The following is a 142,557-nucleotide window of genomic DNA, read 5'->3' as shown; positions in this document are numbered from 1 at the left end:
TCGTCTATGTCCAGAGGCTGTCCCTTAGCCACAGGAGCACTAAGGTCATTGTGGTTCTGGGAGCAGCCCCTGAGAACGTGTTGACTTCTCCATTGTGCCAGCGTGGGAGCGGCACCCCTAGCTCATTCACCCCACCCTTTTAATCAGCTCTGTGCCCTTCCTGCTCCCTATTTAAGCCCTCTGGTCCCACCAGCAAGTCTGCTCTCCATATGTCACGCCCAGTCTCTCCACTCAGCCAAACCCCTCCCAGCTCTCAGGCACGGCTGTAGTTTGGGTATGGGGAATGTCCAGCAGACGCCCACAGGTATAAGCTCAACTCTCACAGGGTGAGCTGTGGTGGACCCTGACTGGTGGAGCCTTATGCCTGGACTCTCAGTCACTGAGACCGAGCTCCAAGGGAGACTCTGGGGCTCTGATGGTTTCTTCTTTCTGCTTCCTGTCTCACGACATGACCACTCATCGGAGACATGCTCCCTGCCATCACATCAGCCACCGTCCCCAGAACGGAGCCCCTGACAGACTCCACACCCTTGAGCCTCCAAAACCATGAGCCAAAAGAACCTTTCTCTACATAAGTCAGCTGCCTCAGGGGTTTTACTGTAGACATGTTACACTTAACTAATGTCACCAAGGAGAGGAAAATGGCTCTGGGGGCTGGGAGGGCTGACTTGGTCTGCCAAGGCCTGAGAGAGAAGAGGGTTGGAACGCCCACCAGGACTCAGAGTGGAGCTTGTCACAACAAAGGATGTGACCAAACCCCACTCCAGAGCCACTGTGAAAGATACCAGGAGGACAAGGGCTGGTAGGAAGGATGGAACAGCTTCACAGCCTTCAACCATCAAACATGAGCACAAATCTGACTGGGGGTGCATAAATGGGGAAACATTTATTAAACGCCTACTGGGTTCCTGGCTGTGTGCCGGGCACTCAGGGCACAATCGATAGTGAACAAAGATGAGGTGTTTTGCAGCAGAAGAGGTGTCCTGAGAGTGTTGGCGACAGGCAAGGGGCCATCTTCCTTAGAGAATGAGCATGGCCAGAATGAGTCACAGCCCCACCCTTAGGCCAATTGTCCCAATTGGCTTTCTATCGCTTTGATGATCACCACCACCAAAAGCAACAGGGAGAAGAGGGTTTATTTGGCTCCATCATGCGGGCTTGGAGCATAAGGGATGCAAACAGGGAGTATGGGAGTAGGCGGGCTGCAGCATCTGTCGTCCCGCTGGTTGATCTGCTAATCTGGCTAGCTCATCATGCCCCACTGTGAGTCCCTCCCGGACTTCACTACTAATCAAAGAGAGGAGGGTGCGTGAGTAATTATGTTCTGCTGATAGCCTCAGAACAAAACACTAAGCGCTGTGTAGGGGTGAGGTGGAGGGGAGGGAAGGGGAGGATAGGGCAGAGGAGGGGAAGAACCAGCTGGGGAACAGGACAGGAAAAGCCTGAGAGGCAGTGAGGAAAGATGCGCAGACAGAGGATGCAGCAGACCTCAGAGCGCAGACAGCGTGAGGCTGAAGATAGACGCCAAGGCCTGGCCTCGGAGGACCTGCAGGTGTGAGGGCACAGGAAGCTGCTGGGGGCTCTAAATGTGAACGAGGGCTCTGGAAAGACGGCGCCTTATATCCTTCAGCAAATGTGAGAGTTGGACTGTGCAGGTCCAGCACGTAGTTACCATTTAACTTGAGCTATCGGCCCAAGAATTCCTGTCCACCTCTGTCCTCGTGACTAACAGGTGAAACCTTTGGAATATATTCACAGACTGAAGGTTGAGTATGGTGAGGCTGAGGCCTGTAACTGTCTTGCTTGCTTCACGCTAACGGCCTAATATTTCTATATTCCTACCAATGTATTTGCCAAGGGCCTTAAATCCTTCATTTTTTTGTTCTGTTACAATGAAAACCTCACCAACTGTTACTACACTAGAACATAGAATTCGGGGTGACCCGAATCTGCGTCCCCATTGGTCAGCTATGTTTACCTCAGCCCCCTCCCCCCCATCTTACGCAGTAGCAAAGGGTAAGCAACAGCCCTGCACCTTGCTCGGAAGCCCCTCGGTGGGAGAGGTCACACGGACGCGAATGCCACAGCTGCTGAGGTCACCAGGGCCAGCACAGTTTCCTTACATGGGGCAGCTGGATTTTCTGATGTCTCCTTCAGAGTCTGCCTTTTGAGTAAGAGCAGGGCATAGGTGGGGTTCCTATCCTGGTAACAAGACCCACAGATGCTTTCTCAGTGCAGAAATCCACTCAGTACCCCAGAAGAACCCCATTGCCTCATTCCATGCTAAATGAAGAGGGTTTGCCGGAGGCCACCCCCCCCCCCCCCGTAGGATGGGCCTGGATGAGCACATGGGGCCCCCGTAGGACTTCTTTCTCCTAATCTAACTGTTCCCTCCTGAGTGCTGAAGTCTGTAAACGCCATCTGCCGCAGCCAGCCTTGCCAACCCAGGTAGCCTGGTGTCCTGGCAGAGGAGAGGACATCCCTTGGCATCCTCCCTGCCATTTACCACCTGAGTGACTTCAATCTAGCAGAAATCAATACCTCAGGGCCCAGCAGTCTAGGAAAGCAGGAACTCTAAGTGGCCCAGGAAGAAAATAAGGTATGTGGAGTCGTGCCCTGCATCTGCTCACAGACAGCTGTCACCATCAGGAGTCCAGGTGACTGGAACAGGGAGGGGCTCCTTCAGAGCCATAGGGAAGAAAAAAAGATAAGTGTGGGCCCTGGGCCTGTGTCCTGGGCACACAGTGGAGTAGCCCTCTGGGAAGGGCTCCTGCCCACTTGCTACACTCCAGGTCTGGGCCATTAGCCATCAAGTCCACGCCTCTCCCTGCCCTGGCTCAGCTTAACACATCTGTGTGCCCCTAGGTCAGCAGGGGTCCCATCTGCTTTCTGGAAAGAAGGCTCAGGCAAGGACTGTAGGGTCCAGAGAAGGCAGGAGCCAGGCAGCTGTCCCCTTCCCTCTCTGACCTGGCCGAGGCTCTAGGGCACCATGCACTGAGATGGCACAGGCTGGAGGCCTGTGGTGAGCAGACTTTCTCACAGTTCTGGGGGCTAAGAAGTGCAGAGCCCAAGTGCCAACATCTGGCGAGGGCTTTACTGAAAGATGGAGTCTTAGTCACTATTCTATGCCCCCCCCCCCATAGGCTCATAAATTTGAATGCTTGGTCACCAGGGAGTGGTACTGTTTGAAAGGATTAGAAGGATTCAGAGGTGTGTGGATTTGTTGGAGGAAACGTGTCATTGGGGGCAGACTTTTTTTAAAGTCCATGCCAGACCTAGTTCTCTCTCTCTCTCTCTCTCTCTCTCTCTCTCTCTCTCTCTCTCTCTCCTCTCTCTCTCTCTCTCTCCCTGCCTATAGATCAATATATCTGTCAGCTACTGCTTCAGCATCTGCCTGCATGCTGACACGTTCCCCTCCACAATGATAAGGAACTACAGGTGGATTCTGCCCCTTTCTGAACTCTGACTTTTTATGTTGCTATTTGATCATTCTACAACAAACAGCCAGGCTAATGAGACCCCAAAGACCAGCCGCTTCCTCAGAATGCGAGTATCGGAGAAGCAGAGGAGGGGGTTTTATTCAATGGACACATTGGAAAAAAGAACAGGTAAAGAGAAGGAACAGATGTGAGCGTCTAGGGTTTCTTTCTTTTTTGTTTTTTGTTTTGTTTTTTCAAGACAGGATTTCTCTGTAACAGTCCTAGCTGTCCTGGAACTCTCTCTGTAGCCCAGGCTGGCCTCAAACTCACAGAGATCCACCTGCTTCAGCCTCCTGAGTGCTGGGATTAAAGGGGAGGTGCAAGGGGCCTGCATTGCAAAGCTCTCCTGGCCAAAGCACAGTCTGGTCAATCACTGAGTCTGTTTTGGTCCCATACGGTGGTCCAAGAAGCCCTTGGTGCTCTAAAGGGTGCACTGGCCCTCAGGAAATGAGTAGCCTCTGACCCTCTTCTGTGGGGTGATTTGTCCTGTGAAGTCCAGCTCCTCCTGGAGCTCAAAGTGACCATGTGGTCAGGACACTGAGTGGAGACCTTAAAGTACCTTCTGATGCAGGCAGGCACAGGGAAGCCTGAAAGTCATGTCAGTTTCCCTCACCTTATAGGAGAATGAGAGACTTTAGGCATTGCGGTCTGGAGAGGACTTTGAGTGATCGCCATGTAGTAGCAAGCATGGCACCCACAGTGGAGGTGACAAAGAGAAAGTGAAGGTGTAGGTGTCAAGAGCTCATCCTGTGGTTACTGAGAACCAGACTACAGGTGAGTACCGGGCCAGCTTGGCCTACAGGGTGGAGATGTGTCTCAAAAGAGAGAGAACGAGAGAGAGAGAGAAAATATGAAAAAATTTAAAAATTGAAAAACAGAAGTCTGCTTGCAGACTTTGACAAGAGCATTGCAGGCACCCAGAGATAGGAGGGCAGAGAATGAGGGAGTATTAGTCACCATAGAAAGAAAGAAAGAAGGGCATTGAAAGAATACGAGTGGAGGAAGCCAGGCACAAGCTATACAATCGCATTCATAGGAACCCCACAGTGGACAAACACCTGCCAGCAGTCAGGACCGGCTCTGCGAGGAGTGGAGATGTCACATGTGGGGAAGGGGCCTGAGGCGACCTGTGGTGGGTAGAAAATCTTTGTACCAACATCCCAGAGATCGTCTTGTTTTCATCTGAAGACCATCTCTGGGATGAGCTGTTTCCTCCTAACCCCGGTCTTGTGGAGGAGGCTGGAGTTCTAGAAGCTACTTCAGCAACTCTCCCTGTAGGTGGACCACAGAGGCAGCAGACAGCTGTCACTGCGTCTCCATTTCCAAGGGACCTTGGGAGATGAGAAGCTAGCCTGAGACACGAGGAATCTCCCCCATCCAGGAAAGTTTTCTGAGTCCAAGAAAGGCTGAGCTGCCACCAAGCCTCTGGTCACTATAAAAAGGCTTTTAAAACATGAGTAGGAGCCCTGGCTAAATCTCAGGTTAAGTGGAGGTAAGCACAGAGCATGCTGGGACCTTCTAAACTGCACGCCATTCTGTATCTGTCCTCCCCCATCCCAACAAGAGGACAAGTAGTCCCATCCTCCAACAATGGAAAAGGACAAGTAGCCCCAGCTTCAGCCCCCTGAGATCTTAAGGGCCTCTCCCAAGCTAAAGAAATTATCACCCAACAAGGAGTTCAATCAGGAAATTCTTTTCTCCTCAGAAACTTGGGGAAACTGAGGCAGCTCAGTTGCTAAATGGTTCCCTCTTTGGGTTAAGGAGTAGCAGATCCCTGATTAACACCTAGAGCTTCCGGTCAGTCTCTGATGCTACGATGGAATACCAGAAGTAGGATCTTTTTACACATAAGAAGTGTATGTGGCTCAAGCCTAGAGGTTTGGCAGCATTGCCCTGCCATCTGCTTGGCTCTCATGAGGGCCTCGGTGGTGGACGGCTTCATGTGCAGAGAAAGGAAGCAAGAAACAGAAGAACCGAACTCATTGGCGTGACCATCTGTCCTTATGGGAACATAACCAGTCCGACCAGACTTGACCTGTTCCCCTGAGAGTGCACAAATTCCTTGAGCCTGGAGCCTCATCACCCAGTCACCTTCCCTTAGGCCTTGCCTCTCTCAGGAGCATCTCTCGGGGGTGACTGGCATGATGCTTGCTTGTATAGGGAGAGCAAGATGACTGACAGAAAAACATTGAAGGAAGGAAGAGCTTGAGTTCCTGGGGATGCCGTCCACCACAGCCGGGGCGACGTGGCGGCAGGAGTGTGGGTCACGTAGTGTCCACAGTCAGGAAGCAGTGTGAGCGCCTGGCCCAGGGAATGGTGCTGCCCCTTTTAAGGTGGATCTTCCCACTTCTATTTACGTAATCTTGACAATCCTCTCCACAGCTGCGCCCATGGGTGTCTCTTAGATGATTCCACATTCTGTCAAGTCAACTATCAAATTCATCATCACAGAATCTAGCCTGGGAGCCATTCACAGTGCCCCCCCCATGACCTGGGGAGCAAATCACAGAACCCATATGGCCTTGGGAGGGAATAACAGTGCCCCAAGGCCTGCTGGGAAGATTTGCAGTGAATGAAAAATACCAGACAATTCCTCACTCTGCCTCTTCTGGCTCCCTAGCAGGAAGTTGTAGAGAACCCCCCCAGGCAGGGACTCTCCAGCTGAGCAAACACAGCCACAAGTTAGGAGAAGAGTCCTGTATGTACCCAAGGTCAGGGCCAAGGGCACACCGTCTTTTCCAGCATCCTCAGTTAATCTTGCCCTACATCCACACTTGTTCTGCCTTCCTCCCAGAGACTTCACACGCTGGCAAGGTGGGGAGGAGAGAAAATGGCAATTTCCAAAGGATCTGTGACGGCGAGATTTCCTTTCGCTACTGGGACCCGCATCTCATCTCTCTCATCCCAACTGTCCTTCAGCAGTCAATGACTTCAGCATTGAAGACGCCTTCGCTGACTCTCCCAAGGGAACTCTGGGAGTGCCCCCATCATTCCTGTTTAGCTGGTGTGGCACTGGAGAGGGGAAGGGCTCCTCTGAAGAGTCCTCATGTGAAAAGCAATCTGGTCACCCAGAAAGCCTGTCTTTTTTTATGCCTGCCTAAAATATATATATTGTACCTAAGGGCTGGAGAGATGGCTGAGTGGTTAAGAGTCAGGTTCAGTTCTCAGCACCCACATGGCAGCTCACAACCATCTGTAACTCCAGCAACTAAATGATCTCATGCCTTCTTCTGGCCTCAATGGGCACAAGATAAACACACGTTACATACATACACATATATATATATATATATATATATATGGAAGCAAAACACACAGATAACACACAGGGTAAGCCAATAACTTATGTACCAATGAACTTCAAGAAAAAAAAATGGAGAGGGCTCCATCTTTTGTCGAGTGAAATGGGATTTACATTCTATATATGGAACTTGTCATCAAAGTACAGAACCCTGGAACTGAACACAGCCGGGTCCAAATCCAGGCCGTTCACTCAGGAGCTTACCTCTCTGATCTTCCTTAGTAAAATGGAAATAAGACAGTAATTCCTGGGGTTGCAGGGGCAGTGAGAGGGTAGTGGGCAGAACTGCATGTGTCTGATTCTGACAACACACGAGGTGGGAGTAGACCTATGATCTTGTTCTCATGAGAATCCCATTAGTTCATACCTATCGGATATGATATGATCATTAGCTCATAGCTGTGCATGTGTGTGCAGGTACGTGTACACGTGCGTGTGTGTGTGTGTGTGTACATATGTTGCAGGAAAGAAGAGGCAGATAGCGACACTGCCTCCTGGATAATGAGGAAAGTGTCTAATGGGATGACTTAGTCAGGTTTCTGTTGCTGTGATGAACACCATGGCCAAGAGCAAGTTGGGGAGGAGAGGGTTATTAGCTTACACTTCCACATCACTGTTCATCACTGAAGGAAGTCAGGACAGGAACTCAGACACGGCAGGAACCTGGAGGCAGGAGCTGATGCAGAGGCCATGGAGGGTGCTGCTCACTGGCTTATTCCCCACAGCTTGCTTACTCAGTCTGATTTCCTTTAGAATCCAGGACCCAAGGATGGCCTCACTTACAATGGGCTGGGCCCTCCTGCATCAATCACTGTTTAAGAAAATACCCTACAGACTTGCCCACAGCCTGATGTTATGGAGGCGTGTTTTTAATTGAAACTCTCTCCTCTCCAAGGACTCTAGCTTGGGTCAAGTTGACATAAAACAAGGCACCCACCACATGGGTGGTTTATAGGCATCCTGGCTGAAGGTGGTGCTGGCTTTCTCTTGTTGCTTAGGGTTGATGTGGGAGTTCCCTCTGTGTGCTGTGATTACAATTAATGAATAAAGAAACTGCTTTGGACCCATAGCAAGGCAGAACTTGGGTAGGCAGGAGATACAGAACTGAATGCTGGGAGAAAGAAGGGCAGAGTCAGAGAGATGCCATGGAGATGCCAGAGACAGACGCTGGCTGGAGCTTTAGCCATGTGGCGATACACAGATTAATAGAAATGGATTAAATTAAGATGTAAAGTTAGCCAATAAGAAGCTAGAGCTAATGGGCCAAGCAGTGATTTAATTATACAGTTTCTGTGTGGTTATTTTGGTTTTGGGCAACCGGGATGAACAAGCGGCCTCCACCTACATATGGTAACATGTAAGAGGCAAGAGATACATGGAGAAAATGACTGGAACAAAAAGGAACAAGGACTTGCTGGCTTTAGAAGGTATGTGCCACTGTGACACGTAGCTACAAAAGTCAGACATTGCCCTTTAAAATGTGAAAAATTCTGGGCATTGTCAGGAAAGTGAGCATAAAGATGAATTTGGGATGTGTGTAAAATTCTTACCAATGACTCATAAAGACTCACAGTGTACCCAACCACCAACTGGTCAAACCACACAGCTTTTATTAACTGTAACAGTTATTGCCTTCTGCTGCTTTGGGCTTCCCTATGAAGACTCCAAGCCAGGAAGAGCTCATGTCAATAGGTCTGTGTGACTTCACCCAGTGCATTGCGCCCCAAGATTCACAAAAGACCCACAAACTTACGTATACCGGCAGAAACTCAGTGAGCTTAGCTGAGAGAGACGAGAGTTTAAAATGTGCTGGAAAGAAGATGTTTACTTAGTGGCGCCTGTTTTGTCTGAAACTCCAGTAATTGAAGAGCTGAGGCAGGAGGATTGAAAATTTGAGACCGCCCTGGGTTCTGCAGTGAGATCTTGACTGAAAGGAAAAGGAGGGAGAAAAGTTGAAAGGGAAGGAAAAGAAGAGGAATGGGGGAGGAGGAATGGGAGGAGGAGGAATGGGAGGAGGAGGAATGGGAGGAGAAGGAGGAATGGGGGAGGAGGAATGGGAGGAGTCGGAATGGGAGGAGGAGGAGGAATGGGAGGAGTCGGAATGGGAGGAGGAGGAGGAATGGGAGGAGGAGGAATGGGAGGAGGAGAAGGAGGAATGGGAGGAGGAGGAGGAATGGGAGGAGGAGGAGGAATGGGAGGAGGAGGAGGAATGGGAGGAGGAGGAAGAATGGGATGTAAGAGGCATGGGGGGAAGAAAATAAAGGAGAAGATTTAAATTCCTCAATGTTCAGTGGTAAGAAAGTAGCAGAGAAAACATCTGGTTAGCAGACACAGGCCACCTTCACAAAGAGGGAAGAAGGACAGCAGAAAGTCAAAACCCAGATGCAGAGGTCAAGAGCCAGATATGTTTATTTTCAGGCCTTGAGAACCAATTTTCTTAAGAAAAGAAAAACTGTCAACTTGTACCCAATGTGTTTTGAGGTTGGCATGGACCGGGGACCTGCAGGACTCCTGTCTCCCACCACTCAGGGCTTCTGTCTCCTGCCCCTCCCTTTTAAACCGGGGTCCACCCAGATGCCCTCTTGCTGTTGCTGCTGTTGCTGCTGCTGGATGTCCCTTCAATCCAGTAACCAGCTTCAGTTCCGAGACTCTGCCCAGGCTAGGAGCACACGCCTATAATGAGCACTTGGACGCGGAGGCAGGAGGATCACAGCAAGTTTGAAACGAACTTGGTCTACACAGATAGTGTCAGGGCCCCCAGGGATATATTAGTGAAATCTGTCTTTTGAAAGTAAAATAAAGGGGGCTGGAGAGATGGCTCAGAGGTTAAGAGCACTGCCTGTTCTTCCAAAGGTCCTGAGTTCAATTCCCAGCAACCACATGAGGGCTCACAACCATCTGTAATGGGGTCTGGTGCCCTCTTCTGGCCTTCGGGCATACACGCAGACAGAATATTGTATACACAATAAATAAATAAATATTTTAAAAAAAAGAAAGTAAAATTAATTAATTAATTAAATTTGGCTTTGAGTTGATGTGATAGGACTGAGGGAGGGGAGCGCCTCTGGGAGAAACATGAGTCATCGGAGGCCAGGGAACAGTCTGCTGTCCCCTCTCCTGTACCTACAAGGGCTGGCCTGGATGACTACCAGCAGAAGCGTCAGTCTGTGACTTCTAAAATGCAATCATCTTTTTTAAATGGAAGCCTCTGTCTCATGCCTCTTGACTTCCCTCAGGGTCAGCCACCTACTATGTAAGCACTGGAGCAATTCTCTGGAAACCAGGATCTGAGGTCTGCCAACAGCCAGCAGCCAACACCACCCTGCAAGTGCAAGAAATGAGCCTCCTGGAAGCTGGTCCTCTAGCCCATCCAGTCTTCATATGTAACTGCAGCTCAGGCCTGCATCTTCACTGTGCTCCAATCCTGACCCAACTGCTTAAGCCATTCCTGAATGCCAACCCATGGAAGTAATGAGATTCCACACACCTACTGTGACTTTAAGCAACCAAATTTGAGATTGACTTATTGAACAACTAATACAGGTTTCCCAAAACATGCAACTCAGCACAGACCATGGACCTGAGAAAACAGCTGATACTGTTACTAATTGGAAAGAAACTGTGTCCTTGAACAAGACAAGACTAACTTGGAGCCAAAGGAAGGGAAGGGAATTTGATGTTGGGAGAGGACGACCATCAGGCTGGAGCTGAGCACGGGCATCCAACTCTCTGGTCCTCACCTGGATAATTTCAGGAATTTCCTCTCCCATCAGGCGCCAGATGGCAGCAGAGTGGTGTTTGGAGGGAAGCGAGCCGTGAAGAATTGGGGGCGGAGGTCAGCATCCCTCAGATGGCAGGTTGAGAAAAGAGTGCCATCCTTGTGTAGGTTACTGTCCAAACATCCATAAAGTTCCTCCATTGCTGTCATCCTGCCTGTCTTAGACAGTGTTCTGTCACTGTGCAGAGACACCATGACCAAAGCAACTCTCACATTTCAGGGTAATTATCATGTCATAGTCGATTATCATAATCATGTCAAGAGAATGACTGCCCCTGTGGTGCTGGAGCAGTAGCTGAGGCTACCTCCTGGTCCACAGGCAGGGGGAAGGGGCAGGCAGACAGACTGGGGGCCTGGAATGGGCTTTTAAAACCTCTGAGCCCACTCAAAGTGACAAGGACGTACCTCCTAATCCTTCTAATCCTCTCAAATGGTCCCACTCCCTGGTGACCATTCGTTCAAATGTATGGACCCATGGGGGCCATTCTTATTCAAATCACCACGCTGCTACAAGGGCCACAGCCTGAGAGTCCTCTGAATCCCTGGGAGAATCTTGTCAACTTGTTGGAGTTCCATCAGTTGTGGTCCCCACAGATGACCAGATTGTCATTGTAGGCATGTGGCAGAAGCCTGCCTAGATATAAACATCTGGCTCCAATGTCTTAACGGTTTATTTTAAGACAGGGTTCCTTGTAGCCCAGGCTATCCTTGAACTCACTATGTAGCCAAGGATGACCTTGAACTTAAGATTACCTTGCCTCACCTCCCTAGTGTTGAGATAGCAAGTTCAAACCACAACACCCAGTTTATACAATGTTGGGGATCAAACCAGGGCTTCATGCACACTAGGCAAGCAGTCTAAGGAGTGAGCTACAACCCCAGCCAGGGAGACATGGGTAAAATGTTTGCTGCACAACCAAGAGCACCCAAGGTCCCTAGCACCCACAAAAAGCCAGGTACAACCACTCACGCCTGTATCCCAAAAGCTAGGGAGGAGAGACAGGCAGTTCTTGGGAACTCATTGACCATTCAGTAAAGCCAAGAGTGAGCTCTGGACTCAAAGATCCTGTCTCAAAGAATAAGATGGAAAACAATAGGGGGAGACATCCCATGTTGATCGCCAGCCAGCCCTGAGTCTATTGGCACCCACACACACATGCACACACGTGTACACACATGTACACACACTCCCACACATGCACACGCACCATAGACACACACACAAGCTGGGGTTTTATCTGAAGAGCAACAGGAGAGGATAAACAGAAGAAGAACCAATCTGTACCCTAAGATTGTCCTGGGAGAAGATGGAGCATGGTTTGCAGGGACACGGGTAAGCTGCCTGTGAGAAGGGCCTGTAGGGCAGATAACACCCCCCCCCCCCCAAAGTCAATCTGGTCAACAATCAAATCAAATCAAATCCATGGCCATCATTGTCTCTATAAACTCAAACAGAAGCTATGAGAAGGCCAGTGCTGGAGACTTTGGTTTTGTGTCCACTCCCATTGTGTGCCCACACACACACTTCCCTAGGACTCTGCATGGAGTGAGCCGAGGAACAAGCTGGCTCAGATCTCAGATCTCTCTGTCTGTGTGGCCAGAATATAATTACATTTCTTCCGCGATGCTCCCAGGCAGGATCCCAGAGCAGGGGGAGCCAGAGGTGACTGGAGGTGCCCTTGAGTTAATTGGGAACACCTGGGAAGAGACGACTTTGCCTATGTCTGATAAGTCTAATTAAGGAAGCTGTGATCTTGCTAAATGGACCGGCTCTAGCAGATAGAGGCCACTGTTAGATGCTGGGGAGACCAATGCACAAAGCAAAAACTGAACAGTCGTCTTTCTGAAATATTGCGGGAGACATACAGTGGAATTTGCTAGACACACATAACCTGGAGACATTAGATTTCAAGACTCCGTGGTGGTGTTCTATCAGGAGTCAAGATCTGTTATTTCACACTGTGGTAAGTGTCCATGCAGGAGGCACAACTAGGAAGGAAACATCAGCCCCTGCCTCCTGGACCACAGTCTGATGAGGGACGAAGATTGATGAGCAGTTATTAAATGCTGAGGGTAAACATTTCCTCAGCCTAGCCACATCCACTTCAGAAGGCTGTCTGCGGAAATGTTTGCTTGGGTACACAGCCACATAGTCTGTGTCACTGCCTCCCAAAGTATCAGTAGTCAAAGAGGGATTAGTGACACCCCACAACACCACCTCAGATGCAAGACAAAGGCCTAAAGTCCTCATAGCAGACTTCCTGGCTTTTAAAAAGTTCCACACAAGCGGCAGCCCCGTGACCTTGCCTGCATCATAAAGGCCCAAGACAGGGAAAACAAGAGGATGGGCTCCATCCACTTGAGTCTGGAGAGTCTCCCAACTCTGCCTCCCAGCTGAAGTGCAAACAAACGTCACCCTCCAGCTTGGAGACCCAGGGCCTTCAGGTCCACTTAGCAATTCTCTTGGCTCAGAAGAGCTTCAGGCAGTGGGAGTCCTGGGCAGATGGCAGCAACCCTGCTTCATCACGCCCTGAGGATTTTCTGATCTCCTGGCAGCTAGAGAGCGCCCACGGTTGGAGAATTACTAAACAAGAAAGCCCAGCAGCCGCTGATTCGTGAGCCCAGGGGAACCATGCCGGGCAAGCCAATCAATGGGCAGAAATTTGCATATTAATGAAAACTCATAAATAATGCAGGGATGGCATGCAGAGTTGGTATTCTCTTCTGGAAGCAGTCCTCTAAGGGAGGGGCACTTGGCACCCACCCAGTGGGGCTTGCTACAATTTCATGCAGACCGATCCTGTCAGTAAACTCACACACACTCCCATGTGGAAGCCAGGGCTCACCCTCCAGTCAAGGTGGGGTCTCATTGGGACCAGGGTCTTGCCAATTAGGTATGGCCCAGCGAGTCCCAGGGACCTGCTCCCAGTGCTGGATCAGAAGTCGTAATCTGGGCCTTTTTACGTGAATTCTGGGGATCACACTTGGGTCCCCAATGTTGCAAAGTGAGCACTTTACCGACTGAGCCATCTCCCGACTCCATCGCCTCCAGGAAGGGCACTAGCAGCTGGGAAAGCTAGGAGGGCCTGGTTCTGCTATGCACTGGCCCTGTAGCTCCCAGTGAGTTCCTCAAGCTCTTCAGTCCTTGAAAGACTTACAGACAGAGCCATAAATCTTCCTTAGAGGGTCCTGGTGGGGTGACCTTTTTTTAAGACTCATTTTTATTTTTCAGTTATGTAAATGTCTCTGTGTGTATGTCATGTGTGTGTGCACGCTGTGTGTATGCCATGTGTATATGTATGCCGTGTGTATATGTATGCCACGTGTACATGTATGTTATGTGTGTCATGTATGTGTGTTGCATGTGTATGTGTGCCGTGTATGTCATGTATGTGTGGATGTGTGTCGTGTGTATGTGTGTATGTCATGCATGTGTGTGTGAATGTGTGTGTCATGTGTATGTGTGTATGTCATGCATGTGTGTGAATGTGCGTGTCATGTGTATGTCACGTATGTGTGTGTGTGTGCGATGTGTGTGTTTGCCATGAGTGCAGTGCCTGTGGAAGTGTGGAGAGATTGTCAGATCCCCTGGGGCAGGAGGTATAGGCAGTGTGTGCTCTCCACAGCTCCAGCCTCAAGGGTTTCTCATGAAGACCCGATGAGGAAATACACAGTGCTGGGTGAGTATCCACAAGGTAAGAAAACGCCCGAGATGACAACGGCAAAGGCAGCGTCTCTGAAGAAGGAGGATGTCGGTCCTGACCATTGTGATATTGTTTCTTTTTACCCAATTACATTGTAAATGTAACACAAAGGCTTTCTAGATGTCTGTGCAGATTCCGCAAACACGAGTCTTTTTATCACCTCCGTTCGGCCATTCTCTCCCTCAAATATATGTGTGCTGTGTGTGTATAAACGTGTTCAGAGGCAGAGTGGTCATTTCCCAAGGCCGATGTGTGACCACCAATAAATACTGCAGCTTTAAACCAACCACACATATTTTCTTCCAGCTGAGAGCAGAGAACAAGGAGTCCTTTGGGGCTGATCCTGTGACGGTCACCCATGAGCATTGCCCCGGTGCCTTCCTCTACCACCCAGGCTGAGATCTGAGCATTATCAATGCTCCCTCTCTGCCTGCATCCTCCCGTGACCCCGCACTATCTAGGACTGGCCCACCGGACCCTCTTTCTGCTGAGGAAGCATGGGATTCCTCAGGCCCAGGGACAACCCCACATGCTCCCCCCCCACCCCCCCCACCCCGGCCTCAGCATCAGCCAAGTCATTCTGGCCTTGGAGGGAGACACAAACTCGGGCTCAGGACTGAGATGTGTGGGTTTTGTGTACAAAACATAAATACAATTACTCCTAACCCCTTCACAGACATCTAGCCATGGGGAGACATTAGACCGATGAGTGGGTAGACAGATGTCTATACCCACAGTTACAGAGAGGCACAGCAATGGGAGTCATTTTTCAGGCCTGATACTAACCCTCTTCTCATTAATATACCAACGTACATTTCTTAAGAACGCCTTTCCCTGGGTCGCAACACGTCAAAGTCGAGAGTTACACGTCAAAATCGAGAATTTAAGATCAGCACTCTCTAGTATCGAGTCTGCAGACCTTACGCTGCTAAGTATCCCAACAATGCCCTCTGCAGACAAAGGATCTGGTCCTGGGTTCAGCTGTGGGAGCCCACCGCCTGCATTTGTCGTCTTTCAGCTGAAATTGGTCCTGGTGCATCTTTGTTACTCATGACCTTGACCTGCAGGAAGATGCAGACTGGCTTCCTGTGTGGGCCTGTCATGTAACTGCCGTTAGATTCATGGTTGGCATTTAGGGACAGTTGGGTCCTCCCTGCACAGCGCATCTGGAGGCCTAAGGTGGCCGTGTCTCCCTGTGTTAACTTGTGTCACCTGGTGGGGTCTCCTGGCTTCATCCTCCGTGAAGCTGTCCTTTAGTAACTGCAGTAGATGAAGGATGTGGTAGATGAAGGTAAGTAGCCAAGCCTCCTGAAAGGGGGCGGGTGAGGGGAGGAGACACCTCATGCTGACTTCAGACCTCACACGCAAGTCCATACACGTGTGACCCCACTCCCAAGTGCATGCACTACATGAACACTTAAGCCCACACACACCACACAGAGATGCGGCGGGGGAGGGGTGTCGTAGCATCGGAAGGAGATGCAGGCGCACCTAAAGGAATGAGGGCGAGAACACAGTTCAGTCAAGGTGGGAGAGCCAGCCTTGCTGCAGCGCTCTGGGGCCTATGGCAGTGTGGTAATAACCCAACAAGGTTATTAAGGAAATTTTACATCAGCCTATGCCTGTGAAATCAGACAGCTGCAGGTGTTTGGGACCCCTGGGAGGCCTGGAGTATTGGCTGCAGGTGTTTGGGGACCCCCCTAGGAGGACTGGAGTATTGGCTGCAGGTGTTTGGGACCCCCTGGGAGGACTGGAGAATTTCCATGCCCTACCTTGCTTGAGCTGTCCTCATTTCTATAACTTTATTTTTTCTAAGTGGGACAGGGGATCTGTTGTAGGAGAGGGATGAACCGGCTAAGGTCCCTGTGGAATTGGGCTACACATGTGTGCCCCATCACCCTGTGCCTTTGTGTGCTGGAAGCTCAGAGGGCTAAGGCGGAATGAAAGCGAGAAGACAACCCCACTGGGGTTTGATTCCAATCATGGCTAGCCACAGAAACTATTATACAGTGTGGAAACACATCAGTGGGTGGAACCTGCCCCCAGCTTCATGGCAGTAAAAGCCAGTGAAGAATTGCAGACAGAGTCATCTGGCCAAGCCTCTTCTGTGGCAATGTCATGTGGGCTGTTCGAGGACCAGTGTCCTTCAAGCCACTGAGCCTCCCTGTTTAACTAGACCAGAGAAAACACTGAAAGGGATGCTGTCTGTCCTGAAACTGCCCGCACAGCAACGGCACAAGCAAGGGACTAGACAGGCGTGAGTGGCTGCCGCAGTACAGAACGTGGACACCACGTGGTTGGAGACAAGAGGAAGGAGTCCCCTATGGGCTGAGTTCAGAGCAGCATGGTTAGAGCTGACTCAGGAGACTTGGCCTGTGATAGTCTGTAGTAGAGCTATGCTGTGTATGGAACCATTGTGGATGGCCTCACAGGAAAGGGGGACTAGCAGGTACAGGGTCAGCCACAGTGAGGACAGCAGATGTCCTCCATAGGACAGGAATAGACAATGGAATCCAGTGTGAACCACAGTCCACTAAGTCCTCCCGGGAACCAAGAAACCGGTGCCGTTTCTAAAATACGGGCTGTCCACCCTCCGAGGCTATTCCCTGGGTTCAAAGTCTGGCCACGGATGAAGCAGACTAAGCTGGAAAGCAGCAAAGACTTCGGGCTTTCCTATGAAATGCCCTGTTTTCTGTATGCAGTCCAAACATGTGAGAGAGGTCTGCCCCAGACTGCAGCCACCGCAGATGGCAGAAGCAAGGGTGCGAATCTATGTGTACTTACGGTACTGGTGCAGGACACATGCCTGTGAGTGGGCTGTGAAGATGTGCCCTGTGTGGGTACCGTGTAGCCCTCTAAGAAGCAGTGCCATGGCAGCAAGCAACAGGTATGGTGTCCGACCCCAAGGACATGTACACTTGCATCCCAGAGAGCTGGCAGTGATGAGGAGGCTCGCTCCGTAAACACTGAGGACAACCAGGTCCCACGGCGTTTTCACCTGCATTACAATCTTCCAGCACACTGGGCTAATTGAAAGGGAGAATGGGTTGTTAAAACAGTAGTTAAAGAAATTGAGCAAAGGTGGCCTGCAATGGTGGAAAGACTCCCAGGAGCCACAGGCTTATTAAATGAAAACCCCCATACCAGGGGTAGGATACCTTCTCATCAGTCATTGGCCAGCAAGGCACCCAAGGCCCACAAAACACCACAGGCTGTTGCTACTGCCGTTTGCTGGCTTCCAGAACTCTATAATAAGACTCTGTTGGTGAGGATGGAGGAACCGCGCACCGGGGCACGGCACTACCTGACAAGAGTCCCCGCAGCTCCAGCAAGTGCTAATCATGTATATACCCTCAAGTGGCTGCAGGACTCGGGGATGTCAGCCTGGCCCTGAAATGGAAATTCCTCCCTGGACGATTGACTTTCCCACTATCAGAAGGCACCATGCAGGCTACGGGGGAAGGGTGTCAACCGAAGGGCTGCTTAGTCGTGGCTCCCACACGCTACACGATGAACATACATGAGCTGTACCCACGGACAGCATAGTGGCATGACTGGCACTGGGAACAGCCAACCACTTCCCCTTGGACTTCAGGTACATGCACTGGAAGGGGCCAACTCTGTACTGCAGGCCAGAGGGGTAGGGATGGGAACTGGTTAAGAAATCATAGTCCCTAGTGTGGAGACACCACTCCTTTTTGTTAAGTGGCTGTGATATACCTGGACATGGTTGCCCATATTTGTAATCCCAGGAGTCTGACTTAGGAAGATCGATGTGATTCAAGACCAACCTGAGCTACGCAGAGAGTCCTAGGCCAGCCTGGGCTACACAGAGAATTCTAGGCCAGCCTGGGCTACACAGAGAGTTCTAGGCCAGCCTGGGCTACATAGAGTTCTAGGCCAGCCTGGGCTACACAGAGAGTTCTAGGCTAGCCTGGGCTACACAGAGTTCTAAGCCAGCTGGGGTACATAGACCCTGTCTTAAAAAAAAAAAATTAGAAGGGTGTGATGTGATGCACCTGGCAGATTGCCTCCTGACTAATACCCACAGGTTACTGCTGCCCTCAGCCTGACGTGAGCCAAGCTTCCTTCACAGGGGAAGAGATCACTGCCCAGACAGACTCCTCAAATGTTCAGAGGAAGGACCACTGCTGTGACATGGTATCCCAGTGCTCACCCTTAAACAGAAGAAAACAACCAGGCCTCTTATCACCTCCTTCCAGCCCCAGGAAACGTGGCAGGAGATGACGTTGAAAGAGTTAAAGCGAGCATGCCCACAGAGTGCCGACCCTTTGCAACCGCAATAAAGGAGCTCCTGAGGTTACTGTGCCCTCTTCCTGACAGATGGTTCCTGTCGCTCAACAGTCCCAATCCTACCCCCCGCCCCCCCACCCACACACACGGCTCCACGAAGGCTGGAAGGCAGAGGACACACTGTAAGGGGCCAGTCAGACAGCTGTTTCCTCCTCAGTGCAAGGTGAGCGACTCGGTGCCAGGCAGAGGGTGCTCCCCTGCGCCTGCCTGCATCACTGCATCACTGCCACCTCCTAACACCCAGCTTGGCTCCTAGAGAACAAAGTAAGGTAGCTTTACAAGGTGTGGAAACGGGTGGTCACGGAGACGCACATTCTCCAAGTTCTGCTGGGCTGGAAGCTTCGCACAAGGAACTGGCTTCCCGTGGGGCAGAGGTAGGATTCAAACCCACGTCGACCCACATCCAAAGCTGTGGCTCAACCACAATGCACACTGACTCTGCACCTCCCTAAGCCAGGGGAACCCAGACATGCAGAGGACACAACCGTGGTCAACCTGCAAGGACTCACGTAGGTCCCCAGAGGCAAATGGTTCCCATGGTGGCCCTGCTATCAGCAGCAATACTGGCAGAAGAAGACCTGGTCCCCTCACAGCCCTTTCCAGGCCCCCACGGATAAGCCGTTGTTACTGACTGTCCGTCCCATCCCCGGGCCTACAGAAAGGGCACCAGGATCTCAGATGTGAGAGGCAGAGCGTTGAGAATGCTCCCTGGAAACCCAAGCCTTACCTGTAGGAGAAAAACAGTTTCTAACAAAGAAGTGGGAACGTGAAAGAGAGACACCATTGTCCTTGACAGCAGGGTCAGAGATTGTATTGTTGCCAGGGCAACAGCAGAGAAGTGGAGTGTAGGGAAGCAGAAATCACTGGCTCTGATGCGAAGGCTGTGGGTTGCTGATCTGTAGTGTAATGGCTGAATACCTCCCTCCATAATTTACCAAAACAGTAGGGAAACTTGGGGTGCTCTCATACGGGGCTGAAGAAGCAGTGTACTGACTACCCTCTGAGGACCAGCACCCTTCTCCCTTACCCCTTCAACTGTGAGAACTGTGTTGAATGAACACGGCCATCTCTGGAGGATGGACTTAGACTTATCTAAAGCAGGCCAGGAGGGCAGTGAGATGGCTCAGTGGGAAAAGGCAATTGTCACCAAGTCTGATGTCATGAGCTTGATCCCCAGAATCCATGTGATGGAAGTAGAGACAAACTCACAAAAGCTGCCCTCTGGCCTACACACACACACACACACACACACACACACACACACGAAATGGAAGAAGGAAACAAAGGGAGGGAAGGAAAGAGGGAAGGAGAAAGGGAAGAAGGGAGGGAGGGAGGGAGGGAGGGAGGGAGGGAGGGAGGGAGGGAGGGGGAAATGAAAGTAGCTTGGTTGGAGGGGAGCTAGGGAGGTGGTCAGTGAAGTGTGTGCCGAGCAAACATGAGCACCTGAGTTAACTTCTAGAACCCATTTAACAATAAAACAAACAAAACCAAGAGTCTACAGGCTGGAGCGATGCCTCAGTGGTTAGGAGTGTTGCTGCTCTTCCAGAGGACCGGTATCATTCCCAGCACCCATGCAGCAGCTGATGCATCTGTAATTCCTCTTCTGGCCTCTGTAGAACACAGATAAGCATGCAGGCAAAAAAGCAGACACATAAAATAAAATTTGCAAACTGAAAGACGGGAACAAGTGCACACACCTGGAAGCCCAGCTCTGGGGAGCAACCCTGGAATTCACTGGCCAATCCAGTTAGGTCCAGTTAGTTCTGGTGAGGTTCAGCAGGACAGACTTCCTCCAGTAAGATGGAAAGTGAGTGAGAAAAATGCCTCTGTTAGTCTGGGTTCTCTAAAGGGACAGGGTCCGTGAAATTAGTATGTAGGTCTATAGATATTATGTATGTGAAATTATCAGGACATCTTACATTAAAATAGCAACAACAGCTTGATGACATCTTAAAGCTGAGACTTGAAAGTTGCTTGGTCCTCGAGGCCTGTCTCTCACTGGAAAAACCAATAACCCAGTAGCTGCTTGGTCCACAAGGCTATGCGCCTCAGTTGACAACAAACATGGCAGCAAAGCCCTGTAGGTATCTGGGGGCCCTGGAGGCCCCTGGAGGTCCCTGGAGGTCCCTGGAGGCCCCTGGAAGTCCCTGGAGGCCCCTGGAGGCCCATGGAGGTCCCTGGAGACCCCTGGAGGCCCCTGGAGGCCCCTGAAGGTCCCTGGGGGGGCTGGAGGTCCCTGGAGGGCCATGGAGGCCCCTGGAGGTCCATGGAGGCCCCTGGAGGTCCCTGGAGGCCCATGGAGGTCCCTGGAGGCCCATGGAGGTCCCTGGAGGCTGCTGGTCTTGTTGACACAAAAACGCAGCTATAATCTGATTTACTTTTTTTGTTTTATTTATTTGGTTTTTTTCTTTGTTTTGTTTTTCTTTCTTTCTTTCTTTTTTTTTTTTTTTTTTTTTTTTTTTTTTTTTTGGCTTTTCGAGACAGGGTTTCTCTGTGGCTTTGGAGCCTGTCCTGGAACTAGCTCTGTAGACCAGGCTGGTCTCGAACTCACAGAGATCCGCCTGCCTCTGCCTCCCGAGTGCTGGGATTAAAGGCGTGCGCCACCATCGCCCAGCTCTTTGTTTTGTTTTTCAAGACAGTGTTCAAGACAGTGTTTCTCTGTGTAACAGCCCTAGCTGTCCTGGAACTCTCTTTGTAGACCAAGATGGACTCAGTCTCACAGAGATCCATCTGCCTGTGCCTCCCCAGTGCTGAGATTAAAGGCATGTACCACCACTGCCCAGCTAAAGTACTTGCCAGTTTTTTGTTTTTCAAACAGTTTCTTCATGTAGCCCTGGCTGTCCTGAAACTCACTCTGTCGATAAGCCTGGCCTCAAACTCACAAAGATCTGCCTGCATTTGCCTCCTGAGTGCTGGGATTGAAGGTGTCCACTACCACCGCCTGACTGGCTCTAATCTTAAAAGGAAAAGAGAGTTTATTCAGGAGCCATTTTGAGAGACCACGGCCTAGAAACACAGATTTAGGTTTCCCCAAATTCTATGTTCCAATGGGGAAGCAGTTTCATGAATTTTTTGCAGTTTTACAGGGAAAAGAAAATCATAAACCAAGGCAAGTTTAAAATAACATTGGTGTGTCCATCAGAAAGGTGGGTACATTGAGACGGGGAAGCTTTTCTACAGGCCCCAGAAGCTAGCCGAGAGCAGCTTCTGGTGTTGGTGGAAGCCAGCTATCTGCTAAATTAACAGATTCCAAACTATTAGTCAGAAGATGTTAGTTCTGACCCAGTTGGGCAAGGAATGGCGGGTCCAGAAGGTGCGAGCTAGCCTCTGGCCCTGCAACATTCCCACGTCTCCACAGCACCGCCGTTCTAACAAGTCTGCCCATGTCTGCAGGCGCAGCTTCCAGCAGCTCTCCGTCAGTCTGTAGTCCATGACAGGAGCCTGGACACATGGTTCCGAGGTCAGCAAAGGAACCAGCAACAGGGTGCATCAACCTGGGGATGAGGGGAAGGACAAGAGAGCAAAAGGGAGTGACCCTCCTTCTGCCACACCTATCTGCAGTGCTGCCGGGAAGTGTGTCCACAATCTAAGCGGGCCCTCCCAGGTCAGCCAAAGGAATCTGGACAGCTCCTCGGGCGAGGCGTCCTACCCAGTGACACTAATTAGCAGGAGAGTTGCCGGGAAAGCCAGCCACAGCCATACTTGACCTCCACGTGAGCAAACACACAGAGCTGTCTAAATCGATGAGGTTGCACTATGTGTTACTCAGATCTGAACCAAGTCCTAAGGGAATGTGGCCTTCCCAGCTCCTCAGTGAGAGAGGGCTTCCCCATGCTCAGCTGCTCTTCCTGGTTCTGAGCGCGGACTTGTAAGAACCAGAGTCTTAAAGCAGCAGCAGTCACCTTGTTGCCATGAGGGGAGTCAATGTCTACGCCCTAGAGTTAGCAAGACACAAAGACAGGACACCCTTTACTACCTCCTAGAACAATCTTCTACCACATTATCTTGGCAAACAAACAGACCTTGATAGCTGAAGCTACTCTTTGTTTGAGGGAGGGTTATTAACTTTTTTCGGCTACATGCTTAACTCTTGGTAACAAGTAACAGGAATCATTTCAGGTTTGCGGACAGGAACCATTCACTCACACTTCTGTGTTTTGGAGATGGTGGAAGTAACAAGATCCACACCTCCAGTAGAAACTGAACTTGCATTTTGAGTTTTGATCTTTCCTGGCTGGTAACACATGGTGTCATCCTCTCTGGCAGGCCTGGACCTCAACCATGAGCCACGTCAACCATACAGTCACATTAGCAGTGAGGGGCTACACTGAGTTTATCAGGTGGAACCCGTCATGGGGAGGATCCGCAGCTAACTCGAGACAAGGTCTGTGTCCCGGTTAGCACAAGCTGGCGTCATCTGGGACGAGAGACAGAGATTGAGAAAATGCCTCCATTAGGTCAGCCTGTAGGTAAGTCTGTGGGACATTTTCTTGATTGATGATCATGGTGGGAGGAGCCAGTGCCCTGTGGGTCCCTACCCTTAGGCAGGTGACCCTAAACTGTACAGAAAGCGGGTTGAGCCGGCCATGAGAGCAGTGTTCCTTGATAAACCATGTGATCCAGACATCCAAACAGACCCCTTCACCCCAAATTGCTTTGATCGTGGTGTTTATCACAGCAATAGAAACCAAACTAGCCTGCTGTGGTGGAGCACATCTTTAATCCCGGCACTCGCAAGGCAGAGGCAGGAGGATCTCTGTGAGTTTGAGGCCGACCTGGTCTACAGAGCAAATTCCAGGAGAGCCAGGGCTATCAAAAAAAGAAAGAAAGAAAGAAAGAAAGAAAGAAAGAAAGAAAGAAAGAAAGAAAGAAAGAAACAAAGAAACAAGGAAAGAAACAAAGAAAGAAACAACGAAGACCAAACTAAGACAGGAAGCTACCCAGAGGCTGTGCCGGTGGAGGGGAGGGGTGTGGCTGGGTTGCAGGAGCCACCTGTGAAGGCTGCACATTCCTGCTAACCTCACCCCTGACATTGACACTGCCCACCCCGGACTGTGATGTGAGTGGCTGGGCCAGGCCTTGTCGCTCTAAATCAGGATCCCATCAGCAGCACTAAGTCTGGAATCCCCTGGTCTTCAAACTCCCAGGACAAGATCTAATGGTGTGGGCCAGGGACCCAGGCCTGACTTAACCCCCCACCCGGGCAGGTGTGGAGGGTCGTGCCCAAGCACAGTGTGCAGGAGCAGCCAATGAGGCATGGAGAAGGGAAGTGGGATGCCCAGACAAACACGACCACTGAGAACTCAGGAATTTTGCAGTGTTTCCAGGGCGTGGTGGGAGTCCAGCATTCTTCACTTACGAGCAGCTCTTTTCTAGCTTCTAGCTTCTAGCTTCCTGGTGATAAGGGATCGGCAAGACCTGGCTGTGGCCCTTTCCCACTGTGGGGAGTCACCTGCCTGACCCTCTGTCTTCAAAAAATGAGTGGCATCCTTCCTGTTCCATTCCACTACAGGAAGGATTCTGGGGCAATGACATAGCACATTGTCTCTTTAATCTCCTCAATCTTTAATACCCTTGGTTGCCCACAGGGAAGGGTGACAATGTATGCATTCACCACAGCACTTGTACTGTGAACAGTGTCACCCCAAAATTCAGATCCACTCAGAATCTATGAACCTGGCCTTGTTTGAAAACTGGGTCTTTGGCAGTGGTGGAGCAAGCCTTTAATTCCAGCACTGGAGAGATAGATTCTAGCCTGGTCTAGAGTGAGTTCCAGGACACCCAGGGCTACATAAGAAACCCTGTCTTGAAAAAAAGAAAAAAGAAAACAGGGTCTTGGAGACATGACCCTGTATGAAGTCTCAGTGGTCTAGAGAGAGCACTCACTTGGGTGACAGGCGTCTGTATAAGGAACTGTTTAGAGACATCAACACATGGTAAGGAGTGTGGACAAGCAGGAGGAAGATGAGGTATGGGCCCACAAGTCAAGGAGAGCTGGAGCCGTGGAGTCTGAACAAGGCCAGGTGAGATCCTGTGTGAGTAGGACCGATCCTATAGATGCTCTTGTCCTGAACCTCAGGCCTCCAGATCTACGTGAGGATAAATCTGATCCCTCTCAAGTCCCCCACCCGGTGGTGATTTGTTAGGACAGTCCTAGGACACTAGCACAGCTTAATCCAGAACATGGAAGTGCTTCAGAGCACATGCATGAATCTCCAAGCTGGAAATGGACCTGGCTGGGCGTAGAAGTAGCTCTGCCGGCTCTCACAACCGTAGCTGGTACCCAGTGATCTCTCTCACTCACTCACTCACTCGCTCAATGCTTCTCTTTATGTCGAGCCCTTGCTTTGGGCCAGAGGTTCAGTACTAGCTAATAGCCCCATCTTAAATTGAGGACAAATTGGAGAACTGACCTCTTTTTCTAGTCCCTGTCTCCCCGTGCACCTGGGTTTTGATGGATGGTTCTCTGGAAGCCACCCAACACACTGTACAATAAAAATGAGAACGGGAACTTCATAAGATTCCTGAATGTGGATCACTTGGCCTATTAAGTAAGGCACCAGTAAGTCCCACTGCTTGGGTGTTCTCCGCACTGCCTCATCTTCTCTAGACAAGTCCCCATGTTAACGAGTTCTAGGTTCTCATTTAATAAATGTTGCATGGGAAGCCTCATCATTCAGAGCTTCATCAATCTCCAGCCAGCACGCTGGCGCCCCTGTGGCAGTACCTGGGATCAATAGAGGAAGGCGCTCGTGTCTATGGGGGCCCCCCACTCTGCCACCTGGAAGAATTCAGTAATTGAAAAGGTCTCATGAATCAATACAGTCAAATTAAAAACTCCCAGAGCACAGTGTTTACTAAGATTTCTCGTTGCCTTTGCAGGAGGGAGAGATGCAGAAGAACAGAGAGCAGGCAGAAGACAACCCTTGTCCCGATGAGGGAAGAGGCGCTTCAAACAAGGAGCTTGTCCGACTTGACTCCTTTTCTTTGTGTTTTGGCCTCTAGTCAAACACTAGATTTTACCACCCCAGACAAAGGATTGCGTTCTTCCAGGAAGGTGAAAATCCAGAGCACCCTTGGTGCTAATTACACCCTGGACAAGACCCCCCTCAGCATAAAAGGAATGCTAGTGCTCACCCTCCTTCTCCCAGAAGAAAGGGAACCTGTGGAGGGCGGGAGAAACAGAGGGTGTGTGCACCCCGGGAAAAGGAAGTTGTTTGAGAGTCGAAAAAATTAAAGGAAACTTTAAATAAGTTAAACAATAAAAGGAAGTCTTATTGTCGATCAGATTAGCCCAAACAAATTTCTCTCCCTTGGCCAGCAGAAGGAAACAGAGACCCTTGAGCAAATGGGCAAGGGCTCCTCCCCCAGGCTGCAAGGCTTCAAGTCTATTCTCCCTCATCACTCCTCCTTCAGAAATATGTGCAGACGAAAAGAAAAGCTGGGAGCATCTTCGTCCACAGGGAGATGGATAATATTCCGTCAGGTTATTAAAAAGCGCTTTCGGAAATAAGCCAGGCCTCCTTGTGCCCAAGACCTGTTTGTATAGTCACAAAGAAAAATTGCATTAGTGCGTGTGAGCATGTGTGTGTACACAGCAAGTGTTCAAATGCAGAAGAAAAACCCTGCAAGAATGCGCACCAAACTGCTCAAAAGTAGACGGGGGACTGGGGGGGAAGAGACCAGGTCCCTTAAGGGCTCGTCATGGGATGTGTAGCCCCGTGGGTCACCCTAAACTAACAGGTGTAGGTGGACTGCAGGACTCAGTCACAGACTTGAAGATGCCCATTCTTTGTGTTTTTGTAAACCTTGATTTCAGGTTCGCTTTTCTTGGCACACTCAAGTCCCCTGGCAGTGGGTACTGTACCCCTTTAGCTCTTGGTGGGAATTGTCACAAGCATCCAATAAATGTCTGCTGTTCTGGCCGCCTCTGCTGATGGCGGAACTTGGCTGGGTTTCAGAGACAGCTAGATGCAAGCTTGTCTTGTTCTTAAGTTCACTCTGAGCGGGCCGCCTGTCAGACAGCTTTAGCTCAGAAAGGTGGGGAAGGGACTGGCTGCTGACTTACACAGTGGAGAGTTTCAGGGGCACCAGGGGTCCCTTCATATGGGTGCAGGGCCATGTGAATGACATGCTCACCCAGGGAGCTCTGGGGTGAAATGAGATTTCCAACCTGTGTGAACTCAACAGGGGGTGTCCCCCAAAAACAAACAAAAATACAGAAATGTGGCAGAAACAGCAAACACCCAGGCAGTTCCACATCATTATCAACCCTTTTCCTCCTCCTCCTTCTTCCTCCTCCCCTCTGTCCCTCCATCCACCCATCCTTCTTCCCCTCTGTCTTTGAAAACTGACTTCCTGGGGCTAGTGACATGACTCAGCAGTTATGCACTCAGCGCTCCATCATGAGGACCGCAGTTCAGACCCCAGAACCCACATCAAGAGATTCACAAACACCTCTTACTCCAACTCAAAGGAATCCAGTGCCCTCCTCCGGCCTCTGCAGGCACCTGCACACACGTGGGCAAGTACACTCACCCCACATACACGCATAGATAAAACAAAAAGGCCAGGTGGTGGTGGCACTCACCTTTAATCCCAGCACTAGCGAGGCAGGAGCAGGTTCAAGGCCAGTCTGATCTACAGAAAGAGTGAGACCCAGGACAGCCAGGGCTGTTACACAGAGAAACCCTGTCTCGAAAAACCAAACCAACAACTCTTCCTGTAATCCTATAGGTACTAGTGAGCAAGACGTTTCCAGAAACAGAACCTGCACAGGGAGCGGGAGCAGAGGGGAAGAGCGCCTCCAAATACAGAAATATCCTGGAAAAGGATTCTGATTGGCTCGGGTGGCTTCAGGTGACTCTATGGAGAGTGTCAATCACTGTGACAGGGGACGGAGCTTATTGTTAGACACTGTTATCGCTTCTATCACCCAGAACTTTGGCAAAATGTCTAGCCACCTCAAGCTCTGGCACTTCTGGGTTCCAGCAGCACTCAGGCAACTTATATAGCCTCCTAGAGCCCTCAAGCCCTATATTGCAGCCACATAAGCCCATGTGCGCATGCCTTTAAAAGCTGGACACGCCCGGGTTCCACGCTTTCTTCCTGCACCAACTTCGTCAGGCTAGCGTCTGTGTCTTTCTTTTGAGACAGGGTTTACTCTGTAGCTTTAGAGCCTGTTCTGGAACTTGATCTGTAGATCAGGCTGGCCTCGAACTCACAGAGATCCGCCTGCCTCTGCCTCCCGGGTGCTGGGGTTAAAGGCATGAGCCACCACCGCCCGGCTCCCTCAGTGAACTCTTAAAGTGGGTTTCGTTGTGTGTCTTGTGATCTGTTCTCGCTCATGCGGATAATTTCAGACAGAGTCCCAGATGGTCATCCATGGTATGACATTCTCCACATTTTTTAGGTGTGTGTGTGTGTGTGTGTGTGTGTGTATGCATGTGTGTGTGTCTGTGTGTCTGTAGACCAGAAGGGGGCACCATATCCCTTGGAGCAGGAGTTTCAGGCATTTGTGAGCCACTGTGTGGGTGCTGGGAACCAAACCCTGGTCCTCTCAAGAGCAGCAAATGTTCTTAACTGCTAAGCCATCTCTCTTAACATCTCCCTTGGGGTTTTTGTTTTGTTTTGTTTTGTTTTGTTTGTTTGGTATTGGTTTTGGTTTGTTGGTTTGTTTGTTTTTTGAGACAGGATCTCTCGCTGACTGTAACTCACAGGTTGGACCAGGCTGGCCAATGAGCTCCAAGGATTGATTTATCTGCTCCTGCTTCCCCAGTGGTGGGATCACAAGTACATGCCGCCACCACTGTGCCATTTTCTACATGGGTTCTGGAGCTTGATTTGGTGCTGCAAAGCATTTTACCAACTGAGCTGTCTCCCTGCGCCTGTCTTTGGAAATAACAGCCACATCCAGCGGTCCGTACATATGGCCTACATAGCACGTTAAGGACTGCAGCGACTAAATAGTCTACAGAGGTCATGTGGCTTGCACAGCTGAAGACATTCGTTATCCGGGTCTTTACAGAGGACGTCTCTAGACTCTTCCATGCAGGCAAATGTACAGTTCCCGCTGCAATTGTGCACGATCACATTTTCTTTCACTGTCCCAGTTCCTCCTCTGTGGAGCGACATCGTGACAAGCCAGCAGAGAGACATCTGGAGACAGAAGAACCCTCCCAGGCCCCATCACTCCTACCCTGTTGCTCGTGAAGCCCGTGATGAGTTCACATCAGAATCGAATCAGCGGCTTTCATAGGCTGTTGGAACACAGACTGACTCTGCTACCCACGCAGAATCTCCCCATTCAAAGATCAATGCCACACAGCCTGCCTAAGGCTGGCAGGCCAGCCACTGGTGCCCCTGGTCTCCAACAGTTTCATTCTGGGCGACGGTCTTAGTTAAATGACTTTAACTCCCAGCGGAGAGATGGCTAGCTGCAAAGAGAAGCACTGGGTGTGCATGCTAAGTCAGTGCAGCCTGGGAGTGTCCAGAGCAGAGTCCTGGAAGCTGCGTGCCTGCCGCTCCACGGTAAAGAAGACTGCATCTGCATTCCGTACTGATCCCCGCAGCACATGGCTGCTTTTTTTCTAACGTTTGTTTTTTCTCCTTCCTTTTTTCTTTTTTTTTCCTTTGTTTTTTTTTTGGGGGGGGGGAGAGTGGCGGCTTTGTTTGTTTGTTTTGCTTTTGTTCGTTTGTCTTTTTGACACAGGGTCTCACATAGCCCAGGCTAGCCCCAAGTTCACTATGTAGTCAAGGCTAACCTTGATCTTCCGGTCCTCCTTTCTCCTCCTCCTGACTGCTGCGATCACAGATGTGACACCACCCCTAGTAGATGCTGGGAATCGTGCATGCTAGGCCCACGCTCTGCCAACTGAGCTGCAGCCCCGCCCTGAGCAGGCATGCTCCTCTACATCTCTCCACATTCATTTATTTTGTTTTCTTTTTTCATGTATGTGTGTGTATGTATGGTGTGCATGTGTGTATATTCGTGTTTGCATGTGTGTGCATGTTATGTGCACAGGTGTGTGGTGTGGGACAATGGTCTGTATTCTGTCAATTATATTTTAAATAAACACTGATTGGCCAGTAGCCAGGCAGGAAGTATAGGCGGGACAACCAGACAGGAAGTAGAGGCAGGTCAATGAGAACAGGAGAATTCTGGGAAGAAAGAAGTCCTGGTGGATAGTCCTGATCCAGCCACAGTACAAGCAAGATGTGTCTGCCTTGCCGAAAAAGGTACCAAGCCACGTTGCTAACATAGACAAGAATAATGGGCTAATATAAGTTATAAGAGTTAATAAGAAGCCTCAACTAATGGGCCAATCAGTTTATAGTTAATGTAGACCTCTGTGTGATTTCTTTGGGACTTAACTGTGGGAACTGGGCAGGACAGAAAACAGTCAACAGGTGTGTGCATGTGAACATAGAGGCCCAACCTCCATATCGTGAATTTTCCTCAAGCCTTCTTCCTCATGGCAGGGTCCCCTGTTCCAACCCAGAGTTTGCTAATATGGCTAGTCTTGACCTGCTTGCTCCAGGGAGCCTGTTTTTACCTTCCATGGCTAGGATTCCGGACTCGCCACCTTGCCTGCTTGGCATTTACCTGGGACCCAGGATCTAGACTCAGACCCTTGCTTCCACTGGCACCTTGACTACTGAACCATCTCCCCCTCTCATTGTGGGTTGGATCATCTTTGTCTTTAAAAGATTTGTTTGCTTTACTTGTCTGTGGATGAGGGTTTTCCTACACTTGTGCCTATGCACCACATGTGTGCCTGGTGCCTGTGGAGGTCAGAGAGGACATCAGGCCATTGGAACTGGAGTTACCAATGGCGCTGACCCCATGTGGGTGCTGGGAACTGAACTCAGGTCCCCCACAAGAGCAGCAAGTCCTCTTAATCACAGAGCCCTCTCTCTGGGGAGGTGCTTTTTTAAGTATTTATTTTATTTTATGTATGTGTGTGTGTGTGTGCCTGAGTTTATAAGTCTGGTGCCCACAGTGGTCAGAAGAGGGAGTCAGATCCCCTGGAACTGGAGTTACAGTTTTGAGCTGCTATGTGGGTGCTGGGAATTGAACCTGGGCCCTCTGCAAGGGCTGACAGTGCTCTCAACCTCTGAGCCGTCTCTCCAGCCCCAGCGTGTGTGTGTGTGTGTGTGTGTGTGTGTGTGTGTCTGGTACATGCAGGGGTCAGAAAAAAGTGTCAGCTCCCCTGGAACTAGAGTTACCAATGGTTGTAACCCACCATGAGAGCGCTGAGAACTGAACTCGGGTCCTCTGCAAGAGCAGCAATTGCTTCTAGTGACTAAACCTTTTAGCCACCTTGGTTTTCAAGACAGGGTCTCTTGCAGGACCTGGAGTTCATCAATTGGCTAGACAGGCTGACCAGCAAAACCCAGGAGGCCTCCTGCCTCCGCCTCCCCAGTGCTGGAATCACAGTGCTCCTCCTCTAGTGTTTCCATGGGTGCTCGGACTCAAACCCGGAATTCAGGCTTCCACAGCAAGCATTCCGTTGGCTGAGCCGTGTCCCCAGCCCCCAGCAACAGCGAGGCTTTGACTGACAGAACCTCTCGTCTGCGAATGGCGTATCTTCAGGATGTCCTGACCTGACAGAGAAGGAAGAAAGAAGCAAACAGACCGTGACCAAGCCCCGCTGACGCAGACTGTACGTGCCCGCCCCGCCTCGCTTCCTTTTTCTCTTTTCCAAGCTCTATTCAGCACCGAGGGGAAGCTACAGATAGCCCCATCTGTTCTGATTCCTTTCTTGTGGCAAAACAGAACACAAATTAATACCTCAATAAATTATCCTGCCACATAAAATTTCATGCTAAATCAACTATCATCTCGTACCAAACTCTAATGCAAGCCAGAAGCAAGAGCCGATAATCTGGGGGAGAGGAGGAGACGAAAAATAAGCCAAAACTATAAACTACATGTGTTTGGGGCTGGGCTAGGGATGTTTCCCCCTATAAATTGGAAACATATTAATTTTAGTAGGGGGAAGCATCTGGTAGGTAGTAGGTGTTATTATATGTTTCGTCCAATAGAACTTGAAGGCATAGGAAGAGGCGGCCACGAGGGGTACGGTACCCCAGATTCACCCTATACCTCATCCTTCTATATGTGTCACGCTCCCACAAACCCTGCAGGTGGTCACCCCTTGACTCTGTGGATCAGAGGGGACCTGGGGCCAGACTGTGGGCATGTAATTTAGCCTGTCACTTAACAAGTGACCCAGCTTCCTGACATCACCTCCTTCTGAGTCAAGAGGGAGAGGAGTCTCCGTCACAGTTCGTGCCACCTACCCTCCCAGATGAGCAAAGATATCAGTCATCATTAAAGGCTAATATTAAAACAGAGGAGGATCTACATCGAGACTGACAAGGCCACGCTACCACCCTTACCCCCAATCCTGTCCAATCTGTCAGAGCCCTGATGACTCCTCCCACCAGCTCCCAGTGCAGTGGCTTCTCCCTGGCACAAGGCAATCAGAGTCCTTCCTTCTTCTGAAATATAAATTGGATCTTGTGTCTCTCCCAACTCCGAGTCTCCAGCAAATGATATTTGGCGATACTTAATACAAAGTCTTCATTTTTCTCCCTGACACACCCACGCTTCCAGCCTCATCCCCTGTGCTCCCAGCCTCCCTCACCTACCCCCTTCCTCTTTCTGCCCCCAGAAGGGCAGTAAACTCCCAGGACTGATCCCTACAGGGCACTGTCCCTACTGTTCCCTCTCTCTGAAGCTCCCAGCCTCCAGGTGTCTGCACCTGGGCTCCCCCTCCTCTGTCAGGTATCAGCTCCTTGGAGACTTCCCGGACCCAACCGAAGCCCCCCCCTCATCGTCAGAGAACTAGCCGGCCTCACAAATCATCTTGTTCGTCTCTGGTGACAAAAGAACAAGCAAAGGAGGACCGGGTCCCTTTGTTCACACACCCAGAACATATGAGGGTTCAGCAGACCTCTCCAAAACAAGGAATGGGGGGCTGGGCAAATGGAGGGGCAGAGGGGCTCCTGGTAACAGCTATGCCTACAGCCTTAGCCATCCATGAGAGAGCCAGCTGGTCAAACAAGCAGCAGTCCCCACCCCCACCATTCAGCTCCCAGGAAGGTTGATCTGGTGTGTTTGAATCAGCAAGGACCTTAAAGAGAATGGCTGGAATCCCACAGCCGTTCTTTCTCTGAGGCTGCCACATCTCTGCAAATGCTTTGTTGTTTGTTTGTTTTTTATTTTTTGTTTTTTGAGACGGGGTTTCTCTGTAGCTTTGGAACCTGTTCTGGAACTCACTCTGTAGACCAGGCTAGCCTCGAACTCACAGAGATCTGCCTGAATCTGCCTCCCGAGTGCTGGGATCAAAGGCGTGTGTCACCACTGCCGGACTTCTGTAAACACTTCTGTATGGGGTTTGCTCTCTCCTGCCTCTGGCATTATGGTGGACACAACCAGTTGGGCTGGGGCCCTGTACTTGATGCAGGCCTCAAGTGGAGTCTTAAAGAATTAAGACAAGAGAAAAGTCCAGTGCAGAGTGCAAGTGTTTTTTGGCAGATGTTAGAGTTCTCAGGTAGAGATGGGGACCCAGAGCTGGGGAGACCACAGACTCTAAGGGTGTTGTTCATTTTAAAAATATGGTTTAGACCAGTCCCACAAGGGGCAGCGGTCCCATGAGGGACCACAGCAGGTGAGAGACAGAGACAGGCACACCATGCAGAATGAGTTTGGATATAGTTTTTTCAGTAAAAGGGAAAGAGAGAGAGAGAGGAGCGGGGAGAGGAGAAGAAGGCTCAGTCACCTCTTTCTAAGAGAGACAGGGCAGAGAGAGTGCAGGCTAGAAGCAGAAGGAAGATTGCTAGCCTCAGCAGAAGGGGATGAGTGGGCGGGGCTTGTCTCTTAAAGGGACAGGAAAGACCATTACAGTTGGATTTTTATGTGAGTTTAGGGTGTCCCACCAGGTAATTCCCTCCCTGTCTTTTCTATTGGTCTGAAGGTGTCTAAAACCCTTCCTCTAGTGGGGATCAGGTCTCTGTCTCTGTCCAGAAGCATGGACATAACTGAATTGTTGACTGACTGGGGTAAGAACACGCACCCCAACCTCCTTTGCATTCTGTAGCCAGAGGATGCAAAAAGACCCAGTGCGTGCTCAAAACTGACTCTGCAGAAGAGAAAAAGAAACTTGCTCCTGGAGACAAAAAGCCACAAAGAAACGGAAACTTACTATCCATTGCTGGGGGTGGAAAAAGCCTTAAAACTCCCACTAGGGCTGCAATGGCCCCTCCTCCCATCCTAGAGGCTCCATGACAGCCCCACAAGACAGCGGCCGTGGGGGGGGCGCATTCTCAGCCTATTTTGTGGTTGGAACTGGACTCAGGGAGAGCCTGTAAGAGTTAAACTCGGGCGGGCACACAGCAGATGCCAGAGGAGGGTGGGAAGAGTGATCCTGGAACCCATCCCCTGCCCAGCACTGGCTCGGCAGGAGGGGATCCGTCACAGCTGTGGCTGAAGATCTTTTCCTTGCTGAGTGAGGCCCAGGAGCCCAGTTAAATCCAACCATGGTTGCTTCCTTGCAATCAATCTCATGGTCTCTGTGACAGGCAAGCACTGTATTGATTTCACCGCATCCCTGGCAGGCACTTTTACCCAGGCAGGTTCTGCAGGCTGGGAGACACCATCTAGTAACTGAATCTATCAAAGCCAGCCGCATGCAGCCCAGATTGCTGCCAGGAGGAGGGGCCAGCATGGGAGGACGTTTATGGGCATCCGTGGGACAGAAATGGGGGAGTTTATGTGATCCGGGCCTGTTTAATTATCCACAGGGGACCTCAGAGACCTGCCTGGCATCCCCTCTGTGCCTTGGGGAGGTTAATTACACCTGGAGGAGCCAAGGTGCAGGAGATAACTGCTGGTACGCCTCTGATGCGGTGCCTGTGTGCCTGGACACAGACACGAGCTTGTGTCTGTCTTAGCATCTGTCTGTGTGACTTTATGCTTGGGTGTCTGTCCTGGCCACATCTCTCACTCATGGATTTATGTCCCTTTTAAATAGATCAACTACAAGATGAACCTCCCTCTCTCGGCTGAACATGAAATGCCTCACCTCTGCTACCTGAGGCCCCTTCTCCCCTGCTGCTCGGAAAGCAAAGCTTGAAGCCAGCCTTGGCTTTCGTCCTGGGATAAGTGAGAGCTTGTGACATAGTATGCTAATGACAGTGTGCGATGTATGACACTGTATGTTAATGAGTACTGTGTAGTGTATGACATAGTATGCCAATGACAGTGTGTGGTGTATGATGTAGTATTCTAATGACAGCATTGCTGTATGACATAGTATGTTAATGACAGCATTGCTGTATGACGTATTATGCTAATGACAGTGTGCAGTGTATGACATAGTATGCTAATGACAGTGTGTGGTATATGACATAGTATGTTAATGACAGCATTGCTGCATGACATTGTATACCAATGACAGTGTGTGGTGTATGACGTAGTGTGCTAATGACAGTGTGTGGTGTATGACGTAATATGCTAATGACAGTGTGTGGTGTATGACGTAGTGTGCTAATGACAGTGTGATGTATGACGTGGTGTGCTGATGGCAGTGTGTGGTGTATGACGTAGTGTGCTAATGACAGAGTGATGTATGACGTGGTGTGCTGGTGGCAGTGTGTGGTGTATTATGTATATGCTAAGGAGTAGTGTGCGGTCCTGAGCCCTGGCTGGTGACCATCTATGCTTTCTACTTCTACATTATTCTTTTTCAGTTTTGTTTATGTGTGTGTGTGTGTGTGTGTGTGTGTGTGTATGTGTGGTGCTGAGGAAAATTCCTTACTAAACAAGTTACCTCCAGCCGTCTGAAGTCATTCGTTAAAAAAATAAAAATAAGATGGGTGGTGGTGGTGTACACCTTTAATCCTAGCACTTGGGAAGCAGAGGCAGGCTGATCTCTGTGAGTTCAAGGCCAACCTGGTCTACAAAGCAAGTTCCATGACAGCCAGAGATACACAGAGAAACCCTTCTAAAAAACCGATAAATAGATAGGTAGATAGATAGATAGATAGATAGATAGATAGATAGATGATAGATAGATAATAGATAGATAGATAGATAGATAGATGATAGATAGATAGATAATAGATAAATGAATGATAAGCAGATAGATAGATAGATAGATAGATAGATAGATAGATAGATAGATAGATAGATAGATGATAGATAGATAGATAGATAGATAGATAGATAGATAGATAGATAGATAGATGATAGATAGACCCCTACATTTTTCGTATGTGTGCACACATGTGCACGTGCACACCATACCGTACATTTGAACACAGAGCTTGCACTAGTCATTTCTCTCCTTCCACCTTTTTGAACCTGGGACTGAAATTGGGTCATTAGACTTGGCCCTATTGGCTTCACCGTCTTGCCAACCCCGTATGTAAGTCATTCTTTGTTTTTTTTTTTTTCATGGTGTTTTTCTGCATGTATTCTGTGTAAGGAGGAGTCAGATCCTCTGGAACTAGAGTTCCAGACAGATTTGACAGACAGTTGCTATATGGGTGCTGGATATTGAACCCAGGTTCTCTGGAAGAGCAGCCAGTGTTCTTAACTGTTGAGCCCTCTCTCCAGCCTTTGTAAGTCATTCTTATAGAGCCAAGATTGTCATTGTTGATGGAAAACACTCATTCCAAGTCGCTTGTTTTATGCAGTGTTTAGTCCCTCAACAGGCTGGTGATGGCTACGTCCTTTAAACTGTCATGGTGTGAAATCTTAACCTTTGACACCTTATGAATAGTTATGATTTATAATTCAACCGAGTACAAAAGCAGAACAAAGTTGGTAAAGAGGTGACTTTTAGATTCTGTGTGACTGCATATATTTTTCTCAACATTCCCTGCCTACCATCTCACTGTCCCTTTCCCTTGTGACTTCAAAGCCACACAATGAGGAGACAGCACCCCAGAAATTCAGTATGTGGGGGCTGGAGAGATGGCTCAGTGGTTGGTAGAGCTTGCTGCTTTCAAAGGGCTTAAGCTCGGGTCCCATACCAGGTAGCTCACAGCCACTGGGTAACTCCTGCTCCAAGAGACCTGACCCCCCTCTGGCCTCTGAGATCACCTGCAAGCACTACACATTCGAGCAGATACACACAGAGACACGAAAGTAAAAACAAAATTTGTAAAAATTCAAAGCCTGAGACCTTGAGTTACTACATGGAGGGCAGTTACTACTGGGGGGAAGAGAACAAAAGTCCTGTAAGAGCACACTTGCTTGTTAATGCAGCTCTCATGAGCTTATACTGACTTATATTGACGAACCATACGTACACCATCAACAAAAATACTTTGAGATACATTGGACTACTCTGTGTGTGTGTGTGTGTATTTGTGTTCCTATGGTGTGTGTGTGAGAGTGTGTGTGTGTGTTCCTGTGGTGTGTGTGGAAGCCGGGAGTCAATGTTAGGTGTCTTTCTTACTCTCCATTTTATTTTTTTTCAAGATTTATTATGTATACAATGTTTGGCCTGCATGTATGTCTGCATGCAGAAGAGGACACCAGATCTCATTACAGGTGGTTTCTGGGAATAGAACTCAGGACCTCTGGAAGAGCAGCGAGTGCTCTTCACCCCGAGCCATCTCTCCAGCCCTCCACTTTACTTTGTGAGACAGGGTCTCTCACTGATTTGCCAGGCTGGCTGGGCAGTGAGCCCTGGGGATCCTCCCATCTCTACCCCCCAGCACTGGCGTCACAGGCTTGTGTCACCACAGGGATGCTGGGGAGTCAAACTCAAGTCCTCAGCTGAGCTCCCCTACCAACTAAGCCATGGCCCAGGCTGGATTTGATTGCTTTATGAAGCCTCATTCCGCCTTTTTTAAAAAACTTTAGAAATGTTCAAATTTTCTTTAGATGACTCACTTCTTATTTTTCTGTCTACATTTATAAGTTGGATTTCTTTTTAATTCATTTTAATTAAAATATTACATTATTCCCCCTTCCATTTCCTCTCTCTAGCCCCTCCCACTTCCCTTCCTTCCATCTCCTCCTACACCCCACCTCACTCCCTCTCAAATCCATCGTCTCTTTTTCTTTTATTATTACTGTTTTTCACACACACACATAATATACAACTATAACCTGCTGGTCTGTTTAGTGTTGTTTATGTGTTTATGATTTCAGGGCTGACCACTGGGTATTGGAGAATCAACTAGGAGACCTGACCCCAAGAAAGACTAAGTCTCCCTTTCTCAGACATCATTAGTTACCTATAGTCCTTTGTGAGTGTGTGTGTGTGTGTGTGTGTGTGTACCCATGAGATTTCCCCTTCCACATTAGCACGACTATTGGTAGTGTCATTGATGACCTTTATTGTCTCTCATGGCATCACAGAGGGCTGTATAAATAAAATCTCAAGACATAATCACTACCCAGCGCTATGGCGTGTGAGGGGGTAAGTCAGAAAAACCTTCTGTCCTTCCCTAGATGACATCCGTGAAGCCAGGCTTTCCCTGTGACCCTGTGCTCAGTGCCATCCACTGTTACTGAATGACCATTGCAAAAGGAGCCTGCTGCAAACCCTTCTCTCCACAAGTCCCTGCGATCCAAAGACTCTCTAGCCAGCAGAGCCCCAAGATTGCCTGCCCTTCGGCTTCAAGCTGAGTTTCCTGGGGCTTTGCTCCGGCTTCTCAGCTAGATTTAACAGTTCTATCTGTTAGGTGGCCTGGGTTCAAAGCTCAACTGTGGCTTTTTCTAGCTTTGCAAACTCCAAGAGCTACTTTGCCTCTCTGGGCCTTGTGGGCTTCATTTGTCAAATGGAGATGATTCTAGCCTCAGGCTGACCTGTGGGTCCACAGGACAGGAAGCTAATAGTGGGATTATGTGAAGAAGCACAGCCCTTCCTGCTGGTAGGAAAGGGGAAGAACCTGTTCTTGAACACACCCCTCCTCTAATCAGGCAAAATGACAGCAGCATCATTAGGTCCCAGGAGTAACTATGACCTTAGGGGACAGACCTGCAGCTTGACTTTGGAGGCTGTCACTGTTGCTGTGACTAAGGGTGGGTAGTGCAATCTTGTGTGGAGGAGGAGGATATTAGAGCCTAGGTAGGCATTGTTCTAGCCAAGTGAACAGGAAAAGCCCAGGCACAAGGAGGCTTCCTATAGACAACACTCCAATCACTTTCATGGCATATTCAGGGGTTTTCCCCATATAATCCAGTTATGTAGCACTGAGAGTCGAAAATCTGTAACCACTTTTAAAGAGTGGTGGCGCTGCCAGGTGTCATTTCTATTGGTACCACCATTGCCATGCATTCCCCCCGCCCATGAAAAGCCCTCACAGACCCCTCTACCCATCCCCACCCCGATAATTTCTCCTTCCTGGAACCTCATCCCAGCAGACTGAATGAGTCAAAAAAAACAATGCTTTCCAGTTTCCTGGGCCCTCACCAAGAGGGTGGCTTTTCATTCCCCTTAGGTGAGAGCCTGGCTTTCATCCTCCCTCTCTGCTGCCATGGCAACCAATGTGCTGGCAACACGAGTAGAAGAGCATGCATTCTTCTTCCACCAAGGAAAGCGGGGAGAACTCCCACGGAGAGGAGACCGTTCTTGCTGCCTGTGTAAACAGCTGCTAGACAAATGGTCGGCTGAGTTCAGGACCATGGAAAGCTCTGAACGATGGGGGAGGGCAACTAGAGAGAGGGAGGGCTGAGGAGGGGAGGGGAAAAGAAGTAGGGGAAAAGGGAAGGGGAGGGAGAGGAGCAGTAGGTAGAGGGGCAGGGAGGAGGGAAAAGTGGGGGGAAAGGGAAGAGAAAGGGGGAAGGAAGCGGAAGGAACTGCAGGCTGGTTAGTGGTTGCAGCGCATCCTTAGCTTCTCCAGAGAACAGAGTATTGAAGGTGGAGGCTCTGTTTGTCACTTGCGAATGCAATTTCCCAAACCCTGCTGAGAGGGAGGGGAACCAGCCTCCCAGCCTTGTTCCTGCATAATGACTCTGCAGGCTTGAGTCCTGGTTGTACTTTCTAAGCCTCTCTCCAAACAATTACAACACACGCTTAGTCTCAAGGCTAACCAGTCTAGCCACAGAGCTGTTGCTCCAAAGGAAAATTGGCTCATCAAGGTGAAGCACAGTTCCTCAAGCACAAAGTTATCCAGACCTCCCAACTCTGAAAGTTCTCTGAGTTGCCCAAGGTCTCCCTCGATACACCTCAAAGCCCTGTCCCAGTCAGATGTGACAGACAGCATGTCCCTTGTAAGTCTGAATCCAATCCAGATGAAATATTGTGTTCAAGGCCAACTAAAGTACGCAGGGAGACCCTGACTTCAAAGGGAGGATGGGACAGAGAGCCAGCAGATAAAAGCCTGGCATCCTGAGTTTGGATCCCCAGAAACCGTGCAAGGACTAGTCATGATGGCATTTGTCTGTAACCCCAGAATTCTTCCAGTGAGGTGGCAGTTGGAAACAGGAGAATCACCAGGAGTCAAGGAACAGCTAGTCTGGTATCTCAGTTACTTTCCTATTGCTGTGATAAAGACACCATGACCAATGAAACTTGGAGAAGAAAGTGTTTAACTGAGCGTGTGGTTTCAGAGGGTCAGAGTCCATGTTGGTGGAGGAAAGGCATGATGGCAGGACAGCTGAGATCTCATATTTCCAACAGCAAGCAGGAGGCAGACAGCACACTGAAAATGGTGTTTTCGAAGCCTCAAAGGCTGCCCCCAGTGGCCCAACTCCTCCAACAAGGCCATGCCATCTACGACGATGTCATGTCTCCTAACCTTTATATATATATATATATATATATATATATATATATATATATGTTTGTTTGTTTGTTTGTTTTTGTTTTTTTGTTTTGTTTTTCGAGACAGGGTTTCTCTGTGGTTTTGGAGCCTGTCCCGGAACTAGCTCTTGTAGACCAGGCTGGTCTCGAACTCACAGAGATCCGCCTGCCTCTGCCTCCCGAGTGCTGGGATTAAAGGCGTGCGCCACCACCGCCCGGCTATATATTTTTTTAAAATGTTGAAAGATCCCTGGCAGCAGTAGGCAGCAGAAGTGCTGTAGGTCCCAAATGGTGGTAGCAGGCCATGTGGCAGTAGGCAGTGGGCCCTGGGAGCAGCCGCCAGGTGGAGATGGCTGCCGGTCCCTGAGCAGTGGCTGGTCCCAGGCAGGGAGACGCATGGCAGGTGGGCAGGAGACAGAAACATGGATAGACATGACTTGCAGAGTGAGATTGAATATTTATTCAGGGGGTTATTAAGGGGGAAGGGAGAAGGGGGGACAGAGAGAGAGAGGAGGAGGAGAAAGAGACAGAGAAGGGGAGAAGTGGAGAAGTGGGGAGAGAGGCAAAAGAGAAGCTGCCTCTCCGAGAGGAAGATGGAAAAGAGAGCAAGCTCAGGCCTGAAGCTGAAGATCAGCCTGCCTCAGCGGATGGGGGAGGGAGTGGGCATGGCTTGTCTCTTAAAGAGACAGAAAACCATAATATAACCCTTCCCAAATCTCTGCACCAGCTGGGGCCCACATATTCAAAAGTGAGCCTGAGGGGCCATTCTCACTCAAACCTCCATACCTGGGGCATAGTGCTGGAGCAAAGAGAAACTCTGCCTCCAACACAGGCCCGCCCTTTGACTGTGGTGTTAGCTGGGACTCCCTGGGCACACTTAAAAGAAATGGCTCTAAACTAACACTACAGAGAAACAGGGTTGAGGACAGAAAGAAGGCTCTGCAGTGAAGAGTATGGACTTTTCTTGCAGAAGACCCAAGTTCAGTTCCCAGCGCCCACATCCAACAGTTCACAGCCAATTGTACCTCAATCTCTGGGGCCTCTTCTCACCTTTATGAGGACTTACACTCTTGGGGGGAGGGGAATGAATACACACATACAATTTTTAAATAACACATTGAATAGTTTTCACAAGAAACAAATGGGGGCCTTGCTACAAGGCTGCAGAAGTATCCAAAGAGGCCCGAGGCTCAGGAGAGCCCTGACCAGCTGACCATGACTATCAGAATGCTACTCCCTCTTCACCTGCCCTGAAATGCTTCTCTCTGCACATGAATACCAATCCATGTGACAGAAGCTAGCAATGTAGCCCACATATACAAAGCATTGCTTAGCTCTGGTTCTTGCTTTTATAATATTTTTTAAAAATGCTGCAAAGGGCTGGAGAGATGGCTCAGAGGTTAAGAGCACTGACTGCTCTTCCAGAGGTTCTGAGTTCAATTCCCAGCAACCACATGGTGGCTCACAGTCATCTGTAATGAGATCTGGTGCCCTCTTCTGCCATGCAAGCAAGCATACATGGAAGGAATGTTGTATACATAATAAATAAATAAATAAATCTTTAAAAAAAATGCTGCAAGATCCCTGGTGGCAGTAGGCAGCAGAAATGCTGTAGGTCCCAAATGGTGGTGGCAGGCCATGTGGCGGCAGACAGTGGGCCCTGAGAGCAGACAGTCCTAGGCAGAAATGGCTGCTGGTCCCTGAGCAGTGGCTGGTCCCAGGCAGGAAGACATGTGGCAGGCGGGCAGGAGACAGAAACACGGATAGACACAACTTGTAGAGTGAGGTTGAATATTTATTTAGGGGATTGTGGAGGGGAAAGGGTGAAGGGGGACAGAGAGAGAGAGAGAGAGAGAGAGAGAGAGAGAGAGAGAGGAGGAGGAGGAGGAGGAGAAAGAGACAGAGAAGGGGGGAAGCGGAGAAGTGGGGAGAGAGGCAGAAGCGAAGCTGCCTCTCCGAGAGGAAGATAGAAAAGAGAGCGAGCTCAGGCCAGAAGCTAAAGATCAGCCTGCCTCAGCGGATGGGGGAGGGAATGGGTGTGGCTTGTCTCTTAAAGAGACAGAAAACCATAACACTTGCTATGCCCAGATCACAGAATACCCCCAATACCAACTAGGAGGTAGAGTCCTGTATGTAAAAGCAAAGGGCTTTATTCTAACACAATTTCGCAAACTCGGACTCCCCATGTGCCCATCATATTAGAGTGGTCGGAGAGCCTGGCAGTGAGGGTTTGTTTTTTATAGTAGCCCAGGTGGGGGTGAGGGATTTCTAAGGTTCAGGACCCCTGATTGGCTGACATTTGCCCGTCTAGGGGTGTCCTGGTGAAAAGCGATGGGTGTGTGCTGGCAGGTGATCCTACCTGCAATGATTGGAATTTCCTTCGAATGTTCTGTTCCTGGGTGTTGCCTGGGTAGTCTCAATTTGTGATCTTTCTTGGAACCAGGAATTGCCTTAGGGAAGACCCCTGAGACCCAGGCCTCTATTGAGCTTGTCATGACTGGGTCCTACACTTCCCCCTCCACAAGCAACAATGGCAGGACCCAATCATGGGTCCTGCTTGCCCACGAGTGTAAGGAGATATTATTGGGACCTAAGAACCATTAGCTAACAGGTTTTATTTTATAAGGCAGTGGCCATCCACTGCTATCAGGCCCTGCAGCTCTGATTGTTTTTAGTCCAACCAAATTGTACTTATGATCCTGAATGTCCTCTGTGGTTCTGTGATAAAGAACCAAGTGTCTTTATTGTAGGACAGTTTTAATTAATAAATCCACTAATTGACAACTCTGGTCATATATATATGTGTGTGTGTGTGTGTGTGTGTGTGTGTGTGTGTGTGTGTGTGTGTGTGTCAGGAGCCATTTTCCAGGGATGATGGCAGGGACCATTGTCCTGGGAATGTTTGTAGAGAGCCCTACACCCCAACTGTATTGAGAACTGTTTGTTGGCAGATTGAGAGTTATCTGTTAGCGGAACCTTCCCCACATTCCAACTATCTAGAGAACTGTTTGTGGTTGGAATCACAAAAGGAACGATTCCGCCTGCATAGAGAACACTAGGTGTGTCGAATCGTGACCTCCTGACCAACGACTCAGTGATCTCGTGACTGACTCGTGACCAAGTGTCGACTCAAGACCATTGCTGCAAGACCCCTTCCTGCCTTCGCCATGCCCCTGCCCCCATCCCAGCCCAAATTCCTCATCCAAGGGCTATATAAGCTGCTGCCATTACGCTAATAAACGGAGGCTTTGACAACAGATCTTGCTTGGCCTCATTCCTCTTTCCCGCCCATGTCTTTTCAGATAGCACCTCTTCGGGACCCTAGAATAACTGACCTGCCAGGCGGGTTACAACCCTAGAATAACTGACCCGCTGGGCAGTTACATGTGTGTGCGTGTGTGCGTGTGTGTGTGTGCCATATGTCAACTCTGGGCAGGGAGCATGGGATGATGTATTCTTTTCTGTAACTACTTTGAGCTGATTGGGTCTTAAAAGGCTACCCAAAGGTATGGAGAGAATTCAGGCAATGGAGCATTCATCAGAAGCATCCAGTTCACAGATATCAGCTGGGCTGGTCCACATCAGCTTTCAGGGAGCCCAGGTCTCACAGTCCTGGAGCAGGTTGTAGTCAGCAACTGATGCTTAGATGTAACTGTCAGTCAAGTGGAAATCTGTTGAGATAAGTTTAAATTAGGAACAAAAGTTAAAATTTTTGTACTTTTATATCCTCAGACTTTTATATATTTTAAAATATTTTTAAATTAAGAGACCTAGTAGTTTTAGAAAAAACAAGACTTGATTTATATATATATATAATGAGCTAAGTACCTGGCTATAGCTTTGTGGAAGGATCTGGATACCTGTTGAGGCTATGCTAACATTATTGTAATGGTCTGTCCTGTCCCTTTAAGAGACAAGCCCCGCCTACTCCCTCCTCTGCCCACCACCAAGGCAGGCAGATCTTCTTTCCTGCTTGCAGCCTGAGTCTCTTCTTTCCCATCTGTCTCCCAAAGAGGTAGCTGCAGTCGTGGCTCCTCTCCTTTCCCCCTACAGTCTTCTCCCTTCTCCCCCATTCCCCCCTTTCCCTTTCCCCTCCATGAAGTCAGTTAACTTCACCACCATCTTAACTGAGAGCCAGGTCAGGTAACCAAGTTCCACCATCTTTTATTCCCTGCTTAGACTCCCTGCCTAGGAATGGCTGCCTTCATGGCCTGCCATGGTCTCGAGACCAGCTGCCCACTGCTGCCACCCAGGGACCTGCAGGGTTTCCTCCACTGTGTCCCTTGGGGGAACTGCAGCATTTTACTTAAACCATAACAGTTATAGCTAGCCTAGCCATCAATACCATCAGAGATCCCAGAAGGATAAATAAATTATACCTGAGTTTCCAAATCTATTAAAAATGACAGGGACCAGAGCCCACATACAGTAAGCCATGCCCAGGTCTCCACAGCTTTGGAGGTAGAAGTATCCAGAACAGCAGTCTCACTGTCTCAGCCAGGCCTATAAGGTGAATTTTTTTTTCCTGTGGAAGAGGGACATGGAAAAGATTGACCTTATTTTGTCTAGGCAAAAGTGGTGCAATCAGTTCTCCAATGTCTTGCTGTTTGTCCAGTCTGGACAAGGTCCTGGCAGCAGCTGTTGCACTGGGGCATCTCACTCAGTGGTCAGCGTCATCGTAATTCAGGTGGAGACATCATAGTGTCTCATAATTTTCTCTGGAGACCTTGGGTTACTGCTAGGATCTCAAAGTCTCTGTCTAATATAATAAGCTTTTTAATCATTATTTTAAATGCCATATTCTGCAGATCTCTGAAGTATGAGGGCTGCCTAGGTATATCTGACTAGACAAACTTTGTTTCTAGGTACTTGTTTTAAGTTTGACTTTGAAAAAACCTACAGGGAACTAAATAAGGCTTATTCCTGTAACTAAGTAAGTCAGTACTTTAAGGATTACTGACTAACTTGTATTTCCTAATAGTCTACAATAAGTTAGCAGCTTTTATAGGACTAAAACTTACATTCTGTCAGGTTTAGACTTAGAAAAAAAATAATGATTTCAAATTGAAGCTAACAAAGAAATTGAATTAGTTATTCGGAGGGAAAAAAACAGAAGACTTTGTACCCAGCTGTTAATGTTGTCCCCTGGGAAGGCAAGGAAAAGATCCTAAGGCAAAAAGAGGGAGCTTAGGCATTAGCATTGTCCTTGACAAGTTCTAAGGCCTACAGCAGTGTTACAGAAGGACCACAAGTTTCTTTTGCCAGAGGTAAGGAGGGCGACACCCTTTTTAGGGAATAAGAGCTTTCTCCAAGCCCCCTGAGGGACTGGGAGCTTTATCCAAATGCCTGACCTTGAGAAAGGACTTTGTAGTTTTATCTCTGTTAGGTTTGAGTATTAGAAAACAACACTTTTTTTAATTGTAATTTCTTTTAGTATCAATACAAAAAAATTTATGACTCAGTTTATCCAAATAGCTTGAGCCCAACAAAGTTAGCAAAGGCAAGGAAGCTAAACATACATTTTTAAGCCTGAATAAACCTTGAGAAAGGAGATACATTTTTTTAAACCATTAGCTAATATTTTTAATGCTTTGATCTTTGATCTAGTTTTCCATGTTGTGGTGATCCTCCCATTATACATTTTTTCCATTGTTATTCTACAAGTGCAGTTTTTCTAATGTTATGAATCTCAATTAAAACATCTGAAATGCAGATGGTCCCAGACTACCCCTGTACAACACCCAAAGGATTGAGACCCACAGACTTGGCTGCTGTTCCAAGCCCTCTATCAAACTGCTTGGATCACTGTCTTCTGTATCACAAGAAATGAACATCCAGTCTCTGCTTAGCATTTTGTGCTTATGGCTGTGACCCTAATTTTTAGGATTTTTTTATTTTATTTTTTTTAAATATTTATTTATTTATTTATTTATTATGTATACAATATTCTATCTGTGTGTATGCCTGAAGGCCAGAAGAGGGTGCCAGACCTCTTTACAGATGGTTGTGAGCCACCATGTGGTTGCTGGGAATTGAACTCAGGACCTTTGGGAGAGCAGGCAATGCTCTTAACCACTGAGCCATCTCTCCAGCCCAGGATTTTTTTATTTTAAATTGAAATATTAACAACATAAAACATTTTATAAGCACAAATGTCCCATAGTCTTAACTGGTCTTTAAAAAAAATAAAATCTGCTGGGCGGTGGTGGCGCACGCCTTTAATCCCAGCACTCAGGAGGCAGAGGCAGGCGGATCTCTGGAAGTTTGAGGCCAGCCTGGACTACAAGAGCTAGTTCCGGGACGGGCACCAAAGCTACAGAGAAACCCTGTCTCGAAAAACCAAAACAAAAAAAAAATTAAAATCTCTTAAATGTCTTCCTGCAACATCAAAAATAAAGAACCTCTTTGCCCCATCTTTGATGGCATATCCACAGCCTGTCTTTCAGATCTCAGCCTGCTCTGTTTCACTGTAGTTGGTGCTACTGGTGATGATCACCTGGCACTGGCATTGCTAAAACTGTTAAGGTTCATTCTTGCAACTGCACATTCTTTGGGACTCTAGTCCTGCCATACATTTGTAAACCTCAGCTGTTTCCTAGGATCCCTTTATAACCATTATCACCTGGGTGACTTAAATTAACAAAGTCAAGCTGGCAGAGCAAGGTACATTTGAGTATAAAAACCTTGAGGTGCAGCATTAACAATTTAAATCCTATATATATTTTTTAAATCTTGTTTTCAGAATGGGACATGAGTCATCACACAGAAGTCTATCCCAATCCAAACTACCTTAAAGATCTGTTGTTGCCTCCTATTTAGACCCACTCCACGTGGTCACCTTTAATCAAGATGGCGGTGAAATCATGTGGTATCCTTTTTTTTAACTCTAGAGAAATGGCAATCCAACATTTAAAATGGAATTATGACTTATGTTTTTTTTTTAAATTACCCATGCATAGATTTTAGTTTATCAATTTCCAGTGTTACTAATTAACTTTTAACTAGTTTTATTTTAATTTTAACAGATTTTTGACCATATCTAACAAAATAAACTTATAAATCTGAAGCTATAGAATGTTCACATAAACCAAGTCCAAATTTTTTTTCTTACTGTTCTGCTTTGTTTTCTTCTCCCTGTCATTGTGTCAGGAACTCAGGCAGACAGACTGGCAGAGGAAAGTTTGAAATAAACATGGGACTAACAAAGGAAGAGCCATAATCCAATTCTACAGCCAGCTTTTCAATAAAAAACAACATAAAACAGTTTTAACATTATCTATACCAAAAAGTCATCTGAGTTTCTGCTAACCCAAATTCAGTAACCAGAGTTCAGAGATGATTTCTAAGGTCAAGCCCAGAAATGTGGCCACAGCAGTGATGGTGGTAAAGACAGCAAAAATATCCAAACCACTTTTGTTTCAGCTTCATGCTTCCAAGAAAACTTACATAGACAAACTTTTTAATAAAACAAGCATATTTAGTATTTTCAGGTATGAGAAACCATAGCAAACATAGTTCACATCCCCTTCTGGCTTTCTATAACTTTTTATATACTTATAATTTATTTTTCTGTCTTCATTTTTTCAGTTTCCTGCTTTCTCCCTCACTTTCCAGACAACATAAAAACTCTTAGCAAAGTTTTTCTCGTGATTTCCCTCAGTAGTTTATAACATATTGTATGGTTACAATATTTTAAACAAACACAGAAAACATGCATATACTATAACAAAAATAACTTTAAATTTGCATCACATAAAATCTTGTACCAGCTTGAAATATTTGAGATTAACAGTAGTTTTTTTTCATACCCTAACCAATAATAATTTGTAACCAGCCCCTCTAAGTGATGACAGATACTTATAACACATTGGATCTGAATGACCAAAGCAGCTCTGGTGGAGAGAAGTCTGGTTATAGTGTCACATCATGGCCACTGCAGCTTACCACCTATAGCCAGTGACTGCAACTCATTGCCCTTGGCCCATGGAGCCAAACTTTGGTCAGGTTTGGGCAGAAGTTGAGGCACACAGCCCCTAGGGCAGGCAGAGGGAGCCCACCCACCAGCATGGGAAGGGGTAGGGTGGCGGGCAGCATGGGGGAAAAAGATTTTTAACTTTTCCAGCCATAGCAATTAAGCCCAGCTTCTCTGTTCAGTGTTTGAAATCCTATTGGGGCACATCTGCCCCCTACAACTGTGGCTGGCAGCCTTGCTACATTGTAACAACAAAGCTGAATAGCCCAGCCACCCATCCACGCAAGCGTACTGCTCTGCAGCCTTGCACTTATATGGCAAACCTCCCTGTGTTGCCCCCACACCACAGGCCAAGGCTGAAAAGTTTAAGGTGGGTGGAGGTTGTTTGTCTCATCCCTTTTAGGAAAATATGCATATAGTCAGAAAGAGGATCCACAAAAGACAAAGACAAAACAGCATATAGAACAATACAGAGTCCCCCTGGCACCTGGAGGCAAAACTGAATGACAGCCTCAAGCTGTGTTGCTGGTGCCAGCACGCCTGTCTATCTACAGAGATGAGGTGCTGGAAGCATCCCACAGAAACCAGAGAGATCCACTCTCATACAGAAGGGTCCTGGGACCCAAATACAGAAGGGCCCCGGGGACATCTCCCCAGGTACTCTGCCTGTGGTCTTTTTGCATGTCTGCATAGACCACCTACAGACTCTCACAGATTCTGGGCCCATTTACAGAAGGATATCCAAAACAGAAAGACACAAAATGAAACTTACACACAGAAAACTTACGGGACAGCTGAAGGCTTTACAGGGCAGTGGTCCTGGTGGGTTTGGGGAATCCCAGACAAGCCCCCAAATGTTATGCTCAGATCACAGAATACTCCCAATACCAACTAGGAGGTCAAGTCCTGTATGTAAAAGCAAAGAGCCTTTATTCTTACACAAGTTTGCAAACTCGAACTCTCCATGTGTCCAACATATTGGGGTGGTCAGAGAGCCCCAAGCTCAGTTAGGGTTGGGTTTTTATAGTAGCATAGGTTGGGTGAGGGATTTTTAAGGTTCAGAACCCCTGATTGGCTGACATTTGTCTGGGGCTGTTCTGGTGAAAAGTGATCAGTGTGTGCTGGCAGATGATCCTATCTGCAATGGTTGGAATGTTAGGAATTTCCTTGGATGGTCTGTTCCTAGTGGTACCTGGTCTCAGTTTGTGGTCTTTCTTGGAACCAGGGTAAACTTCTAGCCTTAGGGTAAACACTGACACTGGGGCCTCTGTTGAGTTTGTCATGGTTGGGTCTTACAGTTCTCTGTCCCAATGCACACCTTTCAGAAGAAATGCTCTAACCTGGGAGGCACATTCCCACTAGCTCAATCACTATGGCCAGTGAATGCCCATGGCACTGGGCCTGCCACCCAAGGACACTGGGACTCATGAACAGACACAAACCTGGACAATCCTGGAAGCTCTCTGTGGCAATGACACATCCTGACCCCCAAGCAGGAAAAGGACGCAATCTACACAGAGAGAGCTTGTCCGTCATGCATGAAAGCCATGGCTAAGTGGGGAGCTAAGGCAAACCTGTGGCTGGATGAAAGCACCCCCACACTGGGCATCACTGAGATGGCCCTTGTGACGTGCTCAGTAAAAAGTGCTAAAGCAAAATTATAGTCATCAGTTTAATTGAGTGAAATTGGCTGCACATTAATATTCATGATTATTAGAGCAGCTAATTTGCCTCTTTATAGAAAGCAAATGGGGGCTTGTTTCAGCTGCAACATTTTTCCTCCCTTGGATTTCTGCAGGGGAGGAGGAGGAGAATAAATGGCCCTTGGAAACAGTCATCCATTTCTGAATGCTCTTGCATGATTGTCAAGGACCTCTTAATGGCTTTGACCTCTTAGAAGGGGCTGGGTAGAAGGATCCTATGAATATTTAAAAGAATGCACCCACAGGCCTCTAAGACTGCCCCCTGGATAGATCAAGACAGGTCACCTGAAGGAGAGACAAATCATGTCCACTCTATTGTCACCCAACTCCCAAGGGGACTGTCAGAACCAAAACAGTAACCACAACCACAAATCCAAATTTGGGATGGGATAGGGTGTACACCATGAGCATCCTCGAGAGATGGAAGACTGAGATGGTCAATGGGAACCTGAAACAAGAAAATGCTTACTAAGCCAGGCCATGGTGATGCACACCTTTAATCCCAACACTTAGGAGGCAGAGGCAGGCAGATCTCTGTGAGTTCCAGAAGATCCAGAGTTACACTGAGACCCTGTCTCCAAAAAAAAAAAAAAGAAAGAAAGAAAGATGTAGCCTCAAAGATACTTTTCACAAAAACACTTCTTTTTTTCTTATTTTGTTTCGTTTTTGCTTGTTTCTTTGTTTTAATGTGTATGAATGTTTTTTCCACGTGTATGTTTGTGCGCCACATTACTGTCTGAGACCAGAAGAGGGCATCAGATCCCCTAGAACTGGAGTCACAAGCCCAAGTCCTCTGCAGAAGCAGCCAGTGCCCTTAACTGCTGAATCGTGACTCCAGCCCCCAAAACCGTGTTCTAATAAAAGGTCCTTGTGCACTGCTGGTGAAAATGTGACTGGTAGAGCCACCGTGGGAATCAGTGGACCAGCTATGCCACCTCACGACAAATCCTGGTCAGCATTCCACGTGAGTGGTCTGTGCTGCTCTATATCCAGTCATCAAGACAGGGAAGGGATTGGGAGTGAAGCCCACAGTGAGAAGATTCTACTCAGTTCTAAAGAGGAATAAAACTGTGGTGAAGCAGGTGGATCTGGAGGTCACCTCAGCAGTCTCGCAAAAGAAAATAGTGCAGATTTCCTCCCATACATGCAACCAAGATTTGTGTGTGCATGTATGTGTGCATATGTGTATGAATGCAAATGTTCGTGTGTATAATATATACATGTATATGTGTGCGCGTGTGTGTGCATGTTTGTATATGTGCATGTGCATGAGTATGTATGTGTGCATGTGTGTGGATGTGTATATGTGTGCATGTATACATGTTTGTGTGTATGTGTGCTCATGAGTGTGTTTGTGGTTGTATATGTGTGAGCATGTGCAAAGGACATACAAATAGGAAAGGAGCTGTAAGAGGGAAAGGAGACAAAAGGAGAGCAGGGGTGGAGAAAAGAAGGTGTGGAATGCATGTGCCCTCTTCTGGTCACTATGGGTATTGTATGCGTATGTGTACAAACATGAATGCGGGCATAAATTTTAAAACCACTTCCTATTGCAAAGAGAAAGAAATCCTCACTATGATGCCCTCTGTGTGCGCACAGTTCTTAAGAGATCAAACTGACATATCAAAATCCCAGGCCACCCATCAGAACAAGAGGACATCTCTTTCCTGCCTTCCCATCAGAGATGCGCAACCTGGACTGAATCACAAGGAGACACCAGACAGACACACACGGGGGTGTTCCACAGAGTGACAGCCTGTCCCCTTTAAACTGTCCAGGTCAAACAGTATAGTGATACATCCCTGTAATCCCAGCACTCAACCTCAGGGTCATCCTCAGTTACAGTGAGTTCAAGGCCAGTCTAGGAAACATGAGACTCAGTCTCAAAAACCAAACAGTGTCTAGTCCAGGTCACAAGGGTGCTCTAGATTGGAAGAGACTCAAAAGACAGGACAGCTACACAGTGGTGATGACGAACTTGGTCACCAGGACAAATAGACTCTCGGTTCCTGGTGGTTGTGTGGCGTGGGGTTAGTGTCCTAACCCTAAATGTTGGACTGATAGTCGTGAACATGACCTTTGTCTGAGAAGAAGACTGCTATGCTCATAGGTAACAGGACGTCACATCAGCAGCTTCTTTCTCAGTTTCCTCAGGGATGAGTCAGGGGGACACCAGAATTGAACTCTCCACCTATTGTTTCCTGTGCTGGGGACTAAGCGGAGGGTCTCCCACGTGCTAGGCGTGTCTTCTGCTGCTGAGCTACCTCCCCAGCCCGCTGCTTTCCATAACCATAGTAAATGCTTGGTGACTATTATATGCTGTGCATCATGTGATGGACCCCGCTTTACAGGTAAGAAAACTGTGGTTGAGGAGGGTAAGCCCCCCACACCAGGCTGTTCCTTCTCTCTGGTGTTTATTGTACATCTGAGGACTGTGCCAAGCCCTGGCCACAGAGTGAATAAACATAGCCTTTCCACAAATCAGACAGTCCGGGAGGGGTGACAGTACACATCCAGGACACAAAAGGGAGATAGTCCCCAACAGTGATGAAGGCCAGGAAGGTACAGCTCGGGATATGTTGTAGGAAGGACTCTTGTTTGTTTCCTAGTCGCCCAGATTCCCGAAATAACCACACAGAAACTATATTAATTAAACCACAGATTGACCAATCACATAAGCGTATTTCTAGCTACCTCTTACATCTAGAATGAACCCATTTCTATTATTTTATATTTTACAATGAGGTTCTTGGCCTACCGGCAAGGTTCCAACTGGCAGCTTGTGTCTTTCTCCTCTGGTGGCTACATGGCATCTTTCTGACTCAGCCTTCTTCTCCCAGCATTCACTCTAGCTCCCCCAGCCTCCACCTACCTCCATTCTCCCTGCCAGGCTCAAGACAGATTCTTTATTAACCAATGGTATTCACAGCATACAGAGGAGAATCTCACATCAGTGGCTGGGAAGGAAGCTAACACTGGGGAGGAGGAGGGGTCATATGAACGCGTGGGATTCTCAGATTTTAGCTTCTTACTAAGAGTTGGCATAGCATGATGAGACCCAAGTTGTGCTTTTATTTGGAGGGGATGGAGATTTTGTTTGTGATGTCTATTTGCTTTTGACAAGATCTCACTCTGACCCAGGTTGGCCTGGAAGTCACTCTCAATCCCAGACTAGTACCAAAATCATGACCTCTGACCTCAGTCTCCCAAGTATGATTCGTATTGCAAAGAAACTCCCTAACAGCGTAGAGGGATGTGGGATGAAAGAAGAGGAAACAGGAAACAATAAACGGAACCAGGGTGTTACCACAATCAGTGCCCCACCGCACATCTGTCTGGCCACTGTTTTTAGAAAGACATTATTTTTATGTTATGTTTATGGGTGCTTTGCTTACATGTATGTGTGGGCACTATGTGTGTGCCTCCACCCTCAGAGGTTAGAAGATGGTATTGGGTGCCCCTAAAACTGGAGTACCAAACAGTTGTGACCGGCCATATGGGTGCTAAGAACCAAACCCAGGTCCTCACCGAGAGTAGCCAGTGTGCTTAACCACGAGCTCTTGACAACCCCTCTATGGACACCTTTTTAGAAGGTTCTGTGGGTATCCTCGACCCTTCCACACCCCCCACAAGACAGGCTAGCAGTACCCAGAAGGAGTGTTGCCCTGGTCACTGGGAAGCATCAGTGGATAAATCCCTAGTGCTGCCGGGACACCTTCTCCTGCTCAGAAGACTTTCAGCCAGTGCTCTATTTTACAGTCTCTGGAGAATTCCGTGTGAGTGGGAAGGTGAGGGACTAGAGGAGCTCCAGCCCCTCGTCTCAGCTGAAGACAGAGGTGGCATGCACCCAGGCAGGAAAAGAAAGCTCCCCACTCCCAGTGTGTCTAATGTAATTTCCAATAATGGTGGTGGTGCTATGTGCGCTGCCCCACAGGGTGACCACAAGCTACACAGAGCAACTGAACACTGGAAATGTGGTCCGTGTGACTGAGCAATTTAATTTTTTCATTGTATTTAATTTTTCATTATATTTAATTTTAATGAAGTGAAATGGAAATGACCCCGTGGGGCTGATGGGTACTGTATTGGACGCTGGGGACAAAATCCTAGGATTTGCACTGACACTAAGCTCTCTAAAGAAAGCCAAGCTGGCCTCTGTCTCGCGTCCTTGGTGCTCCTGTCCTCCGGGGTCTACCTGCAAGGCTTAGCTCTTCTGAGAAAGAACCAGTGCTAACCTGCGTGGCTACCTCCTCTTCCTGACACAGTTCTCTGAGAAGGCTTCCCCTAGTTGGCCCATCTCGCAGCCTTCTAAAGAGCCCCCTTTCTCCTGAGCCCAGGCTACTCCACAAGGCTGGGAGGAGAGATTCAGATCTGCTTCTCGCCAGTCTGGGAACAGTTAACAATCTGCCTCCTACTGAGATGCGAGCTGAGCTGAGCTCTGGGGTGGGCGGAGGACAGGCCTGCTGTGGGGCCTGTGTGGCGGATCTGTTACAGTCAGCCACCCACAGAAAGAGCCTCAGGATGGGGAGAGCAGGCTGTCCTGTATTCTGAAAAGTGAGGAGACTGCTTTGTGAGAGCTGAATAGAATTCATTCTCTAACATCAGACTGTGATAATCTTTAAACACTGAGACCAGCAACCCTTACTTAGCCTAGATTGCTCTCCCTTCAGATCTGCCACCGAGCTCCCGGCACGAGGGAATTCGTCTTTTGCCCCTCCTGCTCCCTAGCCCTATCCCATCCTCTCTCACAGTAATGAACTGAGATATCCTGGATTCTATTATCACCCCAAACGCCAGCACTCACACACCACCCTGTCTTGAATAGGCCAGGTCAACTTAGGGTAATATAGCAATCAGTCCCTCAAAGCCAGAGACTTGGAACAACCAAGGCTCATGTGCACAGTCAACCAGGAAATCTGTTCTGTGTCCCCACTCACAGGGTTCAGCTGTCACCCCCAAGGGCAGCTGCTGTGACCCATGAAGGGGCATGTTCTACAACATCCTTCAGCGGCATGTCTGAGTCCTGTGGGCTCTGGATGCAGAGAGAAAGTTAGCCCTGGGCAGACCTGAGAGGGCTCTGACCCTTCCCCAGATGGGGAAACTGAGGACAGAAGCGGAGTTGATTTAGCGAGATGTCATCAACCCTTTGCTCATGAAACAGAGCACATGAGAAAAACAACTCAGAGGAGGGAAGGTTCATTTCTGCTCACAGACTGGGGAGGGGGCGGGTCAGCTCATGCCCTTGACTCTGTCACTTGTGAAGTCAAGAGCATCGAGGTGCAAAGGCAGTGCAGGTGATCAAAAGGCAAAGAGTTGGAGGAGTGAATTAGTGACAAGACAAACCCTTTTCGGCCCACAGAACCCGGCTTCCTCAACCAAGTCCATCTCACCAGCAGGTCATCAACAAACCCAACCAAGGATAGACCTAGTGAGCTCCTGAGCCAATTGCCTCTCAACAGCGCCACCTGCTGATCCAGAAGTGCCACGCACTGCAGACAGCGGCTGGGAATTGAGGAGGAGGACCTGAGGGCTGCTCACCCGCCTCACTGCCTAACCAGGAGGCAACCACAGCGACTGGCAGTTACAGCCTGAATGACAAGCACCCTAGACGAGGCATCAGAACACTATACAATTTTCTCAATGGCCCTCCAGGATCAAGGAGAAATTCCACAGGTTTAAACAGGGTCGCTCATAAGTAGGTTCTTATGAACATCCCATCATCCCAGCAGGGGGCATGGAATGTGGGCATTGTGGATCCAGTGTCCTCGTGGGTACTATTCTTTCATGGGCAGTTTTAATGAGTCGCTCACCCCTTGGAGTGGACGTTGTGGGGACAGGCACAGCAGTCCACTGGTGACCTCTGATTGCTGGCAGAGATGCCCGGCACTCAGTAAAGCACTCACTGAGTGAATAAAAGCAGAATTTCAGGGAAAGATGAGATTTTAGGGTCTAATGAACTTCATTGTTTTTAGGGTCTCTCTGTGTAACAGTCCTAGCTGTCCTGGAACTCACTCTGTAGTCCAGGTTGACCTCAAAGTCAGAGACCTGCCTGCCTCTGTCTCCCGAGTGCTGGGATTAAAGGTGTGCACTATCACTGCCTGGCTCCAATCTTTATCTTTGATGGTTAGTAGGTGCTGTCAGATACGCTGGAACATGTTGAAACACTTGGAGAATTACTATATATCCTACCCTGTCACCTTCTGTGACATAAACCTCATACTGTCCATAGGGTGTGGGTTTGAGAGCACAAACCTATCAGGTACCCCCATCTCAATTCACCATCCCCTTTGCTCCCAAAAGCAGCGTTGTTGAGAGTGTGGTCTAGAGCTGGGCTCCACTCCCCACTTCTTACAACTGTGTTCCCAAGTTGCCCTCTCCTCAGTTTCCCCATCTAGGAAATTGGGAGTCAACCCCATACCATGACCACTATGTTAGCTTCTTCTCTTCATGACCACTGTAATAGCCGCTTCTTTCCACGACCACTGTGTTAGCCTCTTCTGTCCATGATCACTGTGTTAGCCGCTTCTGCCCACAACCACTGTGTTAGCCACTTCTGTCCATGACCACTGCGTTAGCCTCTTCTGTCCATGACCACTGCGTTAGCCTCTTCTGTCCATGACCACTGTGTTAGCCTCTTCTGTCCATGACCACTGCGTTAGCCTCTTCTGTCTACAACCACTGCATTAGCTGCTTCTGTCCATGACCACTGCATTAGCTGCTTCTGTCTTTGCTGTGGCACAATAGCTGACAGAGCAGTGAGATGAGGGAGAGTCTGTTTGGTTTAGGGATTCAGAGGGAGCGGTCTACCATGGTGAGGAAGCCCATGTTGGCTGGAGCTTGAGGTACAGATGCCTAAGCAGGAAGCAAAGGGTAGATTGGGAATGGTACAGGGCTATGAGGCTCAACCCTGATGCCCAGGTCTAAAACCTAGGCCTCGGGTCCCAACGGTTCTACAACTTCCCCCCAAAAGGGCCACCAGTTCAACACCAAGCAATCAGGGCATGAGCCTGTGGGACTGTTTATGTTCAAACAGTGTTGCCTGGGGTTTTCTGTCCTGCCTGGTTTTTGTCCACCCACCAGGTCCCACAGCTATTTAGCCCCAAAGAAATCACACAGAGGTCTATATTCATGATAAACTGATTGGCCCATTAGCTCAGGCTTCTTATTAACTCTTACATTAACGCATTATTCTTATCTATGTTAGTCACATGGCTCGATACCTTTTTCAGTGAGGCCGTCATATTCTGCTTCTTCTGTATCTGGCCAGGACTACAGAAAGAGCTTCCTTCTTCCCAGAATTCTCCTGCTGTCATTGACCCACCTCTACTTCCTGTCTGGTTGTCCCATCTATACTTCCTGCCTGGCTACTGGCCAATCAGCGTTTATTTAAAACATAATTGACAGAATATAGAATTGTCCCACACCACTTCCCCCTCTTTTTTTTTAAACAAAGGAAAATATCCATAGTCCATTTTGGGAATGTGGACATAGTTTTCCAGGCTACTTCCTGCTGGTTGGGGGCACTGATAATCTTATGGGTACCTAAAGAAAATTTTGAATTAAGTTCAAGTCCTGACTGGAGTATCCCATGAGTCTTGATCATCTCAGGCAGCAGTCTTGAACCTGTTCTGGATGTAGAACTCTGACATCTGGGCCATCTGTTCCTACTGGAGATTTCTCAGGTGGTCTTCCTTGATCAAACCAGATTTTTCTTAACTCAGAATGAATCCACAGCCTCTCATTTATTGTGGAAACAAAAGCAAAATCTCTTCTCCAAAGTAACATACCTTTTGACTTCAATTTTGAAGTCAAGGTATTTTCAAAATACCTTTCTTGGATTAATTCAGCAGCATTTATAAGCAAATATCTTTTAGCAGCTGTTGCTCCTTCCTCAGCATTCAAACAATTCAAAGAGAGCATAATAACATACAGCATCCAGATTCTCTGTGTATTTTCCATCTTTATGTGGCTTTACTTTAACCTCTATTTCTTTTATTTTTATTTTTACTTTTTAAAAATATTTATTTATTATGTATACAATATTCTGTCTGTGTGTATGGCTGAAGGCCAGAAGTGGACACCAAACCCCATTACAGATGGTTGTGAGCTATCATGTGGTTGCTGGGAATTGAACTCGGAACCTTTGGAAGAATAGGTAATGCTCTTAACCTCTGAGCCATCTCTCCAGCCCCTTTATTTTTACTTTTTGAGACAGTTTCTTTGTATATCTTTGGCTATCCTGGAACTCCCTCTGTAGACCAGGCTGTCTTTGAACTCACAAAGATCCACCTGTCTCTGTCTCCCAAGTGCTGTGATTAAAAGAGTGCACCACCACACCTTGAATTCACAGAGGTCTATCTGCCTCTGCCTCCCAAGCTTTGGGATTAAAGGCATGTGCCACCATGCCTTGAACTCACGGGAGTCTGCCTGCCTCTGTCTACCAAGTGTTGGGATTAAAGGTGTGTACCACCACACCCAACTACTCCCTTTCTTTCTTTTGTATTTTTTAAAAATATTTATTTATTATATATACAATATTCTGTTTACAGGCCATTTATGGGCCAGAAGAGGGCACCAGACCTCATTACAGATGGTTGTGAGCCACCATGTGGTTGCTGGGATTTGAACTCAGGACCTTTGGAAGAACAGACAATGCTCTTAACCACTGAGCCATCTCTCCAGCCCTTTCTTTTGTATTTTAAGGACTTTAACCTTTAGCCTGCATATATTTTTAACACACTGTAAATAAACCATTTAGAGGATTTTTTCATCTTTGACTCTCTCTTTACTGTATATCTCTCTTTTTTTCTGAACACATGAGTCTTTAATTTACTAAGCAATATGGAGAGGATTAAAGCTGTGGCTTTGACAGCTGGATCCAGCCCATTTGTTAGCTTTCTGAGATTTCAGCTTCATGGCGGAGGTACTGGCTGTAGCCATGCTTATTGCCACAACTCTATGGTGTTTCAAGGTCCCTGCCAGCAAGCAAGTTGCAACAGTGTGCTCACAAACCACACTCAGATGCTCTGTAGCCAGATCTCCTGCCTGAAAGAGTCAGAGTTTGCTCTGGCAGTATGGCCCAGAAAGCCAGCATTTTAAAATGGTGTGGCTTTTTTCCTGCTATGGCTGAAAACCAAAAAGCATGTGGTGAGCTTTTCATCAACACTATTTAAGTGTTTCATGTGTAGGACCTCTTAAAAGAGCTGCAAGGTTTTACAGCTAAATCTGAGTCAGGAAGCCTCTCTTAAATGAGAGCACTTGCATTTAGCAGAGCAGAGCCCACCAGAGAAAATGCTGCTGTTAAGAATCCATATTTAGCCGGGCGGTGGTGGCACATGCCTTTAATCCCAGCACTCGGGAGGCAGAAGCAGGTGGATCTCTGTGAGTTCAAGACCAGCCTGGTCTACAAGAGCTAGTTCCAGGACAGGCTCCAAAAACCCTGTCTCGAAAAACCAAAAAAAAAAAAAAAATCCATATTTAACTCTATTCTTTTTTATCTAGAATAACTTCCCAAGATCTTCCAGGCTTTATGTGGATGCAGTTGTCCACAAGTTCAGCACCATTCTGTTGTTTGAGGTTTCTGTCCTGCCCAGTTCCCACAGTCATTAGGTCCCAAAGAACCACACAGACGTCTACATTAGTTATAAACTGATTGGCCCATTAGCTCAGGCTTCTTATTAACTCTTATAAATTATATTAGCCCATTATTCTAGTATATGTTAGCTATATGGCTAGGCACCTTTTTCAGTGGGGCAATTACATCTTTCTGTACTGGGGGAAAATGGACTTCCTTCTTCGCAGTATTCTCCTGTTCTCATTGACCCGCCTCTACTTCCTGCTTGTTTGTCCTACCTATACTTCCTGCCTGGCTACTGGCCAATCAGCGTTTATTTACAATATAATTGACAGAATATAGACAATTGTCCCACACTAAAACAGTGACGGTCATAAAAAAAATTAAGGGCTATTAAAGTCGAGTGTGTGGTGTGTGCACACACATGTATGCATATACCATGACACGTGTCTGGAGGTCTGTTGACAATCTGTGGAGTGAGTTCCCTCACCTTTTTTAAAATGTGGGTTCCAGGACCCAAACTCAGCCCCCAGGCTTGTGTGGCCACAAAGCCATATTGCAGACCCAAGAGCTTTTAAAGAAGCTTGCTGACTCTCATCAAGGGCGCCCTTAGGAGCCACTGAAGAGCAGGGGCTCAAAAGGAAGAGCAGCTCCCTGATGGAGGAAAAAGTCAGCCATGCAGCCCCACGCTCCAAGCACAGAAGGCCCCCAGGAAACACCTCCAAAGCCCTGTGCTCACCAGAACTGCAGCATGGGATGCAGCCTCAGGAGTCTGTGCAGTGACTGCCCCAGACTGCATCCCACGGGCCCATTCCCTGAATAAATGAAAGAAGAGAGCACAGCAGGTGAGGCCACTTGCCACCAACTCCTGAGGCCTGAGTTAGATCCCTGGGACCTACAGGTTGAAAGGAGAGATCCAACTCCCACAGGTTGTCCTGACCTCCACAAGCACTGTAACAACCGCCCTCCTCATCTTAAATAAATGTTACAAAGGAAAAGCGATTGTCGCTGTGCCCAGACACCGTGAGAGCTCAAGTGGTGAAGGCTGCCGCCATTTCTATTGTAAGTGCCGTGAAGGGAACTGCTGGAGAAACAACTGCAGGAGACAGGATATTCCTCTAGGCTGACACACACACACAAGCGTCACCAAGAAGTTCCATCTTTACTGGAGCCTGAAGGATGTGAAGGAGCCAGATATGTGGAAGAGCGGGAGGTGAAAACACCCTGAGCCATGGGAACCGCGCAGAGGTCCTGAGGTGGCGTTGAGCTGAGGTGCCCAGCTGGCATGAAGACAGTCCCTCCCACCTCCATGCCTTTGCTGACTGGCTGTCCTCTCACCTCCAACCTGGTCCCTCTGACCAATCAAACTCCTGCTTCCCAGTGTTGCTCCAAACTACCTCCACCCTCACACGGCTGTCTCTGGTCCCTTATAAGAACTCTTGCCATCGAGTTTGGGGCGAAGCCACAGAAGGCAGGAAGAGTCGGCATAAGAATAATTGCAGCTGTAGAATCCCAGGTCCCAGATTAGGTGTGGATACGCTGTTTGTCATTGTTTGGTTTGGTTTGTTGTTTATTTGAGACAGGGTGTCAAATAGTCCAGGATAGTCCCAAACTCTGTAGCCAAGGCTGACCTTGTAGCCAAGGCTAACCTTGATGTCTTAGAGCTCTGCCTCCTGGGTGCCGGGATGACAGGCAGGTATGGAAAGGAAGTGAGCTCTCTCAGCCCACTGTACCTTTCCATCTCCTCTTGCTGTGCAAGTTCATTTTCTTTGTGAGATTATTGGCATGGCTATCTCCCCAGAAAGTGAGGACAAGGACCAAGCCTATGTCTGTCCTGTGCACAGAAGGAACTGCTGCAGGTGGGTACGGCCTGAACAGGGGTCTGGAGTCTAAGTTCGGAGGGACATTAGGAAGTGAAGCCACGTGCATAAGATAAATGCTTAAAAGAGAGGATTGATCCATCTGTAAAGAAAAATGAAATCTTGAATTGTACAGGTGAATGAATGGAACTAGGAAAGATCATATTGACTAAGGTAACCCAGACCCAGAAAGACAAATGCCGCATGCTCTCTTTCACCAGAGGCCTCTAGCTGCAAATCTTCAGATATGAGTGTAAGCGGAGACCGTGACTTTGTTTCTTGGCCTCCCAGACCTGAACAGTCACACAGAAACTGTATTAATTACAACACTGTTTGGTCTATTAGCTCAGGCTTCTTATTAACTAACCCTTACATTTTAAATTAACCCATTTCTATTATTTTATATTTTACCACGAGGTTCATGGTTTGTTGCCTCTTGCTTCTTGGGCAGCTACATGGAGTCTGTCTGACTCCACCTTCTTTCTCCCTGCATTCAGTTTCTTTTTCCGCCTACCTATATTCTGCCCTGCCATAGACCAAAGCAGCTTCCTTATTAACCAATGGTAACAAAACATATCCACAACATACAGAGGGGAATCCCACATCATATGAGTACATGTCGTGGAGTAACTGCAGAAGCCAGGAAAGTTAAAAAGGACCATTTAGGGGATAAGGGCTTGGGGAGCAATAGAGAGAGGGGAATAGTAGGGTCCAGGTGATCTGATTGGGGAAATGAGAAACACAGAGGCTTTAATTAGGAAAGGGGGTGATAAATACAGGAGGAGGAGGCAGGAGGATAATATAAGAGTCAGAATGTCTGAAAAAGTCAAAAGGAATCACACTGTTAAGTGTCTACCTAAAAAGAAAACGTGTAATGTATGTAATTCTTGGTATAAATATATAGATAGAATTTTAATGAAATTCTCTTATCTGGACTGACAAATACAAAAGAACATCTAACAAAAACCCTAACAGCAGTCACGAGAAGCCCCCTTTTGGGTTGTTGGTCGGGGTTATCCGAGAGACTCCCAAAGCATTGTAGACTGTTGCTGTTGCCCTTGGCTGCCTTCAGAGATACGTCCCTATTGCTGAAGACACCACACACTTTGAACGGAACCCAGAGGACCTGCGTTGGAACTGACCTGGGTGCCTCCTTCCCAAGGACTAGCTTTCATGGTACAGACAGAGCCCCACAGGCTTCCAGATGAGTGAGGGAAGCAGCAGACAGTCCTACCCAGCTTGACGCCTCTGGACTGAATATGACAGTGAGCAGCACGGCACGGTAGCAGCAGGAGCAGGAGTGGCAGGCGCACCTCGGTGTAACCAACAGCTCTCTGATTGGACTCGAGGTTTGCTGAGCAAGAGGGAAATACTGCCTGGTACTGGAAACCTAGCCAGCTACACGGGGCTACTGGGCATGGCTCTTGGAGGAGAATCTCTGACACCACTGTACTAACCCAACATAATCCCTGTCCTTACACCCACAGGTGAGTGCAGTCCTCAACCCTCAACAAGGAAGCCTCTCTTTGTAACAGACGAGACTGCTAGAGAAAGCCACAACCGATCAAAATGAGAATGTGGAGCCCAGTTCCAATGGCTGCAGCTATAATACAACCCCTTCTCCAAGACTAAGGGAACATTTCAGAAACGGGGCTGGAGGATCTGGAACTTGTCATAAAACTGTGCCTCCTGGGAATGTCAGAAGCTACACACACGAAGTATCATCAACATGGCTGCCTAGCATGACCCGAACAAGAAAGACACCAACAGACGTGCTAAGGCAGACAATGGAAAACTCACAAGGTCTCGGCCTTAACCAGAGAACTGTCAGCAGCTAAGGAACGCGGAGAATGGGAGAAATAGTTTACCTCCAGGAAGAGCAATAAGCTGAGCATCCAGTACCAAATGGTCAGCCCTGCAAACATACATACAAGTAACATTACACGGACTGGGCAAGTTGTATTCATGTATTTAGAAATATATAACAATTAAAGAAAAAGGTCATGAATTTGCCGGGCGGTGGTGGCGGCGCACGCCTTTAATCCCAGCACTCGGGAGGCAGAGGCAGGCGGATCTCTGTGAGTTCGAGACCAGCCTGGTCTACAAGAGCTAGTTCCAGGACAGGCTCCAAAACCACAGAGAAACCCTGTCTCGAAAAAACTAAAAAAAAAAAAAAAAAAAAAAAAAAAAAAAAAAAAAAAAGTCACGAATTTGAAAGCAAGAGGCGGGTACGTGGGAGGGTTTGGAGGGGGAAAATGATGGAATTTATTATAATCCCCCCAAAATTTGAATTACATAGCAAAGTTTATTTTAAAGGTAAGGACTGAGGGTGGCGGGTGAGGTGGCTCTGTGGACAAAGCATTTGCCAGAGGACGAGCTTCCTTCAGAAAGCTGGCCGTCATTCTCCGGAAAGCAGGGCTACTCACTCGTCTCTGACATCCTGACACAGCAGCAGCAGCAGCACTCAAACAAGCCTTTCTGGTTTGGGGTTTGGCTTTTTTCTTTTTTGTTTGTTTTATTTTTATTTATTTATTTTTTTGAGACAGGGATTCTCTGTGTAGCACAAATAATAAAAACTCAGAGACAGATATTGGGGTTCAACTGAAGGTCAGAAAAGCAAAACAGTCAGCCACTGGCTCTCACCTTGAGCTCAGTCTGAAATAGTGATCCTGCTTCCAGGAATCTCAGAATGAGACTGTGTCTGAGAGCTGTTTCCTCCCATCTTATATCCCTCTCTAGTGCTGGAATTAAAGGTGTGCACCACTACTGCCTGGTTTTTATGGCAAACTGGTGTAGCTACTGGATTAAAGGTGTGTGTCACCACTGCCTGGTCTGTAAAGATGACCAGGATGGCTGCTTTACTCTCTGATCTTCAGGCAAGCTTTATTTATTAAAATGAATACCACTACAGCTCTGGCTGTCCTAGAACTCACTCTGCAGAGCAGGCTGGGCTCAAACATGTCTCTGACAATAAAGGGGAAAAGGGAGGTGGGAGCACATGGGGCCAAATGCTGACGACACAGGTCGCCTGAGTGACGTAGACAGTTGAGAGCAGAAAGACACAAAACCTGGAGGACACTAGCCGATTCCTTCAAGACTCCAGAGAACCCAGGAACCTCACCTCTTCCCTGCAGTGAGAAAGGAGGGGAGCATACCTATTCACCCCTAAGATATAGATGATGATACCACTTTATATTATGAGAGAAACTGCTGGCCGAGAAGCAGCAAATTATTTACAGTGTATTTCCCAGAACTCAGAGAAACACTGAATTTTTTTTTGCACAGACCTGAAACCAAAGCATAATTTATAACAATACATCAAACTTAGCAGCACATAAATTCCCCCAGCCTTATAAAAACACACTGAGAAAGCTCATTCTCCACAAATGACTCAAGGTCATCCCAAGTTCACACATCGCCGTGGAAGGATTCCCATCACAGGGAAGAGTCTGTTTCTACTTGTGGTCACTTCCACAGTTTCAGAGGGAACCATTAACATGAGAAACAGAGAAATCCCCACAAAGCAGTCTGTGGAAACCCACCCAGATCTGCCCACCGTGCGTTAAGCCCAAAATTAGTCTCTTACGGAACTTCTGTCTTTCAAGATACAGATAGAACCAAGGACAATACTAGAAAAATCTAAGAGCAGGAGCTATAGCTCTATAAACTATAATTGATGCACTGTGATAGCCCAGGTACATAGTAACTGCTCAATAAATACCAGTTGTGAGGAGGAAGGTGGTCCCTGCAAGATGCAAATGCATCAGTTACCTCTGGTCATGATCCTGCTGTGTAACAAGTACTACAATAACTGTGCAAATGTATCAGTTACGTCTGGCCACAATTCTGCTGTGTAACAAGTACTGCAATAACTGTGCAAATGTATCAGTTACGTCTGGCCACAATTCTGCTGTGTAACAAGCATTGCAATAGCTACAAACTATTCTTTTTATAGTTGCCTCCATGAGTCGTAAGACTGACTGTAATTCTTCTGACCCCAGCTGAATTCACCCCCATGTTTTCCAGTCATTCTGGCTGGTGTCTCATGACCTCAGGTGGGATAGCCAGCCTCTCTTCCTCTTATCTCCTTGTGTGTGTCTTTCATGTTCCCCTGGAAGGCTGCCCTGGGATGTTTATTCAGCTACCGTTGGCATGTTCCCATGAGGACAATGTGGTACCAAAAGAGCAAGGAATACACATACCTTTGCTGGCATGATGCTCGCTAGTGTCATTGGACAAAACATGTCACGTGTCATGCCAGATTCAAGAAGGGACTGAGTGGCAAATGACATCAAATGAAAGCAGAGGGCATGGATGTAGCCGGTCTACCACAGAGCAATACCCAATTCCCATGCTTCCATCCCTAGCCCATGCCACACCCGGTTACCTAAACCCATGGAGGAGGAAAAACAGAAATCAAGAAACACCACCTTCTCATATGGGAAACTGGTGGCCAAACAGCTCTTTAGTTAGAGACACACTTGTTTGGAGGGCACACACGGGAGGTGGTGGCGCACACCTTTAATCCTAGCACTCCGGAGGCAGAGGCAGGTGGATCTCTGTGAGTTCAAGGCCAGTCTGGTCTACAAGAGCTAGTTCCAGGACAGGCTTCAAAGCTACAGAGAAACCCTGTCTCAAAAAACCAAAAAAAAAAAAAAAAAAAAAAGATGATTTCACAAATGTATACATTGTACATTGATCAGATGAACCCCCGCTCCTCCTCCAAATCCTCCGATTTGTCTTGAACTGGAGCAACTCTCCCACCTCTCGGGTGCTGAAGCTATGGGTATCTGTCTACACACCTAACTGACACTCAAAACTTTTAAAGTCTCAGAACCATCACCTGGGGGAAGGAGCAGAATGACCCTCCAACTGCTGTCTTCCAAGTTTCTGTGAGCGGCAAGACAGCGCTGTTGTAATATGAGCAGCGGGCTAAGTTCCTAGCACCGGGCCGCCCGCATGGCTAGCTTATGCCCCAAAATAATTACACGGAAACTGTATTCTTTTGAACACTGCCTGGCCCATTAATTCCAGCCTCTTATTGGCTAGCTCTTACATATTGATCTAACCCATTTCTAATATTCTGTGTAGCACCATGAGCTGGCTTACCAGGAAAGATCTTAACCTGTGTCTGTCTGGAGTGGGAGAATCATGGCGACTCACTGACTCGGCTTCTTTCTCCCAGGATTCTGTTCTGTTTACTCCACCCACCTAAGGATTGGCCTATCAAATGGGCCTAAGCAGTTTCTTTATTAGTTAACCAATGAAAGCAACAGATAGATAAAGACCCACCTCCATCACAGCGCTCACAGGTCTTCTGAGAAGGTGGAGTCTCAGGTAGCTTCATCAGAGAAGCAGGATGCAGGGGACGGCCACTCTGTGTTGGCTGGTCACTTTGGCCATGGCTAGAACAATGGCACCAGCATGAGATGCTCCCTCCGCATTGACTGCCTCTGGAGCACAGGCTGGCTGTGCGGTATCACCGTCTGCTAGCTGGTCAGTGAGGACAGTAAAGAAATCACCCCCCAGGAATATGCCTCATCTACTCAGCTCAAAACACAGCACCTGCGGCTAGTTCACCTTTCCTGGCTGATACTCACCTCGGCCAGCTCGTCATCCTTTTCTTGCTTTGACTGACACCATTGCCCTTTCATATAATTTTCTCATTTCCTACGACTACAGAATAAGATGTATTTGTCTTCTGTTCCCATAAAACAAGAACCAGTACCTTCTAACACTCATGAACCCTCTGTGCTTGCCAATATTCTGGGGACAGGGACTGAGGGGTGCTGTAGTGGGTACTCTGGTCTCAGACTTCCCTTAGAAAGGCTCCCCCACCATTCTATGGGCTCCTACTGAAGCTGTCACAGCTTCCATAGCAATGGATGTGGTCTACCCGAGAAACCCTGCCTCCTGAGCCAGGCTGGTTCTAGAGTTGTCATGTGACTTAACCAAGACCAATCAGGAACTTTTTTTTTTTTTTTTTTTTTTTTTTGGTCTTTCAAGAGGTGTTTTCTCTGTAGCTTTGGAGCCTGTCCTGGAGCTCATTCTGTGGTGGAGGAGTTCTTTCTGTTTGTGTGTTGCTTTCATTGGTTAATGAATAAAGAAACTGCCTTGGCCTAGTTGATAGGGCAGAACTTAGGTAGGTGGAGAAAAACAGAACTGAATGCTGGGAGGAAGAAGGGCAGAGAGAGAGAAGCCATGGATCCTCCACCAGAGATGGATGCTGGTTAGAATCTTCGGTAAGCCACTACCAAGTGGCACTACACATAAGAGTTAGCCAATAAGAAGTTAGAGCTAGGGCTGGAGAGATGGCTCAGAGGTTAAGAGCTGTGACTGCTCTTCCAGAGGTCCTGAGTTCAATTCCCAGTAACCACATGGTGGTTCACAACCATCTGTAATGAGATCTGGTGCCCTCTTCTGGCCTGCAGCAGACATGCAGATGGAATACTATATACATAATTAATAAATAAATCATTTTAAAAAAGAAAAAAGAAGAAGAAGTTAGAGCTAATGGCCAAGCAGTGTTTTAATGAATACAATTTCTGTGTGATTATTTCAGGGCTAAGCAAGCCAGGCAGCAGGGATAAACAAGCAGCTCCCTCCATGCAACAATTCTGTAGACCAGGCTGGCCTTGAACTCACAAAGATCCACCTGCCTCTGCCTCCCAAGTACTGGAATTAAAGGTGTGCATGATCACTGTCTGACCCAATCAAGAAGTCTTAATAATTTCCAATTGTCTCAGGGAGTACTGAATGTTGCCTTTGGTGTCCCAAGGCTGAAATCTGGTCTGCCACATGCTCACACTACCCAGAAGCAACCCTGTTCTTCCTCCCAGGTGGCTCTGGGTCCAGAGAGCAGGTGGCGTCACCTCCTCAGTGTCCATCTGGCCATGGTTACCAGGGTAATCTGCTATTGGTCCTTTGTGGGTCACCTTATTGTCCTGTTTGGCGCCTCAGCTGTTCCCACTCTGAGCTGCCAGCTCCCTGCACACTCTTGGCCAGACCCTCGCCACCCCCTCCGGGGCATCCTCTAGCCCACAACAGTAGATTCTCTGCTGCACATTAAACCAGCTTTCCTTACTTTAAAAACCCAAGGCTTCCCATCAGTCTTAGAATCCGACCTGAGTTCTTCACCGCAGCCCACAGGGCTGCAGAAGACCTGACCCCAGCCTGCTCCCTTCCTCATCTCCTGCCCTTCTCCCACGTGGAGCCTGACTCCAAGCCCCGCCCTAAACCGGGCCTCCCTGTGTCAGTATCTGCTCTCCTCTGAGCCTTTACACGCGTTGCTCACTCAGCCTTGCAAGACCTCCTTACTCCCCATTCAGCTTGCTCAGCTCCTCTCCCTGCGGTAAGTGCTGGTATAAATGCCCTTCTTCCAAGACCTTCTACCCCAAAGCCAGTAGAAAGTCCACAGTCACTTTGATTGTGTCTTGGTGCCCTGGATGCTTCTCTCATAGGATCATCACCATCTCGCCCACTTACCAAGCCAGCCTGCCTGATTTCTAGCACTAGAGGGCAGATCTGTGTCACCATCATATTGTGTGTCCAGTGTCTTGATCACCCTAAAGGAATAGAACAGAGAGAGACAGAGTCAGAGTCGCGGGGGATAGAGAAGGTGAGGGGAGAGAAGGTGCAGCATCTGCAGAACATAAACTGCATAAACTGGGCACAGGGGCATTTATATACAGCCCAGCACCCAGGAGGTGTTAGTAGAAGGACAGGAAGTTCAAAGTCATCCCCAGCTACATAGAATGTGTTCAAGGTCATCTGGGCACGGCCAGCCCATTCAAATTAACATGTAAGATTGACATGACCCCCAGCTCAGAACCATAGATCTATCAGATTTAAAAAGAAGAAGAGGAAGGAGGAAGAGGAGGAGGAGGAAGAGGAAGAGAAGGAAGAGGAGGAGGAGGAAGAGGAGGAGGAAAAAGAAAACAGTGGAGTCACATAGTCTGAGGTTATCACTGGGGTCCTATGGTCCTGAGGCTGTATTGGGTTGAGTTCTCTAGAAACAGACCCTAAGCAAAGATTGGCATCTTATTAGGGTTCATTCAGAACCCACGTAGGGTGAGAATCTGGAAGCAGGAGCTCATGAAGAGGTCATGGAGGGGTGTTGCTCACTTGCTTGCTCCCCATGGCTTGCTCAGCCTGCTTTCTTATAGAACCCAGGACCAGCAGCCCAGGATGGCACCCCACACATACAATGGGCTGAACCCTCCCACATCAATCATTGACTAAGAAAATGTCATACAGCTGGATCTTATGGAGGCATTTACTCAATGGAGGTTTCATCTCCTCAGATGGCTCTAGCTTGTGTGGAGCAAGCCAGCTTAGGGAGGGAGCACTCACTGAGATCAGCAGATTAGCCTGGGTGTCAGTCCTCAGCTCCCACCTCGTTTGAGGCAGAGTCTCTTGCTTGCTGTGGCGCACTCTGTGGCAGTCTAACTGGTTCGTGAGCTTCCGAGATGTTCCTATCTCAGCGCAGGTGCGCTGAGGCTGCAGACGCCTGGGTCAACACGCATTCTGAACGGGTGTCCATACTTTCGCGGCAAGTGCTTTACCTCGGATCCATCTTCCCAGCCCAACGCTGTTAGTTTAAGAAGCAAAGGTTGTCTAGGAACTCAACTCACACCTGGTTCCCCCGAAGAACTCCCAAATGCCACCACCCTCTCTGATTAAGGCCGAGCTCATTCCCCAGGAATTAAAGAGCATTTTCTCAGCTCCTGAAATTAAACCCTTTGATATCTACCCAAAGCTCTCCCAGGTGAACTCTCTCTGCAAGAGAGGCACAGGCGTTAAAAGCTTGGTTCTCCTTGGCCAGCAGGTGCACACCTTTATTTCCATGGTTCCTGTAACTATGACAACACAGCTTCCACCCACAGAGTTTTTGGGATTCTGGGTGAATCTAAGGGACATGGAGGTCTGTAGCCCCTCTGCCCAGTAGCCCCTGTGCCACCTCAAACAGATGAAGCAGAGGGTCTAGAGAAGCAGGGGATTATGGGAGTGGTGGCGCCTCTAGGCCCTCACTGCATCCTGATTGGTCCCCAGCAGGAGGGGAAGAAAGTGCTAAGTCTGATAGTACCCTGACCACCTAAGCACAGCTTGGGGAGTTTCCTGTGTACTCAGATAAATCCCACCCCTGTAGCAACCTGACCTAGATCAAGGAGACTTGAGCACTGGGCAGAAACTATTGCTAGGCCTGAAGAGGGAAGTGGCCAAGGTGTAGTCAGAGGCATCAAGATGGCCCTGACTGCCCTTTTCTCATGACAAGTCTCCCAGGGAAGCCTCCCACATCATACCCACAGGAAGGTGACAGCATGTGGCTTCCAAAGCTGGATCATAAATGACACTGCCCAAAACACACTTGGGAGGCAGAGGCAGGCAGATCTACTTCGAGGCTAGTCGGAGCTACACAGCCTTTCTCAAACATCACTGGACTCATTTTTGCTTGTTTGTTTTTATTTTTATAGACAGGGTTTCTCTGTATAGCCCTGGAATCCCCTCTGTAGACCAGACCAGTCTCAAACTTAGAGATCTGCCTGTCTCTGCCTCCCAAGCGTTGGAGCTAAAGACATGTGCCACGCCCGGCTGGCACTGTGCTCTCGAGCCATTCATACTGGGATGCCTGAGCCCCAGACAAGTCTTCAGACACTGCAGGGCACAACGAATCTTCACTGATCTCAAGAGATACCTCCATTGCCAGCAGTACAGTGATGTATGTGGGAGGCCTCAGCTGGGCCTCTGCCTCCTCTAGCAAGACATGGCCGACACGCAGCGATGTGAAGGCTTGTGTTTGGTCTGTTGTTTCATAATGGACATAGTTTCCATGCAGCCATTTTCTAGGGGTTTTGTCACGCGTCAAGATAAGCATTAAAAAAAGAAGAACTGTACCGAAAACAGAAGGCTAAGGATGGAGAAAGTCAGCTTTTCAATATTGCTTCAGGGAATCATATTTTATGCACTCAGTGCAGCTGAGTTCAGAGAGCGGAGAGAAAACCGAGCAGCCTCTCCTGAGGAGGGGTTGGGGGGAGCAAAGCCATTCCAGGGGAGTACAGCCCCCTGGTGTCCACACAGCCAGCGCTGCTCTGACGCCCCCATCACAGTCCCCTGCACGCTTTGTGGTTTTGCTGTTATATTCTAGATTTTCTTTTCAATATATTTCAATCATATTCCTTCCCTTTCCCTGCAAGTCCTGCAAGATCAGCTTCTCTCAGATTTCAGCCCAGCCCACAGACACACCTACTGTTTAACATTCTGTAAATTTCACTTAACTATCCAGCCCTGATGAGTCTTTTGAAAAACCGGGGGGTCCTGTCAACTGTCAGGCTGTACCCAGCATGAGAGCTGAACTTGGGTCCCCCGTCGTGCCTACCTCTCCCCAGTATCTCTCACTTGCCAGCAGACCCCTCCAAATGTCTGGATTTGCCCCTTGGGGCCTAAATTCATTAGAGATTATTTAACTGGCCTTCCAAGAATTCCTGGAGAGAGGAAGACGTTAAATTTGGCAATTTTAAAGTGGGGTGTGGTGGCGCACGCCTTTAATCCCAGCACTCAGGAGGCAGGTGGATCTCTGTGAGTTCGAGACCAGCCTGGTCTATAAGAGCTAGTTCCAGGACAGGCTCTAAAACTACAATGAAACCCTGTCTCGAAAAAAGAAAGAAAGAAAGAAAGAAAGAAAGAAAGAAAGAAAGAAAGAAAGAAAGAAAGAAAGAAAGAAAGAGGCTGAGCAAGCCATGAGGAGCAAGTCAGTGAGCATCACCCCTCCATGGCCTCTGCATCAGCTCCTGCCTCCAGGTTCCTGCCCTGATTTCCTTCAGTGATGAAGTTGTGCCCGTGCTGCGAGACCCCCCACAAGAGCACCACAGAACTGGTGTCTGATGCAAACACACAGGAACTTATTGAATACGAGCTCAGCCCAGACCGACACCCAGCACTGCTATGCAGCAGGTGGAGGAGAGCAGTCCTGCACCTCTGGGCTTGGGAGTTCTTAAGGGAAAAACCACAGCAGGGCAGGGTGGTACAGCCTTGGCGTTTCAGGACTGGGTAAGGTTATGCAACCTTAAGGTTATGGCTGGGGTCTAGGGGAATTTTCAAGCAATGGTTATGAAAACCCACAAGGGCATCTGGAACCTGCAGATGTGTTTACCCAAGTTTCTCAGTGGCTGGCTCACCCAGGTGGTTGCCCTGACCTGGGCCCTGGCAGTTAGGAGCCCTTCTTAGAACTGTTTATGACTTCGCTGGAGCTGAATTCGTCCCCTGGCTAGGTCCTATCTAAAACGGAGTTCTTTCTCAAAATGGAGTTTGTTCTGTTCCTTCAATGAACAGTGGAAGTGTAAGCCAAAGAAACCCTTTCTTCCCCAACATGCTTTTTGGTCATGGTGTTTCGTGGCAAAAACGAAACCCCTAAGACAACCAAGACAATCACCACACTAATTCTGCATCCTGAGAACTCTACGGTTTGTCCTGCTGCTGGTATTTCCAATTCAAGTGGCAAGATTTCTCGAGCACCTGCTATGAGCCACACTGTACGGATGGGAGAGGGCTCAACAGACAAGGATGAGTGCTGGTCCCTCACTTCACAACGTTCCTCCGGTGCCTGTCACAATGTTGTGACTCCGGTCATAAGCCCCAACTCTGGCCTGGTCCTAGGCACTGTAGTCTGGCCTGGGGGTCAACAGTTCTCCTCAACCAGACTTAGGAGGAGGCTCAAAGGTACAATGGGGGCTCTCCTCAGGGCTGGGGCAGCCTGCAGCTCAGAAGCTTTCTTCTGTGGAGAAAAAATAAAGTAATAACCCCTTGGTGATTTTCTCAAAACAACTCTGATGGTTGGGTGTGGTGGCCACACCATTAACCTCATCACCTGTGGGGCAGAGGCAAGAGGAGCTCTGTGAGTTTGAGATTAACCTTGTCTACAGAGTGAGTTTGTGGCCAACCCGAGCTACACAGAAATCCTGTCTCACAAAACAATAGCAGGAAAAGAAAGTAACTCTACTGAATAGACATTACTCATCAAATGTGCTGTCAGATGTATAGATTTAGACTCAAAACCCCAGAGAAAGAAACATGATCACCACTTGGGAGGGTGGAGCAAGAGGACCGTTGTGAGGCCAGCCTGGGCTACCCAGTGAGTTCCAGACCAGTTTGTGCTACCATCTCAATAAAATCAAATGAAATGAAAAATGTAAAGATTCCATAAGCATGTTCGTTACCTGCAGGTGACAGATTGGCAAATTAGATCTTCACCATCAAATAAGTTCAGCTCAGTTTACAAGTGACAGAGTTGGGGTTTGAACCCAGGGCAGTTTGACTCCACAGAAGAATCCACAAATCTGAGGGCTAAAGCACAGTAGGAGCCAGTAGGTGTAAATGAACTCTTGCTACCGAGCTTGATGACCTGAGTCCAATCCTCGAACCCATATGGTAGGAGAAAGCCCATGCTTGCAAGTAGACCTCTGCGTGTGTGCATACGCACGCACAAACACCCGCGCGCTCTCTCTCTCTCTCTCTTTCTCTCTCTCTCTCTCTCTCTCTCTCTCTCACACACACACACACACACACACACACAGACACACACACACACACAAGCATTAAGGCAAAACGTTTTTGGTTTCTGCTTTTTTAATTAAGAAAGGTGGGCTGTTATCCCATTCCGCAGTTGGGAAAACTGCAGAAGGGAGTGCCTTGGCCCAAGGTCACAAGAGGCTGAGGACGAATCTGAATCTGTGCGCCCACTAACTTCCCAAAGCGGGCGTTTCCTGCTGCAGGCGCTGGATGCTCCGTTTCAGTGTTTGTGGGTTAACACGGAGGCGTCAGCTCTGCACCACGGAAACCTATCTGGTAGCCGAAAGGCCATAGCAGGCTGCTGCACAGAAGGCAAACTAAAAAGGTCAAGGAGGGCATGATGCATCAGAAGGATCTCTGTGAATATCTAAGCCAGCTTGGGCTACGCAGTGAATTTCAAGACAGCCTGGGTGGCACAGAGAGACCCTGTCCCAAAAACAAAAACAAGAAAACGGCTAGAGGGGACAAGAAAGAGGAAAGAAAAGGGACAAACCCGAAACCGGGGCTAAGAAGTGGAAAACGTCGGGTGGCGTGGCTACCGCCATTGCACACGAGAGAAACTGAGGCACACGAAGTGCAGTCCGAGGACAGGAAAAGGTAAGCAGCAGTAGCGGCGCTGGGGCGACCGGACGCGAGCTCGCCCACCGATCAGGGAACCCCGACTCCGCCCCCCGTCGCTTATTGGTCGCTCCCGGCACGCGACGCACAAGCGACAGCCAATAGGAGCGGCACACGGCGCGCCTTTCCCTGGGAGGCCGAGGCCAACTCGAGAACCCGGAAGCACGACAGATGGACTGGTGGAAAAAGCCAATCCACCGCGGCGAGGGCGGCAAGCCGTCCAATGGCGAGGTGCCGGGGGCGGGGCCGACGGCCGAGGCAGCAGGGAACCGCCGCGCGGGCTTGGACGGTGCGGCGGGCACGATCTCTTGAGTCCTTGCGGCAGGCCTAGCGCCTCTCCCTGCCTCAGTTTCCCCCTTCAGGAGTAATCCCAGCATGCTGGGCTGGAGCAGCTGCACAAGCCGCGCGCAGTGATGACGTGGCGGGTAAGGCCCTCGAGCCCCGGCGCCGCCTGTCAGAACCGCGGCGTCCCTCTTCTGTAAGCCGGAGCTACAGGTAGCTTGCTCTCTCCTCAGGGGCTGACAGGAAGCACGGCCAGCGGCCAGCGGTGCTCGGCACACCATAGTTGCCCAATAAATGCTTATTGTTGGCAAGATGGCGTGTGCATACCTGGCACCTCGCTCCCCGGTCAGCCCCGAGCTCGTGTCCGCCCTTACTGAGGTGTGGCATCACCTACTGGTGTGGCTCAGGTCCTGGGCTCCCGGTCCATGATGGATAAGTCAGGAAAGGAAGGCCAGAAGGCACTGAGGCGGCGTTCGTGTGGTAACACATCAAGACACCAGATATTTGTTCTTGTCCAAGAATGTGGTGTGTGTACACGCGCGTGTGCAGGAGTGGTGGCCCAAACACTGGGTGTCCAGTGGCAACACACACTGGTCCTAGTGAACTGGTGGGGACCTCATGGCCGAGAAGTTCCCGGCTTCACCTCTCTGAGCGGGTTTCCCCACGTGGAGGGGGCGGCGTGGAAACATCACCTCCTGTGGTTATGGCCTATTACTAATATATTTAATAAGTGCTCGGTAAATGCGTGAGGTGTCCACCACAGCACCCAGGAGGTAGGAGTCAGCAGTAAGCGTTCCCGGCTGCCCCTCCCCCATCTCGCTGGTCCCTCAGCATCAGAAAGTGTGCTGATTCTTCACACCTGTTTCCATCAGTAATCAACGTTCTTGGGAACAGGTCCATCCCCCTGCCTCATTCTCTACAATGCTTGGTTCCTCACAGATTCTGCTCTCCCTCTGTGACGGGACACGTGCTGCGGGCCCAGCCGCTAGTCCAGATGAACTCATGCCGATGGCTTCAGTGATGGCAGTGGCTGAACCCAAATGGGTCTCGGTCTGGGGCCGTCTCCTGTGGCTGACACTGCTGAGCATGGCCCTGGGGTCGCTGCTGGCCCTGCTGCTGCCCCTGGGAGCCGTGGAAGAGCAGTGTCTGGCTGTGCTCAGAGGTTTCCACCTGCTCAGGAGCAAACTGGACAGGGGCCAGCATGTGGTCACCAAATGCACCAGTCCATCCACAGAGCTCAGTGTCACTTCTGGGGATGTGGGGCTGCTGACTGTCAAGACTAAGACGTCTCCAGGTGAGCACACTGGCTGTCTCGCCCATGTTAGTTAAGACTGATGTTTAGAGTGCCCGAGAGTCCTGTGTGCAGGCCTGAGGGTGTTATGGTGAATGAGGCACACCGGGAACTCCAGTTTGGTGAGTGACTGAGAACTGGTGTCCCCGTGTGTGGAGGGGACTAACAAAGTGTGAGGCCTGAGCAGCAGCTCAGCTAAGTGGGAGTGGTTCAAGGAAAAGAGCCTGAGAACAGCGCTCCAGCCAGAAACCAGGGACTGGAAGCTGAGTGAGTGCCGACCCACAGAGGCAACCCACAGCTGGGAAGAGGGCTGTGTCCAAAGGGTCCCTCCATTACTGTCCTGTGCGCACAGTGACGTGTTGCAGCAGCCTGTTGCTACCCACTGGATGCCAGCAGCACACTGCCCCCAGTGGTGATGACTAGGCATTACCACAAACTGGAATGATTAAAAGCAGTGCGGGGCAGGAGGCATAGCCCTGATAGAACACTTGCCTGTGTGCACATGGGCCTGGGTCCCAGCCCCACAACTGCTGGAAAACCAAAACAGTCCAGGCATGGGAAGTCCCCAGGGGTTAGCTGAGTAGGAGCTGTTGGCACCCCCAGGCTCGAGATAGAGCCACCCGACCACAGGGGAGGCTGCCACACTGTAGGGAGGGCACAGGGATAGTTAATGCCCTGTGTCTATGTCCAGGCAGGCGGCAGGGGAGCCCAGCTGGTGCCTCCAAGGGTACAGAGTGGTTCAGGGCACAGCCCATTGACCAGCATCCTACCCCACAGCTACGAGACAGACCCATACAGGGACATCTCCTGAGTGTCCCCAGCAGGCCACCCTCCTCATTAAGCCACTTCGGCTCTCTTCCAGCAGGGAAGCTGGAAGCCAAGGCTGCACTGAACCAAGCCCTGGAGATGAAGCGTCAGGGCAAGAGAGAGAAAGCCCACAAGCTCTTCCTGCACGCCCTCAAGATGGACCCTGGCTTCGTAGATGCGCTCAATGAGTTTGGCATCTTCTCAGAAGAGGACAAGGACATCATTCAGGCGGATTACTTATACACCAGGGCACTGACCATTTCACCCTTCCACGAGAAAGCGCTGGTCAACCGGGACCGGACGCTGCCGCTTGTGGAGGAGATTGACCAGAGGTACTTTAGCATCATCGACAGCAAAGTGAAGAAGGTCATGTCCATACCCAAGGGGAGCTCAGCGCTGCGCAGGGTCATGGAGGAGACCTACTACCACCACATCTACCACACGGTGGCAATTGAGGGCAACACCCTCACCCTCTCAGAGATCAGGCACATCCTGGAGACCCGCTACGCTGTGCCAGGAAAGAGCTTGGAGGAGCAGAACGAGGTGATTGGCATGCATGCGGCCATAAAGTACATTAACACTACCCTGGTCTCCCGCATTGGGTCTGTCACCATCGATGACATGCTAGAGATCCATAGAAGGGTGCTGGGGTATGTGGATCCAGTGGAGGCGGGAAGGTTTCGGAGGACCCAGGTCCTGGTGGGACACCACATTCCGCCCCATCCCCGGGACGTGGAGAAGCAAATGCAGGAGTTCACACAGTGGCTTAATTCAGAGGATGCCATGAATCTGCACCCGGTTGAGTTTGCAGCCTTAGCCCATTACAAACTTGTGTACATCCACCCTTTCATCGACGGCAACGGGAGGACCTCCCGCCTGCTGATGAACCTGATCCTGATGCAGGCAGGGTACCCCCCTATCACCATACGCAAGGAACAGAGGTCAGAGTACTACCACGTATTAGAAGTCGCCAACGAGGGTGATGTGCGGCCCTTCATCCGCTTCATTGCCAAGTGTACAGAGGTCACATTGGACACACTGCTCCTTGCCACCACTGAGTACTCCGTGGCGCTGCCGGAAGCCCAGCCCAACCACTCTGGGTTCAAGGACACACTCCCCGTGAGGCCCTAAACCGCTAGCTAGCCCTCCCCTTTAGCAACAAGGGAAGCCAGGAGATGGCATCCAAAGAATGGCTTTCTAGAAACAGCTCTCCCCAGTAGCAAAAGATATTTAAACATTCTTTACCTCCAGATGTTTTTTAGTTGAGAAATGTTTTTTAGTTGAGAAAGAAAACTAAATTATCAAGCCTTGTCTTTAGGATAATTTATACTTCAGTTATTTATTTTCCCGAGCCACCTAGCAGTGCCAAGAGGTGCTGTGACCACTGCATCTGTGGTGATCGCAGTACCCTGCAGAGGCAGCCGTGCTCCCTCCACTTATGTCCTGAGCCTGGCTTCTGGACAGAATTTGCACTAAGGTGGGGGCAGAGGGGCCAGATCTGTGGGACAAAGCCCAGGACCACAGGGGCCACTCAGATGCCTTTGAGGTCCTATGACTTAAGAGGGCTGCAGTCCTGAGCAAAACCTGCCCTGTTGTGATGGACTTTCACTCCTGAGACAGGAAGCAGGCGCTGCCATCTCCAGAGGGAGACTGCAGATTCCCAGAGACCCCCAGAGCCGCTAACTTGCTAGCCTGACCGGCAGGGATGTTATTTTCCTATCTAGACCTTTCAGGAGAGTGGCCAGCATGGCTTTTTCTTTCTTCTGAAGTTCACTTGCATCAACTCAGACCAGATGTTTTACACAAGCTTTTCAGCCTGTACCATCAACCCCATAAAGCAAGTCTGCTTTACTTCCCACTCAGTCTCCTGCACAAAGACCCCAGACAATGGATCTGAGGGCCTGGAGGTGAGGCTCAGTGGTAGCACCTACCACCTAGTAGCATGTGCCATGCCCCAGGCACCACCTCTAACAAAAAAAAAAAAGATATTGCACCAACCCCAAATAAGCATTCCTGATAAAAGAATTAAAACGAACACCTGTGACCACAGCCCAGACTGGTCCCTTTTGTCCTGTGTTTTTAAACCTTCTTCCCCTATGACGTCCCCTAGGATAGGTGGTTGCCTTAGAGTGGCCTTGCTTTTCTAGTAACTTGTAAAGCGATAGTGTTCGGCCTGATAAATGCATTTCAAAGCTGTCACCTTAGAAAAAATAATTTTCCAATCATACATGGCTAAGCGCCAATTTGCTGCTATTTAGTCAGAATGGCTAGAGATTACTGGGTTTTGTTCTGAGGGACAGCCTAGGAGTCCCAAGCGCACTGCACTTTCTTTGTTTGAATGATGGTAAATTCATTCTAGGTGTCAAACCTCTAGTTCGGCGCTGCCAACTGATGTGTCAGTGTTCACAGATATTCAGTGGTAGTTCCAAGGGGCTGAGAGGGTGGAAAGACGTGTGCATGCAGTTGAGCCTCACGACTGCTCGCCAGCGCACGGCAGTACAGCCCCAAGTCCCAAGCTCCTTGCTCTTCTCTGCAGCATCCCGAGTCTCACAGGGTGCTTGCTTGGTCCTGTAGTAAGAACCTGCACTTTAGCTACGTGTGGAAGATATTTTAACAAATTACTGGTTCTAATAAAGTATTTTATTACATAAAATTGTGTTGCCTTATTCAGAGACGGAGCACTGAGCTGCCACTGTGTAGATTGTTCTGAGAACAGACCTCAAGAGGGTGCCTGCCCTGAGCTAAATTCACTTAAGTATTTTACCCAGATTAAAAATGATTCTTGGGCCGGGCGGTGGTGGCGCACGCCTTTAATCCCAGCACTTGGGAGGCAGAGGCAGGCGGATCTCTGTGAGTTCGAGACCAGCCTGGTCTACAAGAGCTAGTTCCAGGACAGGCTCCAAAACCACAGAGAAACCCTGTCTCAAAAAAGCAAAAAAAAAACGATTTTTGTTGTTCTCTCTCCAATGTCCTCAGTGGGCTTTTCTGGCGTGTGGAAAGACTTACCTGTGTCATGAACCCTGTGGAGAGCATGAAGTCATACCTGAGTACTGGACACCAGAAAGAGAACCAGATGGCTTCTGTGAGACCATCAGGAAAGCAACACAGACACAGTGGGATTAGCTCAGTCACTGTCTTCTCGGTACTCTCCCTCTGAACTGCTCAGTCAGCTCCCTCACAGAGACCCAGCAGGAGCCAACACCTCAGTGTGGCCCCTGCTATCCATAGCCGTTGTCTAATTGAAAGGTAATGCCTAGAAAAAGGTCTTTGTGTGTTATGCAATGAAAGTGGAGGAGAACCTGCATCTTAAAAGACATTTACAGGGGCGGGTGGTAGTGGCAGCATATGCCTTTAATTCCAACACTCAGGAGGCAAAGGCAGGCAGATCTGAGTTCGAGGCCAGCCCGAAAGAGCAAGTTCCAGGACAGGTAGGGCTGTTACACAGAGAAACTCCGTCTCAAAAAACAAACATTTGCAGAAAGTGTACATTACCATTTACAGGTGGAAGCTGAACTTGGGCTAGGTCCTGACATTAGATGTAGACTGACAGGGTTGTCTGCAAAGGAGAGGTGACCAGGACCTGAGTGCTGAGAGCTCCAAGATGCACAGTTGTGGCTACACTTTTAAAAAATGCTAAGGGGCTGGAGAGATGGCTCAGCGGCTGTGAACAAGAGCGCCTGTTGCTCTCGCAGGGGACCTTAGTTCTTTCTCTTCCCAGCACTCACACGGCCTACAACCATCTATCACTTCACTTCCACGTGATCCTCTGCTAAACATAATAGGCACTAGGCCTACACATGGTGCTCATCATACACGCACGCAAAACTCTGAAATCTTTTTAAGGGAGTTTTTTTAAATGTTAAGTTAGAAAAAAAAAAAAACCTTTAGGGCTGGGCAGATGGCTGACTGATGCCTAGAAACTCACACACAACAGACACAGGAGCAATGTCCAGCACACAGGCTCCCCAGTGTTTTCCTCCAAAGTGCTTCTACACAGTGAGTAGTTTCCTACTGTCTTCCCTGCCCCGCCGAGCGAGGGCTTCATAGCAGAGCGACAGGAGCAAGGTGAGAAGTCAGATTCCCCCACCAGTGTCACGCTGCCACAAACGCAAGGCTGCTCACTGCTGAGTCGTTTAGTCAAAGGGACACAAGATGTGACTTGCACAAGCTGTTCTGTTAATACTTGATGAAGGTGCATCCGTGTGAAACACACCTACCGTAAGTGAACACACACACAGCAGCACTGTGCACGGCTTCGATAAGAGAACTTCACTTTAATAAACAAAGCTAAGTGGGGGAAGTCAACTATGCGCTCGACATAGCATTTAGACACAAGTGTCTGGACAGAGGACACAGGTCCCCCAGTCACCAGGCAAAGAAAATGGCCCACAGCAGGTGGAACACACGCTCCTCTATGAACAAATGTCACAGACATCCCGCTTCAGGGAACATCAAACAGTTGAGGTGTCAATTACAGATACATTATAAAAAACAAAACAAAACAAAACAAAACACAGCCTCTTTGGACAAAAGCCCATCAAATGTATTGTCTGCAATGTCCCACCTGCACTTTACTAAAGAGGTCATCTGATGAGTGACAAGCATCTTTCATTTTATCTTTTAGGCTTAAAGAGCGATGGGTACTCGTGCTCTGCAGGGCTGGGGGGCAAAGGGGAATTCGTAGAAAACGGGCCAGAGGTGGTGAAGTATCAGGACAAGTGGGCGTCAAAAGCCGAGGCCCCCCCTTGTTAGGACACTGAAGTACCTTGGGAACAGCCTATAAAGCAGTTGGCTTCCGCCCTCAATATGAGGGAACACTCCTCGCCACCACGCTCAATGTAGGCTTTTCCTTCCTGTCTACATGAGAGGAGAATCCGTCGGAGACAGGCGTGCCCAGCCCTTCTGTCTCCAGGGCCCACGGTGGCCTCCTGGCCAGCATGAAGGAGTAAGTAAGGCATTTTCCATATATCAGAGTCCTCTTCACTTTCTCAGAAGCAACTTCGCAAAGTCAGCATTAGACATCTTAGGAGCTTCAGTGGCCACGGAGGAGGCGACTGTCAGCCCTACCGCAGGACCATTCTCAGCCTGAGGAGCAGCACTGTGGCGCTGCAGAGCCCGAGGAAGAAGAGAAAGCTGGGTCCTTCCCTTTCCGCGCCTAGAAAGAGCAAACACAATGACCCTTTGGAAGCAGATTCATAGCCCCAACTGGACTGTGAGACAGCTGGGATTACTGGACCAAGTCAGAAGATGGGAAGCGGTAGAACTATGACTGACCAGGAATGCAGGAGGCTGAGCTCTAACCTCATACCAGGAAGAGAAAGCACGGGAACCACAAGACACCCTTCACCTTGATTCTAGCCAGAAGCGAGGAACACGTGAATAAGCCGCCTCCTTTAGGGCACTGACATGGAGTACCCTCTGCTAAGTCACAGGTGACAAAGTGGCTGCCATCTCTCAGACCAAGAAGAGCCTGGCATTGTCAGCTCCTTCTCTCTAGGACAACAGCACAGTCTCTATGGGATGACAGCTGCCACTGCAGCCTGCTATGCATATGGCTCCAGTTCTGTCGTGAGCATGGGTCAGTGACAAAGGCAACACGCTTATGCAATGCATCAGAGCTCACCTCAGCTGGGTGCCCGTGACCCCAGCTCTGCAGAAGGCTAAGGCCCTATCTCAAAATTTTGTCAAAAGCTAAGAATGCAGCAGACTAGATTTTTGTTAACTTGACACAAACTAGAGTCATCGGGAAGGGGAAACACTGATTGAAAGAGTGCCTCCATCAGATTGGCCTGTGTGCAAGTCAGTGGAGCATTTTTTTGATTAATGATTAATCATTAATTAGCTGGAGAGCCCAGTCCACTGGTGGTGGTGCCATCCCCGGGCAGCCATTAGTCCTGGGTATGAAGAAAGCAGGCTAGGACTAGAGAGATGGCTCAGCAGGTAAGAGCACTAGCTGTTCTTCCAGGACTGGGGTTTGTGCAATTCCAGTTCTAAGGCCCTCTTCTGGTCTCTACAGGTACTACACACACATGGAAGACAAGACATTCATGCAGGTAAAACACCCATACACATAAAGAAATATATCAATATTAAAAATGAAAGAAAGCAGGCAGGCAAGCAGGGTGAGGGGCTGGAGAGATGGTCAGGGGTTAAGAGCATGTCTAACAGATGACCCAAGTTCAATTCCCAGCACCCATAAGGAAGCTAACCACCATTTGTAACTCCAGTTCCTGGGGGTCTGGTGCCCTCTTTTGGCCTCTGTGGGCATTATACACATGTGGTGCATAGGCATACAACCAGGTAAGATACTCATAACACATAAAATAAATGTAAATAACAAAACAAAATTTTAAAAAAGCAGGCTGATAGACTTTTAGTTTTAGGAAAAACTGGTTTGATTTCTAGCTTTATTACTATTAGGTATGTAAGCTTGGGCAAATCACTTAATCTTCAGGTCTATTTTCCTCACAGAATGAGGACACCGGACTAAATCATTTCCAGCCAGTCCTAGAGTTCTATCTTTCTACACAGCTGGAAGATGCTGTTGCTGGGGGAATACAACTAACACTTTTGAAGCTACTACTTTTATGTCAAACTTTAAAGTCCATAATTGTTATCTTCAGAAAATATTATTTGACCTACAGTATGTTTAGATCAATTTAATAAAATCACTTTATAACAGGGGAAAGGAAAAGAAAGAGAGAGAGAGAGCGCGCGAGCGCGCGCAGGCTGAGCAGGGCACGGAGAGGAAGCAGTAACTTTCTGTATTCTTCCACAGCTTCTGCCTGCAAGGCCCTGTCTTGGGTTCCTGACAACAGACTGACTGCAGGTGGGGAGGCAAATAGACCCTTTCTTCCCATGGTCTTTATCACAGCACTAGGAACCTGATACTTGCCTAACACTCGGAAGGCCCTGGATTCCATCCCCACTGCCACCAAGAAAAGGTGTGACCAGGGCTGCTTCCCTTTACAGACTTGCAGACAGTGACGCTTGCTAGGCCGGTGACACCAGAGACCACTCAGAAAAGCAGGTCCTAGCTTTTCTGACCCAACTCCATGACCTCCAGATATGACACCCCGACCCCCTTCAGCACTGGCCAGGACAGATCTGCACAAAACAGAAGCAGACACTTACGCTCCATACATCTGTCGGGGTACCATCGGGGCCCCCGGTGCTGTCCTCACTTCTGGCTTCTCTGGAACTTTCCGCTGAGGGGGATTGCTGATTGCGACCTTAATGACATTGTCTTTGATGGTCATGCCATCCATCTTCATCACCGCCTGTGATGCCTGTGACTCGTTTTCATATTCCACATAGGCCAGGCCCTGAAAGGTAAAATCCACAGCTGGATCAGATGTCAAGGACTTGGCTTCCTTCAGGAGAGCAGCTGTGGTAAGCAGGCACCCATTAGCAGTGACCTCCCTAATGCCACCATCCTGGCTACAGATTTGCCCCCAGTCTAACCATTTGCCCTGTGGCCATCACTGACTGGAAGGAAGCTTGAAAAGCCTCTCTGTGCTTACCCCAAAGAAAGAAACCATGTAAGCCCAGTAAGAGATGAGCTAGACACAAACAAGATCCGGCACGGTCACTATCCTTTGACCTCTTCTTCCCACCATACTAAGTCTCCAATGAGGGTGGAGTCAGGGCTTGAAAGATGAACCCAAATGTGTCACAAAAAGGTCTAACAGGGCAGAGGGGAGAAGAGGACAGGGAAGCCCACGCTGATCACTCCTCAGCAAGAAACTCAAAGTCTGCCGGTACCCCACTGACCTTTGGCTTCCCAGCCCTGTTGGTGACCAGCCTGAGGTCCTTCACAGTGCCATGAGCCTTACAAATGTCCTCGAGTTCCTCTTTGGTGCAGGAGAAGGGCAGGCCCGAGATAAAAAGCTTGTGTTTCTCCAGGGTGGTGCTGTACCTGAACACCTGCAGGAGAGGCAAAGCTCCTGGTTCAGGAAGGCACACCCCAGCATATACGTCCATCCCTGTCAGATGGCCCTGAGCCAAATCTGGTCTCAGAGACTTAAATAACAAAACCACCAGACACACCATCTCTGTAAAATGACCAGAAAAACAGCCATGCACCGAGCACAGGTGGAGCTGCTCTTGCTGTGCTCTTGAGCAGCGAGGGAAAGCAGTCTTCTTTCCACATACGAAGTACATCCACCACCAAACCAAGAGGAGGCTCCGAGCAGCTGAGCCCAAAAGCCTTGCACGTGGTCCTGGCACTGAGCACGTCCATCTGGCAGCCCCCCTTAAAGGCACCTTTTCCCCAAAACGTACCTTAAAATCAGGGTTTTTGCTCTTATCCACACAAGGGGAGACAAACATTGGCCTTCCTTCCACAGTCTTCCTATCCAGCTCCAGAGCCTGCTGGGCTGACTTCTCCTCTTTAAACTCCACATAGCAATAGCCCCGGAAGTCCCCACGGTTGCTGAAGACCGGCCTGATCTGGACCACCTCCCCGCAGACCTCAAAGAGTGGCCTGAGCTTCACCTCTGGCTCATCCATGCTGTAGGGCAGGTTGCTGACAAAGACGGTGACACTGTCCTTACTGCTGTCATGAGCCACCTTGGGCATGTCGAGCTTGAGGGAGGCTGCCTTCTCCTTCTGCTTGGATGGAGGAGCAACGTCTATCGTTACACATTTCCCAGAGGAATCCGCTTCTTCCTCCATGGCCGAAGCCACTCCAGAAGCCAGGCTATTCTCCACCCTTCTACGTTTGGAAGGCTGTTCTGCAGGCATTCAAGAGAGAAGCAGAGGCAGCTAACACATTCTGCATCAAGCACGTCCCAACAAAAACTCCACTGGGTACAAAAGAGACGGCCACCAAGCCCCACAATGTGCAGGTCCAATTTACACTCCAGCAAAGGCACAATTGGAAGCAAGAACATAAATCTCCACCGTCCAGTCATAACTGCACAGAAAGTCAGGAGTCCCAGAGTCCCTCTCTTACAATTCCCACGTGACCCAGGGAGAACAGAACCTGAAGGCAAGATAGAAGCCTACAGGTGATCGAACACCCCACAATGCACTCTGAATACTGGTACAAACTCTTTCTAACTCTTTCAACTGGCCAGTGCCTTCTGCATTCCCCCAGCAGACATGGGCTGGGCCTGAACAACCTCTACCGTTTCCTTAAAGAACACTGATTTTCAATTGGGACTTTACCACAGAGCCACTACTGAGAGAAATGTAGACGGTGACCAGGTGATTCAATGGCATGAATCCTGACTGTGCCGGGGCAGCACAGTTGGGACATCAGTGTGTGTGCGCCCTGAGGAATCAAGACCACTCCTGAACAGCTAAGAAGACATGTTCTTTGTGCTGCATGTGTAGGCTAGCGTTACCTTCCTCCTCCTCCTCCTCGCCCCACTCTCTCTCATCCTCCTCATCCGCCTTGCGTTTGCCTGCACTGTGAGTCTTTTTCTTCTTTTTCAGAGCTTTCTTCTCAGCCCGCACCTTCTTCCGCTGTTCAGCCCTTTCTTCTTCCTGCTGCACAAGAGCTGCTTCCTTCTCTGCAGCCTAGAAAAAAGGGCAGGACGTTCCTGGATGCCTTGTTAGGCTGGCTTGTGCGGAGACAGGACCTTAAATGGGGTGGAGGGGGGACCGACCTCTTCATACAACACAAGATCATATGAACATGGTAAAGAGGAGACTCATATACTTTCAATAGCTTCAATCATAACATAGCAAAAAAAAAAAAAAAAATTCCTGTTGCTGGGGGAGAGTGGCCTGACAAAAGCCACAGAGGGGAGAATGGGTTTATCTGGGTTCACAGCTGCAAGCTGTTCACAGGTCTACTGTGGTATAGAGGTCGGGGCAGGAACATCAAGCAGCTAGTGCCATCCACAGACAAGAGAAGGAATGCCCGCGTGCTATGCTCAGCTCGCTTCCTTTCATTTCAGAGCCCAGGCCATGAAATGATGCCACCCACACTCAAGGTGGGTCTTCCATCTCCAACTTAGAAAATCCCTCACAGATCATAATAAAGCCAGAGATGCTCATGTTCCACTCACAGGCCTATCGTGGCTCCTTAAAAAAAATTATTCTTCAAGAATTTCATCCATATATACAATGCATTTTGATCAAATTCTCACACACCCCCACCCCCTCTGATTCTTCTCAGATGCTGGCCACTAAATCTCCCTCCACTTCATTTGCTCTTTCTTTCTGTTAAACCATTGAGTCTAACCAGTGGAGGGAGTGCGGCAATCTATCCCAGGCTGTACCCTAGAAGAAAACTGAAGCTCCTTCTCCAGTAGCCATCAAGTGCAAACAGCTCCCAAGCACGAGGCTCCACAAGGCCCTACATGCCCGAGGCTCCTCTATCTGATCTAGTACAGTCAACCCTGTTAAACTGGAGGTTTTAAGTTTAGCCTACAGATGGCAAGGGGTAAGTGTAAATACTGACCCAGATGCTGTTTAGTCAGTATCTTAGGAAGGGCCAGGAGAGATGACGGTTCTATGGTTAAGAGCACCATCTGCTCTTCCAGAGGGCCCAGGTTCAATTCCCAGTACCCATAAGGCGCTAACAACAGACAGTCCAGAACCAGGGGATCTGACACCCTCTTCTGGCCACTTTGGGGACTGCCCACAATCGGCGCACAGACATTCATGCAAACAAATGGGGTGGAGTGGTGCAGTCCCAAAGCCTCAGAAGCATTACTGTCACCTTCATCCTCTGCTCATTCACGCGAGCCAAGCGAGTTTCGGTTTTCTGAATGGCCACATCCCAATCTTCTAAGGTTCCTGGACAGAAAGAAGAATAGAGCTTTTTGATCCCTCAATTCTGAGCTGTGCCAGTGTTCCCTGACACCACTGCTCCAGAGCAGAGAGCTCCTGTCACAAGAACTGCAGTCGCTCTTGCTTTACGGCAATGCATGTCACCAGGCTGCCACTCTGTAATTCCAATAATCTTCTGGGTTGCTATGGATCCCTCCTCCTTCCAAAGAGACTTAAAAACAAAAAGCCAACTTTTACAGGCTCTCGAGGGTAAAGACTATAAAAACATTCCAAAGCAGAGGGCACATGGAACTCAAGAATCCAGGGAGCTACCCCCTCCCCATGCCAGCAGCTGTTGAATCTCATCTGCGGGCTTCAGGCTCACATCCCAATCCAGATAGATGCCCATGGAGAAATCCACACTGTCTCCCCAAGTTCTACTACTATGGTTTAAGACCAACACCAAGGATCTAAAATCCCACAAAGAACTAAAAGGCACGCTGAGCCCCGCCTCTCCAAGTAGAACAGCAGTTCTCATGCGCGATCCTCGTGGCCACGGGGCATCTGTCCCATTTGATTGTGGTGAGGACTGAGACTGGTCCTAACCAATGAGGCCAGCCAGAAGTGTGCCAAAGCCCACTGTGACTGCACACTGAGGCCCACTCCCACACAGGCGGCCAATCTGCCCTTACAGGCCACATATTTCACTGAAGTCTACTGGCCAAAGGACCACACTCAAGCCAGAAGCAGAGGCAGGGTCCCACCTTCTGTCCTCTCCATGGTGAGCAACACTTCACAGACATGCTCAGGGTAGTCACTCGTGCACTGAACAGCTCGGTGCAGAGCCTTCCGACAGTGCTGCGTGTCACCATGTGCCCTAGAGCAGAAAACAGACAGATGTCATGAAGGCCCACGGTAAAGACCGTGGATAGGTTGCTGCTGGGGCAGAAGAAGTCTGACTACAGAGACAGCGGCTTTCAGGAGCATGGGCCTTTCTCTCCTGCCAGCTCCTGTAGATGCAAGGGGAGACCTTTTTCTATACACGCTTTCCCTTGACCAGGAAGGTGCACCAGGAAATGCGCCTCAGACAAGAGCCTCTAAGCAGACCTTCTGTGCACACGGGAGGGAACCATGCATCAACTGAATGCACCTTGACTTAGTTCCTCAAGAAGTCTCTGCAGTCCACCAGAGGGCTCTGTACACCCGAAACCCAGATGGTTTAACTCCATGCTCTGAGTCAAGTTTTATCCTAACATGTTAAAATATGCTAACCACACTGGCTTGTATGTATGTATGTGATGAGGAATTCCCCTCTCCGGTTACATATATGTATGTACGTATGAATAAATAAATGGATGGATGTATCAGCATACTCAAAACCTTCAGAGCAGTGGCTCTTTGACTGTGATCCACACACCCAAGGCCTCAGGAGGTCTGCAGAGTGAGAACACTTTGTACAGCGCTGGTGACTGCATGGATGGTAGAAAAGCAATGGAGACTCAGGACAAAGCAAGCGCACGCCTCTCTAGTGCTGCGTGACAACATGGCAAATGCACAAGAGCTCCTGTGCACACCGAAGGATGATACTTACTGGAAAATATTGACATCACAAAATTACAGCATTGGGCCTAAGGTCTATCAAGCCAAGGGGCAGAAAGACAGATACTGTAAACCAGAGAACTCGCTGGCATGGTTCCAGACGCCACATGCCATCTGGCCCTGTTGAGATTTGCTGTCATGAAAGAACAGCAACCTCATCTGTAAAGCTTCGAGGCTCTCCCTTTCCACCCATCTCTGCAAGGCCAGTTTCTTTTTACCCTGCAATAAAAACTACAGCACAGCAGAGGGGTAACTATAATAAATAAATACATTTGCCAAAACGTCAGGCTCAGGTTTAGAGAGACAGCTCAATGGTTAGGAGTACCGCCGGCTTTCAGAGGACCCAGGTTAGAGTCCCAACTCACAATGACTTAACTCCAGCTCCTGAGGATCTGACGCCCTCTCAGGCCTGAGGGCCCCAAGCACAACTGTAATGCACAGATGAACATTCAGGCAAATGCCCACCCATTGTTTGTTTTGTTTGAGACAGGGTTTCTCTAAGTAGCTCTGGTTGTCCTAGAACTCTGTAGACCAGGCTGGCCTCGATCTCACAGAGATCCCAGCACTTGGGGGGCAGAGGCAGGTGGATCTCAATGAGTTCGAAGCCAGTCTGGTCTAACAGAGCAAGTTCCAGGACAGGCTCCAAAGCTACACAGAGAAACCTATCTCAACACCACCCCCACCCCCCAAAAAAAGAAGAAATATTGGAGATTTTCAATATGCACTGAATCAAACAGCTAGTCAAGACAGCTGCAGTGCAGCTCACGCCTAACATCTCAGAGTGAATGGCCCTGAGCTCAAGGCCAGTTTGGGCTGTGCAGTCTCAATCTTGGGAGGGAAGGAGGAAAGGCAAAGTCATGGTTTTTATCTTCCCAACGGATGCCGTTTACTGAGTTCAATAACCTAGAATGGTCAGAGTGCAGACACACTACAAACACATCATGAAGGAGTTCACCCTAAACCATGAACGACACTAAGTCTAGACAGCGGCTGCTAGCTAATCTGATGGTTTTCTTTTCTCTTTTAGTGCTTTGAGCTTTCCTATACAAAATATAATAATAAAAAAACCCACCTCCCCCAAGAGTCCAATTAGGCACATTCAAAATTCAAAACAAAAATACAAACAGCTTAGAAGGACTTAATGGCTAGAGGAGCCCCCCCGCCGCGCAAACTCACACACTAAACACTGGTTCTCAAGGCTTGCCAGGCACAGGCCCTGCTAAATGAAGAGGCAGGAGGGAACCCACCCCAAGGAGTAGGCACAGCTCAGCCAAGAATGGGTACAGATGTTGGCTACCCTGGGTCACTCACCTTTCCAGGTTGTAATACTCCAGCCACATGTTGGCATACTTGGCATTTCCTCTGGTCATAATGCTGTCCCAGAGTTCTCGAGCTTTCTGCATGTTATTGCACAGGCGAGCCTAAAATACATTAACAAGATCACCTGGGACGAGCCCAGAACCCTCTCACAGCAATATCCACACGGGTATGCCTAAAACACTCCTTCTTGGCCCACGACTGTGTCCCACAGATAGCTGAAGGCCCCAGGTCTCCCTCCAGCAGTAACGGGTCTGAAGCCTGGCTCCCGGCTCTGCAGTAGTGAGCCTCACAGGATTGCACAAAACCGAGACTCTGATAGAACCTGCGGCACAGAGAGGCCCTGTGTACCCTGAGTAAAGACAAAAGTTCTGCTGACAGCTTTTGCAAATGTACAGAATTACCCAACAGGTTGGTTTCATTCACCCAACTCCCATCACGGAACAAGATTGGAATTTTATAATTCTATCAGCTGGTGAAGAGGGGGGTTCCTCACTCAGCTCAGTGTTTCCAGCTCAGGATATCCAGCTGTGCCCTCTATTGCCCAAACAGTCCAGCTGGACACGGTGAAAGCCTTAAAAACGCAGAGACCAGCTCATTCACTGCACCTGCAGAGCGCTGATCAACAGCGCTACTTGAGTACACCCTCAAGTAGCAGTGAGGGAAGGACCTAGAGCCAGCGTCCAGGCACTGTTACTACACAGCCACGGGCTGGTAATATCTTCACCAGGAAAACCTTCACCACCTAGACCACACCCCCATTTCCATGAATGCCAAACGAAGCACTTAGCCAAAGCCTTCAAAGGAGGGCATGGCAGGTCTGTGAAGATGCTCACCTCGACTCGAGCCCAGCTCTGCATGATCATGCAACTTGGATCTCCGCTCTCGTTGAAACCTTCCAGAATGAAATGGGAACAATTAGGGAGGACGTAAAGCAAGCGCCCCTGGCTGGAAGAGGTTTGGCAAGCAAGAACAAGCAAGGTAACTGGGCAGACAGCAGGCTGGCAACTTACGCTCCTCAACCTCCTGCTGCAGGTACTCCAGAGCACGTGTGAACATGGCCCGCAGCTCTTCCAGCTCCTTGCTAGAGTCTGTTGGAGAAGGTAGAGGAACTCCATGAAGCCACCACAACCACCAAGACCCATTATGGACACAGGAACCTCAGTCACACTTCCTCTCACAGTAATAAACGACCAAAGGTGTGGTGGCAGAGAGACACAGGCATGCCCAGGAGGAACAGGCAGGTAGCACAGGGGCTGTGTGAAACAGTCTGGCAAAGTGCAGGTTTTTTCTAGCTGACCTCTGGTTTGGAGCAGGGATCCAGTGAACAGATCTAGAAGAACATGGTAGTCTTATTGGAAAAAAGATTTGGGGTTGTGGTGGTCAGTTTCAACTCCACAGAGCCTACAATCAGCAGGGAGATGGATCCCTGGGCATGCCTGTGATGGATGAGCTCAGTGACATCTGTTGAGGTGGGAAGGCCTGCCCAAGGTGGGTGGCATTGTCCCTATTGGGGTCCTGGGCTATGTGCTCTCCCCTCTTCTCACTGTGAATGTCCTGTGGCGGCTGCTCTAAGTTCCTCAGCCCTGAGTCTCTTGTGCAGGCCTGTGCCTCCTCCCCTGGGCGCTTGTCAGAGCATTCACTACAGCAACAGAAGGAAATGCAACAGGGCTCACGAAGGCCAATAATCAGTAAAAATGAGAGGCCACCATGGCCACCAGTAACCAGAGCAAGCACAAGGACTGTCACCTTTTCACTCCACACCTGACTGAAGTTGGAAATTGTTAAAGACTTCAGAAAAAAAATGTTACTAATGGTAGGTGGATCTCTGTAAGTTTGAAGCCAGACAGGCTTCAAAGTTATAGAAAAAAAAAAAAAAAGTACAGCAGCTTCAAGGGGGGCAGGGGGAGGGGGAGTGTGGTGGATGGATATGGCACCATCATAATGTGCTTGCCATGCCAGCATGAGCACCTGATCCCCAGCACCCAAGTTAAAAGCCAGTGAAGCCAAGCAGTGGTAGGTAGCACACGCTTTTAATCCCAGCACTCAGGAGGCAGAGGCAGGCAGATCTCTGTGAGTTCGAGGCCAGCCTACAGAGTGAGTTCCAGGACAGCTACACAGAAAAACCCTGTTTCAAAAACAAACTAACAAAGAGTTATAAAAGCCACCGAGGTGACACATGCCACTGCTGGGGAGGTGGGACAAATAGGTCTCTTGTGATCACGGTCACACCAGCAAAACTTAAGCTCAGGGTCAACCATGAGATCCTAAAATCAGTGGATGGCTCCTAAAAAACAGAACCCAAAGCTCATCTGTGGCCACACACAAACACACAAGAGGGAGGTGGGGGAACATGACGACCAAGTTCAGTTCTGAGGAGGTCCACACTCTACCTTGTCTGAAGTCAACCCTTCTCCTCAGGTAGTCTAGGTACACTTGCCAAATCTCCACATAGTCAGTGGCCTGGATAAAGCCAGCACTCAGAGCATTCTCAAAGGTTGCTGCAATGGAGAAACCCACAACATTCACTAGACAGTTCAAAAAGAAATAAAGCCATCAAAACTCATAAATGTGTGATTCATACACGTATAAATGCATAAGCTGTGGATGTCTATCCCAGCACCACATACAAGGAAGAAAAAGTACAGACGCAGCGTTTGCGGGGGGGGCTCCCCACTAGCACCATACACCAAGGAAGGAAAAGTATAGACGCAGTGTTTGCAGAGGGGGGGTCCCCTCCAGCACCACACACCAAAGAAGGAGAAGTACAGATGCAGCATTTGTGGGAGGCTCCCCTCCAGCCCCGTTCTCTAGGAAGGTATAGACGCAATGTTTGCGGGGTCCCCTCCAGCATCGTGCCCTAGAAGGGTCTCCACCACAGTGAGAGTCCGGGTCGGACAAGACAGACCATGACTTCTAAGAAATTCACTGAGTATTAGAGGCCAAAGCACCAAGAAGCCACACAGCATCTGCCACTACAAGACAGGCCCTGGGGCGCTGGCTCAAGACTGCCACAGCTCTGTTCCTCATCTGGGACAAAAGACGAGCTCCCAGGCACGGTGGTTCATGCCTGTCATCCCAGCAAGCTTAGGCTCCACAGCGAGCTGCAGAGAAGAACCTTCCAAAAAGATAACTTAGAAATTCCCCTGCATAAACGTTCATACCAGAAATCATTTGATGGTCCACTCCATGTCTCTCCATGGCCAAGAGGTACCGACTCCACAGGGCAACTGTCCATGGGCAGTTCCTCACAGCACGGCTGTGTACAGATAAAACCAAATCCTTTACTTTCAGCTGCCGATCCTGTGACAAAGAATCCCAGAGTGAGAGGACAGAACTGTAAGACTTCCTCAGTAATAGCGACTCATGGAAACTCCCCCGCAGGCTAATGACCCAAAACTCAGTACCAGGTGCTCACACTATTTTGGGAGGCTGTGAAACTTGGGGGAGGCAGGCCCTAGCTGAGCAAGTGGGTCAGTGAGAGAGGAGAGAGCCTTGAGGGTTATAGCTCAACCCCGCGCCCATCCTGTACCCCACTCTTGAATGCCTAACTAAAACCTGCAACCAGATGTCACTGCCAGAGCATCATCACCGCAGCCCCACGCCATCATCACCGCAGCCCCACGCCATCATCACCGCAGCCCCACGCCATCATCACCGCAGCCCCACGCCATCATCACCGCAGCCCCACGCCATCATCACCACGCCCCACGCCATCATCACCGCAGCCCCACACCATCATCACCACAGTCCCACATCATTAAGGACAGCTTCATGTACATGCTGAGGTAGCAGTGGAGAACAACACAGACGGGGACAGCAGGGAAAGATACAATGAAGTCAGCCAGAAAGCCAACCACACAGGCTTATGACTGCCCTGAAGGCCAGCAGTGTGGTGTGTAAGGGAGGCTTCACTTTAACCATCTCTTTCACGTCTAAAATTTTTCCATAATGAAATAACATGAAATGCGAGTCTGTTATAGTCTTCAGTTAGAAGATCACAAATTCTAGAGCTGGCAATAAGTTTAAAATAGAATCAAAAGCAAGGAAGGGGGAGACAGAAGGAGACAATGCAGAGAGGGACAGCATGCCGCTCCCGGCCACCTCCTTAGGAAGGCTCTACCTTGACAGACACAGAACTGGAGCACGTATCTTACTAGGTACCGACTGTAGCGGATCCATAAGTCTGGGACCAGGCAGTTCTCCACCAGGGCACGCTCAAAGATCAACTGAATACGAGCAGGATCCCCAATTTTCATCTCAAAATCGATGTATGCTTGGTATTCCGCCAGCCTGGGGGCCTCTGCTTGCAACTGTGGCACAGGAAAGTCACACTTGTTAAATCTGAATGCTTGGCACTCTCAGAAAGCATCTTCAAATAATTCAACGTTGGCAAGAGCAGCTAACCCAGGATGACAGTCACATCTTCTTGCTCAGAACCGCCCACAAAAGGACAGATCTGTGTCCTGAGAGCACGGGGAGCCTCTGTAGACCAGGCCCCTGCCACCAGGATCAAAGCCCTTTTCACAAGCACTCGTGACCATAGACACAGAACAGCACAGTTGCTAATGACCATCCTAGAGTGGTGTAGTCAAGGGCTCACACTCAAAACATGGCCAGAAGAACACAGGTGCAGGCCAAAGACAGAGGGGGTCAGGCTAAGTGTCACCAACACAACTCACGACAGAACCCTCTTAACTCTCTTTCAGCCCGTCTTCTCTTTGGCCACCCTCTGATGATGGCCACAGTGGACAGACAGCTTTGTCAACTCAAGCGCACACACACCATTACAGATGTTGGCATGGAAGAAACGGGCACAGAGGACGGACTCCAGTGAAGGCAGAACGCCTACTCCGGGTCCAGCCTGACCCCTAAAACATTTGTAAGAGGCAGGTCTCAGTACTGTCCCATCCTACACCAGGGAAACTCAGCACTTACCAAGAATCACAGCTAGTAAGTAGCAGAACTCAGTTCAGAACTGGCACAGCCTAACTCTCACGGTTTGGCCTCTTCCTCACTGTACTCAGAAAGATGTTAAAAACAGAATCAAGATGCCTAAGGAAGCTCAAAAAAGAGACAGAGCAGCCGGCCCCACCTAAGGTAATGAGATCACAGGACATCAAATCAAACCAATGAGAGATTAAAATCTGACAGTAATGATTACCTTCCAAGAAGCAAGTCTGTGACAGACAGCTGAGCTGTCTGCGACAACAGAAAACAAGAGACAGAGATGTGTTCTGTTGCCAAGAACATCACATCAGTGCAATGCCATAGCCTGAGAAAAACAGCTGTCAAAAAGGAAAACAAAGACAGGGTCTGTTGGATACAAAATGGAGAAAATTTGCTACCAGTGAATCCTGGGTGCAGAGACAGCACACACTCAACTTCAAGCTACAAGATTCCAGATACAGAGCTAAGATAAAAGAAACACAGAGCAAAGAAAACAGCACGCACAGACTGTCTGAGACACTGCCCCCAGTGCCGGTGGACAGCGACTGAGACAGTGTAAACATGATGTCTGAAGGGTCAAACCAAAAAGCAAGATAATTCAAGAAAATGAGAGAACAGTGAAGTGTGTGATAAATGTCGCCTATAAGTAACACTGTTAACATAAAGTAGACAAAGACCAACACTCCCATGTGAGCAAATGTAGTAGATGAAAAAGAAAACCGGTAATGTGAAATACCAATTGTATTTTTATACATCAGGAAATACAACTAGAAAACCAGTCTTTAAGTCAGTGGGTGCTCTCCCAGGGCTATCACAACCTCGGAGGAGATCTGCAGGGTTCACATGCCAGGAGACAGGAACTCCCTCAAACTGACCCACATATGCAAAAGCAATCAAACACTTAACAGAACTGACAAGCTGAGTGTAGGTCTGACGGACATGCCAAGAGCTGAAGGAAGCCAAGACCCCTTGGGAACGGGCTCAGCGAGGAGTCCCGCTGTCAGTGCTACGACAGCACAAGCAGGCAGCGGGCAGAGCCGCAGCAAACTCCTAGTCACGTCGTGGCCCTGTACTGTGGCAAGGGACACATTTGTCATAATCAGGGCCACAAATGGCTCTCCACAAACTCTGATCATTACTACCCGCTACCACTGGATGAAAACCCAAACAGGAAGTTCAGATTAAAGCTTCAAGATGAAATCAGTGCCAATAAAGACAGTAGCTTAAAAGCAAAAAGATGCCATGAGGAAGGATTCAAGTCAGGCCTCCCAAGAAGCACTAGAAAAAAAACAAAAACTTTGCAACTTCTAACGCTGAAACCTTCACAAAATGAACTCCATGGCCAACAAACATGAGCAAACGCGCTGCCATTAGCAATCAAGGGAAACTCCAGTCCTAACTTGTGGAACAAGCGAAACTCAGCAATGCCAAAATCAACTGGTGCAGCTGAGGGCCCTGTCACTGCTGGCACAGGTGCAGGCACCTGGGGATATCTGTAGCAAAGCACTGTGGTCAGTGAGTTCCCTCCTCTGACATATGCTAAAGAAACTCCTCTGTGTGTACAGACACACAGACAACCCATTTACGACATAAGCCAAACCCACAAACACACTAGGGAAGGAAACACAGCCTAATCATCACACCATGTCCAACAAGCAGGATCAAGAGATATATTATGGGTACATTCACAGGAGAACAGCTATCAGAATGGGAGGAAGAATTATTATCACAAAAGTCATCAAAGTGATTACCTCAAGGGAGAGAGAGGAAGAGGCAATCGGAGAAGGGCACATGGGAGACTCCTAGGGCACTGCAATGCTCTAGTTCTTAACCTGGGTGGTGGGTACATGGACGTTCACTTTGTTAGGACATTTATGTGCTCTGCATATTGCACAGTAAGACAAACTAAAGAGACTGTTAACGTGCACAGTGGATAAGAGGCAGGCTTGTGGGAAGGCTCCCCAAGGAGTAGAGCACTCACCAGCGCTTCCTCGTAGGGCTTGTATTTTTCCAGCTGCTCGAGTGCCTTCTGATAGCTCTGAAGTACAGGTTCTGGTATGGGGTCTTCCGACCACTCTTCATACTCTGCAAAGGTGGCCTCCATTTCTATGGAAAGATGGATTCAGCCCATGTGTTATGCCACTGAGTTTTACCAACATTAAAAAAAAAGCCAGAAGACTCCAATGCCACCCACCCATCCCACATCCATCTCTCTACTCTGATTCCCAGTTCTGTGAGCCCACACTTGGCCTCAGGACATGTCAAAACAACAGGCCAGACAACCCTACCAGCTCCTCGGTCCACGAGACCGTGATCACACGCTGGTCATGTTCTGCACAGCAGCTCCTGCAATCCACCCACACCCAGGGTGTGTCCCACTGTAACCCCAGTGCAGGTGAGGACCCTAACAGCAGAGCAGCCTGGCTGAGAACTGCGGCCCAAGGAGCCAGGAAGGAAGAGGAGATCAAGGGGCTCAAGCAGTTGCCCCAAGATTCTGAGCAAGGCCTGCCAACAGACAAGGCAATGCCAACCCACACACACAGGAAAAGCCTCCTGGCACTGCCCAAACCCCCTGCTGAAGCCTTGCCAAAATGAGCTCACCCAGGGGAGACTTAAGCAAAGCTCCAGAAATTGAGACATGAACGCCTATAATCAACTCCTCAACCAAATCACTGAGGAGGTGACACAAAGCCCCTGACATGCAGAGACAGACCAGCTGTGGGATTCTTGGCCAACAGTGACCAAAAAATGGAGGGCTGTGTTCGTGTCCCCCTTTTCCAACATGTCTTAAAAGCAGGGAAATAGGGAGATGTGGCTGCCGAGCTCCAGGAAACAGTGTCTCTCCCCTGCCTGCCCTGCAGGACACTGGGGAAGGACATGGGCAATGGCACTAGCAGAGCACAGAGCGCAGGTTACGGACAAGTCTGCTTCTCTTACCATACAGTGGGATCGCCAGCTGTCGCCGGAAGAGGCTGTGGACTTTCTCCAGCTGTGAATCAAAGGTTTGTTCCCAGTCAGAGGGGGAAAGGAAGGCAGCTATGGGCTAAAGAAGCAAATTGGTGGTAAAGGACAGGAGTTGGTTCCTTCTATTTCAGAAAGACATTTGAAACAACAAAAAAAAAAACGAGTCTATGATGTCTTATCCAGGAGGTATCATCATATTGTTGGGGTCAGCCGGTGAAGGGTGCTTGCCAGCAAGCCTGACAACCTGAATTCAATCCCTACGTCGACAAGGCAGAAGAAAACCAACTCCCAAGTTGTCCTCTGACTCCCACATATACCATACATGCACACAATAAAAATGCAAAAAGAAAGAAACCCAAATGACTACAAGGTGCAGAGTCTAAGTATCACACAGCAAAGCACTTAAGGGTCACAGCGGTGGTGACCTGCTGATGCCAAGGCGGAAGGCTGGGAAAGGATCTGGAAGGTAGCATGTGGCAGGGGGCAGACTCAGTGACTCCCGGGGAAGCACAGTGTGGTAAAGTCACAACAGAGGCAAAATGCAATGTTTGGAAAGTCAAGCAAGGTGGGGAGGGAGAGGCAGCAGGAGATGTTGGGAGCCAGCCTGGGCCTCCGTCCAGAGGGAGCAGACACTGCAGAGCACAGGCCCTGGCTTCACTCTGTGCTTACTGTCACTGGCCCTCTGCAAACCGAGAACAGGGAGTGACTAGGAAGTCACCGAGGCGACTCCACTCACACAGGAACGCTTCACCCATCATACTTTCCCTAGACTTTAGAATAGGCATCAACAAGATGTGGTGCCCAGCCTGGGCATGCAGGAGCCCAGTCTAAGCATGAGTGCCTTGTACACCAACCTGAAAGTCACTTTGTACAATGCTTGAGCTGTGACACATTGTCACATGAGTTCACAAGCTAAATTCCCCACTGGTGTCAGTCAGTGCTCAAAAAGTTTGAAGGTGAGGCATTCTGGATTCCTGATTTCCAGATCAGAAATGCATGGCCTGTGGTGACCCACCAGGCTCCGATTGTTACCACCGAGGGTCTCACAGAGAGGACAGCTGTCTATCCATCTGTCTGAAACCTCCCCTTGGTCACACCAAACACAATACAAAGATACACACACACAATATGCATGCACATAAACATGCATACACTACTGATCTTGTACGCTCACCTACAGCCATATAACTAAAGCAATCTTATTTTAACCTATCAGGAAAGGAAGTCAACTACATCCAAGTCAGGGAATCACTCGCTCTGCCAGAGACTGCTGTGTTTGTTACAGTCCATTCCTTAACAGACTGGCAAAGGATGGGTTAACTGTTAGACTCTTGAATGTTTGTTTCAAAATAATACTTCCTGCAAGTTTGGGTCAGAGACATGGGCACTCACCCGAGCAGCTTCCATGATGGCACTTTCAAACTCTCGGTAAGCCTCCCAGATGGCCAGGCCTTTGGTCATGTGTAAGCCAACAGACGAAAGGGCTCTTTCAAACACAGAGCGAACCTTCTCGAGGCCACCTTTCTGACCAATGCCACCAACGGAGTACTGGCCATATTCTAGCCAAATGTTTGGACCTAAAAAGGAGAAGCAATCTGTAAGTTCAGCTCTTAACATGCCCAGCGTCACCCAAGGCTAACAAAACACACGCCCACCAAAAAGTGCTCATTTGTGCAAAGAGACCATTGCCAACAACCGCCCCAGTTTCCCACAAGGCTGAACCCCCACTAAGCACAGTACAGAGATCTGACTACACAGACAGCACACAGAGACAATATGTAACTAAGTTAAATCAGAATAGGTAGAGTGTGGAGTCATGCAAGGCCCTGGGTTTGATCCCAGCAAAAGACAGATGGGGGGAGGGGTGTGAAGAAACCCACTAACATACTTAAATGACTATAGTTATAAATCTGAGTCACTTCTCCAAAAATTTCAGATCCTAGAGTTTTACTTGATGACGCTAGTCTTGTAAGTCTTCAGGCCAAAGGGAAAGAACAGAACCAAAAGCACTGACCCTGTCATTGAAGTCCACTCTTTGTTTTGAGGGCTTTTTTTTTTCTTCTGGTTTTTCAAGACAGGGTTTCTCTGAGTAACAGCCCTGGCTGTCCTGAAACTAGCTCTTATAGGCGTTGCTGGCCTCAAACTCACAGGGATCTGCCTGCCTCTGCCTTCCTCCCAAGTGCAGAGATTAAAGACGTGCGCCACCACCACCCAGCTTTGATTTGAGTTCTTGATGCAACGTCTTCCCCTACTGCCTTACCTGTCCTGCACCTCACTGTGAGACTCCCTCTCTCACACGTGTGCAGTCTCTAATATCAACCTCCCCGTAGAGTAGTATACCTGTGACAATCCATGAGCCTACCTTGATGGCTGTAGTGATGACACCCGCAACCCCAGGACAGGAGAAGCAGAGGTAGGAGGACCACATGTTTGAGGGCACATGGCGACAGCCTTGTAGTGGTATGTTATTTGTATTTTGATAAATAAATCTTGCCTGAAGACCAGAGGTAAAGCTAAAGTCACTAGACACCAGGCAGCAGTAGCACACACCTTTACAGGATTTGGAAGAGTAGGACGGATCTCTGTGAGTTCAAGGTCACCCTGTGCTACACAAGATCAAAGCAGAAACAAATCCAGGTGGTGGTGGCCCACACCTTTAATTCCAGTCCTAGGGAGTCATGTGCCTTTAATTCCAGCAATAGAGGGGATATAAAATGGGAGGAGAGGTTCTGTCTGCTTATTTATGGTCGCCCAGTCTTGGCAGAGGTAAGACTTCTCTAGTGGCTTGGATGCTGTGCTTTTCTGGTTTTCAGGTTGAACCCCAATTTCTGTCTCTGGTCTCTGGGTTTTAGTATTTGTGCTACACAGCCTCTTTTAGCAGAACCGTTCTTTTTCTGTCATCATGAGGATAGCACCCAAGAACTGTTCTCATGGGTTTTTTTTGTTTGTTTGTTCGTTTTCTGAGACAACACTTCTTGTGTCCCAGGAGAGTCTCCCTCTCACTACGTACCCCAGGCTACCCTTGATCCGCCTGCTCCCACCTTCTGAGTACTGGGACTACAGGAAAACAGCCCCATTCAGCTTAAAGTGTTTAAATGCTCTTCTCAAACATGTTGTCTAAAACTGGAAAAGAGTCTGTGCAAAGCCAATTACTTCAGAATCTTTTTTAGTCTTTGAGATGGGGGGAGGGGTCTCACTCTATAACCTAAGCTACCCTTGAACTCGCTGTGTAACCCAGGCTGGCTTGGGACTCATGATGACAAGGATGTGGTGACATGTACCTGTACACCATGTCAGGAAGCTGAAGCAGAGCCAGTCTGAGCTATATGATGAGTCCCTGCCTCAAAGCAATAACAACAAAAAGGACATAGAGGGACAGACATTCATGCCTTAGTCCCAGCACCAGGAGGTGGAAGCAGAAGGGTCACAAACTGAAAGCTAGCCTGGGCTACAGAGTTAGAGTCTGTTTCAATCAAGAGATACAAGCTAAACTCTAAGAGCCTAGAAATCTTGTGTAAGTCCTCCTTGCCAGAAAGATGCCGAGTGAGGCATCTACTCTCTTCCTATAAATATTTCTCCAATTTTGCCTTAAGCCCAAAAATCTCTATTGAGCACTAAGATATCACAAAGAAACCAAAACTGAACTCCCTGGCAACAGTTGACAATGCAGCACAAGGCAGCAAGGATCTGGCACAGCCCACGCCCAGTACTCACAGATGTAGTCCTTCACAGCTCTCTCGAAGAGCTCGTACACATGCTCGCGGTCCAGGCCGTCCATGGCCATGCTGATCTCATCATGCAGCCACTCCAACCAGAGTTCTAGAGATGACAGCACACCTCAGCACACACCCGCACCTGCTCCCAGGTCCCCAGAGACCCAGTTCTCAAAGCCCAAGCAGGGCACACAGACAGAGGAAGGCATCACATGTCAGCCACTCCCTCCTTTGCACAGCACTCGCCCACATCCCCGCCCAATCTGTCTGTCAATCTGTAAGACACTAACAGTGACAGCAGGTATCTAATGACTCAGAGCCAGCTGGCCGTGACACACCTGTCCCCAGGAGGCAAGAACTACTGCTCCCTCAGCCGACTGGGGGAAACTGAGTCTCCACTGTTACCATGATCTGCTTAGTCTGCTTGTGAGAAGCCTCATTAGAAATGTGCAATGTGGTCTCTGTTCCTCTGAGCTGTACTTTGGGAAAGGCAGATGGGACAGACATTCACCCAAGGCCAGGGTTTCTGAGTTGAAAGGCCAGTTGCAAATGAGAACAAAGACCCAGCCACAAAGTTGCTCAATGCAAGTATGTCTCTCAGAAGCAAATGTGTAGAAGCAAACGAAACATACATTTGCTGTACCCAAATGAAACATTTGCATTTAAACTATTTAAGTTTAGAGGTTGGAGAGGTGGCTCAGCAGTTAAGAGCACTGGATGCTCTTTTACAGGACCCAGGTTGGATTCCCAGCACCCACACAGTGGCTTACAACTGTCTATGACTCCAGTTCTAGGGGATCTGGCACCTTGTTCTGGCCTGTGTGTACCAGGTGCACACATACATACATACATGCAGGCAAAAGTGTCCATATACATAAAGATATTTTAAAGAGATTTAAATAAATGTTTATTTTAATTTACAATTCCATGGCACTATGAGCATAGGCTAAGTACACACTTGTGGAATGGGAAAAAGACCGCAGTAAAGTTAAATGACATTAAAGGAAATGATTAACAGCACCTCCGGGCACCATTACCTTCAGTCAAGGGGAAGAGCTCACTCATCTTCTGGCGGGCCATCCTCACTTTGTTGAGCTCCCCTTCCAGCCGCAGCAGCCTGATTAGCTCCACGTGGCAGTTGTAGTCATAGCCGTTGATGGACAGCTAAGAGGAAAGTCAGCGTTCATCACCTCCAGTAAAAGACTCCATCTGCCCCAAACAGCTGTGCTTACCTGGGAGGACCTGCCCCACACACAGAAGACAGGTGAGAAGCATTCCCATCCTAACAGGACGCTCCCTCCCCGTGGGCCCTCTCTAATGAGACAGAGCACCATCCTCAGGAAGCTGCCAGTGTCTCCTCGGCCTCAGCTCTCCGTCTATAAAGTGGGGGCACTGCTAGTCTCAGGCCGTACAGCACATGGGGATTCTAAATGGCACGTATGCCTGTCATATGAATTCTTTCATTTTACTGAACAAGTAAGGACAGCAAGGAGCCACAATATGACTGTAGCTACCAACTCTGGCACACATCCCACGCCTACAAATCAACTCCTGAACAAGACAGCGGGTACAACAGACCAGTCACTAGCACCTGGGCTCAGTCTCTTTTGTTTTCTGTCTTTCAAGACAGGGTTTCTCTGTGTAGCTTTGGAGCCTGTCCTGGAACTCACTCTGTAGATCAGGCTGGCCTCAAACTCACAGAGATCCATCCACCTGCCTCTGCCTCCCAAGGGTTGGGATTAAAGGCGTGCGCCACCACTGCTCCAGCCTGCGCTGATTCTTAACTGACACTACCATGTTCATAGTTTTTTGGTTGTTTTTCATTTTTAATATTTTCTTTAATTATGTATACATGGGGGTAAATGACATCAGAGGCCACCTCCTGCTGAAGTTACAGGTGGTTGTAACCACCTGACCTGTGTGCTGGCACCAAGCTCCAGTCCTCTGGTAAGTGCTCTTCACCACTGAGCCCTCTCTCCAGACTCATGTGACTGGTTTTTGAGGAGGGCTGGTGCATTCTGGTTAGTCCTGGCCACCAGCCTCCTACCCTGGAATGCAGACCTTGCTGCCACCAGAGACCAGCAATGAGCAGCACTTGGTGTGGTCCTGACCCTCTGCCTGCCTTCTGTCTAGGTATATAAAGGCTCACTTTTACACTTTCAAGTTAAACTTTTCAAGCTAAACGCTGGGAATATTTTAACTCTGACACATCCACACAAAGGATGCATCTAAGAATAGCTTTAGTACACCCACCCTGAGAGAATGAGCAGAGACACAGGTTATCTCACAGAGGAGCCGTCTCCTTGGGGTCCTAAGTCATGTAAGGAAGAAACATACAATTAAGACTATCTGACCCGAAAATAGTAGTTACGAGGGGGAATGGGGAAGAAAAACAGCCTCCACTGGAGTGAGGTCAGTTCAGTGGAAGACACTCCACTGAGCACGAGTCGGGCACAGTACAGCCCCAGCACCCCAAGGCCAGGTGTGGGGAGACTAGACTGAGTTCAAGGCCAGCCATGGCTACTTTCAGAAATACTGTTTCAAGGAGAAAACAATTGCTCAGATGTGGTAGTGCACGCCTTTAACCCCAGCACTCAGGCAGAGGCAGGCAAGTCTCTGTGAGTTTGAGGCCAGCCTGATCTACACAGTGAGTTCTAGGTCAGCTGTGTCTACATAAGATATCCTATCCCCCCCCGCCCCCAAAAAAGGAAAAGAAAACAATGACAAAACACTTTCCTCAGGACATACAGACAGCAAACAAGAAGAGTGTTCAACACATCAGCCACCAAGGACATGCATGTTGAAACCCGCGGCATTCCACAGCAAGGCTGACAGAGACACATCATCAAATGTTTGTTAGAAAAGGTGTGGGGGGCCTGGAGAGATGGCTCAGAGGTTAAGAGCACTGGCTGCCCTTCCAGAGGTCCTGAGTTCAATTCCCAACAACTACATAGTGGCTCACAACTGTCTGTAATGAGATCTAGTGCTCTGTTCTGCCCTGCAGGGATACACCTGTATATATAACAAATCTAGGAAGGAAAGAGGGGACGGAGGGGGAAGAAAGCGAGCTTTTCTATAGCTAGCTGCACACAGGCAACACCCAGCACTCAGCCTCCACCTCCGTGCCGCCAGCCCTTGGTCCTTTTCCCACAGGAGACAGCACTGCCACTGCCACCCCACACGAGTGCTCACCCCGCACGAGTGCTCACGCAGCTTTCTTCCCGGCCCAACCTTACAGCACAGGGCTAAGTCGGGGCGAAACACCCATATCCAGCCTAGCACTGCCCAGCAAAGGGAAGGGACCAATGCATACGGTGCCAAGCACTATCTGAAGTGGAAAGGGGGTTTTGAGGCAGAAAACTAATCAGTGTAATTTTCCACTTAGCAGATAAAGGGGGAAACAGTGATGTAGAAAGTGTCTGATATAACCACCCAATCATGATTTAAAATTTTTAATTACCAAAACAAGAGAAGACATAGCCTAGCCTGTGAACCTGCTCCCTAGTGATCCCTAGTGGGCACACACCCAGAAACTTCTAAAACCACACCAGTTGCCCAGACAGTTGAGTCTAAAGCTCAAACAGCCAAGGAAAAGAAATTAACAATATAAAGGAAGGAAAAGGTGACAACCATACACAGGCCAAGACTGCATAGTAAACCAAGATTAATCTACAAATCCTTAGAAACAATGAACAAGACTAGCAAGAGTGTAACGCACACAAATCAACTTTGCCTTTTATATATGAAGTTTCTGAAGTAGTTAAACCCACAGAAACGAAGCTGAAAGGTGCCCCAGGCGGGGGGAGAGAGAGAAGGGGCTAATGCACGGGGACCAGGCTACAGAAACAAACAAACCCTTCTAAAGACTGCAGAGACGACGGATGCCACGCTGAGACTTGAACGTTTGGAAACGTTCCTGCTGACAAACCAAAAAGTTTGTAAAAAATAGCATCTCAGTATGCTGGCACAGCACAGTCCAAACTGTAGAGTGCCAAGGCAACCATCTCCTGAGAGACTGCGTGACAGACCGCAGGGCAGATGTCCGCAACATTCCTGAGCTATCAAAGCCATCTCAATAAGGCTTATATGCCATGTCCCTAGATTCCAGAACTGTGGTGGCACACACATTTAACACCAGCACTCAGGAGGCAGAGGCAGAGGATCTTTGAGTTCCAGGACAGTCAAGGCTATTTCAGAGAGACCCTAACGCAAAAAGGGGGAGGGGATTATAAAAAAAAAAAATCAGCTTAGCATGGTGGCTCATGCCTTTAATTCCAGCACTTGGGAGGCAAAAGCAGGCGGGTCTCTGTGAGATCGAAGCCAGCCTGGTTTACAACGCCAGTTCCAGGGCAGCCAAGGTAAAGGCACTTGCGGCCAAACCTGACGACCAGAGTTCAATCTCCGGAACGCACATAGTAGGAGACAACCTTGTGCGTGCATGCATACAAACACAGACTGAAATTTTAAGGGAAGTAGACGTCCTGAGATCTGTTTAAAACAAGAAACACTTTCAACCTTGTGTAAGAGCCCCTTCCACGAGCCTCAGTTTCCCGCAGTGAAACCTGACTAACGCTACTTCCGTCCCAGCCGTGAGAAGAATTCAATGAACTACTTAAGCAAAACACTGGGCACGCAAAGCCGGGCGGACGGAGGAGACACGATGGGTGACGGCGCGCTGGCGACCTCAGAGGTCTCAATGCCGCGGAGAAACAGGGGGCGGGCCAGGTCTGCGGACCCAAGAGGAGCCCGCTGCCCGCCCCAGCCCACCTGCTCCTCCAGCCGCTCGATCTCCAGCTGGTTTTTCTCCTCCTCCTCATCGTACTCCCACTCGTCCTCCCCGGGGGAGCTCTCGGCGGAGGAAGCCATGGCGTCCTCCTCATCTCCGTCACTCTCGCTCACGCCTTCCTGCTGCAGGTCCCACCCTGGCTCCTTGGTCTTGGCCGCCTCGGCGGCCACAGCGCGGGACAGCACTTTCCTCTCCACACTGGCTGCCTTCGCCTCATCCTCCTCTTCCTCGACCTCAGGCCCGGCCTGGGGCTCAACCTCCGGCTCGGAGGCAGACGATGCGGCCGCAGTCGCCATCTTGCGCAGACCGCGACTCTCGGGTCTTCCCTCGCTCACCGAAGCCCGGCCAACATCGGGCTGTCCGTGCCGTCCGCCTGATCAAAACTCCGCTTCATCACCACCAGAAGCGGCACGGAGGGCCTTATGACGCGGGAAACCCGTAAAATATCCACTACGGAGAATCTCTTTATATTTCTCTAGAAGTTACTGTCATGGGAAAAGGCTCATTATCTTAACGTATGTTCCGTTACAACCTTAGACAGTTGTTGGGTCTTTGAACCGGAATTGGCGGCCATAGCGGAAGTCGTGAGAGCGTGGTGTCTATAGTAAGGTCGAGACGCCATCTTAAGAAGGTCAAAGTCATTCTTGGGACTAAGCGCCTGCAACGCTCAACCCGCTCTAGTGCGTGTTAGTTTCCCCAGAAGCCGAGCCGCAGGTGCGATCGAATGCATCACTGAGAAAATTCCCGAAAAATAAAGCTTCCTCTCCTGTCGCATGCACACTATACTATACTCCCCTTTTTGTAAAGTCTAGTACCTAGGAGGTGTTAATCCCGGGCATTTTGTGACTTTGGGGGTTCATAGTGAATATTATTAATAACTACAGTAAGTATTGTTTAGGAATGCCGTACACTGTCATAAAACAGAATATTTTATACATGGGTATATAAGTCCATGTATATATCCATGTATAAAACACCATGCCTCGGAATGTGTGTGTCTGTGTGTGTGTGTGTATCTCGACATATACGTGCCTCAAAGCATGTTTGTTTCCTTCTTATAATTCTCGCTCTTGAGTAGAAAATCGTTTGGCCGACTGCCTTTGTCCTTCACTAGCAAGGTTAACAAGGCAAGAATCGTGTCCGCTTTGCTTCCCTCGGGACCCCCAAGATTCTGTAGTGACACCTAGTGTACACTCAATATGTATTTGCTCCACAGATGAAAGGGTTGTATTTGAATTAGTAAAGAGAACCCGTTTCCTGAGCCACACAGCCAGAACATGGAGAACTGGAACTTATGCAAGTTCGAATCCCAAGTACGCCTGAGTCCCAGCGCCCTTGAGCGCTCCCGCGACGCCTGAGCAACTCCAACACGCATTGCAGCAGCCAGACAAACTCGCCCACCGCTTCAGACCTTCCCGCTCTGCGGACCGCCACGCCCTGGGGGCGTGGCCAGAAGATCGGTGAGGGCGGAGCCTCGGTGACGTCGACGTGCGCCCTTCTTTGACGTCGCCGAGGTCGACGCTGGTGCAAGCCGGCAACATGGCGGCGGTTGGAGCCGGCCGTCTGAGGAGGGCGGCTTCCGCGCTGCTGCTGCGGAGCTCGCGCCTGCCCGCCCGGGAGCTGTCAGCCCCAGCTCGGCTCTATCACAAGAAGGTATGGGCGGGGGAGGGGGTGCGCGGGCCGTCGAGGGGACGGGCGGCCGGCGCCAGCCGAGTACCCCTGGGAGAAGCGGTCGGCTCCCCAGCCTCTCCCCGACTCGCTTACCCCCGCCGAACAGTGACCCGACCCGCAGCTGTGGCCCAGAAACAGCCACCGAGGATCCCGCGGCCAACTCAGCCCCGCCGCGGCCGCCGCTCGCAGTGTCCCAACTCTGGCAGCCGAGAAGGGAGGGTCCTGGTATGTCAGCCAGGAGACAGCACACACGCGGGCCTGAACTCTCTGGCCCTCCCCAGCGTCCCCACCAGGCCTCTGCCCTTGCCATTTGGCCTTGACAAGTCACTGCCCTCGCCTCGCCTGTCCCTACCAATCTGCAAGCGCTCTTCGGCCGTCCCTGTGTGTGGAGCGCTCAGGCCAACAAATGCTAACCTATTACGTCGCTGTTCTAAGGGGCTGATGGCCTCCAGGCGAGCCAAGCACCGAACCAACATAAAACTTTGGTTCTCGGTGACTTGTGTGTGTATTTTCAGGGAGCACAAAGTATAGAAGGGTAGGCAGTTTGTGGGCCCCGACCTTCTAAGGACGTAAGGGCTCCTTGACTTGAGACTCACTCGGAAAAGCAAAAGACTACCACAGCTGATCGAGACATCCAAAGTACCGATTAGATGATGCGTTGTGGGGCCTTAGAGCTTAGACCCAAAATCTGCAGATTAGGTTGCCTCCTGCTAACTAGCCCAAAAAAAAAAAAAAAAAGCTCTAGGTTATCCTAATACGATTAAAGTCCCTGACTTTAATCGCTGTTTGTGCCAAGGCCTTCAACCCCCCCGTGGGAAAGGTGTTTTGTTTACATTATTCGGGCGGGCTGACAGCTTTATGGCAGCAGGGGGCGCTCCTGTACCAGGGTGGCGCTGTGTTTATGTTTACAGCCACAAATGACCAATCCCCAGCCTTGGCTCTTCCGTAACAGTCTCCTTGAAACTTAATGAAGAAATTTTCTATTGGGGGCCGTTTTTATTCCTGGAGTTTTAAAATACATAATCCTCTTAAGACGGTGTGTTTTGTTTGGTAAAAACGCAAGTGGTGGTTGAGCCCAAATCTGGTATCAGTGTGTGAGTCACATGATCAGTTGTGGTTGCATTCCCTGTGAAGCTAAGACCCCAACTGAGCGTTTTGCCCCTATCTCAGACCGTATCTCCAAGATGAAGGTTGTTGGGAAGGAGATGAAAAGAGTTTGGGTCGCACTTTGTTCCACCTCTGTCCCGTTCAGATTGCTGACCCGAGGGAGACAGTACCGCGGAGGTGAATTCTGCTAATCTGTTGTTTCAGGTTGTGGACCATTACGAGAATCCTAGGAATGTGGGGTCCCTTGACAAAACGTCTAAAAATGTCGGAACAGGATTGGTGGGTGCTCCTGCATGTGGTGACGTCATGAAATTGCAGGTACTGGCCGGATGAAAAGGAACACCATTTGCTCACAGAATCTTTTGTCTTCTCTGTCCTGTGAGATGGGTGGTGAGGGTAGAGACTTGTCTTGTTCTGAAAGAGATCACTTCGTTTTCCTCGACTGTAGCAGTGTAGGCCCTGCTTTCAGGGAGTGGGAGGCTTGGTGAAGGTCACTGACGAAATGAGGACTCTACAGGAGCTAGCGCTCCCCAGTGAGAAAGGGAATGTGTTGAGCAGGAAGCCATAGCTTCAACTGCAGTCTCCCTGATGGCCAGTAGGGTGGAGCGCTGATCAGTGTCCAAGAGAAAGGTATTAATGGTATTGTTTGCAGACTCTCCTGGTGCCTCTGGCCGATAATGGCAGCGGCTGTGAACAGACTTGTGCAAACAGGGATTCACATACAGCGGGCTAGGGTGGGGTGAGAGGTGTCATTTCCCTGCTCCTCTGTCAGCTGGGCCTGTGTGGGCCCCAGGTTTCACTGTTGGTGACTGAGCTCTTTGAAACAAAACATAGTAATTGATGCCATAGCATCTGGGGCTCGTGCAGAACACCCACTGTGGGCCAGAGGTTCCAGGGTCACCTCTTAGCTCCTGCTTCTTTTCTAGATTCAGGTGGATGAAAAAGGGAAGATTGTGGACGCCAGATTTAAAACATTTGGTTGCGGCTCCGCCATCGCCTCCAGCTCCCTAGCCACGGAGTGGGTAAAAGGGAAGACGGTAAGAGTGCTCACAGATTGTATGGAATTGTTGAACCTCATCACTCAGAAGGATCTCCAAGTGTTTTAGGCCAGCCTAGTCTACATAATGAGGTCTGTCTCAAAATAACTATAGAATTAAATCAGAATTCCCTATGACCTTGGCTCTAGAAGAATCCAGTCATAAATCACAAAGCAAAAGTCAGGAAGATGGCCGGGCAGTGGTGGCGCACGCCTGCCTTTAATCCCAGCACTCGGGAGGCAGAGGCAGGCGGATCTCTGTGAGTTCGAGACCAGCCTGGTCTACAAGAGCTAGTTCCAGGACAGGCTCCAAAACCACAGAGAAACCCGGTCTCGAAAAAAACCAAAAAAAAAAAAAAAAAGTGCTTGATTTCTCGAAGCCATTTTTCTAAAGTTTAATGCTGGTTACCTCACATTGGGAGTTGTAGACCATTTTGTAGCCTGAGGCTTTGTGTTAATTATTGCTATTTGGTTATCAGCTAAATAAAGAGGGTCATCACCACACCAGTCTTTCCACCTGAGCAGAGCTAAAAGAAACTACCCAGGGTTTTCCCTAAGGTCCTTAAGGTTTCCTGAGACTTGCTATGTGATAGTTCCTGTTTATTTCGTCCCATCTCCTGCTTCAAGTAGGATTCCAGAAAGGCACATTCAAATTGGTAGAAGTCACTTGTGTTGAGAGGGGGTTTAGGAATCAAAGTCACAAGGGCGAGAGCCAAGGAAGCCGACTAAGGCGATCAGTGGTCCATGTGGTTGGCCAGGAGCCTCTGAAGGGATCTGTAAAGGACTGTGAAGTCTTTGCATCCTTTTCTCTCCCAGCGCTCTCCTTAGCAGCTAAGCTGAGGCTGCTGAGAGCCAGCTGCATCAAAACCACTGCATTAGCTGGGTGTGGTGGCGCATGGCACACCAGCCTGGAATCCCAGCTCATAGGAGGAGTGGGAAGATTTTCCTCAACTATACAGTAATTTAAAGATCACCCTGCCCTGCCTGAGATCCCATTTTAAAGTCACGCGCTCATCCTCTGCACCCTCCCAGGCCCCACCCAGTGGTCAGCCAGCTCTCCAGCCAGCTTGTTCTGGAAGAAAATGGCACCAAGGAAGTTGGAAGTTGGTTAAGAACTGGGGGGGGGGGGGGGGGGCAGAAGTGAGACTGCGCACGAGCCCCCAGGGCCTGGCCTTTAGAGGGCCCTGAGCTATGACAGGAAGTAGGTGGTCTCTTTCTGTAACCTTGAGGTCTGCCTGGAAGAGATTGGCTTTTCTTAATGTACAGGCCACGCCTCACGGCCTCCGGTCACTCCTCAGAGCTCTCAGACCCCAGGCATCCTCAACAAAGGCCACACAAGCAGCCTAGGTAATGCCTGCCTTCAGTAGGCAGGGCAGCTCATTCTTGCTTACCCAACCAGGCAGTGTGTGGAGGGTGGGACCTGCTGGAGACCCCTTGGTACACAGTGGCAGTCCTGTACTTGTTCTGAAATCCTAAACAGGGGCAGAAATAGAAAATACTATCCTGAGTGAGGTAAGCCAGACCCAAAAAGAGGAACATGGAATGTACTCACTCATAATTGGTTTCTAGCCATAAATAAAGGACATTGAGCCTATAATTCGTGATCCTAAATAAGAAGATGAACTCAAAGAAAAACATATAGTCATCCTCCTGGATATTAGCCTTCATCAGGTGATGAAAGGAGACAGAGACCCACATTGGAGCACCGGACTGAAATCCCAAGGTCTAAATCAGGAACAGAAGGAAAGAGAGCACAAGCAAGGAACTCAGGACCACGAGGGGTGCACCCACATACTGAGACAATGGGGATGATCTATCAGGAACTCACCAAGGCCAGCTGGCCTGGGTCTGAAAAAGCATGGGATAAAACTGGACTCGCTGAACATAGTGGACAATGAGGACTGCTGAGAAGTCAAGAACAATGGCACTGGGTTTTGATCCTACTGCACGTACTGGCTTGGTGGGAGCCTAGGCAGTTTGGATGCTCACCTTACTAGACCTGGAAGGAGGTGGGAGGTCCTTGGACTTCCCACAGGGCAGGGAACCCTGACTGCTCTTCGGGCTGATGAGGGAGGGGGACTTGATTGGGGGAGGGAAATGGGAGGCGGGGGCGGCGAGGAGGCAGAAATCATAAATAAATAAATAAATAAATAAATAAATAAATAAATAAAAATTCACTAAAACTATGTACTGTCCCTATACCTCAGGTGGAGGAAGCCTCGACCATCAAAAACACAGACATTGCCAAGGAGCTCTGCCTTCCACCCGTGAAACTGCACTGCTCCAGTGAGTCTGCCTCCATTGCTAGGCATCTAAGACTCTTGGGAGTCATAAACTCCCTATTAGGACCCCACCCTGTGGCCCCAGAGAATGGTTGCCATGATAACCTTTAGGAGATTGAAGTTCGCTCTCACAGCCCAGACCTCTAAGAAATCAGGCTAAGAGACGCTGTGACCTGGAGCCACACCGAACACCCAGAAACACCCAACTGGACAGCATTGCTCCCCTCAGAGATGAGGAAATGAGGCTTGGGGAGAGGCGGTAGGAGGGCCAGAGGTGAGCCTGGACCTTTGTTCAGAATCTGCTGTTCCTAGCACACCATAGCGGATAGGCTGAGCAAGAGATAGCTTTCTCCACCACCCTGTTCACTGCATCTCCTTGGGTGAGGCATTGTACACCGCCCACTGCACTGACTGCCCTGTAAGAGGCCATGCGCCTCAGAACCTGCTGTCAGATCTGATGCCCTCCATCCTCTTAGGTGTCCCAAAAAGCAGGAATGATGATGTCACCTCACCGTGCTGTCAGGATTTACTGACTGAGTTATAGCTCACGTGCATCAGAGGCTAGGCTGAGCACTCCAACACCATCTTAGGGTGCCCTTTGAGTGAGACACCGCCTGAGATCACACTCTCCACTTGAGCTTATACACAGTTTGGCAGTCCTGGGAAAGCCTCGGCCTTCAGCCTTCCAAGTGCTCATCTCTGTGGGTTGTTAGCTTTCTGCCCCTCCAACTCCCAGCTTCTACTTCCCCATAGAGTGACTGACTCTCAGTACAAGCCTTCCAGTGTGGGACTGCGGGAGGAGGTGTGCAGGCCATGCCTTCAGAGTCCTTGACTTAAGACGGCTCTGCCAGCTCCTGTGACCTCTAGTCCATACTCTAGGACCTGATCTTTGTTGTGTCCTTGCCAGGTGACAGGTGCTTTCTGGAGATCCCCTCACTATCCCAGCCAGGAAGGCGTGACCTTCCCAGTCTGTGTGTGCCGAGCTAGGACACTCTTGGGCCTTCCCAGCTCTAGCACCCTTCATTTTAAAAAGATTATTTTCTTAAGACCACCTCAGGGAGACGGCCCAGGCTAAAGACTTGTCACCAAGCCTGAGTTAGAGCCCCAAACCCACATAGTGGAGGAGAAAACCCCCTTCCCTGAGTTGTCCTCTGACCTCCATGTGTGCATGACACATGCACCTGCTCACTTCCGTGTACAAACACATGCGTAGGTACTCTAAATGCATATTTATAAGAATATGTAAATACACAAAGGTGTATTATAGAAATGTATAAAATAATAAAGACCACCTCTCCAGTGTCTAGAAATTGAAGCTATCTACCCTTCCATGCCTTCCAGTGCTGGCGCAAGATGCCATCAAGGCCGCCCTAGCTGATTACAAAATGAAACAAGAATCTAAGAAGGAAGAGCCAGAGAAGCAGTGAGCCCTGGAGAAGCCCCAGCTGGTCACAGCAGCTACTTCCCACCACCCTTGCACCACGCCAGAGAAGCTACGAGAAACAGGCACTCTGCACCATATGCATTGTGGTTCTAATGCAGGCAAATACACTGTTGATTACGCCTAATCCTGCGCTCCTTTCAGCTCACTTGCGTCCTTAGTGCAGGTAACGTCTGTTCTGATTTATGTTGTGGCCGGGGAGCTGAAATCGGCACCGAAGTCGTAAGCTTTGGCAGCCTCCGGAGAGCGACAGCAAATTTTCCCTAACCCTGTGTGGGGAGATGCCAGCAGAATGCCTTGTTCTAGTTATTTGATAGAGTTTATTACTGTATGTTTAACAGATCTGCATATATATTATAATAAAAGAATATAAGATGATGGTTTTCTCCAGTGAGCCTGTCTCTTGTCTCTCGCCCCCCAGTGCTGTCCGAAGCCCCTTGGGGTTCTCCGAGGCCAGGCTGAGATGGAGGACAGCACACCAGACAGCAGTGGCCACTGGCGCTTTTGAAAGGGCATAGAGGATGTCTGCACTTTGGGAAGTGTGGTCGACTCACGGCGGCTTCGAGGGTCCCTGCAGTAATTCCCCTGGTCTGTGAAAGTCAGAAATTAACCCAAAAACTGTCTGAGGTGTTGCCTAACCCTGTGGGCCAAGCAGAACAGCCTCAGGGTGAACTTCAACTATTGCCCAGGCTCTGGCTTCATTCTGGCAGACAGTTCTGCTAGCGGCCTCACAGGCTTTGTGTTGTGACCAGTGAGCCACTCTGGTAGAGTGAAGAAACTCGTGAGTTCTGCCAGTGAGCATGCCTGTCTCATGTTTCCCAGAAGAGTACATGTACTGCACTGGAACTCAGTTTGCTCAAGACAGGCGTGGCACCTGCCTGTAAACCCAGCACTTAACATGGGTTAAGGGAGATTAAAAGTTTGAGGGCAGCCTGGGCTACATAGACCACGTCTCCAAACACAGTCTGCTCAGGCAGGGATAGCAGCCAGTCCTGCCCTGAGCTCAGTACAGCGCATTGAGAGGCCCCTGGTTCTAGTGAAGATGCTGGAACACCACCACAGTGAACTTCAAAAGCAAACTTTCTGATGGTGGCTTTGCTGTGCAGGCGTATGCAGGCTGACTCTTAAATCATCTTTATTTTAAAATACTCTGGGTTCTGGTGAAGGGCCCAGAACTTCAAAGGCCACTCGCTCCCTCCACAGTCTGGAGGAGACCACAGGCCAGAGTCCATCAGAATCTCAAATTAGACCCTGGGTGGGGCTGTGTCAAATTGTCCTGCAGGGTGTGTCGTGCTGTGCCATTCAGTCCCCTGCTTGTGGCAGTGGCACAGTGCCCCACCTCTATTTGTGAGTTTAAAATGAGGCACTTCTGTCCCAGTTGACATCTGAATTTACACATCAAAAGTTGCCGCCAGCACAGCATAACCCTGAGAATATGAGCGGGTACAACCCCAACATGTCCAATTTCTAGAACTTGCTGTAAGTCCACCCCTCTACAGGAAGATCAACTTTGAGCCTAAGTGAGGGGTTTGTCACAGTCTCCATGTGGATCTCTGAACCCTGGAGTAATTCTCCCATGCAATGTCTGCTATTTGGAGGGTTTGGGTTAGGGGTTTTTTGTTTGTTTGCCTCAAAATTCTCCTGCCTCAGCCTCCCAAGTGTGATTATTTACAGGCATGAACCACGTGAGTGAATCACATAATTGGTTTTGTAAGTCAAGGTGAGACCTCTTCATTTTTCCCCTCTTCCTGGCAAGCTGCAGGGAGCTGCACTATGAAACATTTCAGCTCCTTTGTACACCAGGCACTGGAGCTAGGAGCTCAGGATAGAAAAATCTGAAGTGCTAGGAACTGAAAAGACAAAAAAAAAGTGAAGTTAGGGGTCTGAAGTCAAGATCCCTCCAGTCAACAGTCAGCAGAGAAAGTGTAATGGTTTAAGTAAAATGCTGCAGATCCCTGAGGGACGGCAGTGGACAGCCGGCCATGAACCCACGCTGCAGGTCCCTGAATGGCAGCAGGCAGCGGGCAGCAGGTCCTGAGATCACAGCAAGCCACAAAGGCGGGGGTGGGGGGGGCAGGCAAAAAAAAACCACGTGGCAGATGAGAGACCGAGACAGATAGACATGCTATGCACAGTGAAGTTGGATGTTTATTTAGTGGGTTATGGAAGGTAAGGGGAGAAGAAAGAAGAGCAGAGAGAGAGGCAGAGACAGGGGGGAAGGGAGAGAGAGATAGAAAGGAAGAGACTCAGACTAGAAGCTGAAGATCAGCTTGCCTCTGCAGACAGGTGGGGGTGGGTGTGTTTCAGTGTGTTTGTGGTTTGTCTCTTAAAGGGACAGCAGGGAAGACCTTTACAGAAAGACCTTATCTGTTATTGTAGTTTCCATGAACACTGGCATCATCATTCTTGCTGCTATTCACAGGAATGTTTTTACCATAAGAACCATTACATGGACTGCTCTTTTATAATAAGATAATATCAAGGTTTCCAGCTTCAGTGTTGTTACCTGGAACTACACAGTGTTCCAGGGCACTACACGGTACTCTACAGTGCTCCAAGGCTCTACATGGTACTCTACAGTGCTCCAGGCCACTACACGGTACTCTACAGTGCTCCAGGGCACCACACGGTACTGCATGGTACTACATGGTACTCTACAGTGCTCCAGGGCACCACACGGTACGCTACAGTGCTCCAGGGCACCACACGGTACGCTACAGTGCTCCAGGGCACCACACGGTACTCTACAGTGCTCCAGGGTACTACACTGTACTCCACAGTGCTCCAGGGCACTACATGGTACTGCATGGTACTCCACAGTGCTCCAGGGCAAAACACGGTACTCTACAGTGCTCCAGGGCACTACACGGTACTCCACAGTGCTCCAGGGCACTACACGGTGCTGCAAGGTACTCCTTACTACACAGTACTTCACAGATCCTCCCGGTGATATCCATGTAGCAATAAACCAATAACTCCTGTCATGTGATTTGACAGCCAAATTTGCTTCACCACAATTTTCCTGCCATGGGGCTGAACACCGCCCCTCACCACCTCCCAGACGTCTTTGGAAGGTCATCTTCGTCACCTCTACCCCTGGCCTCACTTCAGGCACCTAACTCCCAAGAGTCCCTGAGAAGAGGAGAACCCTCAATACTCTGGAGCTGATGGTGCAGAGCGATTTTTGGACCCTCCCATGCTGCCCCAGGGCCTCAGGCTAATGGGTCACAGGAAGCCCAAGTGGGGAAAGGGTCTGGACCACACTGCCCAGCGCATCATGCTCTCCTGTCCGCCACCTACAGCCTGAAAGCAGAACCATGGGACTTTAGGGACAACTTTGGAAGGAAATCAAAGGCCTGGGTTCTGATCCTAAATATACCATGATCTGTCTACAACAAAAATGTAGCCATATGCTTAACCTTGCTGAGCCTCTTGTCCCTCACTGGGAGACTGGGACAATACTGGCTCCCAAGCTACAAGACTGTTGGGAGGGTTAATTCCAACTTAAGCAGAAAATTCCACAACCCCTGGCATATAGCAAGCACCAGTATCAGGCACCACCGGCCCCGGCACAGCCATCAGCACCCCAACACCTGGTATCCTCATTCTAGACAGTGGATTGTGTTCCCTCCAAACCTCCAAAGCAACTGTCCCTGGAGAGAGCGTGGCATGGCGATCAAGGTTAGATAGTTGTGCAAATGTGAGCCTAGGCCAAGAGGAACAACGGGCGGCCTTTAAAAAGGGGTCTCTCCCGTGCTCAAAGGATAAGCCGGGTGAGGACAGCATGGCTATCTACATTCCAGGAAAGAGCTACATCAGAAACTGAACCCGCGGGAACCTCGCTTGTGGGCTTTCCTACCTCTAGAGCTATGAGAAAATAAGGTTCAGTTGTGAAAGCCACATCACTTGTGGTACTTTGTTATGGCAGACCAAATACTACCACTACCATTAACATCATCACCACCAGCACCTTCAACTGTCTTAGCTGGGGTTTCTATTGCTGTGATAAACACACCACGACCAAAAGCAACTTGAGAAGGAAAGAGTTTATTTCAGCTTACACTTCCAGGTCACATCCATCACTGAGGGGTGTCAGGGCAGGAACTCAAGGCAGGAACCTGAGGCAGGAACTGAAGCAGAGACCATGGATGAGTGCTGTGTACTGGCTTGCGCACTCTGGCTTTCTCAGCCTGATTTCTCTCTCTTTCTCCTGGAACTCGGTATGCATAGTCATGCATATCTCATAGTCATGGAGACCACCAGTCTGAAACTAACAACACAGAGACTTATCAGTCATTATAAAATCTTGGGCTTAGTTTAGGCTTGTTCCTAAAGAGTTTTTTGTTTGTTTTTGTTTGTTTGTTTGTTTTTTGTTTTGTTTTTCGAGACAGGGTTTCTCTGTGGTTTTGGAGCCTGTCCTGGAACTAGCTCTTGTAGACCAGGCTGGTCTCGAACTCACAGAGATCCGCCTGCCTCTGCCTCCCAAGTGCTGGGATTAAAGGCGGGCGTGCGCCACCACCGCCCAGTTGTTGGGTTTTTGTTTGTTTGTTTGTTTGTTTGTTTTGTTGGTTTTGGTTTTGTTTTTCAAGACAGGGTTTCTCTGTAGCTTTGGAGCAAGTCCTGGAATTCACTCTGTAGCCCAGGCTGACCTTAAACTCACAGAGATCCTCCTGACTCTGCCTCCCCAGTGCTGGGATTAAAGGTGTGTGCTACCACACCTGGCTATCAATCTGCTTTCAGCTGGCACCACCCACCATGGGCTGGACCTTCCCATATCAATCACCAATTAAGAAAATGCCCCACAGGCTTGCCTACAGACCAGGTTTTTGTTGTTGTTTTGTTTTGATTTGTTTTGGTTTTGAATTTTTGAGAAAGGGTAGCACCTGTAGCCCTGGCTATCCTGAAACTTGCTATGTAGATCAGGCTGGTCTCAAATTCACAGAGATCCCTCTGCCTCTGCCTCCTGAGTGCTGGGATTAAGGTGTGGGCCATCATACCCCACAGGCCAATCTTATGGAGACATTTTCTCTACTGTGGTTCCCTCTTCTCGGATAACTCCAGCTTGTGTAAAATTGGCAAAACAAACAAAAGCTAACCGTGACTATCACCATTACCATCATTGCCACCATCACACCATCATCACCTTCATCATCACCACCTTCACCATCACCACCATCACCATCATCACCTTAGCCTTCTACCGGTATCAACACAATCTCACCTTAATCATCACCATTACCACCACTATCATCAATGCCACCATTATTACGGAGAGCTGATTTTCCAATGGATTCCATGAGCAGGGTGTTCACTTGAGAGTATTCCCGGACTCTGCCCATTCCTGTAGAAGTGGGGCAAGAATTCAGAATTGGGAAGAGAGGAGAGAAAAGCAGGTGTTGCCAAACCAAGGCCTCAGTCCCCATGATGGGGCACTTTAGGCCTGATGTTCCTCCATGTTGTCCTGCATCAGGACCTATGCTCCTTCACTCTCTTGGGCTCAGGACTCCTTTTCCCAGAGAGAGTTCTAGTTTGTACTCAGAGGCGATAAGACGCTGATGACTAAGCTGCTGGAATCCCAGGCATCCTCGAAGCTGCTGTCTTTGGGCAAAGGGCTTGGTAGAGCAGCTCACCCTGCCCCACTGGTCCTTCAGCGCCAGGATTCTGCTCTCTTTCCCATAACAGAAGGGTCCCCAGAGAGTGTTCCCCATCAGGGGACTACTTATCCACTTCAACCTCCAAAGGCTTCAGACAGCACAGCCCAGCTTCCTTCCTGGAAGGACAGCTCTGGGCTCTGGTTCTCCTTCCAAGCATCCCCAGTCTCCAGGGGAGCCAAGTGGAGGACAGAGTGCTGGTGTGGCTGTGTGTGTGTGTGTGCATGTGCATGAGAGAGAGAGAGAGAGAGAGAGAGAGAGAGAGAGAGAGAGAGAGAGAGAGAGAGACCTAGGTTAACTAAGCTAAGGGTCCCCTGGGACAGAGCTGAGCCTGTACTGTGTATGACCCACCAAAGCTTCATTCGCTCAGCGCCTTTGGATGCCACTAGAATAGTTTGCAATACTGCGAAGTCACATCGAAAGTGCCCCATACAAAGTAGTGCGAGTTCACGTGGAAAGTGCTCTGCACAAAATAGTGCGAGCCACATGGAAAGTGCCCTGCACAAAGTATGCCACAGGCGCTTATTAAATGCTCATTCCTCCAAAGGTGGTTCCTTACCACACTGCAAGGAAGGACTCAGGAGCGATGCACTTCATCCTTTCATGAAACAACTCCTCCTCCCTCTCTCTCACAGCTTGCTTGGGACATTGGGCTTGCCTCACCCAGTTCATTCGTACCTCAGGATCTTTGTACCTGCCGTCCCCAGTTCAGGAACCATCTTTCCAAGAACTCCCCAAGGTTGCTGCCCCTTCAAATGGGTTTCACCTAAGTGTCACCTTCCAGATCGGCTCCTGTAGCCACAGTTAAGGTGACACAGGCCCGGTCACTCTCGAGAGATCACCTCTGAGGCATCACCCTTGGCTCACCTTCCTCCAGTAAGGGCCCTGAAAAAGCAGGAGGCAGAGCTTGTCCGGTCCTCCTGGGCAACTTTCTCTGCTTACTTGCAGTGGATGAGGTAACTGGATCCCATGAACCATATTTCCTTCCAGCTCAAGCAAAAAGACTCCACAGACTTGGAAAAGTCCTCATTTTAGCCAAGAACCAGTACAGGCCAGATTGTGATTCATCACCCACTGCCTAGACAGCCCCTCCTCCCCTCACCCCAACCTCAGAAGCCCTCCCCAAACCCTCCAGCCGCAGGGGTGGGTAAGCAGAAGGCAGGGCATCAAGACCCCCTCCTGCCTGTCTGCTACTGGCATTTTTACCCAGCCTCAGGATGTCTCTGTCTGGAACAACTCAGGGGAAGTCGGGTCCCCCTGGGATCCCACCAGCCGGAAACAGCAGCAGAAGTGTGCTGGAGAAAGCGCTGAGCCAGCAAGAGTACAAGGATGCTGTCCCAGGGATGGCTCTGCCTGCCTGCAGGCGCAGCTCCCAGCCCTGCGGGGTCAGCACTTCGGGGAGACTCCAGGCTAGACAGCAGGAGGAGGGTAGGTGCTCACAGAGACAGCTCATTCAGCTTGCCAGGGACAGGTCCACCCAGCCTCCTACGGTGAAGGAAAACTTCGTGTTCCAATCAAGGCTGGAAAGCATTTGCTAGTCCTCAGTGGCTGTTCTGGCTCCTCCCATGTCAACTTGACATGAGCTGGAGTCACAGGAAAGGAGGGAGCCTCATCTGGGAAGATGTCACCCTCATAAGATCCAGCTGTAGGGCATTTTCCTAGTTAGTGATTGACGGGGAGGGGGGAGGGCCCAGCCCATGGTGGGCGGTGCCATCCCTGAGCTGGTGGTCCTGGGTTCTATAAAAAAAAGCAGGCTGAGCAATCCATGGGGAGCAAGGCAGTAAGTAGCACCCTCCATGGCCTCTGCACCAGCTCCGGCCTCCAGGTTCCTGCCCTGCTTGAGTTCCTGCCCTCACTGCTTCTGATGGTGAAGGGAACTGTGAGTGAAATAAACCCTTTCTTCCCCAAGTAGTTTTGGTCGTGCTGTCTCATCACAGGAATAGTGACCCTAACTAGACAGTGATCATCGGTGACACAAAAACTTAGTAATCAGGGGCTGGAGAGATGGCTGAGGGGTTAAGAGCACTGACTGCTCTTCCAAAGGACCCAGATTCAGTTCACAGCACCCAAAGGCAGCTCACAGCTGTCTGCAACTCTAGTTCCAGAGGACCTGACACTCATGGCAAAACAACAATGCACATAAAATAATTAAAAGAAAAAAACTCTTAGCAATGTAAAACTAGAAAGGGGTTTCCTTACCTTTGAAAAAGCCATTTGCTAGGAGAGACAGCATACGTCTTACCATTACCAAAATATTAACAGGTTCTCAGGAACAGCAGACTCAAAGACTACACTCAGCATCGCCTCTGTGAAGGCCATCATGGCCTTCGCCTCTGCCTGTCACCCACCAACTGCACAAACAATGGGATCGCCAGTATCACCTCTACCATCATCCATTCTACTACACCATCACCTGTACCCCTACTATCTCTTCCTCCACCACCACTGCCATCATCCCTCTCTGCTGTCATCTCCTTCACCATCACCTCCCCATCATCACCTCCCCATCCTCATATCCCCATCATCACCTCCCCCATCATCCTCCCCCATCATCACCTCCCCATCAACCTCCCCCATCATCACCTCCCCATCATCACCTCCCCATCACCTCCCTCATCATTCTTCCCCATCATCACCTCCCCATCATCACCTCCTCCATCATCACTTCCCCCATCATCACCTCCCCATTATCACCTTCTCCATCATCACCTACCCCATCATTCTCCCCCATCATCACCTCCCCATCATCACCTCCTCCATCATCACTTCCCCCATCATCACCTCCCCATCATCACCTCCCCATCATCACCTCCCCCATCATCACCTCCTCCATCATCACCTCCCCCATCATCACCTCCCCCATCACCACCTCCCCATCCTCACCTCTCCCATCATCCTCCCCATCATCACTTCCCCCATCATCACCTCCACCATCACCTCCCCCATCCTTACCTCCCCATCATCACCTCCCCCATCATCACCTTCACCATCTTCATCTCTCCCATCATCACCTCCACCATCATCACCTCCCCATCATCACCTCCCCATCATCACCTCCACCATCATTCTCCCCCATCATCACCTCCCCACCATCACCTCCTCCATCATCACTTCCCCCATCATCACCTCCCCATCATCACCTCCCCATCATCACCTCCTCCATCATCACTTCCCCCATCATCACCTCTCCATCATCACCTACCCCATCATTCTCCCCCATCATCACCTCTCCATCATCACCTCTCCATCATCACCTACCCCATCATTCTCCCCCATCATCACTTCCCCCATCATCACCTCCCCATCATCACCTCCACCATCATCACCTCCTCCATCATCACTTCCCCCATCATCACCTCCACCATCACCACCTCCCCATCCTCACCTCTCCCATCATCACCTCCTCCATCATCACTTCCCCCATCATCAGCTCCACCATCACCACCTCCCCATCCTCACCTCTCCCATCATCCTCCCCATCATCACTTCCCCATCATCACCTCCACCATCACCTCCCCCATCCTCACCTCCCCATCATTACCTCCCCCATCATCACCTCTCCCATCCTCACCTCCCCATCATCACCTCCCCCATCATCACCTCCCCATCATCACCTCCACCATCTTCATCTCTCCCATCATCACCTCCACCATCATCACCTCCCCATCATTACCTCCCCCATCCCCCATCACCACCTCCCCAATGATCACTTCCCCCACCATTACCTCCCCATCCTCACCTCCCCATCATCACCTCCACCATCCTCACCTCCCCATCCTCACCTCCACCATCATTACCTCCCCCATCATCCTCCCCCATTATCACTTTCCCCATCCTCACCTCCCCATCATTACCTCCCCCATCCACCATCACCACCTCCCCAATGATCACCTCCCCCATCATCACCTCCACCATCATCACCTCCCCATCATCACCTCCCTCATCATCACATCCCCGTCATCCTCCCCCATCATTACTTCACCCACCATCACATCCACCATTGTCATAGTCACCACAAAGGCCTATAACTCAGCTGTCACATACCACCACACACACCCCAAGAAGCATATCCACCCATGGTCACCAGGAGCCCAGGGCAGGGGAGGTCTGAGGTCCCCCCCCCATCAGACAGGTAGTCACTATGGCCCCAGTACCACAGCATCGTCCATGTGCTCTGGAGGAATGGGGGATACCCTGCTCCACATCTGAGGTGCTGCCTCAGGAAAATCCCTCTGATTCCCTTGTCATAAAATGAACTCAACCGGGATCTGGAGAGATGGCTCAGTGGTTAAGAGCACTGACTGCTCTTCCAGAGGTCCTGAGTTCAATTCCCAGCAACCACATGGTGGCTCACAACCATCTGTAATGAGATCTGGTGTTCTTTTCTGGTGTGTGGGTATACATGGAAGCAGAATGTTGTATACATAATAAATAAATCTAAAAAAATGAATTCAACCACGCCAGGCAGTGGTAGCACACACCTTAACCCCAGCACTTGAGAGGTAGAGGCAGGCAGATCTCTATGAATTCGAGGCCAGCCTCGTCTACAGGGCGAGTTCTAAGATAATAAGGGCTGCAACAGTGAAACCCTTTTTCAAAAAGGAAAAAAAAGGAATCAATTTCCAGAGTTGGGGCTGTAGCTCAGTTGGAAGGTTCTTACCTAGCGTGTGTGAAGTCCTGTGTTCCATCCCCAGCATTGCATAAAACCAGGTGTGTGTGGTACACGCCTGTAACCCCCACACTCACTGGGTGAAGGAAGGAGGATGTACGATGTCATCCTAGGCTAGGTGCAGGAGAGGAGCTAGCCTTTCTGTGCTGCTCCCAGGTCCCTGTTCTCACTGAACACTAGCACAGCCGTCCCCTGTTCCACCCTGCTGTGGTTTCATGGATATTTCCGTAGGCAAGTTCTAGAAAAGACTTCCTGATCCACACTCACTGCTCACAAGACCTTCCAGGAGGGGTGACGATCCCCCAGCAGTCTGCTCAAAGCCAGACCGTGCGAAGAATGAGACCAAAGCACGATATGCTGAGAGTCACAGGAGAAGGCAAAAGCCAGGCTGGCTACCCCCCAAGCCCAGGTCTCCAGCACAGCTCTGCGGGGCCCTGAGGAAATTAGACTTTTGGTTTAAGGAGCTCAACTTGTGTTAGATAGCAGGAAGGACTTCCTCAGAGTGCAGGGTTGGTGGACAGTGGAGAGAGTGCAAAAGGAGCTTAGGAAGGGGGGAGGGAGGGTTTGAAGATGGCAGGGAAGGGGCTATATCCCTCTGCGGGGGAATTCCAGAAGGAGGAGTCAATTTATTCTGAGATCTTGTGGCAAGGCTAAGTGATGTTGCTTACAGGAGAATGGCTCTGGCGGCCCTCACCTCCAACCTCACAACAGGCTCTCATGTGGAAATAAATGGGTTTGGGGAGGGCACTTGGGACTTAGCAGTCCAGCCCAAGCCTCATTCTCCACTGTGTCAGACTCAGTTGAGGCCCAGAGAGGGCAAGTGACTTGATCCAGGTGGCAGAGCCCAGCAAGGCGCAGAGGCCAGCCTTTCCTCTTGGGGTTGGACCCCACTTCCATCACAAGCCTATCTCAGGATGGCCATCTGGGTCTCAGATCCCTGGACTCTCAGTGTCCACCCACGTGCTGCACCCAGGGTCCAAGAGGCAGGCAGGGATTGGTCACTCGCTGACCGCCTGGAGTCGGCAACTCAGCAAGTTCCCTTCCTCAAGAGGAAGGCCAACAGGTCCTGGGTGCTGATGCAAGGTGTTCAGCCGCCAGGACTCTGCCGCATGGGTGTCTCCAGAGATTAAGGGCCCGCAGCAGCAGACAGGAAGGGTCTGACAAGAGACTAGCTACAGTCCAGAGCCCTTGCAGACGCTCTTGCAAGTCACAAGGGATGCAACACCCAGCATTGGAGAAGTTGCCACAGGCTGTCCAAGATCCTGAGGAAGTCTGAGCTCATTGACCTTGGGTTCCTTCCCCCAAAGCACCCAGTCACCTACCCATCCACCTGCCCATCTGCCCATTTGTTTGCCCACCCAACCATCCACCCACCCACCCATCCACCCACCCACTCACCACCCACCCACCCATCCACCCACCCACTCACCACCCACCCACCATCCACCCATCCCACCCACCCACCACCCACCACCCACCCACCCATCCACCCACCCACCCACCCACTGCACTGTAGTAGGTGCAGGAAACTGACTATAGAGTTCAGCCATCCAGGAGTTCAAAGCTTGGCTCAGACACTTTGGTTGTGTGACTTTGGGCAGTCACTTAACCTCTCAGAACCTCAGGGTCTTTCCTCAGCAGAAGGTGAATGACCTCGGTGCCCCCTCAGCTCCATGAGGGCCCAGTGCACAGAAAGTGCTCTGTTTCGGCGCTCACACCCATTATCCCAGCACTTGGGGGGCAGAGGCAGGAGGATCTAGAGCTGGAGGCTATCCTGAGCTGCACCCAGTCTCAAAACAAACAAAAACAAGCATTGGTGGCCATCCCCAGGGCACAGTGACGCCTAAAACGGGGTGGAAATTCTAAAGTGGGATTTAAACGTGGAGGGAAGACAGAGCCTCCCCCATCCGTGCTGCCAGCCAGGTCACCAGCTGCTAACCCAGACAACATTCAAGCCCTGGCCACGGTCACCTCATCCCCAAGGGGAGACGAGAAACAGCTGAGATGTGACCTTTGACCTCACTAGACACTCCACATGAACCCAGGGATGTGAGGGGGGTCAGAGATCCAGTCTCTCATCCCTCTTGAACAGGGTTTTGGGGTGTCCTCTGAGGACAGTCTCAGCTCTGGTCTCCCAAGGATCGGGACCCTTTGGCTGCTCAAGAAAGCTCAGTTGCAGGAGTCTAGTTGACTCTAGGAGTCTCCCAGATCAGGCTGCAGAGCCTTGAAACTCATCTCAAAGAAGAGAGGCTCCCCCCCCCACCTTCTCCCTCTCTTTCCCCCTCCTCCTCCCCTCCTGCCCCCTCCTCCCCCTCCCTTCACAATCCAGCATCCACAGGGGGCCTGGTCCCAGGAAGAACTCAGTTCCCTGCCTAGACCGTCACCATGGCTCCTATTTCAGACAAGCCCACTTAAGCCCAGAGGCTTGTGGCTTGCTCAGACACACAACTGGAAGACAGACTTGAGATCCCAGCCCTGTGCTCCTGTCACTGTGCCAAGCGCCCTGTCCCTCACACTCATGAGCCTACATCACTGGATGGAGGAGGCCTGAAAACGAGAGAGGCCCGGGGTCCTGCTGCCTCTTCTCCTGCCTTCTGCCACCTAGGTCAACCCCTTGCCCCTCCCAGTTCCCTGACTGACCGCAGCTCCTCAAACCTGAGGGAGGCACCCGGGGTCCATTCAGGGAGGGACAGACGTCACAGATGCCTCTGGCACCAGTGTTCCTGGAAAGGCTGGTTTATAAGCTTGGCTATTTTCACTCCGCAGCTGCTGCCATAAAGTGCTCCCAGAAACCCCCACTCAGGGAGGAACAGCTGGAAAGGGTCTCCAGGGCCCAGAGCGGCGCCAAGTTCCCCCACCCCTTGCTATTTCTGAGCAGTCAGAGAAATCCTGAAATTAAACCTCCTGAAAAAGAGGCAAATCCCTGTTCCGCGTCGCCCAAGGCTCATCCTTTCTCCAGGGCAGAAGAGCAAGGTCTGCCTGGCTCCCAGCTGGGCCTCATGTGACCAAATAGACCAGAAAGAACAGGGGCTGGAGGCAGCTCAGCAGCTGAGAGCACTGGTGGTTTTTTTGTTTTTGTTTTGGTGTGGTTTGGTTTGATTTTTTTTTTTGGTTTTTCGAGACAGGGTTTCTCTGTGGTTTTGGAGCCTGTCCTTGAACTAGCTCTTGTAGACCAGGCTGGTATCGAACTCACAGAGATCCACCTGCCTCTGCCTCCCAAGTGCTGGGATTAAAGGCGTGCGCCACCACCGCCCAGCTTGGTTTGATTTTTTGAGACAGGGTTCCTCTAAAGCTTTGGAGCCCGTCCTGGAGCAGCTGGCCTCGAACTCACAGAGATCTGCCTGCCTCTGCCTCCCAAGTGCTAGGATTAGATGCATGCGCCACCAGTACCTGGCAACACTGGTTGTTTTTCCAAAGGACCTTGATTCAATTCCACATAGCATAAAATATAAATATATATTCATATTATATATATTTTATATACATAAACTATAACTCCAGTCCTAAAGGCTCCGACACCCTCTTTCAGTCTCCGCCCACGCCAGTCACATACACGGCGTACACACATGCATCCAGACAAAGTAGCCACATACATGAGGGAAAACACAGTGCTGCTTTAGGTCAGGGTTTCCAACCTGATCGATCCCAAAACAGCCACAGAGGGACCCCAGGTGATTCTTTAAAAATATATATTTATTATGTATATGGTATTCTGCTTGCATGACAGAAGAGGGCACCAGATCTTATTACAGATGGTTGTGAGCCACCATGTGGGTGCTGGGAATTGAACTCAGGACCTCTGGAAGAGCAGCCTGTGCTTTTAACCTCTGAGCCATCTCTCCAGCACCAGGTGATTTTTGTTTATTTGTTTCTTTTGTTTTTGTCCCTCACCACCACCACCACAGGGTTTCACTGTAGCTATCGAGCCTGTGCTGGACCTTGCTCTTGTAGACCAGGCTGGCCTCAGACTCTCAGAGATCCACCTGCCTCTGCCTCCTGAGTGCTGGGATTAAAGGTATGCACCACCACCACCCAGTTCAGGTGATTCTTTTTAAAATGTATTTATTAGTCAGATATGATGGCACACACTTTTAACCCCAGCATTTAGGAGGTAAGGATTTGTGAATTTCTGTGAGTCTGAGGCTATCCTGGTCTACATATTGAATTCTAGGGCAGCCAACACTACATAATTCAATCCTGCTTTTTAAAAAAATTACAAAAAAGAAAGAAAATAGGTATTTATTTACACATTGTGTGTATATGTGTGGCTGAGATTATGTGCACCCATGCGTGCAGGAGCCCTTGTAGACCAGAAGAGAACATTGAATTTCCTGGAACTGGAGCTACAGATGGATATGAGCCCCCAGGTGGGTGCTGGGAGACAAACCCAGTCCCGAGAGCACTCTTATCCGCTGTGCCATCGCTCCAGCCCCCGGCTCTTGTGGTCAGTTCACTGTGACAGAATGCCCAGCAAACGCAGCTTAAGGAAGGCTTTCGCCTGGCTCACGGTTTGAAGGATGCAGTCACTCATCGCCTGGATGGCCCTGTGGTGGCGCTGAGGCAGTTCACGCCACTCTGTCAGGAAGTGGAGAGATGAATGCTGTCTCTCAGCCGCCCTTCTCACTCCACCTGAGACCGCGGTCCACAGGATGTGCTGTCTTTGGGGTGGGTCTTACTCGCTTAAACTTCTCTGGAAACCCTCACAGGGGGGCCCACAGGTGTGTCTCCCAGGTGACTCCAAGTCCTGTGAGGACCAGCCACAATTCTGATCCCCACTAAACTAGAGGCTCCCTGAAGTCACGTCTGCCCCACATCCTCACCATTGTCTCGTGTTCAAAGCTCCATGTGGCCACATGATCTTGGACTTGATCTCTCTAAGTCTCATTTTCCTTTTTCGTCCAGACCCTAGGGATGGGTTTCGCGGTGCCGTAGAGTAATTCAGCATGTTACTTTCTGCGCTGGATGAAGGCACAATAAGAACGTTCAGGAAGCACGCCGCCTTCACATGGGCATCCCTAGAGCCACACGGACACTTGGACTAGGCAGACACGGAAACGTGAGCTTTTAGTAGTTAATCGCTTTAGACAATTTCATACTTGTACGTAGTACGCTTCTACCATTCTCACCCCCTCATCCCTCCAGACCCCACCACCTCCTCTCACCCCTACACACCCCACCACCTCCTCTCATCCCCTCTGCTCCTACCGAACTTATCCCCTTTATCCCAACTTATCCCCCTCCACTTTTGTGTCTGTCTGTGTCTCTCTGTGCATGTATGTTTGAATAGACCGTGGTGCGCATGTGTGGAGGTCAGAGGACAGCCTGTGTGTAGGAGTCAGTCCTCTCCTTCCACCGTGAGGGTCTCAGGATTAACCCAGATCTCCAGGCTTAGCAGCAAGCTCTCTTGCCCACTGAGCTCTCTCACAGGCCCTAGCCTGTCTTTTTCAGTGACACTGGTAAGATGCCCTTTTCATCCCATCTAGAAGTGATGATCAGTTATGAGTCTCCGTTCTTCCCGCCAGTGCACTGGGAAGACTGGGAGGAGATAACACAAGCTTTCCTTCTGGTAAATTCACACCAGAAACAAGCGAGCTGCCCAGCAGCACGTGGTTAGATGGACACAGCCTGGCACGTTGGCGCGATGGAGGGAGACGGTGAATGCCGCTGCATCACGCTGACAGAAACATCCAACATATCTCTGTGAGGAGGAGACGCCGGCCAAAAGAACGACACCATACAAGTCCAGCTATATAAACATCCAGACACCCAAAGGGATCGAGTTAGTTCTGAGGCTTGGGGTGCTGGAGGGGAGTGTGGGGGCTGGATGAGAAGGAGGCACAGGAAGTAGAGTACGAGGGACCTTGGAGGAGTCCAGAGTAATGTCTGGAAACATTACAGGTGTGGGTCCTGTTGTCAAGGTACTCAGGAGGCTAAGGCAGGAGGATCAGGGGTTCAAGGCCATCCTCAGCTATGTAGTGAGCTTGAGGCTAACCTGGGATGTCAGGAAGGGAAGGATTGAGGGGAGAAAAGGGTTTGTGGATGACAGGTGTGTTCACAATCTGGTCTGTGGATGACAGTTTTGTGAGGACATGTGTGTCCTCACCAGGTTGTGCTTCCAGGCACACTAACTAACCCACGGGTCAGTTACACCTCAGCAAAGCCGTGAACATGGCCGTGGAGGTCAGGGGTCAGGCGCTGTGCAGAGCCTTTGACAATCAGCAGCCGACAGGGCCCATTGCTGCCACCTCCTCTGCTGCCACACAGCCCCACTCTGCAAACACGTGTCCCTAGAGGTAGGTGCCTGCTGAATAGCCATGGGGAGGGGGGCAGGAGGTTGCCTGCGTTCTCTCAGCGACCCAGAAACACAAAGGACAGAGAGAGGAGCCATGATGAGGCCAGAGGTGGCTGCCCCCCTCCCCCCAACCTCGGCGGCCAGCACCTAGGGGAGGAAGGCAGAAGAGGAGACGTAAGAAATGGCACTCCTGCCGGGCGGTGGTGGCACACGCCTTTAATCCCAGCACTTGGGAGGCAGAGGCAGGTGGATCTCTGTGAGTTTGAGACCAGCCTGATCTACAAGAGCTAGTTCCAAGACAGGCTCCAAAACCACAGAGAAACCCTGTCTCGAAAAACCAAAAAAAAAAAAAAAAAAAAAAAGAAAGAAAGAAAGAAAGAAAGAAAGAAAGAAAGAAAGAAAGAAAGAAAGAAAAGAAAAAAAGAAATGGCACTCTTGTGTATCCCCCACACCAGCTGGCTTTGACCTTACCACTGACGTGTTCTAGCCAGCTGTGGCCCATTCCTGCAATCCTAACACCCAATGATGAGGCAGGAAATCAAGGCCGGCCTGGACCACATAGCAAAATCCTGCCAAAATAAAGTAAATCACATTTTAAAATAAAATAAAATGAATGCTATAAAATAAGGCAGTCAGCCCTCCCAGTTCTGAGAACTCCTGCCCAAGCTGCAGTCAGCCCTGGGTTCGAATGCAGTTCTGCAGGGCTGTGTGACTACCAGCAAGTGCTGCCTTCTCTGAGCTGCTGGTCTCTGGTGAGGGTGAGATGTGGTTATGTGGGTCTTGGTGTTTTAGTGTTTGTCTTCCTCCTCCTCACACAGGAGCGTGCAGAGCGCCAACTGTGCCCAGAGCACCAGGCGGAGTGCCAGAGCAGCCCTGAGGTGGAGATGGAGCCCCATACCCTCTTCTCTTGGACTTTATACCTCTCATCTGGAAGAGACTGGGAGTTGGGCTGGTGCAGCTCTCAGTGAGTTTTGTTTCATCCTTCTCTGCAGAAGCGGAGCTAGGGGACTCGCTGCTGACACTGAGCTACACCTCAGCCCCGACCCTGGAACAGAAACACCCTCTTCACACAGCAACAGATACCCAGGCAGGTGGGGGTGTGCCCGAGGTCACATGACTAACACTGAAGCTGACGTTAAATCACTATGACTGGGGTAAAAAAGTTTTGCAGAGGGCCACAGTTTGCTTACCTCTGTTCTCACCTGAGTGTGACCCAGCCCTGCCCCTGGGGCTTACCCCCAGGGTGAGGAAGGAGAGGTGCCTGCTTCTTTCTGTGGCTCTTCAGCCCCTCCCCCAACATGGGGCACCAGCACCACACACGCACGTGCGCACACACACATACACACACACACGCACGCACATACACATGCACACACACACATATATGCACTCACCTGCACACACACAAGCATGTACACATGCACGTACCCACTCATAAGCACACACTCACACACATGACCGCAAGCACACAGACACACATACGCACACTCACCTGCACACGCACAGCATGTGTGCATGCACGCACACATTCACACAAACGACCACATGCACACATGCACACACAGTGGAGCAGGCCTGGCTGCAGACAGAGGGACAAGTTAAAAGGATGGCCTGTTCAGACCTTGGTTCCCCTGGAGGATGCTGTGGCTGTCTCCCTTGACCTTCAAGTCCGGTTCTATCCCTTGTGGTTTCAGCCTACAACTCAAGATCTCCCTCTACGGATTCCTGGGTGTGTTCACTAAAGAGCCCTTCTGGGTAGATCCCTGCAGAGGTGGAGAAATTCACTCACCTACCCATCCATTCGTCACTCCTCCCTCCCTCCACCATCCCTCACAAAACACTCAGGATCCTGTCCACTGAGCTGAACCCCTGACTGTGTAACCTGGGCAACTAACTGATTGCACCACTGCGGCCCCGTTTCCTTCTTTGGGTTGTGGAAGTTATACCAGTGCTCACTTCAAGGTCCTCAGAGTGGGCCGGTACCTGTGTTCATCTGGGGCTACTGCCATCGCTGAGCCATAGAGGTGTGGAAGGGGCAGGATAGGGTCTAGGCCAGGAGCTGAAGGCTGAGGTGGAGTTAGCATGGTGTGCAATGCGGGAGGGTGGGAGAGAGTCATGACGTGAGGAACAGCACCGGAGGCTCTCGGGCTGCCTCCTTCACCCCTCCCCCTCCAGGATCAGAGAATACCACCATTAAGGCCATGTGCCCCGTATTCTTTGGAGAGTTCTCCTGGAATTAGTGGGAGGCACTGCACTGAGAATTGCTTTCCAGTGTTGTCTTGGCATGACCCCAGGCAGCTTCTGTACTTCCGGCCACAGTCAGAACTCAGAAGCAAGGAGAGAGCCCAGCACCGATTGAAACTGAGGCACTTGGCCAGAGCCACACAGCACACTAGAATGGGGTGTGTTTAAGCGAACAGACCCAGCTCTGCTGGTGTTCACGGAGGAAGCTGGGCTGGGCTGAGAGGAGGGTCCTTCCCAACCGTACAACACAGAGGCCATTGTGTTTCCAGAAGCCTAAGCATGGGCCTTTTCAGACTGGATGTAGGATCCTTGAAGGATCAGGGCTGTAGGAAACAGCCTCCCTGCCACCACCATCCTGGGAACCTGGCATGTGTTCCCAAATCCTGCCACATCTGGATTCCAGAAAGCAGTTCCTGGGCCCAAGTAGGAGCTTACCAACACAGGAACTTAACATCAAAGGGAAGAAAGAAGCTAGAACTGGGGGAGTTGAAGGCTGGGTGGGTGTCATTGTCCCCGAGGCCCCGTTAACACTCACCCCACCTACGGAGAATGGGCAGCTGTGCCCTCACCACTGCCCTGTCCCACAGTGCAAAGAGGAAGTGGCTGTGGTGTGGCCCCACAGCAGACCCAGGCAGCAGTGTGTCACGTGTTTGACACACTACCTCCAGGGATCCTCAGGTCTGTGGGCCCTGACACCTGTCAGCACCCATCTTTCTCTTTGCCGCTCCATCCTCAGCTCTCGGACCTGGCTGATGCCCTCCCCTTATGCTTCCCACAGCCCATGAACACCCCTGACTGCAGCCATGGACAGTCCAGAGACTTGAGCCAGATCAAGGTTTATTATGTTATATCTCCACACCTGAAGAGCTGAGGAGTCCCTGATTGAAGGTGTGGGGAACCCCCCAAAGCCTCCAACAGGAAAAACATCCACACTGTCAAGGACTGAGGAATGGTGTGGGCTCAGGCTGCCAGACCACTGTGTGAGCAAAGAATGGGCCAAGCCCCTACTCCAGGCTGGGTGTCAGAATCCAGAACACTTGTCCCAAAGGTCCCTTGGCTTCCGGGTTGCTTCAGGGCCCCGGCAGAGGAGATCTCTGCTCATCCCTCTCATCCCGGCATTAACAGCAAGATGAGTTGCCCACTCTCAATTCAGGGTTGCTTGACACTTGAGAGAACCGGACTCCCTGTATCTCACATTCCAACTCTGAACCAGATCGTCCGATGGGGTGCCCCAGAGGAAACCGAGAACAGTATTTCCCAGAGTGGGTGCCGTGAGGCTGGACTTTGCAGCCATCGTCACTGCCCTAATACTAACGCATGGGGGAAAGAGAAGCAAAGTCAGACCAATAGGAACCTTTAGAATAGGTGCATCAGCTCAGAGAGGGCACAGCGGATCCTCAGCTCACGTGACTTTGAGTTTGTGTATCCACGGAGTGACTAGGGGAACTCTGTGATGAGGCGGGGGTCCCTGCAAGGAGCTTCCTAACTAATCAAGTCCACTGAGCGGAGGCAGAGTGACACCGACATTCTGGGGATGGAGAGATGAGAAGGAGACCCGCAGCAGTTCCTGGCGCAACTGGACACAGGCTGTACTTTGTTTTTCCCGTGTGGCGCAAAGGCAGCTGAGGATCATGGCAAGCCCATTCACTTGACACGTTCAAATCCGGCAGCCCTGTTTGTCTTCACAGCAGAGATGGAACTGGCAGTGTTTGCTGCCTCACCAGGGACCTCTGGCCTCTTCCTCTTCTGCTGTGTGGCTGCTTGTGGGGACTGCCTCGTTTTGCAGCTCCATCTGGGGTGTGTCTGTCATTCCTCTTGTAGAGAAGTGGTGCTTTAGGGTGAAGTCCCCAGGAGGGCAAGAAGCATTAAGGGCGCTGAAACTTGGCCAGGTGCGTCCTCGGGTGCACCAGAGGTCATCAGTTCTGCCCATTCAGGGTCAGGATTGGTCAGCAATGGCCAAGGAGGGTTGTCAAGAAGCAATCAAAGCAGAAGGCCTTTCTTGACCAAGGAGGTGATCCTCGAGCACCCGACAGCCAGACTCAGCAGTTCTGGGGCCAGTTAGACACTGGGGGAGACGCTGCTGCAAGCACAGGAACTTTCAGGGGGCCCGGCTGGTCCCTGGGATTCCTCTGCTGCAGAGAAAGACCCTTCCTGTCCTCCTTGGCCCTCACTGGCTTTAGGAGCCCCTATAGCCTCTGCCGAGCCTGACTCTTCTGAGACCCCCAGCTTCTCTGTGGTGGCCCCGCATACTGGGGCTTCCTGGACCTCCTCCTGGCTGCTCGGCACCTCAGCCTTCACCAGCTTTGTTCCCTCTCCACTGCCTGGCACCACTCTGGCTGGAGACCGGAGGTTCTGGGTAGCGGCCAGAATGTCAGCCTGGAGCTGCTGGGATGAGCCCAGGGCCTCTTCCTGCCGGCTGTCAGGTGCCCTGTCAGGGACCTCGCTGAAGGCAGGGGGGCCCCCAGCCCGGTCACTCTGGTTCACATACTTCTTCTCGGGGAAGGAGGATGGGTAGTAGGCTGTGGCCTTGTGCTTCTGGCGGGTAATGAGCGCGGCGCAGACAATGAACATGAGCAGGAAGGCCAGAGAGCCCACCACCGCGATGAGCATCACGTACTGGCGGAAGAAGTCCATGATCCCATCCAGGAGGTTAGTGGGGGGCACAGGGCCCTCCAGAGCTGTGGGCTGGGGTCTCCCTGACGTGGGGCTGAAGGTTGAAGTCCGGGGTGGCGGCAGGCTGGGGGAAGAGGCTGAGGAACCCTCAGCTTCCCCACTGCCCCCCACATCCTCCAGGAAGGTGGCTGGGAGGGACACAGAGTAGGCCATGACAGGCACGGGCCTCAGAAGAAGCAGCAGAGACAAGAGGAGGCTGGAGTCCATGTTGACGTCAGAACCTGCGGAGAAGCGGTAAGAGAGAAATCAAGCCAAGTCTCCTGTGCCTCCGGGGTCTCAGGTCTCAGGAGTAGCTCACTGACTCCCAAGGACAACAGAGCCAAGAACACGGTCCAGCAGTCACTTAGCTGAACCCCTCACCGTGTAGCAATGTGAACACACTCCCAGGCTGTTGTACACGGAATGCCACCTGCCCCACTTCCTTCTGATGCTCCTGAGGATATCTTGCTCACCTTGGCGTCCTCAGTGTCTTGCACCCGCGTATACACTAAGTGCCCAATAGATGCTTCTGCACCCATGTGGCTGGATTCACATACCAGCTTACGCTCTCATGGTTTACTGGACATAGGACACCAGTTGAAGATGGGTGCAAAGCCAGAGGATGACCTCGTCACTTTCCCCTCAGCACCCTCCACTTTAGTGCCTCTTACTGGCTCCTAGTGCTCATGTGTTAAGATAGGCAGGCTCCAAGAATCCTCCTGTGTCCCCATCCCTACTGTGGGTATCACAGGCATGTGCCACCATGCTGGTTTTTGACACGGGTGCCAGAGATGCGACTCAGGTCTTCCAGAGTCACCACTTGGGCCATCTCCTAGCCCAAATAGAAATTTGTTATGGGTAGGGCAGTGGTGATGCATGCCTTTGGGAGGCAGAGGCAGGAGGATCTCTGTGAGTTCAAGGCCAGTCTGGTCTACAGAGTGAATTCCAGGACAGCCATGAATGTTATACAGAGAAACCCTGTCTTGGAAAAAAAAGGCAAGCAAGAAAGAAAAGAAATTGGTCATGGAAGCCCGAGAGCTACCCAGTGGGAGAAGGGGCTATGATTGTGCCCATTCCCAGTTGGGAAAAGACAAGGCTCAGGGGAAACTGAGGCTCAGAGGATCACGTGACTTATCCAGGAAGAGCTGGCAGGCATAAAGGAAGCAATGTCCTGAGGACTCTGGCATATGGGGGTGGGGTGGGAGATCAGATGTCTGAGAGACACCTCTGCACAAGAAGTGTCCGCAGGACCCCATTACCCTGGGACCTTGGTAGCTCTAGCCTAGGCTTTTTCAACTCATTTCCTTTTCCAGAAGATTCTGGGCTTTGAAGCTACCAGGTCCACACACACACATCACATACATGTGCACCCTCACACATGGAGGAAGCCTGGCTGCCAGGAAGGGGATCAGGGCATTTGTATCCCCAGTCCCCCAATCCTCAGAGGCCTGGACTCCTCTGTGAGCCTCCAAAAATGCAAGAGGTTTCAGGGGAACCACAGTTCCTGGGGAGACAAAGCTAGCTAGCACTGCAACTCCTCTCTAGTGCCGCGGCCCCTCCCCACCGCGGCCACTAAATGGGAACCAGATGCTCCCCTCCCCCCGGAAGGCTGCTCCTGGCATGAACCCCCCAGGCCCCATCTGGCCCAGACAGCCAGGCTAATTAATAAATTCCTCATTGCCCAAGTTTACACTAACTCTCGCAGTCAGGAGAATGAGAGCTGGGGTTCAGACTGTTGCTAGCCCGGAAGAGCGCTCTGGTCCCCTGACTGGCTAGGGCTAGGAGTCTAAGACAGAGAAAGTTTCGGGGCCCTGTCTCAAGGGGTCTCCCTTGGAGGACTGAGATGGGGAGACAGAGGCAGAGGCCCAGAGCAGGCAACAGACCACACGGCAAGTTCCTGAGCTGCACCATGGCCGTGCTCCTGCTTGGTGAGACAGGTGGCGTTACTTGCCCCTTGTGTGGCAGGGACTCAGGAGGCTGGTCATTTAGTGACTGTCCCAGTGGCCTGAAGTCTTCCAGTTATGTGCACTGAGCCCTCGGTATCACAGGAAACTGGCATCAGGGTGTCCCCACCCCCACCCAAAGGAGCCCAAATCAAGTCATTGCATGGAGCCTCTCTAAAGCCTCCTGTATTTTCAGTCAGCTCTGGGTGGCTAACAACGCCACAAGGCTGTGGGGAATAGTTACGCTGTTTGCTTTTATTGTTAAACTCTTATAGTTTCTATCAGTCCTCTTCTGAGGTCCAGGCCTACAACGGATACATTCAGGTTCAGAGTAGATGGTGACATGGCCAAGGACATACAGATGATGCGTGACCGGGCTAAGTTTTGAGTCCTCTGCCGGGAATATGTTATTCTCTTAGGGTGTGCATGTATGTGATTACGTGTGCATGCATGTGGAGGCCAGAAGACAATCTGCAGCATTATGCCCAGGAGGTCTCTCTCTGAGAACAAGGTGTCACCAAGTTGGCTAGGCTGGCCCCTGTCTCCACCTTTCCAAGGCTGAGATTTGGGGTGCATATCACTATGCCTACCTTTTTATCTGGGCGTTGGGCTTCAACTCATTTCTTCTTGACAAGCATTTTACTGACCTGCTGCCCTTTCTACACCATCCCCTTTCTGGGGTGGTGCTGAGGCCTGAACCAAGGGCCCTTAGCAGGTGGGCAAGGGCTCTACCACTGATCTACACCCCAACACTGGGTCAGTACTTGGGAGACAGGATGGCAAATTTAAAAACATCCTGGGCTACATATTAAGATGCTGTCTAATAATATGGTTGTGGCAAGCGAGGACTGTGGCTCCAGAGGGCAGGCCACCGTGACTACAGTGCCTGAGCACCACAGAAGTCCCCAGGCTGACTGACTGTCCTGACACATCAGCTGGAAAGTCACTGGGCTGGCTTCATCAACCTGGCCGCCATCATGTCTAAATCTGCCTTAGTTTCCCCATCTTCAAATGGGCAGCAGTGGGGTGACTCCAGGCTGAGACTCAAAGAGCTGCGGGGACTGTGTGAGAGAACATTCTAGAGGTGACGGAACGGGCTTGATCCCACAGAAAAGCTGGAATTCAGGAACGGAATGCGCCAGGCAGGATAAGCCAGCATTTTCCCCTCAGCAGACCCATGACTGTCCTCACTTGCTCTGGCCCCTGACAGCCCCAACAGGAGAGCAGGACACACATGCTTACATGGGCATGGACACACGCATGTAGACAGCAATGCCCCAGACAAGAGAACTCTGGCCTCCTGCTGGCACCCCAGATCATCCAAAAGGATCCAGAGAGAGCAGCAGAAACTGCTCCCGCCTCAAAAGAGCAAGACCCTAACTCCCGGAGCCCCCCACCTTCCTCAGTCCCTCAGGGCTCTCCCAAGAAAGGCGGCCAAGTGTGGGGACTCAAGCCCTACATGGAACTAGCCAAATCTTGCAGGAGATAGCCATGTGACACTGAGTGGTTCCTCTAAACTCTCTGGGCCTCAGTTTCCTCTCTGTGGAGTGGAAGAACTGACCTGAAGAGGCCTGAGATGACTGCTAGACATGTCCGGCATCTTTGGCTGCCTTCTGGGAGGACAGGGCCTACTCGGCCTCCTGGATCAATTCTAAACAAGACTCAGGATCTCAGGCCAGTAAACCTGTTTCCAGCCCAGAGGAAACTCATTGCCCAGCAGAGCCCTTTGGAGAGGTGGCTCAGAGCAGCTGTGTCTGGGGCTGGATGCGTCCATTCCCAGAGCTCCAGCTTCCACATCTGTGCAATGGGGACAGGTCACAGAAGTGCCTGGCATATACGTGTCAGCAAGGGGATGCAGCGGACACTCCAGGACCCTCTCTCTTAGGAGCTGCTGCTTGAAATCGAGATGGTTAGAATAGGCAGATGAGGAAGTTTACCCCTAAGGACTGGGTACCCCAGGACCTGAGACTGCCTAGCCAGAGCCTCTGTTCCACCCCCACCCAGAAACTGGGGGCCAGGGATGGATAGGCAGGCCATGGAAACCTGGCTTCAATTAGACTTGGGGGAGGGGGTTCTGGAAGAAGCATTATATCCAAGCCCATTTCCCTGGGGCTGCCAAGGACAGGGACCCCTTGAAAAGCGGCCCAGAGGAAGGCTGAGGTCTCGGAGCCCACACACAAGCTTACACACTCACACTGCCAGCAGCAACGTTGGCAGCAGCAGTCAGAGCCCACAACACAGCTCCGAGACACTCCAGCAAGCTCCCACAGCCTCCTGCTCTCGCGCGCACACACACTAATGGGTGGTATCGGACATCCCAGGCACTGCCTACAGCCGGCACGCGAGACAAGTTCCCACCAGCAGCCCCGTGGCCTTGGAAATGATGCCCTAACATTCCCACCACACACATGCACAGTTCTGGTGACCCAGCACCCATGCACACACACTTTACCACAGGGTACTCACAGCCTCAAACACATACTCAGATTGTTCTCCCCACATTCAGAGATTCAAAGTTCTCTAGGAGTCTGCAGCTCCAAACTCCAGCCCATCTCAGACTTCCAGAGCTGCAGGCTGGGACTTACCGGCTTCCGGTGAAGGAAGGCCTGCCAGGTAGAGGAGCCTGGCCCACCAGACAGTCTGCTGTCTGCCGCCAGCTGCTCTGGCTGGTGCCTGCCCGCCTCGGCCTCCAGGCCCTCCTCTTTCCTCCTCCCCGCTGGGCTGGAGGGCCAGCTTGATTTCATTAAGAGAGCTTGGGGTGGGGACAGTGTAGGGCGGGTCTATGCTGGGCCACACGCAGTCCCACCCTCCTCACACTCCCAGCTTGCTTCCTCCTGACCTCAGGTCCCCTGGGCAGACTCAGACAGACTGACAGATCGAGGGGCTTCCAGGAGAGCTTCCCCAGAATGTCCAGCTAAGGTTTTTCCCATCCCCCCCCCACCACGTTCCCTGAGGGAAGTCAGGAGGCTCTGAGGCCCTTGGAAGCGGGCAGGAAAACTCTCCATGGCCCATTCCAGCTCTGACTCAGGATTTCCAGACTTAGGGTGCAGGGTGGGAATGGGGGTGTTTCAGGGAAGTCTGTTGACTCTGAGTTCAGGCACTGTCCCAGCCCTTCCTCCCCAAGTCTCGGTTTCCCCATTCTTGGGGATGAGAGGGATCTCCCTGAGGTACTGGCATTCTACCCCACAAAGCCCCAGCAGGGCGGCTTGGGCAGAAGTTAAGAGCCCATTCCACAGAAGCAGAAAAAAGATGGGGGAAGTCAAATGGTGCAGTGAGGTCCTGAGGACTGCAGCTAACCGGCCCTAAAACACTATGGGCGTCTTCACAGGGGAACCCAGGGGTCCCTGGAGCACTGAATTCACTCACGCACACACTCATCAGGCACTCGCTCACTCACCCACTCTCACACTCATGCACTCACACTCACTCTCACACCCACTCACTCAGACACTCACTCACCCACTCATGCATTCACTCACACACTCACACACCCATTCACTCACACACCCACTCACCCACTCACTCAGGTACTCACACACTCACACACCCACTCACTCACACACCCACACATTTACAGATCCACTCACTCACACACTCACCCACTCACTCACACACTCATTCACACACCCACTCACACACCACACACTCACACACCCACTCACTCACATACTCATACACCCACTCACTCACTCACACACTTATTTCTGTCAGTGCTGAGCAGATCCCAGATGGGACACAGACTCAGCAACACACACACCCCTCCAGGAACTCGCGGGCTTCCAGAACTACCTGCACCAAGATTCATCACGGGGTGCACCTTGCCTTCTGTAAACCAGAAGGGGTTCCATGGCCTGCAGGGAAGCCATGCAGGGAGGCTGGAACCCCACCTATAAGCACGCTGAGCAAAAGGGGGCCTGGCAAGGCACTCGCGGCAGTGAAGGGGTGAGGGTGGCCCTGGCCGTGCCTAACCTGCCTTACTTAGACTAGACAGCAGTTTCAGGGGCAGCCAGACCTCCCCAGGGCCACTTCCCAGGGAGCAAGCCCTGTTTCCAACAGAGTGAGGACCCCTGCCAGGATTCTGGTTCTTACTGGAGGGCCAGATCCCCAGCCTCATCAGGGATCTGGGAGCTTCCGGCATGACTTGGCTTCAGGCATCCTCTTCCTCCGTGTCCAGCAGCCACACAGAATCCTCAAGCAGTGAGCCCAGTGTCTTGACCCTCTTTCTTTCCCCGAATGAAAGTCACCTTGGGGTGACCGAGGGCTATTATGTCCCCAACTAAGGTCCCTAGCTCACGTAAGCAATACTCTTTACCACGGAGGCTGTCGTGACACAATCACAAAGTATAGACAATGTAGGTCCCAGATCAGGGTCTACGCACGCCTGTCTTTTGCTCCAGGGATACAGGGTCAGCCCTGGTGCTGACTGGGGCTGGCTCCAGACTCAGACGCCAGAGTCCACGCGTGCTCAAGTTCCTCACACAACTCTGCATAGTGCC

The 142,557-nt window shown here is 49.9% G+C and overlaps 4 protein-coding genes and 1 long non-coding RNA gene across 5 annotated transcripts; 2 read left to right on the top strand and 3 right to left on the bottom strand.

Annotated features, from left to right (window-relative positions):
* Nucleotides 1-74,859: 74,859 nt before the first annotated feature.
* On the top strand, nucleotides 74,860-79,638 carry Ficd (FIC domain protein adenylyltransferase). The gene is made up of 3 exons (XM_057766190.1): nucleotides 74,860-75,064; nucleotides 75,861-76,215; nucleotides 77,075-79,638. Exons 1-3 carry the CDS (start codon nucleotides 75,053-75,055, stop codon nucleotides 78,148-78,150), a joined length of 1,443 nt encoding a protein of 480 aa, XP_057622173.1. The 5' UTR covers nucleotides 74,860-75,052; the 3' UTR covers nucleotides 78,151-79,638.
* A 1,635-nt stretch (nucleotides 79,639-81,273) lies between these two features.
* On the bottom strand, nucleotides 81,274-107,712 carry Sart3 (spliceosome associated factor 3, U4/U6 recycling protein). The gene is made up of 19 exons (XM_057764782.1): nucleotides 107,055-107,712; nucleotides 103,325-103,451; nucleotides 102,289-102,393; nucleotides 99,967-100,151; nucleotides 98,548-98,599; nucleotides 97,592-97,716; nucleotides 94,818-94,973; nucleotides 93,825-93,963; nucleotides 93,054-93,161; nucleotides 91,674-91,751; nucleotides 91,497-91,555; nucleotides 90,655-90,764; nucleotides 88,509-88,621; nucleotides 87,695-87,771; nucleotides 86,370-86,544; nucleotides 85,303-85,754; nucleotides 84,793-84,945; nucleotides 84,154-84,344; nucleotides 81,274-82,174 (listed from the first exon to the last, which is right to left on the bottom strand). The coding sequence occupies exons 1-19, from the start codon at nucleotides 107,367-107,369 to the stop codon at nucleotides 82,000-82,002; spliced, it is 2,895 nt and encodes a 964-aa protein (XP_057620765.1). The 5' UTR covers nucleotides 107,370-107,712; the 3' UTR covers nucleotides 81,274-81,999.
* Nucleotides 107,713-108,586: 874 nt separating this feature from the next.
* Nucleotides 108,587-114,988, top strand: Iscu (iron-sulfur cluster assembly enzyme). The gene is made up of 5 exons (XM_057766159.1): nucleotides 108,587-108,726; nucleotides 110,056-110,169; nucleotides 110,778-110,888; nucleotides 113,095-113,173; nucleotides 114,511-114,988. The coding sequence occupies exons 1-5, from the start codon at nucleotides 108,613-108,615 to the stop codon at nucleotides 114,594-114,596; spliced, it is 504 nt and encodes a 167-aa protein (XP_057622142.1). The 5' UTR covers nucleotides 108,587-108,612; the 3' UTR covers nucleotides 114,597-114,988.
* A 3,714-nt stretch (nucleotides 114,989-118,702) lies between these two features.
* LOC130870759 (uncharacterized) lies at nucleotides 118,703-121,266 on the bottom strand. Its single transcript, XR_009056795.1, has 3 exons — nucleotides 121,129-121,266; nucleotides 119,832-119,951; nucleotides 118,703-118,880 (listed from the first exon to the last, which is right to left on the bottom strand). It is a non-coding gene; the product is annotated as an uncharacterized LOC130870759 (long non-coding RNA).
* A 13,030-nt stretch (nucleotides 121,267-134,296) lies between these two features.
* Nucleotides 134,297-140,772, bottom strand: Tmem119 (transmembrane protein 119). Its single transcript, XM_057765073.1, has 2 exons — nucleotides 140,647-140,772; nucleotides 134,297-136,360 (listed from the first exon to the last, which is right to left on the bottom strand). The coding sequence occupies exon 2, from the start codon at nucleotides 136,344-136,346 to the stop codon at nucleotides 135,525-135,527; it is 822 nt and encodes a 273-aa protein (XP_057621056.1). The 5' UTR covers nucleotides 136,347-136,360; nucleotides 140,647-140,772; the 3' UTR covers nucleotides 134,297-135,524.
* Nucleotides 140,773-142,557: the final 1,785 nt, after the last annotated feature.

This window comes from Chionomys nivalis, chromosome 3 (genome assembly GCF_950005125.1).
Source record: "Chionomys nivalis chromosome 3, mChiNiv1.1, whole genome shotgun sequence".
Classification (NCBI taxonomy): domain Eukaryota; kingdom Metazoa; phylum Chordata; class Mammalia; order Rodentia; family Cricetidae; genus Chionomys; species Chionomys nivalis.
The sequence above is the reverse complement of the archived record's forward strand: the minus strand, read 5'-3'. Positions and strand labels throughout refer to the sequence as shown.

Coding starts and splice junctions, on each gene's coding strand:
- Sart3 (XM_057764782.1), bottom strand. CDS start 107,369: ATGGCGACTGCGGCCGCATCGTCTGCCTCCGAGCCGGAGGTTGAGCCC. Junction 103,452..107,054: donor TCGAGCGGCTGGAGGAGCAG/GTGGGCTGGGGC, acceptor CTTTCCTCTTAG/CTGTCCATCAACGGCTATGA. Junction 93,964..94,817: donor TCCGCTACAGTCGGTACCTA/GTAAGATACGTG, acceptor TCTTTGTCACAG/GATCGGCAGCTGAAAGTAAA.
- Ficd (XM_057766190.1), top strand. Junction 76,216..77,074: donor CAAGACTAAGACGTCTCCAG/GTGAGCACACTG, acceptor GCTCTCTTCCAG/CAGGGAAGCTGGAAGCCAAG.
- Tmem119 (XM_057765073.1), bottom strand. CDS start 136,346: ATGGACTCCAGCCTCCTCTTGTCTCTGCTGCTTCTTCTGAGGCCCGTG.
- Iscu (XM_057766159.1), top strand. CDS start 108,613: ATGGCGGCGGTTGGAGCCGGCCGTCTGAGGAGGGCGGCTTCCGCGCTG. Junction 108,727..110,055: donor CTCGGCTCTATCACAAGAAG/GTATGGGCGGGG, acceptor CTGTTGTTTCAG/GTTGTGGACCATTACGAGAA. Junction 113,174..114,510: donor CGTGAAACTGCACTGCTCCA/GTGAGTCTGCCT, acceptor CATGCCTTCCAG/TGCTGGCGCAAGATGCCATC.